General features: G+C 40.0%; 1 protein-coding gene across 4 annotated transcripts; it reads right to left on the bottom strand.

The window, feature by feature from the left end:
• Positions 1-12,375: 12,375 nt before the first annotated feature.
• Positions 12,376-97,717, bottom strand: EXT2 (exostosin glycosyltransferase 2). Of its 4 annotated transcripts, XR_010884143.1 has the most exons (16): positions 97,612-97,717; positions 97,006-97,093; positions 94,973-95,532; positions 94,712-94,801; positions 88,628-88,744; positions 83,988-84,183; positions 80,431-80,570; positions 79,481-79,574; positions 58,355-58,486; positions 46,539-46,728; positions 31,442-31,608; positions 23,645-23,788; positions 22,735-22,863; positions 21,460-21,542; positions 20,412-20,573; positions 15,095-15,163 (listed from the first exon to the last, which is right to left on the bottom strand). XR_010884143.1 is itself a non-coding variant. In XM_067296319.1 (15 exons), the coding sequence occupies exons 3-15, from the start codon at positions 95,506-95,508 to the stop codon at positions 15,025-15,027; spliced, it is 2,157 nt and encodes a 718-aa protein (XP_067152420.1). In that variant the 5' UTR covers positions 95,509-95,532; positions 97,006-97,093; positions 97,612-97,713; the 3' UTR covers positions 12,376-15,024. The 4 variants fall into 4 exon arrangements, 3 of the variants coding, with proteins under 3 accessions (XP_067152420.1, XP_067152421.1, XP_067152422.1); XM_067296319.1 differs by lacking the exon at positions 20,412-20,573 and having other exon boundaries at positions 12,376-15,163; positions 97,612-97,713; XM_067296320.1 differs by lacking the exons at positions 20,412-20,573; positions 97,006-97,093 and having other exon boundaries at positions 12,376-15,163; positions 97,612-97,713.
• Between the last annotated feature and the right edge of the window lie 4,981 nt (positions 97,718-102,698).

Here is a 102,698-nt window from a genome sequence, read left to right as displayed (position 1 = left end):
ACGCGGTGGGGCAGGGAAACGTTCCCCCTGGCTTTTACTGGGTCAGGAATTACTACCCCCGTTTAGAGCCAGACCCTGTGGGAGGACAGCAGCTGTGCAAATCCGCAGGTCCCCAGAGAGGCAGGAGGTGATGCTCCTCCCTCTGAGGAGCAGCTCGCAGCTGGGCTTGCACGAGGCCATTGAATCCCTCGTGCACCTTGTCCTGGGGTCCAGGCATCTGTAACCTGCCCTTCCCCACCGCCCTCAACGCCAGGCCCCGCCATGAACAGCCTCTGCAGGCACCACTGTGCGGGGGACAGGCTGGGCAGGGACCCAAGGCTGGAAAGAAGGTGACATTGTCTCACCTCCTGCCCCCTTGGATCCTCCCCATCCTGCGTGGGAGCGCAGGAAACCCAAGAACTGGCCTGGCTTGTCCAAGTCCACTTCCCTCCCTGAACGTCCCTCCGAGGGCTCTCACCTGCCAGGTACTAACTGCTGGGTGAGATCTCCTTTGCAAGGCTAATTATTTTCCAAGCTTTCCAGTGATCTTGTAGTGCCAGGAGAATTTCAGAATTTCCTTTTACACCACTGAATTATCACTAAGGACAGGCTGAAGGTCACTTGAGCACCAGCACCCACACAGCCTAGAAAGGGAATAACAAGATTTTACTCCCATAAAAAAATGTGTGTCACCTTGCCCTCCCTCCTCAAGCTCAGTATTAGGGGACCTTGGAGTCCAAGGTCCAGGAATATTTAGTGGCCTTAGAAAAGGCTCCAAATAAGCTACAACCAAATAGCAGGTTTCAGGTTACTGTATACAGCATAAAAGTATTTCTATAGTGCCTAGACATTGCTATGCGCTAGATAAATGATACATCATTGCTAGGTCAAATGTAATATATATATTTATTGGCGTAAGCAAAGACCAGTAGTACTGTCTCTTTTCTCTCCTCAGAAATGCTAAGAGATGCCTTGCTTGGCACTCACAGGAAATCGGCGTGCATTTAATCATGCATAAGAACAGGGCTGCGCCCAGCAGGAGCTGGCATGACTTATACCCAGCCTAAACATTTAGCTGAGTAATTGGGTGTGACGTTTTGGGTGCTGAAAATGATGCCAATCACTGTGTCAGACAGCATCACTGTCTAAACCTCTGTTTCTTCTGCATGCAATGACAGCAATGTTACAGTTTAAATTGCATTTAAACACCAACTTCTTCCTTACCTCCATAAGCACCCCAAACTTCCTTCTGTTAGAAAAAGCCCTTTTTGGTGAACTGAAGGGAAAGGTGTTTTACAATGCAGTGTTTGGCCCCCGGACAAGCGGTAGGAACCTGGGGAGGCTCCAGTGTCATGTCACATGCATGACTACGATAACTGCTGCTTCCCCGCGACGGTGGGACGCGCGAGCAGCCCTCGCCTGGCGCTGCAGAAACAGGCGCCCGGCACCAAGCGGTCGCTCGAGCAGCTTTTGCGCGGGAAGCTGAGCACTGTGACAGGAATATTTTTCCAGCTATGTGGTGGAGGCGGCTGCTCCCCTGAACCAGCAGACAGCCTGGGGAAGGTGTGCTGCTTGCAAAGCCGGGTAGCACTGGTGATGCATTCGCTGCTGGAGTCAAAGGGTATTTTTTCCTCGCTGACTCCATAGGGCCAGGATTTTGCCCAAGCTGTTTAACAGCTCACAGGATTAAGTCCTGTATCCCTTGTCTTGTTAGAGGGAGAGGAGACTTTGCAGGCAGTCAAACTAGCATTAGCAGAGAGTTTTGGCCCCTACTTTTACTTACCTTAAAACCCATGTGCAAAGCACATGTTGGACTCGCTCAATCTATTTTAAACATCACCACACGTGCCCAGCCCTGAGCCAGCCTGAATGCATCACGGGGCGAGCGGGGGCTTTTGTTTCCAAGAGCCCCCTGCCGCGGGGTTTCCGGCCGCCGGCAGCACACGGGCGCCCCAGCTCGCCCGTCTCCTCCCCCTCGCCGGGGCCGCTGCCGTTTCCCCCACAGCTCCCCTGGGGACCCGCGCCCATGGGGCCTGCTGGAAGGCCTTGCTGCCACAAGCCTCTGAAAGCAGCTAGTCAGGCAGCTTTTAAGCTGCGTGCATCTGTATTTACACACCCTTACTACTTTTTAATTAATTAAAAAGTTTTTAAAACTAGCCATTAAATTAACAAGACAAACTCTATAAATATATACATATATATCAATCTTAATCTAGCCAACCTGTGGTTACTGCATTTCTCAAGGGTCACAGGGTCAGTGCCATTCTTGCAATCGTGAGTCACCACAGCGATGCCTTTTTTAATTATTATTATTATTTTAATACCTTTCATCTCTATTTATGACTTTTTTTTTTGCTATTTATTTCTTAGTTAGTATTTTACTCCCGTCCATACATGGACTTGTGATTCCCTGGCTTAGATTTCCCTTTGAAGCGGCAAGCTTCCCCGCCGCCAGCGCCACGACGCTTGGCAAGCCCCGGGCACTGCAGCGCCCGCGGCGGCACCCTCCCCGGAGGCAGCACTGGCTCCCCGGCCCGGCGCTCTCTCATGCTCAGCTGCCCTCGCGGAGGTGGCGAAACACCCCTCCAGCAGCCCTGAGCCGGGCCACGGGGCAAGGACCCCGCAAGGAGGCGCCGTGCTCTGCCCGGGGTTAGACGCAGCAGGGGCGTCCCCAAGGTCGAGGTCGGGCAGCGACCGCCAGCAGTGGCGAAACACCCGTGCCGGTCCCATCCCGTGCCCCCGAGCCCCTCTGGCTCCCAAAACAGCCCCGTCCCTGGGGAGCACAAGCCACGGCCACCCACAGCTGCTGTCCCCATGGCTCACCCCGTGGGGCTGGCGCCGAGGGGCTGCCCCAGTGCCGCCGCTGGCCGGGCGCACGCAGAGAGAGGCGAGAGGCACCGGCTGGGTCCTCCTGAACACGCCGGTCATGCACGGCCTCGCCGTGCTGGCACCTGTAGGGGTAGCCCACGGGAAAGGGGCCAAACATGCAAGAGAGAAGAGAATCCACTTCATTTCTGGTCGAGAGCGAGACTACAGAGCCAGTGGGCTCCCGCCCTGTTCGCGTGCCATCGCCTCCCGCGTGCCATCGCCGCCTGCGTGCCACCACCACCCGCGTGCCATCGCTGCCCGCGTGGTGCTGCCCGGCCGCGGGGAGGTTGCGCCGGCGGTGGCGGCGCTTCGGGGCAGGGGGCCGGTTTCCCTGTTTCGCAGAGCGCGCTCAGACTTGGCAGCGCGTTGTAAAACACTCTGCAAACAAACAAAGCCAAAAAGGTAGTTTCCTGGAAAGGGGGTTGAAAAATAATCAAGCGGACGCAGAGACCCATGTTTATTTTGCTGCTCTGACTGACACAGCAAAAAGCAAACAGCCTGAATTGGAAATTAAACCCAAATGGGAACAGGGGCAGATCCAGACTGAAAGTCATTGAGCCGGTTTCAGCAGTACTAATGGTGCTGCAGGCGGCGGCAGAGCCCCCCTGCACCCTGTTAACTCTTTGCTGGTAACATGATCACCCACTCCCCCCGCACAGCTAGGTAGGTAGGTAGAGCTAGGACTTTTATACTACTGATTTTGAAGGACAGTTTTCAATGTATAATAATATATCGGTTTAGGTGTGCAGTGTTTGAAAGAGAGACTGGGAGAAAGAAAGAAAATGAACCTCAATCAATATTATTGTTTTTGTTGTAAAATACTGTAACCTTGTATAAACGCAAACATTTTTTTTTTCTTTAGCTTAATGGCCTGGGGTAGAATGTATTAAAAAAAAGTTTTAAAAAGTTCAGGAAAAAAAAGAATAAAAAAAATTATTAAAAATGTTGCCATGTGAGGTTTGTGCCATGCAATGTTAATGCCTATGCAGCCATGTATTACCAGCTCATTACAGTGGAATATTAAAGAAGAACAAACAGTCTTGCAGCTTGTTTTTTTTTGGTTTTTGGTTTTTTTTACATTTTTTGAAGTAAGCTATTGCACTTGCAGCTTTTTTTTTTTTTTTTTTTTTTTTTTTTTTTGCTTTTGGGGGGAAAGGGGGCCTGGCATTTCTGGGCACCAATTTTTTTTTTTTTTTTTTTTTTTTAAAGGAGTGAAATTGCTGGGAAGGAACCTGCTTCTAGGCCGCCCTGGCTGAGGAGACACAAACACTGTTGTTGTTGCTTTGGTTTGCAATAAACTCCTTCTCTTCTCCCTTCTCAACTGGGATCTGTCTGGTTTGTTCCTGACTCATGACAGATGAAATGTGATCAGAGGAGCCTCCAAAATCTCACATTAATTGAAGTTGGCAAAAAATACTAACAGTGCCCTTTTGAACTGCTGACACAGTGCAGAATGGATTAGCCGGGGGGAGATTAACAACAGGTGGCAGCTCACGGGCTGCTGCCTCTCCCGGCACAAAGAGGCTGTTAGCAGCCAACAGCCGGGCGCGGGAACATCCTGCAAGCCAGCGTCAGGCTCAAGAGGGCCTGCGAGGGCGTTGCAGCATCGCCGCCAGCGAGCAAAGGGGGCACCAGGACCACAGGAAAACCTGGAGTCTGGGGGGACCTATCTGCTTTTTTTTCCCCACCAGTAACCTCAGCTGCAACATCCTTTCCCTCAGGCTTCACAGACCCACCAGCACTGGCACTAGCAGCTTGGGTAAGAACCCAAGTCCCTGCACCCAGACACTGGGGGATCCAGTCTGTGTCCAGACAGAGCTGCGAAGGTGCCCAGTGACCTGCTGGGATCAGCAGACCCCCTCTTGCCTTTCCCTTGGTTGGCCAGGAGCACCAGCTTGGCTCAGATGGAGCGTGGCTGTTTTCCATCTACCAAAGAAGCGGATAATGCAGGTGCCGTTGCAAGCTTATCCATTCCTCTCACTTGCAGAAGAAAAATTCCTTCCCTCCCCGAGCGCTCAAAGCCAGATTCTCCAGATGTTGGCAAAGCTCTGACTAGTAACAGCCTAAAGCCAGTTTCATCCTGGTTGTATGGGTTTACATCAGAAATTGCTCCTGATTGGGAAGTTTCCAGGAAAGAATGCAACTCTTGGACAAACAGCTTTAACTGTACCATAGTCAATGATCTTACACTTACCAGTACTTAACCTAAGCTGTAACATTCACAGAGGCAAAACATATTTCCTCTATACCCATATGAGTGAAGAAGACACCAAAGAGCTGAAAAGTCTCTCTATAACCTCTAGATAGTGTCAGGACCCAAATTAAAACTCTGCACTCTTGTGCTGAAGCTACACTTTCCTACTGGAATTACAGAAGGAGTTTAAAAAGCATTAAGAAGTTTCTCACTGGGAGATGTGGCCACAGCACCTGGGTTAACAAGTTTCTTCTCTGCTGGAGAACACAGCTCTGAGGCAGGGCAAAGTTCGGTCAGTTTTAATGAAAAACAATTTTTTTTCTTCCTGTAAACTAAACAGATTTGCCTTTTTTCTTCCTCTTTTTAAAAGCAGATTATTAACCTTTAAGCAGATGGATGTACAATAATCTTCCCATTGGCAAGAAGGTAAAAGCTATGCAAGGTGCATCTATTTATGGCCAGATGGAGCCCACATGTAAAGGTGTTGCATTTAATCTGAGACAAACAAGTGTTTATTATTTGCAAAAGGATCTTCCACTTTCTCCTGCTTTTCAGTTCATAACTTACTCACGAGGCAAAGCCAGACACTCCGAGTTAGCCATCTGCTCCTTTTGCTGCAGCCTTGCTGAATTCCTGGATCTCATTTTACGGTGCTTTCTGCGTGCAGCCTTTCCCCTGTAGTCCTTCTCTGTATGAAGTGTGGCAAATGGAGTATTGTTCCCTGTCAGTCCTCAGCTGCAGGCGCCCAGCGCTAACTGCAGCTAGACACAGCTGAAATCCAGCCTTCTCCTCTAAAGAAAGATTTTACAAAACAGCAACTGATAAGTTTTCAGGTGGCCAGAACATCAGGTGAGAAAACAACATTTTTCTTGAGGAAACGGCTCTATGAACACGCAGGAGGTAAGAACTGTGCATAAAGCCTTTGGCCTGAAAGCCTCAGGTATCTTTCTAAGGGACTATGGGCACCCCCTAGATAAGCAGTGCAAGGGAGATGTTCCCACTGGGCTAGCAGGAAGGTGGCATCCATAAGGGGCACTTTTCTGTCAGTCCCAAGCTTTGGCTTTTAGTTTTACAGGTTCTCATTGCTGCACTGAATGGGGGTGAGTGGGGAGCTGAGTCAGCTTCATCCTCAAAAGCACAGGGTGCAACAGCAAGCACATCTCATAATCACACACAGGAACAACTCCTGTGGGTCTGCGTATCCCAAGCTCTTCATGTCCTTACTGGTCAAATGGTCCAGCTTTCACCTCCTTCCAATCACCCAGCTAAAATACAGGCTAAAAACCCAATCAAAATGACTTAATAATTAACCCAGTATTTTCTTTTTTTATGACTCTTTAGGAATAGTCACAACATGGATTACTTCTCTTTATAAATACTGGTTCTCCCTTTGCCCATCTCATCTGTTGCTTCCCACCCCCGTACAGTCTAACCAGTGCTACAGCACTGATTCAAGTTCATAGATGTACTGAAACCATGTCCAGGTTCCAGTGATCTTAGTCCACACAAATAACTGCAGAGTTTTCATTCCTGCCTGGAACAGGAACACTTCCTATTTATGCAAATAAACAAGCATTTGGAATGAATAAAGGACATTTGAAGAATTACTACTGGATCCTTCTCCAGACAAATGGAGACAGCAAACAGGCAACCTTGCAGGGAATACCTTTGAGCCATGCTGCCTGTTTTGAGTTGGAAAACTCCCCACGTGCTGCTAGCTCTGTGCCACTCCACTTAATTACCTCAATTGTCGCGGCTATCCTTTAATGGGAAACATAACTCGCTTTCAAAGCAACCACAAGAAGCTGCAGACAGGGGAATCCTGAAGATCAGCAGAGGTGGGACTGCATTACAGCCATTTACATCAGACTGAAATTACACAGAGTGCACCAGGAATGTCTCCAAATGGCTTCAAGCCAAGGCAGGCTGAAGCATGCTGACACTAAAAGTCAAGGCTAACAGTCCTCTAGCTTGGTATTGAACTACCCAGAACTCCAAACAAATGGCATTTAAGACAAAGCATGGTCACATTGCTAAAACACAGGCCTAGCATACTGGTGTTGTATCCTGTTTCGCCCACACAGCTCCTGTAGCCTGGGGTAAATCACAACTTCTCTCTAATCGTCTACTGCAATAACAGGTAAGACACTGGTTTTACTCAAGCAGAAGGACTGTGAAGCTATATTTATTGTTGTACTCAGATACAACAGTGGCAAGCATCATAAAAAGAACTTACACATACCTACATATCACTCACAACAGCATGAGATACAACTAAGAGCTCCACAACTCAAATGTAAAGCAAAAGTATTCTAGATGATTTTTCTGTTAAGCAAATATCATCTCTCTACATACCAATGTCTGCAATTTGGTTTCTGAGGGAAGAAATTTGAGACTGACAACCCGCTTATGGGAAAACTTTCAGATCTTACAGAAAAATGCAAAGAACACTGTGTTTGGAGTTTTCTGGCAGTTATTGCCAGAAATGAATTTGGGGGGCCTAAAAATTCAAAAAAAAAAAAAAAAAGTCAGCACAGGTGGAACATCTGCCTCCTATTTTCTCTGCTCATCTCAGCTCTTCAGGAATAGACTGAAGTTAGCAAATGGGACCAGCTCATTTTGTAGCTCACATTTAATCTAACAAGACTTTGCAGGGTCTTTCTTGCTTTAAGTTCATGGAAGAGTCTATACATGATTTCAAGGACTATCTGTACAGCAGAAATGGAGTCACATTTTAGTTCATGAAAGAATGTGCTTTGCAGGAGTCCTCATAAAATTTAAACATGTAAGTCTTAAAGTAGAGTGATATAAAAAAATACATATTTGCTCTGTCTTACCTCTGGCGTAGGAATGTAAAATCCATTTTCTTGTCGACACTGCCAATTTCAGTTTTTCTTTCCTGTGTTGTGCTGTAGCATTGTAACACCACCAGTTTTCATTTGCCTCTTCCTGCTTCACCCCGCACCCATTCCTGTGAAAGGGCTGTTATTCCTTGGGGGACAGTAGAATTATGCAGTACTGATTAACCATTTTCAGATCCTTCCTAATCAAAAGGTTCTCTACATATGGCAATTACCCAGGGTACCAAGACACTGATTATAGAGGGCACTCGTGACAGATCTTGAGGGTTATTATTTTTAACACGAAAATTGCCCACCTAAATGGATTTTCATGTCTCTCAGTATACCATTTTTTGCAGAGTGCTCAACATTCACCAATACAACCTAAAAACAAAATGAGCGAGAAGTGCTAAGCACCTCTTAAATCCCAGCTCACTATTACATTGATATCAGTCTTACATGGATTTAGTTCCTAATTTTAAGGCCCCAGAGTTTAAAAGGCCTTTGAATTGAGCTTTCAATATACAGTTAACTAGTTGCTACAATAAAGCATATCTGAACTGCACCACTAAAAGCATGATGGGCAGCAGGAGGTTCAAGAAGCAGGACCTGGAGACAGCAGGAGAGCAGTAATTCAGAACATTAGGGATTGCATTGGCACGTCCTGTAATTAGTGGAGCTGTGGGGAAGGGAAGAGTCAACACATTGTAGGGAGAGTTGGTAACACTAAAAACGTATCCGTAGGACAAGCAGGGAAAGCATTCCAGTACAGCACGCCTCACGCTATGCCCAAGCAGCAAGGTGTGTCGTTAACAGCCCCTTCTGTAGCATGCTATGGAGGAGACACGCCGCAGCACTTCTGAGCAGAAGGGAAACACGGCGCTGCCACTACGCTCGGTTCCACCATTACGACGACTTGGCCAGAAGTCCATAACCTCAAAAGCACGATTCTTCAACGTTTGCTCTCTGTCTTCACAGAAAGAGAAAGGATCTGTTCCCTGTTTCTCCACGACAAATTGTACTGTCAAATCTTGGCAGAAAATTAGAGTAACAACTACCATCTCCAAAAAGGTGACTGGGATAAGTTTGTGCAGAGAAAACTTCTCTTTCAAACGCAACCACCCCATTCTAGTTACAGGAAAGACAAAATGCCTGTAGATCTTTCTATTTCTTTCTGTTTTATATCACAGAATCACAGAATCACTTAGGTTGGAAGGGACCTCTGGAGATCATCTAGTCCAACCCCCCTGCTCAAGCAGGGTCACCTAGAGCACATTGCACAGGATTGCATCCAGGCGCATTTTGAATATCTCCAGAGAAGGAGACTCCACCACCTCTCGGGGCAACCTGTTCCAGTGCTCTGTCACCCTCACAGTGAAAAAGTTTTTCCTCATGTTCAGATGGAAGTGTCTGTGTTTCAGTTTGTGCCCATTGCCTCGCGTCCTGTCGCTCGGCACCACTGAAAAGAGTCTGGCCCCATCCTCTCGACACCCTCCCTTCACATACTTGTACACATTGATAAGATCTCCTCTCAGCCTTCTCTTCTCCAAGCTAAACAGGCCCAGCTCTCTCAGCCTTTCCTCATAAGAGAGATGCTCCAGTCCCCTAATCATCTTTGTGGCCCTTCGCTGGACTTGCTCCAGTAGTGCCACATCCCTCTTGTACTGGGGAGCCCAGAACTGGACGCAGTACTCTAGATGTGGCCTCACCAGGGCTGAGTAGAGGGGGAGAATCACCTCCCTCGACCTGCTGGCAACACTCTTTCTGATGCAGCCCAGGATACCATTGGCCTTCTTGGCCACAAGGGCACATTGCTGCCTCATACTTAACTTGGTGTCCACCAGCACTCCCAGGTCCTTCTCAGCAGAGCTGCTTTCCAGCAGGTCAACCCCCAACCTGTACTGCTGCATGGGGTTATTCCTCCCCAGGTGCAGGACCCTGCACTTCCCTTTGTTGAATTTCATGAGGTTCCTCTCTGCCCACCTCTCCAGCCTGTCCAAGTCTCTTTGAATGGCAGCACAGCCCTCTGGCGTATCGGCCACTCCTCCCAGTTTTGTATCGTCAGCAAACTTGCTGAGGGTGCACTCTGTCCCTTCATCCAGGTCATTGATGAAGAAGTTGAACAAGACTGGACCCAGGACTGACCCCTGGGGGACACCGCTAGCTACAGGCCTCCAACTAGACTCTGTGCCACTGAGCACAACTCTCTGAGCTCTGCCATTCAGCCAGTTCTCAATCCACCTCCCTGTCCACTCATCTAACCCACACTTCCTGAGCTTGTCTATGAGGATGCTATGGGAGACAGTGTCAAAAGCCTTGCTGAAGTCTAGGTAGACAACATCCACTGCTCTCCCCTCATCTACCCAGCCAGTCATTCCATCATAGAAGGCTATCAGATTGGTTAGGCATGATTTCCCCTTGGTGAAGCCATGCTGACTACTCCTGATCACCTTCTTTTCCTCCACATGCGTGGAGATGGCTTCCAGGATGAGCTGCTCCATCACCTTTCCAGGGATGGAGGTGAGGCTGACTGGCCTGTAGTTTCCTGGGTCCTCCTTCTTGCCCTTTTTAAAGACTGGGGTGACATTGGCTTTCTTCCAGTCCTCGGGCACCTCTCCTGTTCTCCATGACCTTTCAAAGATGATGGAGAGTGGCTTAGCAATAATGTCCGCCAGCTCCCTCAGCACTCGTGGGTGCATCCCATCAGGGCCCATGGATTTGTGGGTGTCAAGTTTGCTTAAATGATCTCTAACCCATTCCTCCTCCACCAAGGGAAAGTCTTCCTCTCTCCAGACTTTCTCTCTTGCCTCCAGGGTCTGGGGTTCCTGAGGGCTGGCCTGACCAGTAAAGACTGAAGCAAAGAAGGCATTCAGTAACTCTGCCTTCTCTGCATCCTTCGTCACCAGGACACCCACCCCATTCAGCAAAGGGCCCACATTTTCCCTAGTCTTCCTCTTGCTGCTGATGTATTTGAAGAAGCCCTTCTTGTTGTCCTTGACATCTCTAGCCAGATTTAATTCCAAACGGGCCTTAGCCTTCCTCGTCGCATCCCTGCATACTCTGACAACGTTCCTATATTCATCCCAAGTGGCCTGTCCCCCTTTCCACTTTCTGTAGACTTCCTTCTTCTGGTTGAGTTTTGCCAGGAGCTCCTTGCTCATCCATGCAGGTCTCCTACCTCCTTTGCTTGACTTCCTACTCATAGGGATGCACCGCTCTTGAGCCTGGAGGAGGTGATGTTTGAATATTAACCAACTCTCTTGAACACTCCTTCCTTCCAGGGCCCTCACCCATGGGATTCCTCCAAGTAGGTCCCTGAAGAGGACAAAGTTTGCTCTCCTGAAGTCCAGGGTTGCGATCCTACTTGGTGCCCTGCTGCCTCCTCGCAGGATCCTGAACTCCACCATCTCATGGTCACTGCAGCCAAGGCTGCCCCCAACCTTCACATCTTCCACCAGTCCTTCTTTGTTTGTTAGTACGAGGTCCAGCAGCACACCTCTCCTTGTTGGCTCCTCCACCACCTGTGTCAAGAAGTTGTCACCAATGCTCTGCAGGAATCTCCAGGACTGTTTGTGCCTAGCTGTGTTGTCTTTCCAGCAGATATCGGGGTGGTTGAAGTCCCCCATGAGAACCAGGGCCTGGGATTGTGAGGCTACTTCCAGCTGTCTGTAGAAGGCCTCATCGACTTCCTCTTCCTGATCAGGTGGCCTGTAGTAAACACCCACAACAGTGTCACCTCTATTAGCCTGCCCTTTGATCCTTACCCATAAGCTCTCGACTCGCTCTTCATCCACCCCTAGGCACAGCTCAATACATTCCAGTTGCTCTCTCACATAAAGAGCAACTCCACCACCTCGCTTTCCTGGCCTGTCTTTCCTAAAAAGCACGTAGCCATCCATGACAGCACTCCAGTCATGCGAGCTATCCCACCATGTCTCCGTAATGGCAATGAGATCATGGCCCTGCGACCGCACAGATATCTCTAGTTCTTCCTGTTTGTTCCCCAAGCTGCGTGCATTGGTGTACAGGCATTTCAGGGAGGTGATCGAGCATGCAGGTTTCCCAGGAGGGATACAAGAGGGTCCTCCATAGCCACATCCCATGCGCACTTCCCTGGCTGCATTCACCTGTTGGAGGCATCCTGACTTGAGCAGTCTTTTGCCAACTACCCTGTCACTATAACTCTCCCCTTCCCCCATCTTTCCTAGTTTAAAGCCCTCCTTACCAGGTTGGCCAACCTGTTGGCAAAGACCTGCGTGCCCCGCCTCGTGAGGTGGATCCCATATCATTCTAAAGTACATTATGGATATTCAACTTTAACATACATTCATCCAGCAAAACACCCTGTTATCATAATTCTCACCTCTAAATGCATCCATGGTTCCTTACGTACACCAGTGCAGCTCCGAAAGTGAAATACAACAAATGCTCTTTAGATTTACTTTTTAATATAACAATATTAGCCTTTTTTGATAAAATATATACAATGAAAAGTTAACAACAATCTTAATTTAATGACTGAAAACAAAACCATTCCAAATCAGACATACGGGTACATCTTATTTTTTACAAATTTTGCATCAAAACCAACGCAATTATAAACATGGTGGGGATGAAGGGCATTTTACAGATTTGTCAATTGCCCAATTTTGTCCATGACACAAAACAGATAGACATTACCATTTAAATGAGACTGCCATATAAAAGCAGCTGTAAAATGCTACAGGACAAAACATGACAGATACTGGTCACTGGGCATTTGGAGGAAGGGGAATTAGCCCAGATACTTTGGGATGCAGACAGAAGGAACCGTTGCCTCTTACTAACTTGTGACTAGAGACCAGTTCAGGAGGGTTTGTTAGGCTATCTTCACCTAAAAATATTCCAGCAACCATTTGAAATCCTCTGTGTCTCTTAAGACTCTGTGCAAACGTGTAATCCCAGCTTACTGAGAAAGAACCAAGAAATTGCAGCAGCTTCACAGCTTTTTGTAAGGGAGATGTTACAATGCTATTACACTGGCTAAGGCCTGCCAACCTCAGATCAGCCCCAAAAGCAAGGTTAAAATTCAACAGATTACTACACTATCACAGCTTCCCTTTTAAAGCAAAATTTGCAGGGGAAATAAACTGGCATCTCTTGATGCTTAAGCACCAGGACATAAACCAGCAGAAAGGTTCAGAAAGAAAGTTCATGTGAAAGAACATGAGGGACTACAAAGGAGAAATACTCAGCAACAAAGCGCTCCTCTATCTTGTGATACCCACTGTGCAGACAGCAGTTGTTGTCACTGCAAAAGCTATCCTAACTCCCGAACACCCCCTCCCACTGCAAGTTAGGAATGAAGCAAAGACTACACTGAAAAACAACCCCAGAATTTACTAGTAATTAAACGTTCCCAGAGAATCGGACGATGCAGTTTACAGGCACATCCCAGGGGAGTTATGAAGTGAAGCATCCCCTCAGCACTATTGTTCCAATATGATTTTCATTCACAGCACATCCACTGCACTGGGCAATAAGATAAGTCTTAGTGGGGGTGAGACAAATAGGAGCAGATGTTTCCTGTTTCTAGCCTGACTTTCATTTGGTTTCTGTCATTGCTGCCTATCCAGTTTAGGAGAGGGGGTGAACTGTGATGCCTAACACTTGTCCCATTGTTTGGGGTTTTGGCAAAATCTGAGAAATAAGGTTGCTCATAGTGTATCAGAAAAACGGCCCATCGAGTAGGAGATCTCTGTAACTGGCAGCAAGGGAGATTTCAAAAGAAGGTGAATTCACCCTTATCTGGTAACACACATTTTACCCATGAAGCCTGCAGAAAGATTTCTCTCTCAGCCCAACTTGGGATCATCTCTAACATCAAAGGACAAGAGGTCCTTTGGTCAGGGCAATTTTATTTCTAATTTTGCTGCATCTAATTTTTAAATCATGTTAATTTCAGTTTTGAGAAACAATTCCAATTTTCATAAGAAATTTAAAGTCTCTCTAAAAGCTTTCCTAAGCTGTATGCTTCAGTGGCAGCCTGTGGCCATGGGTTCTTTAGTTAAATTGCGAGCCAAGACCCAGCAGTTTTTCCAACAGTGGTAGTTTACAGGAGTTTAATCTATAAGTGTACATTATTAGTGTCTTGCACCTACACACATCCTTGCACATCAAAGCTGGAACTGGGAATTTTTGTAAATTGAAGTGTTTTACTTCAATTTACTGCAACACACTGACTGCGGAAGAGGACTCAGATGTTCAAACATTAATTCACAGCTGTTGCACCAATGTATGGCTATGATGTAAGACTATAACCTGACTGCTCTGTTTTGATAATGAAAAGGAAAAATACAGTCAGACTGAAAGATACATCTTTTTCTTATAATATGACTAATTTTGACACTTGAGTCACATTCTCTTGTACGAACACAGCAGAAAACCTGAGATTTATGCAGAAAGAAGAGGTGCAGCAATTGGAGTTCTATCCTGCAGGTCTCTGTGCTTTAACGAAGACCATCCTCCTAGCTGCTATGTGTCCCAACTTGCATTAAAATAATTTTCAAGTAATATAAAATACTTTGTTCTTTAAGTTATGTGACAAAACACAGATTTTTGCTGCTACTGTTGTGAAAAATAAACATTTGTCTCACTATGCAGAAAAAGCCATTTGTTACACAGTTACTTAAGCCAACAATTAAGCTCAGGAGACACAGGCCCACCAATCCCATAGGAAAAAAGCTCCTTCCAAAAGACAGCAGCAGACAGTTGCTTCAAATGGATGGATGCTTACACATCCAAGAGGGCTCCAGCACATTCAAAAGAAGAGGTCAGTCATGCCAGTCAGACCACAGAGTGAGATTCTGTTTTATTCTTGCAGGTGCACAGCCTCCTTTGGAGAAAAAGTGTTTGTTTTGACATTTCTGGTAGGACCCATGAATAGATTCAATCCTTTGTATGCAACAGAGAAGCAGTTGTTCAGCTTTCCATTACACATTCATGCAATGTGAAGGGAGGACTGATACACCGGAATACAATGTTAATTCCCATCTCCCTCAGATGCAACCCACTTTATTGCATTATTTTCTTCAGGACCTCATATTCCTCTTAGCACCTTTTCAGTCTTGACTTTCAGCACACAGGTTTGTCTCACAGGTGCCTTTACAAGCTGCCAATATTGGGAAAGCTCTTCAGTTTCTCAGGAAAGTCATCTTTGTACAGGACAGGGTCAGCCCGGTGCTCCACCACTTTCAGAGGCATGGTCCCAAAGACAGAGGCAAATTTATTGATGCATTCAGATCTGGTGAAAGGGAAAGCAATGCAATTAAGAACCCCAACAACTGGGCTGTCTCCTAGCTCCCACACCAAAATTACTGATAGAAAAACAACTCAGTAACCTTCCCTCCTGTTCTTGGAAATACTTCAGCCATGCTGGCTTCTAGTAAATAAAAAGGGAGCCTCACTGCAGAGGGAACTGAAAAGAAGCTGGTGTTCTTTGATTTATCCATTTAATCACAGAGAAGAGCAAGGGGATGCTGGCAGCAGCACATGTGCACATGGAGGTCAAAGCTTCCCTTCTCCCTCCCCCTAGAATTCCAGTCATTCTTAAAGCAATGTACATGCTGTAAACCAGAACAGATTAACTGCCAACATGTCTCTTAAAGGGCCACTGTTGGGTCAATTTGGCTCATAGCAAAGGTTTTGCAAAAAACAAGCATTTGTGAGAATGGAATTCCACAAAAATGTTTCTTTTTTTTTTTTCCTCAGACTTCTTCAGAAGCTCTATTTTTTCCCACAAAAATAAACGTGCCCCAATGTGTAGGAAGCACTAACTGTACCATAACTTAAAAGTGAAGCCGAATAAGAACTATAAAATGGAACCAACTAGTTTATTTTCCTTGTCTAAATTAAAAGAAATTGAGCAGTAAGGCATCACATCAGCACAGAACAGATCAAACCACTGATGACTCTTTCAGTTTTAATAACCTCAGGTGTCAGTAATGCTGTAGAAGGGAACAATGATGTGCTTCAGAAAAACAAGCAAACAGATGTTTAACCTTACACTGCTTCTTTAACTCTTTCGCTGAAAGGCAGGGTACCTGTGAAAGTAAGGCATTGAAAACTGGACTAAACTCACCTCAGCTAACAGCTGAGCTGAGCTGTTAGCTCAGCTAACATTAGCTATGTATTTTATAAAACAGCTTTAAAAACTTCAGACGCTGAGAATCAGGCAACACATTGATGTCCACAAGACATCAATGTGATAGACAGCTACAAGGAAACAGGTCACAATTCTTTTACTGTTCACAAATGAAGGGATTAGATAAAAAAAAGCAACGAGTACTTTGACTCAACTACAGAAGCTCCTGTGCTGCAGGCAGTCCCAGAGCAGGTCTCTCGCTCCCCAACCACTGCGCTCTCTCCTGACCCCTTCTAAGGGTTAGGAGGTCACTACAGCTCCAGGACAGTTTTCCTGAACAGACCTGGTCAATCATACCAACTGAGTGTGACAGTTTTGTGATGAGGACTGCTCAAGACTGCCCCAAACACTCTTTTAAAGTATATGGGACAGTATATGGTTTTCAAAATTAATTCCTCAGCCTCTGAGCCATTCTGTAGCTCCCTTGGAATTAAATGATCGAAAAACCCAAAGCCCAAGTTGTTAAAGTGCTACATCTCTATGTAGCTGTTTTCAAGCTATAATGGTCATATTCCAGGCTTTTTTTATTGGCCTGACAAAGCAGCTAGAAAATGACTTCACTGCTGATATTTAAATAAAATATTCAATGTCAAGAAGATCTCAGGCCAGCTAATGCAGACACCTCACTTTCTGCTACCTTCTCATCCCCTCATATTTCTTCCTACCCTGACTCCAGCTTCAAATCTTTGCACTAGGAAACAAATGAAAAGGAATTTGGAGCTTAAGAGGTAAAAAACTGTATGTACCAGGAAACAATCTCCAGAACTGGCACAAATACTTTTTGCTCAGGGAAGCATAGATCTGCAAAGGAACCATCAGTCAAGACTGAAGTGTACAGACACAAGTAGTTGTTCAAAGTCTGCAAAAACAAGGCAGACCATCATAAGGGTAAGTCTTGGGCCCTTGGCACAGAAGTACTGTTCTGGAGAACTGTACTGGAGCACTTTGCCCAGGAATATTAAGTGGTTTCTGTTGCTCCATTAGATGTCCAACATTAGATACCTTAAAGCCATCTGATTTTCAGATAAGGTCAAACTTTCAAATCATCAGTTGCTTTTCAGAAACATGGCTAAACTATAATCCAAGTTGTGTGTACTGGAGAAGTCTTGTGGCAGGAAAAGCACAAAGTTCACAGGCTAGGAGGTAGATGCACTGGGAGATCTGTACATGAGAAGTTTGCACAGCTGCTGTCCCTCACTGGTTTCTGGAATACAAGGCGTTTTACTTCTGGTCTACTGGTTCAAATCCTGCCCGTGACAATAATGACTGAAAGACATTGTAATGTAACAGCTGTTTGGTGGCCTGTGTGAAATGAATTAGTTATCTCAGCCTTCTGCCTGGCGGGCAGGTGTCCACATCATAGCAGCCATTGTCACAACCGGAACTAAGTGGCACCCCCAGAGCAAAAGACAAAGCTAAATCGATAATGGAGACAAAATTGACCTCTTCCCTCCAAAGGTTATACTCATAAATCAAAGATGAGGTCTTATGAGAAAATAGCAAGATGGAATCCTTCTGTAGTTGAACTTATTCTGGTGATAAGACTGTTCAAGCATACCAGTACAATACCTTTAACCAACAAGAAACCACTTCACTTTTAAAGAAATGACAACATGAAAAATGGAAAAGTAAGTATGTTCTAATCATCTGGCTGAGTCAGAGAACTTACTCCTCAGGAAATATCAAATTCAAGAATCAGGAACAGCTTTTTCAGATGAAAAAAGTGTCACATACACGCCACACAATGTGTTTGAAGGAAAGTTGCCTCTTTCCAAGAATTTCATCCCCTGCACTGGGCTAAATGACTTGAATTCCAAAGCATCTGTCACCTTAGGGCAATATAAAACAGCAAAGACATCTAGCACATTAAACATTCAAAGCTAGGAAGCCAAAAAAACATGACATGTCATCTTATATGGAGGGTAGATGTTCTTCTTGGTTGTGTTCACAGTTCTGCAAATTCATACTAACAGAGGCATCTTTGCTTCCAAGAATTATTCATTTTTTCCTTGCTCTGCTGACAACATGCAGTTGTGCTCAACAAGGAATCAAATTAGTGTGAACTGAGAAATTGAGAGCCCTGTTGCCCCTGGCACACTGGATCAGCTTTGCGGCCAATCTAGTAGGTTAGGGTCTCTCTTAATCAGTTTCCTCTCGCTTATAACCCAAATATTTTTTGGCAGAGTAACTCTGCACCTGCAGCATTTGGCCACAGGCTACCTGGTCAGTTTGCTTATTAAGGGAACATCTTCCTATTTTGACTCCAATAAATATTTATTCACCCTAAAGAAGGCACTGCTGTTGACTTTGCTGCAGAAGCAGCTCAGCCTTTGTTATATTTACTGTACGCACAGTTGCCCTCTAGGCTGCATTTTACAGAGTTCTCCATTTTGAGAGCCAGACATGAAGATGCTAAAGGCAGAAAACTTGTTGCTACTTAAACACCCCCTGTAAATACATGCATTATGAGATCCTTCTACAGCTTCTCCTGTGACCCGATGCAAAGGCCTAACCTAGGGCAAGAAGGGGATTCTTGGTTCAAAATTTTCTTTGGTTAATGTATTTTAATGATGGAGTTCAATAACCTTGGAGGCTGAAGTTTTATTTATTTATCTTGGAGAAGAGAGCAAGAAGAATAGCAATGCTTGCTTTCCCATGATTCTCTGTAAATATCCTTCAGTATAGGTGGAAAGAAAAAAAAAAAAAGGCATCTCTTAGGTAAGACACAGAGTTTGACTATACCGTGACTCCTTTGTCACTCCTGAGAGTGTCAAAGGGCCCAAGAGAAATGGTTTGTTACACATCTTTCCAGGACAGATCTCCACAACTGAGATCTCAAACTCTTTTCACTTACAAAACAATCATCAGTGGCTTGCTGTGCATCTTTGCGCTATTTTTGAATCAGAAACGTAATGCTAAACAGTTATGCATGATCATGACAACCCTGAAAAACTGTTTCATAACCAGTAGGTTGATCCCTGGATATCTGGGTCTGTAACTAGCTCAAACTAACTGCCACAATTTCTGAAGGCTAAAAAACAAGGAGTCGGGCACTTGAGGGAAAATGCAAGTGAAGCTGATTATGGCTCTTTGCCTGATACCCCAAGTATTGTTCTAGGTACCCACCACTGCATAGTTACCTGTACAAGTTGTTCTTTTATAATATGCTAAGGATCATACACTTTTTCCATTCAGCTACTCTTCTGGTCGAACAAAAGGTAGCTAGTATGTACATATGAGACATAAGAGCCTTACTCACTGCTAAGTAAGGAAAATTTGCCCTAGAAATTTCTGTCATTTACTATCTACTTAAAATGAACAGCTAGCTTAGAAGGTTCGGAAAAAGAAACCCTGTCAGATTTTTAACTAAATCCCATAAGCTGAAGGTAGATAGTAAGAGCAACACAGGGTGAGAAGGTGTTAAGTGTTAGCATCTAGTTTCAGCATTATATTAATGATCTTGAAAACAAAACCTGAATATACCCAAAATGTATATCCCTACAGTTTTTCTCCTGCACCCAGCTTCTCTCCCAGCATTTACTCCTTTTGCTGGGCAAATAAAAGTATGTGGATCTGCGTCAACCTAACATTTCCCACACCTCAGTTATCTCCACTGTCAGAAACTATATGGGAGAAGCAAAGCAACAGTTAAAACATGTTCTCAATAAACTGTCAATGACACTTTACTTTGAGGATACAAAAATTGTTATAGACATGGAAACATGACCTTTACCAAGCACAATAATGCACTTTGGAGCAAATACTGCTTTTTCATCTTCTGTTTTTATGGTGTCTACCTTAATGAGATCCTAGTTCATGACTGAAATTTCTATATACAGTTGTAATACAACTAGTATAATCATAGGAAAACTCAACTGGGTTCAGGTAGTCCATCCCGTAAGCCAGTGCACAACTGTGAGATATAATACATCCTCTCGTGCTTTCTTCAGCTAACATTTAAAATTTCCAAAGCTTCCTGGTCTTTCCTTAAGAAGCTTTCTGCAGAGTATTTTTTCCCATCTTACGGAGTACTTTTTACATTTGACTTGCATTTTTCTTCTTTTTTCTTTTCAATCCAGACTCTTATACACACAGTCTAAATAATTTGTCACCTAACCTTGGTGATTATACTCTACAAGGCCTGGTGTGACACTTGGTTAACAATCAATCAGCCAAACTATGCATGTTTGTGTTATGTAGTGTGTGTGTATATACATGCAGACATACATAAATAAGCCCCCAACCTACTAACCAATTTTGCATTCATTCATGGAATACAGCTCAATACATAATATCATTTAAGTTGCAAAAGGCTGGTCAATTAATACAATATTTTAAATTTGCTCACTGAACAGTGTGGAGAAGGAGAGAAGAAAGCTCACTCGGAAGTGTAATGCATGCCTGTTTTGTTTTCTACTGTTACGTCTTCTGCTGGTGTCTTCCAGCACTATGGCTATCCTTGCTTACCCATCCCATCAATTCTGTGACTGCAAATTATTTTTCTCAAAGCCTGCAAGGAGAATGCAACAGTCTGAGAAGCCTACAGAGAAATGCCTTTGTCAGTCCTAGGTCTTGGGTAAATTCCACCTAATAATTTATATGTACATTTATTCTCAGATAGCCCCTTTTCAAACAAGGGTCTCAAGCAGCTTTGTAAAAGTGAACAAACTTTCCCTTATTTTACTTATTCAGAAGCTAAGGCAGGGGGAAGTTAAGTGTCTTGGTCAAGGTTAGGAAGCTATTTTACTGTAAAGCAGGGAATAGAACTCATATGCTTGCAACTTTCAGTATTTCACTCTAAACACTCACTGCCTTTCCAAATACATACTTCATTCCCAAATTAAATTCTCACAAAAATATAATAATGCTACCATTGTTAAAAAATGCCACATTAAATTGTGCTGGCAAATGCACTTCATTAGCAGAAGCAATGTGCTTCAGAACCTTTGGAGGAAAGACAACATACAAATTCAATAACATTATCAGTAATTTATATCCATATTAGTCAAACACTCTTTGGTAAGCTAGGAACTGTGTGGACTGAAAAAAAAATTCTCACATTTGTTACATTTGAGATTTCATGATGAAATGGAAATGTTGTATTGAAAGTACTACTAACAACCTGAATTTCATCTGTATGTTCTATGTGCTTTACAGGAAAGCTGCTAAAAATGGTACCTTTCTGAAGTCCTTTCTTGTAGCTGTCTACTTTTCAGTGTCACATCATCCTCTGTGAGAATGATTTATGCTGATCAAATCCATGAGACATTCTTTCAAAATTAGTATTTTACAGAAATATAAACCATGAGCAATTTTGGTCCTAATCTAATGAGATACAGGATAAGATTCTAAGGATCAGAACAAGGCCATCAGTGAAATAAAGGGTACTCACTCACCTTTCCACCATGTGTGTCTGGTCCAGCGATAACCCATCGATCGCTGTGCATTCTGGACATTTGAACTTCTTCCGTGGGGTCACCTGCACAAAGGCACACCAGATATCATCAAACATCAACAGAATGGACATTAATCTCCTTGCACAGAGAGCAGCGCAATACCTCTGAACATGCCTGCAGTGTAAGCTGAGCTCTCTCAAAAAGCAGGGGGGGGGAGGGTGTTTTAAAAAAAGCCACTCCATTCCTCCACTCAGTTCCATCTGGCCTGGCTGACTGCAAATTCACAGGGGCCCAATAAAAACGGCTTGGAGGGGTTTTGCCTTCTGTAACTGAAAAGAAGTGGTGATGACAAGCTCCTTAATTCCTGTTTAATGACTGTTTTCTCACTGCCAAGGTCCCTGTATAAACACCATTTGTTCTTGCAGCCATAACAGCGATGAAATATAGCTTCCCATACTTCACCGTAACGTTAATCCAACAGACGCTCTTTTGCTCACTCTAGTTAATAGCTGACTAGCAAACTCTGCAAGATTCTCCCAATTGCATGGAGGTGCCAAATTATTCTGCTGTGCCTTGTGCAGCTCAAAAACTTTTTCAGCAAAAACACACACTTTATCTTCTAAAGACTTTTCTGGGAAATGCAGCCACCAGTCCCAGTAAATGACGACGGACAGATGGGAAAGTGGACCCCACTAATTGAAGTAATGCCTGGTGGCCTCTAAATCTCATTCCAAGTTGACACACTTTGAAATGAATGTACAGAGTGAATGTCCAGACCTGAAAATGTGTCGAAACATGTCAGGAAATTAATTCGGGGATAAAAAGTTCATTTAAAGCTGATCTTGCAATTAACATTCTTGCAATTAACATTCCTATAAATCAGCTGTTGCCAGTCCATGACAGAGAGAGCTGTGGACAGTTGGCAATTTCTTTCCTCGAGTGATCTCAAATAGCTAAAATATATGTATGTTTGTGTACCTATATATTTACACATATCTATCACTTAAATTACCTTCTTCATACTTCATCTAGTTGGTTACAATAAACACCAGAAACAAGCGGGGGGAAAAAAAAAGCAGTTCTATGTTCCAACTGGCATAAAAGTTTTACTAAACTGGGCTTTCCTACCATGGAAAGAGAATGAGACACCATTCCAGGAGTAAATGAGAGAAAAAAAGAAGACAAAGAAGTATATTCAAACCTATTAAATAAGTTTATATGATGTGTACATCATGTTTTTAAACTTTACAAAGCTAAACTATAGAAAAGCTCTACCTTAATGACTGATTTGCCAGTGACATTTGCCACCAGAAAATTCATGGCAATATCTTCACAGTTCATATGAGCATCCACCCAGTTCTTGATGTCTCCAGGCATTTTATAGGTGTAAAGATAGTTAAAATACTGCAGGACAGATGGAAAGAGAGAGAACGTAATTTTAAATACAGATGCAGTAACTACAAGACTCTGAATATTTCAGTCACTGAACAGCAGGCGGGTAAGGATAGGTTACGGGCAAACTGTTATCCTACTTTCAGCAAAGGATGACTTTAGCAGACAGAGTCATTTTTGGGTGCTTAAGGGTGTAACTACTCCTTTCCTGATCAGCAAACAAATTTCTTTTCAACTGGTTTTCATATTTTAAACCTTTAGCTACAAAGCTATACTCATTGCAAAAGCAAAAGGTAATCAATTACACATCCTGCAAATTGACAAGTTTTTCTTTAAGTTTATGAATGTAACATTTCTTTTACAGGCAGAGACAAAGCAGCTGTTTCCACAGCAACAGAAAGAAAAGGAGGCTTAGGGAAAGTTTGCAATTTTTTTTTGGATTGTTGTAGGGAACAATCATGTTGTCACAAAATACTCACTAAACAATGATAGAAACATATAGGTCCTTAAAAAAGATTCACACTGTGGATTAGTAGAGGCTCTTCTGCAGTTCAAGGTGAACTGCTTGCTCTCTGGATGACTGAACCATCTCACTTTCTAAGAATTCAACAAATGACACTTTGTGCCACCACAGCCTTTTCAAGTGAAACACAAAGGCTGTCCAATAAAAAAAAAAATACTTGAATTCTCTAATGAAAAATGATCAGAGATCATAGTCTGATATAAAACAGCATTATATCATTTAATAACAAGATACACTGAACATTCCCTTTATTTATGGTATCACAGTTACCTTGTGATAAAATGCTGCCCCAGTCAGCACCATTGAGACTTCATTGGTCCATTCTGATTCATACTTCCATTTGTTCATCTCATGGTCCCAAAGATGCAAGCGACCTGGATATCCAACCAACCTGTCAGGAAACTCGCGCCAAACCTGAAGGGAATGAAACACGACACTGTGCTAACCAGGCCCTCACAGCAAACAAATGCAACTGCGCAGACGCAACATATCTACTTATGAAAGGCAGAAGGACAGTGGCCCAGAGACCATTTCAGTTTGCACAAGTCCCAGTTCTCGAAATTGGAAGATGCCCGGAACAAGCACGAGAAAGCCCGAGCTTGCTTTGAAAGGACCCTACAAGTCAGGGAAGCCATACTCCAGAGCAAATAGCCAATAAAGCAGTACTAGCTTTCTTGTTGCAGAGGAATTCAACTGACTACTCAAAAAGAATTTAACACTACCTAAAACCAGCATGATTAAAATGGAACTTCTGATGTTAACTTCAGTAGATATGGCTACAGCCTAACTACTTTCATAACTGGCTTTGGATCTAACCAACCTGTTTACTTTGACAGGAAGGGGCTTAACACAAGCTTATATTTTAATATTTCTGGCATTCTTTAGTGGGTGCTTGGATGGATCTACTGCTACATGGCAGGCATCTTTGCCCCTGACTTGTTCCAGACAGCTGGATACAATCAAGATACCATCCTGTCACTCCATACATTACTTTGCAGCTGACGACAGGATCAAACACAGTAGACAAGAACAAGGAGAAGGGCATCATTAACACAACCCCATTTCTCCACACTGCTAGACACATTAAATAATGGTCAATTTTTTGCAGGAGTTAAAAGAGAGAAAGGATTGTAATTATTTAGAAGGGTCTGAATGCTATATACTAGCTAAATACATAATATTTATTACTGATCAACAATGAAGTTAGTATTTATCCACATTATTCACACAGACTAATTACTCAAATTTTTCTTTTTCTTTATCCCAATATCTGCTAGATTTATTGGAAGAACATGAGTCTTCACTCTCAAACACATCATGTTAGGTAACAAGAGTTTCTGCTTCAAGTTGGTAATGTATAAATAAATAACTAGAAACAGCCACTTATGACCAAATTTCATTGTGCATGCAAGATCAATAATGAAAAAATCTCATAACTCCCTGAGGGCCACTTCATAAGCCAAACTTTTTTCTCTGTACAGAAGGCAAAGGAATCCTAGAGCAAAAATCAGATGAAGTTGCAGTAAAGAAAGTATTATACAGAATTTCACGATGCTGAAAACCTCACTTTGTCTTCAGTTTCCTTAGGGTACTTCCTATGTGTCAGTACATTTCAATTAGGAGACCTGGCCTATAAGGACTGTATGCAAGTATTTGGTCAAAGTAAATATGATAAAACAATCAGCATTAATTTACTGCTTCTGTATCTGCATTTCTATGATTTTGCATTACTATATACCTTTTCATCTATAGATCTCAACGCATTTTATTGCTGTCAGTTAATATAGCTTCAGAATCCCATGATGAGAGTAGTTATTATTTCAAATGTACAGATGAGGAAACCTGCCAAAAATCATACAGGAAACAAGAATGGGAACCAGATCTTCTGACTCTCAGACCTGTACTTTATCCAGAAATCAATCTTTCTAGACAGTTCTAGGGCAGAAGTACTTGGATAGTATTTAGATAGGGCAACTGTCTAACAGAGGGCTCTTGAAAGCAGAAATGATTTGGAACTCAAGAAGCAGAATTCAAAGGATGCTGTCACAAATTGGTGCCATCAGCTAATTAAAAAATAAATATATTTTTGGCAGACCAGTGAAGGCTTGGGATACCTAATTCGATTTTGACATGATGTCATAAACATTAATAAAGAGCAAATGGACAAATGTATAGTTACTCCCTCTTCCAAAATTTTATTCCTCACCCCCTAGGACTTAAAAAATTAATAATTAAACTGTATTTTTTTTCAAAACCTGACTATTAAAATACCCATCTCCCAGCTGTTGCAAGACACTGCAACATAAACTACCAAGGCTCAAAAGACTTGACAGAACGCTGCAATGTGTAACATACTGAGCTAAGAATTCTTGTGGCGAGAATGACATACATATTGTAGGCAGGTGAAGGAGAGATTAAACTCGGCTACTGCTTCCCAAGGGACCTTAGTGCCCTCATAACACAGAACGGTGGATTCATATTCTTTCTAGTTTTTGTTCTCAATGAGATCTTCCAGAGTCTAAATGACATAAAATAAAAGCCCATTGTAATGTATGTTACTAATACAAATTTCTTTGCATCACTGTAAGGCTCAACACTACTGTGATTCTGGCCTTTGAAAACTGTCCATTTGATGCATCTAAAACATAACTTAGTTGTTTTAAACAAAGGTTCCTTTTAAAAGGAATGCTATCAAAGTCAGTAGAAACCTTGGTTTCTTCATAATGTTCATCACTAGCTCATTCAATGGTAACTCCTGGAAAGTCTCCAAAGAGCCACCTCTAGCCCACTGCCCAAACTCATACAAATATTTTGTGCCAAAATTAATACATACAGCTATTGTTTATAAAGAAGCATTCAGAATAGCAACTGTGGTAATGATCCCTATACTACTTTCCATTTTGCACTACAGTTCATTTCCTTATTTGACGGTTGCCTAGAATTTATTAGTCTGTTAGGAATATGTTCTGGCTTAGCCAGTGATCTTATTAGCTCCCTCAGACTAAAGAAGGATGGCTTGAGTTAATACGGGTAAGGGACACATCCAAGGAAAAACATATTGCCACGTGTGTAGGGGGTGTGCTTCTCAGATGACAACATTATTCCAGTGACTCTGCAAGACAACACTGAAGATACATATTTTTGAATCAACCACTCCACAGATGGAAAGTCTAACAGAAGAAGTTCTGACTGGGTAGCTCTTGTGAAAGACACTAAGAGAAAAGTTAATATTTGTTTCCAAGTCTAAGAGAAGTCTAAGAGATTTTATAAGACACTGAGCACCTTCTTTAGCAGAATTGTTGCATATTCATTCCGACTGTTAAAAATATATTTTTGACATTACTTTAAGGAGGAATAATATAACTATTTGCTTACCAAAAGAAGACTTTTCCATGGGTAACTGCTGTCCCAATTCAAAGCTCTTTCTTCAAATCAAAAAGTTACCTTGCAAATTATGTGCATGTAAAGCAGTGCTTATCTTTGTGGGCTTTGCTCTTATGTTTTGCTTTGTTTTTTAATAAAAACACAAGCCATCCCTTTGAGGACTAGGGGAGAATTAAGTGTGGCTGGGACTGCAGGAGGAAAGAAAATGTACTGATTGACTGTGTTTTCTTTAATTCATAGGGGATAGCCAAAGTGTTTCATTTTCACAACATTGCCATGGTAGTTTTGGAAACACTGATTATTTTTCTGCTTACGAAAATTCCAAATTTTCTAGTTTTGATTAGACAATTCCTGAAGTTGGAATGTAACTATTAATACAGTCTAGTACATTTCATGCATAAATGTTGGAAAAAATTCTGGAAAAGAAAGTGCTTCTCCATGCTTTCAGTTACAAGGAGAATGGGCTGCGGTAGCTTGTTTGATGGCACAGAGAAATAGAACAAAACAGTTCAGGCTAGGAAGCAAAGAGAACTGCAGACAAATAAGACTTGAGGGTATTTCAGCTAGGCTGTGTGTTTAAGTATGTCACTTAAGAAGAAAAAGAGCTTTGAATGCAGCCAGCAGTTACCCATGGAGAAGTCTTCTTTTGGTAAGCAAATAGTTATATTATCCCTCCTTAAAGGAATGTCAAAAATACGTTTTTAACAGTCAGAATTCATATGCAAGAATTCTTCTAAAGTTGGCACCCAGAGTCTTGCAATGATTTTAGCCTAGTGGAATAAATATGTAATTCATCAGAGAGGTGATGTTTTTTACTCTTAAAGAATGTCAGAGAAATGAAGCACTGAAAACTGAGCTTTGAGACAGAATAAGAACCGTCTACTATAAGTAGGCAAAACATTTCCAATAGAAAAAGCACGAGCTTAGCGATGCACCCAGCTATTTTTACTATGAACACAGAACATGTGGTCTGAAAGATTTCAGGGCAATAATTCTAATTTAGATTATTTTTATTATTGCTGTAATAAAAATAATTTGCCTTTGTAAGGGTAAAGCGCTGCATAAGTACCTAATAAGAAATCTTCATGAAATTCACGTTTGGAAACCATTATCCCCATTTTCCAGAATGATAGAAATGCGAAGCAATCTGCCCTGAGACCAGCTAAAACTCAGAGGTGGGAAGACCAGAATGTATGCTCCAGTCTCTTTTTGAAATACCAAACGCTTCCTGAACAGCCAATGGTTCTGCTTTAATTTTTTAACATTACATTAATCTAAATATGTGTTCCTTTTCTTGAATCTCTCTGATCCTGTGAACAAAAGGATTGTTAAGTGGGGAAAAGCTGTCTTGCCTTAACAGTTTCATTTATTATTGTCTGTAGTGCCTCAATTCACCCCTGTGATTTCGCCACGTAACTTACAGAAATCCTCTTTTTCAAAAGTTATAATGTCATGATTATTCTTACGCTACCTTAATACATCAGCACACAGGGACTATTTTTCTGCTTGCTCGAATAGATTTATGCTATGTAATAAATCACTGTACCATAATAGTTCACTTTTAACAAGTAAAAAATGTCTGACACTTTGAGTGTTACTATAATTTTTTATGGCTGAAAGTATACAGAGATCAAAGTTTCCTGGTTTTTTTAGGCTTGCTCTATACATCCAGACAAGACTGTGACGGAGGGGGTTTTACCACATGTTTAAAAATAAAGTCTCAAGCATGTCAGGAGAAGAAAAGAAAATTACTGAATGTCACGTTTCCAACCCTTCTTATTACTGAAGCAGAAGTTGACATACTTTTAAAAGAAAACTTTCTAGTAACATTATATGCTGCTACTGTTCCCTCCGGGTTTGCCTGCAAATAAGTCAAGAGCTGGAGAGATACTGTTCTGGTAACACACACAAACAGATAAATAAATTATTACAGGTTGAGGACAATTTAAACATCTGGGAGCCAGCTCAGGCCTGTCAAGCAAGTCACAGACACTCAGGGACAGGAAAGATCAATCTTCAGCCTTGATTTCTGTGCCAGAGTAGGAATTGTATCACCCACCCTCTATAGAACGAAAACTGTATATTTATAAAATAACCTGCTGTGTTGATGTATTTAAAGACATTTCTATTCATTTATTTTACAGAAACAAGCATTCTCAAAACAAGGATTCAAAGTAGCCTTGGGTTTGTCTCAGCTATCTGCTCAATAAGGCATTTTAATTTTCCATCTATGTGGCTGCGTACTAAGGTGGCTTCACAGAATTAAAATGGAATTGGATTTATAATAAAATGAGAGAACTGCAAAGTAATAGTTTTTAGCCTGCCAGACTAAACAATCTTGTGCCCAAACAGTTACATTCACACACAGAATACAAAGACTGTTACTCGGGTAATCCCTGCAGTCAAAGCACACAGTCCACAGAAGGCCAATAAATTAGACACAGTACAACAGTTAGACCTGGGGGTGAAGAGCTGTAAGTCCCAACTGTCACCTAATCACACTGACTAGAGGGGAATTCACTTCAACTTTTAATTGTCTCAGCTTTCTTCATGAGGATAACACTTTCCTGCCTAAGTGACAAGACTCAGTGTATGTGAAGTTAGACATATGCTCAACAGTGGAATTTTAAATTAATGCTTTGGACATATGAGCTTCACAGTTCTAATTCTCATGACTCCTGGCTGACATGCAACTGAAACTCATCTGCAGTACTGCATGTGAATCTTGCTTCGAAGCCCTCCAAGTCTGCTTTGTCAGGAGTGAAGATTCATTTGGAACTACTTAGACAATCACATAGGTTTTTTACAAAACATTTATATTTACTTTGAAACAGCTTTATGAAAATCAAAGTGGAAATGGAGCCAGAATTTACACAGCATGCTGGTTATAGACTTGCTATTTTTCTTTCCATCAGTTCACCTCAGAACTCGTAGTTACAAGCACCAACACAGACAAAAGTAAGCTGGCTTGCAGAACTGCCAACACTTCATTGCTTTGCTGTTGCAACACAGTGCTTAAAACACTCAGTGTAGACAATGCAGTACAGAAAAGGCATATGTGGCCATAAAACCCCTTTTTTCAGTTGTCTTCTCTTCATTCTGTCTTTCACACTTCATGTACTAACCCGTTACTCTTAAGCTGGCAAAGGAAGTATTTTCCTTCTGGAGACACACGTGATAGATTAAACCCCTGTCTCCACTACGTAACATCTTTGTTATTACATCAGCATACCTACATTACCACAAGTAACTTTTTGAGTCCAAAAAATCATTGCTTGCTAAAGGTGTCTTGCATTTGAGAGAGAGAAAGAGCCATATTTTATCACATACATATTCACATTGAAGACTTATTTCCAACATACTTCTCTTTAAAAATATCTTCTTGTATTAACCACTGCACTTAAGATTATTAAAAATGAGGCAACTATCACATTTAATTTGCCTTCAACCTTTGAGAATACTGGTTTTCATTATTTCACTCAATTTAGCTAACAAAATTAACCATTTTCATGATTTTTGTTCATGATACTGCAGGTACAGGTATAAGTAAATTACTCAAACCTTTCTTAAAATATGCTATTACATTTTTTAAAGTTTCTGATTTATTTGCAAGTACGGCACATTTGTCTTAAATGCACAGGTGTATCAGAAATGTCAGATTATGAACCGTGTCATATACCCAAATGGAAGACAAAATTAACTCATTCAGACTGAAGTTTTGGAAGGAAGACAACAGTGTTGCCTTAAATAAGTGCGCTTTTTGGACAAACAACTCAAGTATGACTATGAAAACCTTCACCTCTTTGTACTGCCATGGGTAACTCATTTGGACAAACTTTCTTTTTATTGATACTCTCATTACAACAGAAGCTGCTGAAGCTTTGCCATTTCAAGCATATGACTGACACATATGCATCCCCTCCTTGACATTCTTCAGTTCCCCTTTCCATTGCACTCCACCTTACTTTGGTATGTCCTCAGGAGGCCTCCTCTGTTCTCAGCACTTAATCTCTGAAACTTGTCTTGTCCATCAATTCATACAGGAAGAATCTGATGGCAATGTACCCCCAGCAACAGAGAAAATGCTATTTATGAGCTAAGAGACCAGTAAAAAACTGATCTATTTCTTTTTATTTTGAAGTGCGTAAGTGGCTACCAGATTAATGGGACAACTAAACAATTAATTTTGCTTGAAGAGAGCACATCAGAGCAGCCAGTCCTTTCAGGTGAAAGATGGGCAAAGATACAGAATGGCAAACCCCGCAAATCTTGCTAAACACAAAGCTCTCAAAATACCTGAAATATTAACTTGGAGACCACTTCTGATTTGTCATGTCTAAAAAGTTTTTGAAACTGATAAGATGAATCCTATTCAGTCTCCAGACTGCTTCCATTACATAATTTAATATTTTCTGGAGTCTCTTGGCATAACTGTGCCAGTTACCAAAAAACTTCTGTTGGCTAGCAGTTTTTCTATAAAATAATGACTATCTGAATAACTGTAACCCTCTGAGCTCCTAAATCCAGTTCCTCAGCACATTTCAATCAGCACTGAACTGTCATAGTGTGTATAGAAATTAAACTATCTGAATAAGTAGACTGTCCAGTGCTTTCTCTGCTTCATATACACATGCAATGTTGAAGTGGACAGAGTAAGTGACAGGAAAAAAACAATTCTCCTACCTCATATCCAAACTGGAGTTCATCCGAGGTTAGCATAATGATATCATCATCAATAGCCAACACTGCTTCTGTTTCAATCTCATCATAGGGGAAGAAGCGGTTACTAAGTTTGTTTTCTGCAGTTCTAACAACTTTCAGTGGAACACGAATCTTTGGCCATAGAGAATCTGGAGAGAAATATTAAAAGAAATATAATTCAATATTATAATTTAATTCTGAACAAGACTGCACTTCTGCCTCAAGGATCTCTTCAGTCCTCTTTCCTCACATCCTAAAAAAAAAAAAAAAAAAGCTTTTGATGGTCAATTTATATCTGACTTTCAGTTAGGCAAAAGTGTAAATATATGAAGGAAAGAGACAGAGAGAAGCTCAGTTACATTTTCCATTTTTGTTCTTTGCTAAGGGCTTCAGAGATAGCTGTTTGTGGGGATAGCTTGCCCACCACAGCAGTCTGGGATAACCACATAACAAGAGACAGTGATACTACACATTGGTTTAGGACAGGAAGCAGGAAAAAATATTTTACCCAACTGTAATTGCTCAAAGAATCTAAAGAAGCCGCATACAATCACTGACTGCAAGTCCAGGGTCATAAAGAATTTAAACAAGCAACTGAGTTCTGTTAATGATGACAAAATAAATTTTATTATAACAATTAAAAATCTAGATATACCTAAAATATTAATTGCTATTAACATCTAAGGATTAGATTCTGTGTGAGAATATATAAGTAGGTAATTTTTTTCATATTTAAGGTCCTAAATGACAGTGATAAACTAAGCTAGACAAATGTGAAAGGATTCTATTTGTGCTCTACAGCATCTTTACAAGCAGAAGAAAGCACTGCAGTATGGAGCAATGAAAATCACTATGTCAAACGATGCTTCAACTAGCAACAAAAACTGTAGATACAAAATGGTTTTCAATTCATTCTACAGTGAGAACCTTAGATTTGCACTTCTTGAGTCTAAATGTAGCACCTTAACTGGCACATTAACAGTTTCTGCAGTTTTCTACAAATACTCAGAATTTTCAAAATCATATTCTATTCCTACAAAAGCGTAACTGGAGGCATAAGTATAGATCTCAAGCTAACACCAAGACAACAAAACTAAGGACTGAATATTAAACCTTGCTTCTAAATGCGCAAATTTAACCACTTACATTTTCTAGCACAAAACTGTTAAGAGTAGTCATTATTACACAATTTGATATCTCTTAAAAAGCACCAAATCATCAAAGAGTAGTACAATAAATAGCTAAACTTGCATCGAGTACCTAATAAACATTATGTAAGTTCACAATAAACATTAGTTTTAATGAAAATTTCAGGGAAAAGCACTGTAAAATGAGCCTAGAAAACTGTGAAAGATACTGTTGTGGATTGTAGATAGATGGGCACTTGAGCTTCTTACACTGGTAAAACGGAGATGACAAAATGCCATATGATAAAAGGGAAAATAAGAGCAAATACATTCAATCAACTACGAAGTGACTACTGAGAGGTTTCAGAAGTTGCTCTGTGACAAATGGAAATGTATATAGGCAGAGTCTAAGAAAGTCCATAAGCGGCCTGCAGCTACAGAAATTTTCATCACTGATTTGGAAGTAAATATAAATTGCCAGTACAATTTGCAAGTGATACAAAGCCTGGAGATGTGCAAAATAATGAGGACAAGAAGGTCATACAGAACTGAGTCGCTTGGTAAGCTAGATCCATTTGAACAAAGAACAGACTGTCACAACTCAACACAAAGTTATTCACTAGGAACAAGGAAGCTTTTCGCTTAAAGGTAGTTGCTGAAAAGAATTTAGGGGTCAGAGCGGACATTAGTTCTCAGCATAGTGCTAGGGCAAAATGGATTAATGTGATTCTTGCATATGTCAACAGGCAAGTAGCAAGAATTAAGGAGGGAAAAGCAATTTTCTCTGCATACAGACCTAGTCAGATAGATGATAAAATACTTTTGATTCTGGTGTTTGTATTTTTCAAAGCATGTTACAATATCAGAAACAGTGCAGAAAAGAACCACAGAAGTTATCCGAGTGTAGGAGAATGTGTCTCATGGTGGAACTTGGAGATCAATCTGTTTAGATTATTAAAAGAAGGACCAAAAGGTGGATTTGATTAACATGTACAAGTATCTACACAGGAAGAAAAATTCCAGATATCTTTAACCAAGTAGAGAAAGACATAACAAAAAATAATAACTGGAATCCGAAGCCAGAGAAATTTAAAGTATACATACGGTAGACACTTTTAACAGTAACAGTGGTTAACCTCTGGAGGAAGTTACCAAGGACAGCAACTGATTCTGCACATCTTGTCTTTGGAACAAGTCTGGATACTACTACAGAAGAGGTGCTCCAGTTAAACAGAAGTTACTGGCTTGAAAAGCAAGGTAATGCAGTGCCTTATGACATACAAGTCAACCCAGATGATGTTACCATCCCTTCTGCCTCCACAGTCTGTGAATCTATGAACAGGAAGTTTGTTGTGTGTCACAAAGAAGAGAGCTGGAAGGTTGAATGTAAGCTACCACAACATGGGGAGCTAACACAGAAATTCAAAAAATGGCACAAGGAAATGAGATCTTTGCTTCTGTGTTTTGAGAATGAAAGGAGGAAGGGAACATGGGTGTCAAGGAAAATGGCATTGTAAATGCTGAGGTAAGAGAATCCCTAATCCCAGACAACAGCTTCGGTTTGTGAATAAAATTATATAATCAGATTTTGGAAATGCTCTTAGCAGAAAGATCTGAAGAATGGTGGGGTACAGACAACACCAAAAATAGATGATTGACATAGTGATGCAATTACGCACACTCATACACTTCCAGTTCCATAATAATCCAGAATCAGCTCTGCTTCCAAAACAGCTTTGCCCTTTTCCACTGTCAGTCTTCTGCAGTAGGAGGGCAGAAAATTACTACTAGAGAAGAACAACTAGCTGCTCCATTCCAAAACACATAAGAAGAACATGCAACCAAGAGTAAGCATCCACGTTCTCATTGCCAGCTGGGCATCTCAGATTTAACAACTCACACAATACTCCTAAAAACACAGAGCTACATACTGCTTAAAGATGCCAGTGTCCAAACACTACTTTATTGGGAAAACACACCAAGAGTCTTCAAAAGTCAGTTTTGATTGGAGCTCTATTTTGGAAAGAAGGATTGGCATGCATGAGTGGCCAAAAGAAAGGAGAATAAATACAGAGAGATATTTACTGGCAGCATTTTTATTCAGTTTCCTATCCTAAGGTTGTTCTTGTGAGACTGAAAAAGTGACTATATAAAATCTACCTTTATCAGGGTGGCCTTGTAACCATGGCTTGTATTTTCCACATTATGGAGGTGTTGGTCCAGTTCTAGTCACCTCTTTTTCTTCTAGTAAAAGGCACAGGCATCACTCCGAATACTGATGCCTACTCGAATGGCTTACAATACTGGTTAGCAGCCATTCTGAAGGATTAAACCCTGTCACTACTAATGGTCTCCAATGGAAGTTACCGTCTGTCGCGAAAGGAGTGATGCACTTCACTCCTAAGAGGGAAGCAGCACTATGTTTATCACAGTAAGACAGCGACTTAACAAAGTTCAATCGTAAATAAGAACGATTTAACGAGGTTCGATCGGCAAGGTTCACTCAGTTATTTACTGCATGAAGGACAGGGTCAAATGCGTGTGCAACGGAGACCTCCCGTTGAGTCACAAGGTTCAGACTGGACCCCCTTGCTTTCTAAACTCCTTCAGAGGAGCCTAGGTGCGGCTGGATCCAGTCCTAGTCCCAGACTTGGTCAACAGTTCATATTTAAAGAAGTGTGTGTGAAGGAAACCCTCCCGTTGAGTCACGAGGTTCAGAAAGGACCCCCTTGCTTTCTAAACTCCTTCGGAGAGGAGCCTAGGTGCGGCTGGATCCAGTCCTAGTCCCAGACTTGGTCACGGTTTATGTCTAAGGGATTATGCGCGCAATTAGTCAGAGATATAACTCAGCAAAGTTTCATGAAGTTCGCAAAAGTTCAGCATGCTATTAATCACTTACTGAGGATCTGTCGCGGGTAAGTAATCTCTCAACCTTGAGGAGTAACCTCGAGAGGCGTCCCTGCTCAAGGGGAGGTTCTGCAGTGCAGCCCGCTGCCATGCAGGAGAGCTCAAGGGGCTCTGGGCTGCCCCCTGTTTATGGGGGGGAGATGATTGACTCAGTCATATTTGCATACTAGACGGGCCTTAGTTGGCGCATGCTCAACCAGCCCCTACATACGTGCTGTTTACAGGGAGGTCAGGTTGAGGGGGAGAGAGCACATCAGTGGGGGGGAAAGGAGCACACCATCACACAGCAGCCAGAGAGATATAGCAAGTGACTTGGGACCACAACAAAAATGTTGAGAACCATGGAGTCAAACTATAGCACAATGAGCTTATTTTATTCTCAACATTGCTTATCAAATACAAAGAAAACGTCTTGGACGATTCCTGGCTGAACCATCACCAAAAATGGTGATTCCAGTAATACACCATTTGAATTCCAAGATTTTCAAAGTACAAGTCATCCTAATGTCAGATGGCAGTAAGATAATGACTGGAAGAACTTACTGCAAAGTAGGACTTTCAAGCCTACTCACTGCTTTCTTACTGGTTTACTGTACAAAATGCAAGTACCTATATTTGTTGTAAGACACAGACATGTACCTTACAAAGGCGTGTATCGTAACCTCACAGAGATAGTGGACTGTTTAACATCTGTAAACTACTCAAAGACCTTAGACTAATTGCCTATAATTATCCACTTACAATCTGATATTGATATAAAAGAATTTTAAGCAGTCTGTCAGGCCTCCAAAAGAATCAGTGTAACAAGTGTTTCAGGAGCAACCAGAATTGCCATAAGTATGTATGCATTTGTAAATTTGCATTTATAAATATCAACAAAGATTATGTTTTATACAAGCTCAGTGTACTTTTTATTTAGGCTTCTTTTCATGTCTGCTATATATATATATATGAAAAACCCACAACCAAACAGCAGCAAAGATGGTAGTTCAGTACAGGAATACAGTGAAACAGACTGAAACTGAAAAGCCCCTAGGAATGAGAAATAACTCAGAAAAGCAAGTAAGCAAGGAAGGATGCTTTAAACTTCTAGCTCTTTGGGAAACCACCTGCTTGATAGCTTACTGTGAGACTGGCCACTTACATAAAAAGATTAGAAGAGAAGAAAAAGTAATGATAGGTGTATGAAAAATGAACATGTAATCTAATTGTAATCTGCATACAGCTCAGATGTCAACAGATCCTGTTAAATTCGCATGACTTACTAAGATCTTGGAAATTCTCTCAAAGTCACCAAGTCTCAAAGAGGTATGTCACTGTAAAATATTTGTGCTTTGAGAAACAAACTAAAAAGTTTTTGATCTGGATTTAAGGAAATAAGCAGAAAATATCAGCATTTTCAAAGTTTAAATAACATATTAGGGTACCAGTTACTATGCACTATGCAAAATGAAAGAAAACATCAGATTACTTAATGCCTAAGGCTCATCTGATGCTAAAATTTGCTGTATCTACGCAGAAGCACATGGGAGATATAATGACACAATATAACTTGGGCAGCTACTATACTGACTACTTGAGCAAAAAAGCTATCACAAAGGATAGCAAACTCCTTTCTGAGATGAATTTGATTGCGAGAAACAGTCTCACAATCCAAAGACTTTCTGGTCCAAAATCAGCCCTGCTACAGGAGTTCCAACAGAAATATAGAGTCAATAAAAAATAGACAATAGCTACTTCAGAAGCCAAAGTTTTAGAATCCACAGGAAGGTTAAAACTGTCTGTAATTACTTTGGAAGACCATAAAAGAAGAGTATTAGTACTTTTCTTTTTTATATATAGGAGGAATGAGGCTTAAAAAAGAGTTTGAGACAGGGTCTGACACTTCTGTAATATCACACTCTGAATTATCAGCTATTGCTTGGAAAGGTAAAGTTCTGAGAAACTAGTAAAACACATACAGGGGAAATTCTCATTTTAGTTTTTTTTTTTTTTTTTTTTTTTTTTTTTTTATAACCAAGGTAAAAGCACTTGCTTTTATCTTACAGTAAAGGGGCTTTGTATTATTTAATGGAGTATGACAAAGATAAAAGAAGCCCAAGACAAAAAGTAATGGACAAGGCAGATGAAGTCTTTCAAGATCGTTGCAGAACTTCTAAGCATACAAAAGTAAAAATGTATGTTTGGAGTGGGAATTATTCCTTACCTCTTTTAAATTTAATGAGGGCTTTCTGTGATGCAGCTAAAATGTTAACAATACAGATCTCTGCAGCATAGAAAAGCCTATCCATAAATCAAGTCTGAAGGGGGGGGGGTAACAAGCTCCTCCTCTTGCATGTCGTATCGAAAGGACTACAAAAGACTAGTGTTTGAATACTGCATACACTTGCTATTTGGCAACAAGACTCAGGACATTCTTGGCACTTAGTGCTATTTGGGACTTCCGATGCACTGACCGCAGGAGCTACTCACAGAGAAAGCCTTGTGGTCTTCTAAAAACAGGTATAGCATCTGTCAAATTGCCTGGGAAAGATTTGAGAGATCAGCAGTTTCCAGACTTTTTCAAATGCAGCTTCCACTTCTAATGGCTTACAATCCCAAATAACCACATACATGACTGCATTTCTGGCCAGCCCACAATCCCACCATAAGTCCTGCAACTCTGCATCACACAGCAAATTTTTCAAGCATGATTTCAAGATGATTTCCACAAACTGTAAGACCAAAATCAGTGCTGACTTCACATACCCCAAGAAAAAAGTGCCATAACTACATTCCCATTTAAAACACTTAATTTTAAAAAATTAAAATTTAAAACACAATATTAATAGATATTAATGAAGAATAGCAAAATACATCCTCTAGATAAGCATTTCTCAACTACAACTCCCAGCTGAATTACATGAAAGACAAAGAAGAGAAGGGAATACAATCATGAGACAAAAGCAATTTCATTACGATCTAAAGGGGGGAAAAAAAAAAACTTTCGCTTTCCACACCTTCTCATGGACATGCCATCAGATTTGAAATAAAAATGTAAGTAACATAAGCTTTCAAAATCCTTATCTGTAATGAAGAATAACTGCTCTGAAACCCATCCCTGTTTCTCAACTACAAATGACATGAGAGGGATCATTAAATAATAGAAACTATTATTTCAATGCAGTATATTATCTTTTTTAAAAAAGAAATGGGATCAACCATGTTGTTAAAAAGCATCATTTACCATACCCTTACTACTGAGATATTGAGAAATTAATACCATCTGAAGGGTTGTTTTAGCAGTAGATGCATTATTATCTATCTGGTCAGCAGACAGAAGTGTATTTGTATAGGAAATTATTTGCTCTAACTGTAAGTCGTCAATTCCTAGTTTCTACCTTCAACCTAGGGAAAGGAGAATGAATATGGCTGCTGCACAGAGCTAAACAATATTCTTGGTCACCCACTGAAAGTAATATCAAGTTTAAAAATACAAAGTGATATTTGGATGCAGATGGTTTGCTGCACTTGCAGTTTGATAGTACAAACTGAATCCTTTCCAGTAGTAACAGCAATATGACAACTTAAAATTAAAGATCTGGTTGTTGGCTAAAACAACAGCATTTTCATGACTGGATAGGCATGTGCATACGAACATGGTTTTTATACTTTACTTCTTCAGTGAGAACAGCTAAGAGTTTCTCAAGACTTTTGATCATGTGGCACCAGAGCATTAATTCATAACAAGCTCAGATTTCCCACAACTCTCATGAAGCCCACTTTCAACTGTAACAAGGAAAATCTTTTCCAGGAGTTGTGTGAGGTAGAGTAAGATCAATAAAAACTGCCAGAAAAGATCCTTGAATATGTTCCCATTGTATACCTCCAATTGCACAGAATCCCAAATTCCACCCTCAACCCCCAAGTGCTCACTCTGATCTTTTACCAGATCTCTTATTTGATGCTCATCCTAATTGGTCTATAGCAGCCTGAATGAATCCAGCTAATTGAACAGGGATGACAGAAGCCTTATATGTACTTTTTCCAGTCTGGAAGACTGAACAACAGAACTTAGCTGATATACAAAGTTTCAAAAATTTGTCAGAAATAGTATCAAACACATCACATCCGTGTATTACCAAAATTTCTACAAATGGCTTAGTGTTGAATTCGGTCCAGGCATTTCAATAGCTCAGACACAGAACTAAATCTCTAAGCAAAGGTACTTTCTACCCACATTACCATTTTTGTATTGGTCTACCGCAATGCAAAGAATTCCTTCCACATATAAGGAAACAGAATACTGGTTTCCAGTATGTTATGTAAAACCTTAGATAGGTTTGTTAAGCTAAATTTGTAGAGCAACTTTATTGGAAAATAACATGGCAAAATAATTATTACATAGACAATATTGTAACTTTCACATGAAAAGGGAAGGTTTTGTAAAATAAGATAATTCATGGAAGGCTGAAACAGTCATCAAATAGTTCTTTATCTAATTAGGAAGTAGCATCAAGTACGTTATGAAGAAGACACATTAACTCAAAACCTAAACGTAAGTTCAACAAAACGTTCCTATCAGTGCCAATCATTAAAGGCACACTATACAAAAAATATGCCACAGGGAAAAAAAAAGAAAGAAAAAAAAAAGATAACTCTTTCTTAAGTTAGAGTAATCCATAGGATATGCAGGTTCCTTATCCTCAGTATTTTATATCAGTGTTGCCCATTAGTACTACCAAACTGAAATAGAGAGTATAATAATATCCATAAGCCTCACAGCCTGTACCTTATTATGAGTTTATCAGCAACTTAGCTCCAGGATATAACTGACACAACTGATGCAACTACACAGAAAGTACAAACTCTTTAAAATACACTTTTGATTTTTACAAAACTGAACCTAAAAAAGGAGTCAAACCACACACTTGACTTGTAGCTTGTTGCATATTTACAAATAGTGATGCATTTATACCTTTTTTTTAATATATATATATCATTTATGTAGTAGCTAAGACTGCATGATGAAAAGTTAGTGGAAATTTCTATCATTAACTATTTTCTTGAATTTCAGTAGTAATTAAGACTTAAATTCAAAAGAAAGAGCAAAAGTATTTGACTTAATAGAGGGAAAAAAAATCCTGTCTATGTAAATATTTCCAGGAGCAGACACTTGGACCACAGTGTTTATTTTAATGGATGCAGAGTGAGTTAGAAAAAATCATTTTCTCCTATATTTCAAAGCTTTTAACTATTTTCTTTTATTAATACTGTACATGTAGTCATGAGTCTGCCGACACTACTGTTGTGTTCACAGGCTTATATACACTGCATGGCTGAGTATACATGTAATACTCAGCGAAAGATACAGATCAGAGATCACAAGCCCTAAATCCAGAGAGCACTTAAAATCAGCAAAATGATTCTAAAAAGTGTTCAGGTGCCACATTAAAATCATCATCATACATGACAGTTCCTCTCTGTTTTTTCACACATAAGATCCAACATTTTGACCATGATAAACACTCTGAAAATCTCAGAAGGTCTGCACAAGACTTCTGTGTTGCTCATATGATTCCTCTGCTGTAGTTGTTATATCTTTTTCCTAAGACACTGGTAATATTCTGAGTTCAAAAGCAGAAGATTAGATTCTTGGTTTCCAAACTCATCCAAAGCACAATGTTCCTACTTTAGCACACAGACTCAGCAGTAACATCAAAATACACAATATAGCTTCCACCATACACCTACGTCTACCTGTAGCTCTCAAATAGAAAGAATGGGAAGGAAGTGTGTTCAACCAAGCAAAATAAAGACCAAAGCACAAGATCTTCTTGAATCTATTCTGCATCCTGAAGCTGACTTACTGAGTGATCTTGACAACTTCATCTCTATGGAGATCATTTTCTGAAACTGCAAAATGGGATTAACCAGTCAATCTACAAGAATGTGGCCAGGGAATAGAAATATTTGTAAATGTTTTGAAATGGAATGAGATTTTCTATACTTTATACTTATGAAAGCAGTCTCCTATATTATTTTTGCTTTTAATTTGATTTTAAGGAACATGCTTTAACTTTCCAATTAGAAAACTCAGCATCTACCTTATAATACCACCATGAAGGTCTTACATAACAATTTTAAACTACAGCTCTCAAAGCATTTTACCTAAGACAATATCGTTATATTAATTTTATATATGTGGCAACTGAGGCACAGTAACAAATGAGTTGCTCCCATTCAGCAGGCAGAAGCTGTATGTCAGGTCACTGTCCCAGCCCTTAAAAACAATCTGCCTAAGAAAATTAACTGAAACATTGTTTGGGTTTTTTTGTGCCTGCTAATTTTTGCCTCTTTCTCAAGAACCCCATGAGAGAACCCGTGTGTCCCTTTGCTGTGTTCAGGTAACTGGCATGGCAAGTGGCATGTATGCCAGCATGGCAGACAGGTGCATAAAGTGCAGTTTTTGAGGCTTGCACTAGTCACCTTTTATTTCCTTCATATGTAGTGGAGGGAAAAAAAGATCATTCTAGGGGGATGACTAATTTCACCCTAAAATAAATATCTAGACAGGCTAGATGGCAGTGATTATTTCTTTTCACTGATTATAAAGGAAATAGAGTGATGAGCTCAGGCTGGCACATGTAACTCTTTAACACTCTAAGTTGCAAGAGTCATCCTTGACGACTTCATACGAGCAAGAGAAAAATATTTTTTAAGTTGCTGCTCGTTTCTACCCTTACATATGTGGCTATTTTTTTCTCCAGCTTTACAATTCTGTATGTTATTTGGGTGAAATTTTTCCAATCAGGTATTCAATTAATCAGTTGCCTATTAAGTAAGCTTTGAACTGAATTAATACACTGTTTTAATGATTTTCATAGCTGCTGAAAGTAGTTTCTACGACCACCCACATTAAACCACCGATTACAAATCAATTCCAAACACATTGAAAAGCTGTTGTAAAGGTCTTCTAGACAGAAGTACCAATTCAAGACCAGAGAATTTGGGGCAGAAGAAGTAATCTTACCAGCAGTAATCCCATTCAATCAGAGAACAAACAGAAATTTACTAGCACCAAAATACAGCTCTCAGTCACTTGCATTATTGTCAGCCAACACGACAAGAAATTCAACGTTTCGTCAGTCAGATCAGAGCTGCTTCTGCCCCTGACATGAACAGATTTGCAAAGTTTGTTTTCCATATATCTGAAGCACCCCCCCATGCCTATTACCATTTCACAATGCAGCAGCTGGGATCAGCTACAGAGTCTTACTTGCATTGATGGACACTCAGCAATACTGATGGCAGAATGACCAGAATTCAGTTTCATCATTGGTCTGAAAAAATCAATATTCATTTTCAGGTCATGCTGACAAATATATCTTTTTACTCAAGCTTTAATAAATACTGAGGCCAAGCAAGAAGAATTTTAATCTTTATGAAATGTGGCATCTTTTAAATTATATTTTGTACAACATATATTTACTCTGTTTTCTTCTATAGAGTTTGCTGAGTTTCACTACACAAAGGTATTATTACCAGTATATAAGCATTCATAAAAAAACAAAAAAAACCCAAAAAACCAAACAGGATTGATTTTAGAATTTGCATGTACTTCAACCTTTCCATTCCCAGGGACATATTCTCTCTGAATATTTCCAATACATGTTGCCCTGATGACAATGTCATGAGTATTCAGTGGCATTTTCAATTATATTATTCTAGTGCTGGTGAGAGAAAGAAAGGAGCCGCTACATGTCATATTTGTGTAGCACTACACCAGCAACATCTCAGGAGACCCAAATCCAAGTCTCAGTTTGCTGCACATCATCACGAAGGAAAATACCTTTGATGTCCTTTATCCAGCCCTACCATTTACACATATAAAACAAAATAAAAACATGAAGGATTGCAATGACAAAAGCCAAGATTTGTTTCCACACAGAAATGTGTCCCTTATATGGAAATGACCAGGAAATATGGCACTTGATGCTCCAGGAGGTTAAGCACCTCAGCTTTACTATAACCAATTAAAAGAGAACAGCCATAGAAGTGCAGATACTACTGTAGAGTAATAAACTAGCCTTTATCAGTGACAGTGGAGCACATTACAAACTTCAAACTCATTCCTTGCCCTAATCCATCAGAAACTTCCTGGCTTTAACAGGTTATAAATGGCAGAAGCTTTGAAGTCCAAGGATTAGGCTCACTAGAAGACTGAATGAGAGACTAGCTGAAGAGCCAGGTGGAACGCCCTGCATGAATCTGAAATAAAACAAATTAATTTAATCAAACTGACCTCTCTTTGGCCACAACCCAAGAGATTACAATGGTTATAACAGCAATAAAGACACAAGGGACACTAGAAACAAATAGTTATTTACTGCAACACAATGCTCAGTCTAACATAAGGGCAAAACTGCCTGAGCTCTCAACTGGTAACAAATCCATGATCTTAAGATCTACAGGCAAAGGTGGGTTTTGTTTTGTTTTGTTTTGTTTTGTTTTTGAGAGGGGTTCATTAGTACTACTCAAAGCAGAAAAAAAATTATTCACTTTAATTTTCAAGAATTTCTAAATGTAAGACTAATAAAATGGTTTAATAAAAATATTATTCTCATAATTTATTTGCTTCAACTCTCCTTTACCTCAGGCTCACTCAAAGGAAAACGTGGAAACAATCCATTTGGGTCAAATCTAGCTGCATTCAGTGGACACAACAGAATTAATATAACATCAAGCATGTTTGTTTTCAGAAAAAAAAACTTCCCTCAAAAATTTCAGTATCATCAATCTATACAGAACACTTCTCACTTCAAAAGATTGCAAAACATTTAATAAACCACTAAATTTGAGGTGTTTAGCACAGCAATATTACAGAACAGTGTGAAGTGAAAAACAAAGCTACTCCACTTTAAACTGGAGCAACTGGCCAATAGGGGAAATGAGCCAGGTCAATGGTAATAATACCTTGGCTCTTGAGAAGCTGTCAGAAGATGGTAAGTTGAAACAAGTGGTCAGGAATTAATTTTTACAATGTTTCTTACTGCTACACAGAACAGCTAATTTCCAAGAGTGGAAAAAGCAGCAGCTGAAGCTTCTGAAAGGGAATTACAAAGCAAGAAAATCTAAAGACACACCTCATTTGAAGACGGATGAATTCACACAGTGCTTTATCACCAGATTTGGCATTCTTTAAACACTGATTCTTAGAAGGAAATATTTCTTTTCCCACAAACACATCACCTACATATTCAGAAAAGAATGCCCAATTCATATGTATCACATACGGGAAGCAAACACATTCACTACTACTTTATCTACAGTATCTAATCATAAATGTGGAGTTTTATTAATGGCCCAAAACAATGCTCAGGATTTTAGCATAAGTGTCCATAACTTGGAAGAAGCTCATCCCACACAGCAATAAGCACAGAAGTGAAATGAGCACCTTTGGCACTGCTGTCTCACACTGGAGACAAGCACCACAGGTCAACTCTAACAACTTCCCATTATACAGGGCAAGGGTTCCTGGCTCTCCTATTCACTCCACAGTGAGTTTGTGAAGGAGCTCACCAATGTCAGGATCTATACTTCCAGCTGGGGTTGTGGGAGAAGAGTAGTGGCAGAATGGGCTCATGATGCAGAAAGCACAGGGCTGGGAAAAACGGGGACTGATGGGAGACAGCAAAGCCATGGAGTGTGCAGTGGTATTACATGGAAGGAGATGGAGAGACTTGGGATTAGGGTCTTGGTTTGGAAAGGCAGGCAGCTAACTGCATGATCGAGGTCCTGGCAAGAGGGGTAAGTATATGACAGGAGAGTATCTGGAGGACCACAGAATTGGGGTGATGAAGCTATCTGGTATGAGAGCAGAAGTGATAGGGTCTTTGGGCTTTTTGTCCTCATTTGAAGAGGACATAGCAAGTGAAGTAGAATACCTGAGCTAAGAAGGCCTAAGGGAAGGATATGTGTTTAACCCCTCTGCTCTTGTCCACTACAGAAGTTTTGACAGTTGTTGATTGACAATATTGGTGGAGGTGGAGCTGATCATACAGCTATGGCAGTAACAGCTTAGGAAAATTACACTTCTACAGGCAGATCATTGTGTAGAAGAGGCTATAACGGCAGTTTTGCTATTTGAAGTTACATCTGAACTAAAAACAATATGTTGACACAGCATGCCCTGCCAGCAGATGCCCATGCCAGCAAAGCACAACCTCAAATACTGCAAATTAAAAACTGAATTCAGAGTTTTACATCACTGAGTTCACACCTGGGCCTTTAAAATACTTCTGAAATCAAATCTTCTCCCAAGAATCTACAGATTTCAAATATTTGGGAAAAACTCTGTGCATCTGTCCTCATTTTACAATAACTATGAATTCAAAAGTTTAAAATATCCTGCAGGCTTCACATACTCATTCATAAGGGATATAACATAGTATCATATGTGCTGGAAACAGAAACATTTACTTAAAGGCCAATATGTCTTTTCTTGTCTTACTGGGCCAGCCTAAGCATTTCCACAGGATATTCTGTTAGTCTGGGAACTTCTTTTCAGACACCTGAAATGTGTCAAGTTTTCATTTTATCAGTCAAACATTCACTTATTTTATAGCTCCAAACATTCAAAACACTTTGCTGCTTTGAACCAAATTTGCTCTAGAAAATATTCTAGCAGGATAAGTATTCACTGCAATGAGAAGTGTTTACAGAGAATTAAAACTAAGCACTGACAGATAAGTCAAGTCTCTCCTTTCCCCTCCCCCAAAGTTAACAACAATGCTTCTATAACTATTGCATCTGTTACCTTTGATTCAGAAATTGGCAGTAAAACCACTGGCATGCTTTTTTCTTTTAATTTATTTTGGCCTTTCTCATTTCACTTTCAAAAACATTGTCAACAAAAAATCTACATTTATTATTTTGAAAGTAACTATGAAATAGTTTTAGAAGATATATTAATAAAGTAGAAGAGAGGTCATTTTGTAACAGGTGCAACTGGCATGCTACTCCCAGTTTCACCCTTCTCCACCACACACATCATGAGGTCTTACCTTCTGGTGGATTCTTATTCTGGTTGTTCCAGACAACTAATAATTTGGATAGACTAGGCACTTTAGACACTTCAGTGATGACTCGGAAAAGGCTCTCCACCCGGTCGTAGGTCAGAACTATAGCTGTGAAACCTTGGGACTGTGGTGGAATCAGTGGAAGGAAGAGCGGGTTACTCACACTGCTCCATTTCTGTGAAGGAAAACAGGAAAAAGATTCAATTAAAGTGAATTATTGCAGTAGGGAGGAATTCACATAGCTAAAATCTAATTGTCAGAATTGGAATTTGTTCGAATTAGGAGTGCTGATTCACCAATTCTGGCAAAAGCGTGCTTCAACAATTTTGCAAATCCTTCCTTCCAACTTCTTTCTTAATTCAATTTTCGCTTTTGCCTAACTGATACAAAAGGGGTTTTAGGAAAAAAAGTTAAGTGGAAGGGGCAGGTCATTTTGTGGGAAAGGAAAACTAAGGTGAATTCTGAACCCAGATAGCATGGCTCAACTCACTAATCACTACTTCAAGATTTTTTTTTTTTATTGTCAGGACTCAGTAAACAAACAGAGACTTAATCAGTACTACAATTTCAGAAGGGATAAGAGTTTAAAACAATACCAAAGCAGCAAAAACATAACCCTGACATAAAACGGGCACCCAAGTGAAAAAGGCAAAAACAGGCACTATGAGGAATAATGCATCAATTTCCACAAAACTGGGTTTGTTTAACAGGGTGAAAAAAACCTACTGCATTTTATAAAAAGAGGCATGAGACGCAAAGATCAATTTCAGAGAGTTATTTACTCCTCTTGAATTTTAACTAGGGCATCCCTTTTAAGACTTTAAAGCTCAACTGGCAAGAGACAAGACAGACAATTAAATTCGCACTGAATGTGCCAACAGCATTTGGAACTGATGTTGGCAGGGAGGAAGCAGGGAAGGAAGCACTCAGTAGGAATGAAAGAGCAGGAGCAGGCACTGCAGCCCCAACGTTTCCACTCCAGCTTACGTTCCAAGCACAATACTAAGGGTAGGACACAGCAGCAAAGGGAAAAACAAGACCTTTGGCGAAGAGGTGAAAAGGGGAGCTGGGAAAGCAGGAACTGATGCTTTTTTGCAGGGAAATCTTGAATCCTAGCCCGTAAAAACTGAGAACACTCATAATAGGTTAGTAACTGCTAACAGTTTCCAGAAATACTGTGAGAATCTTCAGTCAAACTCATACTGCAGGTCTGCTTGCATCAGGAGGAACAAAAGTTTTACAGACCCAAAGTTATCAGCTCATATTTGCAAGAAATAATTTTTGCAATTTTAAATTTCCTTATTTAGTCTTTGGGTTATTTTTCCTTATACACCAAACAACCCCCTCCCTCATTTGTGATTGATGACACCTCTAACTAGAGTAGCCTTCATAACCACAGGGACAAGGGGAATATAGAACCTATTATACTTAAAGAGATCATAACATTTTGCCCATTTTAGCATAAGAGAACAAATTATGATGTGAATAGGATTTCCTTCTACAGACACATGAAGAATGAAGGGGAGGAATAAATATGTGAGACGGAAAAGAGCCACTTAAATTTAAGCACAGTGTCAGCACACAATTCTATCCATGACGGCCTAAGGATATGTTCCAGGCAAGGATTTGTCAAGAGAAGTAATACCTTGTATTAGAACTACTGATATAGCTGGAAAAAAAACAGACTAGTTTTCAGACATTCATGTCCTTTTTCAGGTCTGCTACAAGCAGCAATTGATATCAACTGCGTCTAAGGCTCCTAATGGAAGGCATGAAATTCTAGTTTTTCCCCCAACAGGAGTAATAGGATAATGTATAAATAGTAATAGCATAAAATGGAGCTTTGGTTCATGAAAGGGACATGGCAACCAGTGATAGCAGAGGACTACACCAGTAATTCAGAAAATACGTATCAATTTATTTAGGAACTGATAATGTGCAGAGACAAATCTTCTTTTGGCTTAAAATTAAAGCTTTTACAAATATTTTTGCTAATTTTATGAGAAGGCTGCTGGCTGGCCTTCGATTTTACTCCAGCTCCAATAATTTCTATATCAAATCATAATCTAAATGTTACCAGAGCACAAGCCATCTCATTAATGCTTTACAGACTCATTTCCACTCACTCCCCATCCCCAAGGCTGCTATTCCCCAAATGATCCTTGCAACATTGAGAAGCTTTTTAAACAACATTAAGAAAACTCTTTTTATTAATACTTGTAGCAGAGGTTGAACACCATACTCAGCTGAGTGCCAAGAAAATCTTACGTTCCTGCCCTACAAGAAGAAATAACTGGTAAAGTAATCTTATGGACAATGTTCTTTTTATTACATACAGGTGAGTACTGCCATCTAAATTAACTGCTCTCACATGAGGTTAACTTTATTTAGCAACTTCTTTTCTGGCTACAGCACATCCTAAGAAATTATTTGCTGTAACATCCACGGAAAAGAATTATTCTTTTTCTATCATCTAAGACTTCTTAGGTACTTACACAAAAAATAAAGAAGTATGTGTGCAAGCACATGCATGTGTGCATATAAAAATGATCACGCTTTCTCTTAAAAACTTAAGTTTTAAGTACAACATTACCTAAATTCCAACTTTTACTTTCAGAAAACATGAAAATTCTCCCCTGCTAGTTATAAATTAGGAAAAATAAGACAACTTCTCAGGTGTTTTTGCCCGCATCTACTAACAAGCAGTGATGGAGGGAAAAGCCTGTAGATTCTAACGGATGGGAGAACCAAGCCTCTCATTCAAGAAGAACATTTCCAAAAGGCAATTAAGCATCTCTGAAGTGCCATTAAGAGCCAACCCCCTGCTGCCTGCCTGAAGAGTGTGTCTACAGTCTGAGACCTATTGACCCCACTTTCTGCAGGAAATCAGGCAAATTCAAGCCTCCATAATTTATTCAAGTCTTCCAGACTTCTGCTTGGGAAAAGCAAACCATACAGGCAATTAATTCAACAGCAACCTAATTAAATCTCCATTATGGCAGCAAAGCATGAAATGGATGACATAGGGATGGGTTCTCCCAATCACTGCTCAAGAAACCAAGCAGTGAAGGATCATTTGCTCCAGTCCCATCTTTATTAACACTCATGATGGAAATCCATAGGAACTTTCACTCTCAGAAAGAAGAGCAAGAAGCAAGAGCAGACTGATCATCCATCACTCTTTTTCGACAAAGTGCTGATGACCTTCAACTATGGATAAGACAATCCTTTACTTTTGCCCTCCCAGCTAATATCATTACAGGAGCCAGGATAATTAATCTAAAATTGATAGGTTGTTTACTGTGAATCATTTTTATGGGCAAAAAGGATCAAGTTTCAAATGCCAGCTTCCTAAAAGTAATCTCATGCCACTTCATCTGGCAGTCTCAGTTGTTTGACAGCTCTTTTGCAGACCACATGAAAAGCCGAAGCAGTGGGACCTAGAATGACAGTGAGAGCTTAGAGATAGCCTGAAGCTGGAGAGAAGGGAGAATTCTCAGAACAGATATTCCCACAGGAAAGGACTCAAATTACTGCAGCTATCCCTGTACATGCTTTCCACAAGTGTGCCTGTGTATGCACACACACATGCACAGTTTCCACTTAGTAATAAGGCATTGTCCTTTACTATTGACACATTAAATATTGCTCTCCCTGTTGGTCATTAAAAACAACTTGATTCTGTTCTAGGAGAAGTTAATGCATTAAGGGCAAGATATCAAGGGAACTGAATCCTTGTTATGTGAGATGCTTAAGGTTGGGCTTGATGGGGAGTCTTCAGGTTAGAATTAACAGAGAACATTCAAACAGATCATTCTTAGCAGGATGCAAAGTGAAATAGATACGAGTTCCCAGATGTCAATTGACACAACTGGACTTAGAACTGGCCAATCATTATAAATGCTACAGAACCTCTAATGTATTGACAAAATAGCAGACATAATTAAGACAGTTCTACCCCAAAACTTTGAGTGTACACTGAGACCACATAAAGACACTTAAAGAAAGACACAGCAGACATTACGGACTGCATCACAGAATGATCTCTAGGAACACAAGGCTGTAAGAAGCTGTTCCATATTATGGAACAGAGTCAGGAACTTCCCAGCTATCATTTAGTGGGAAAATGTTGCAACAGCATTTTAAAAGAATAAAATGCCACTGCTCCCATGAACAAGACAGTGGGTTTTCCTCCCTGTGTTTTTTCAACAACCATCAGACTTAGTGCTTGTTATAACCAACATATTAGTGAAACCACACAGTTTGAATGAGAACAACTCACTGTCATTTAAAAGCCTAGAGGTAAGGACTAGGGAGCATTGAACTGTACAGTAGCTAAGCAGTTCTTCCATACATCCAAGCAAAGCAAAGATATATGCAGTACTTCTGTGGGTATGGCTTTTTCAGCTGGGTTATTCTGAATATCAAATTTTAACCTCAATGTGGTTTCAATTATGAATTACCAGACCAAAAAAGCCTTGATTTATTCTATTTTGCTTCAATTATTCATGATATGTTTCTATTGAATGCTTTGAGAAAGTATTTCATCATGCTTCCCATCCTCAAGTGGTCAAAGGGCAAAACCAAAGGAATTAACCCTCTCTGCTTCTCCAGAGCCAACCACAGTCCTTACATGCTGTAGAATTACAATTCAACACCAGACTTCCCAGACTGGATAAGATCTTCGCCCACAAATAACCTCATCCTGCCTCTAGCACTGGCCAGCATTTCACGCTTTTGATGACAAACATCCTCAAAAACGTGTCAGCCATAACACACACAGGAGTTCCTACCTATTCCACCTCAAGCGCAGAAATCTGATACTGTTCTGAATCATCAATTCTGATTGCCAAAATATATTACATAACTACAGCACTAAACAATTCAGCATCTTTTTTTGTTCAGCCAGTTAAATCTAATCAACTGTCTGAGCCCTTCCAACTTGCAATCTATTGTCTGAATACATTCCTTGACATAAAAACTCAGGTTCATCTCTTCAGCTCATTATTTCAGTAATGTGCCCACAGATAGATTTGCAGTGAGAAGAAGAGAATTATTGAGAATAGAGTTCATATTTACAATTTTCATAATACTTACTGTCTTTGGAAAGCCTCTATTAATTTCATTAACATTTAGTTGTAACCTTTTATGAGTCTATTCAAACACTTTGAAAAAGAACAGGAAAAGGATTAATGTTTTGGGTTGTTGTTGTTTTTTTTTCTGGTCTAAGTACAAGTAGCACCTCCTGATCCCAAAAAACGCCCAATGATTTTCTGCCATGCTGTGGCATAATCTGAGTTAGGAAAATGAAGCGAAAATGAAGCTTAACATACCTTCCATGTTCCCAAATCCAGAGAAGACTGGGAGTATTGAAAAGATGACTTTTGGAATACAAAGCAACAGTTAAGGACCCCCATTACTTAATCTAAAGCTGCACAGTTATCAAGTCACAAGAGGCACCAGGTAGGGAAATAAAAAAGGACAGCAATGAAGACAGCCTCACCTCTGTCCACCAAAACTTTAGAGTTTATTTGGGTGCATCTCAGAACTAACTTTGCTAAGATTAAAAACACGCATCTCACTTGCATGTTTATATGTCTACTTATAAACTAAGTTAAAGAAAAAGCAAAAAGCTCTTAGAGAAAACAAAACCCAAAAGTATTAAATGACTACATGCAGGTTTAAGGATTAAAATTTCATTAAAGTAGAATTGAAATCCAGGTTCTGACTCTGTGAACCAAATCCAGAAGTTTGTTTTCATGCCTCAAAGAATATTATATACAGCTGAAATAAAACTGCACATGAGATACATGTAACATAGGATAAATCTGAGGTTATCTTTCACTGTATAAGAGAAGAATCCTAATCTCTGGGCAGATAAGTTAAGAAATCAACTATCAAATCATGTTTCACAAAGAAAATCAATATTTTTTTAGCTGAATAACTACATATATGATATATACAACTTGTCCATAATATCAATACTGCAAAGGCATATTAATAAATTGAAATTTATTTATTCAAATAAAGCGTTTGCATCATCTAACATGGCAAATAAAGAAAAATTACACCCGGCTGATTCAACTCATCATACAAGGAAGCTGGAAATACCATAGGCATAGAAATCTAATATCGTGCGTGTGTGTGTGTGTGTGTGTGTGTGTGCATACACATATATTTCAATGGAAAAAAAATTCAGATGTGCATTGCCAAGAAAAGTACTTGGTTGTTCTCATTTGCAATTAAACATACATATTAATATTTGCTTAATGTTTTAAAGATGAGAAGTGGTACTGAGATGGAAGAAAAAATAAAACATTGGTATCATCTTGGGACCGTAAGCTGTTAAATACTACCCAAAGAAATTAGAAATAGTTTAATTGTTTAATAAGTGTGTCTACTACGGTCAAATTACAATTTTCTGTCTGGCAATTGGCTGAAGCCCACAAACTGTTCTCTAAATGAACATCCAGCTCAGACTTTGCTAAATGAATGGCATTTTTTGCTCCAAGTTAATTTGGTTATTTGTTTTAGTTTAATCTAAATGACAGCGCTGTTTCCTGCCTCACTGGGAGAAACTAAGTCTGGTAAAAAGCACGTTTATTGCTCAGCATAGTGATACTCTCAAGTGATTATTACGATACAGTCTATATCATCCAAGGCCAAAACTCAAAAGCAGCCACTGGCACACAAGACCTAATGTTTTATAGGTCTATGTTATAAACAGGCTTGAAAGAATTTTACCAAGAGCAACTAAAGAAAAACTGCAAAAAAAAAATTTTAGTCTTTTTTTCCAACAACCAATATATGTTAGGGAGGTACAAGGCAAAGTAAGGCAAGAATTTAAATAATCTCAAAAAAATTACATGGGAGAAACTAATTTACTTCTATTAGAGCAAAAAAAAGTGCTTAATTGAAGATACCATAACAAGTCTCAAGTCTAGGTCATTTCTTCTAAATCCAGTACAAACTAGTAATGATCAGAAAGCATACTGTATAAGCCGTCATTTTCTGCCTTACTGAAATGTAGCTGATTGCCCCAACGTAATGGATAATGGCTGGACCAACAAATACAAAAGGCATTAAAACCAGCACACTTGCAGCAAAAGACTAGCAGAGATATCAAGGACTCAAGTGGCCCAGGAACTGAATTTTAAACTGCAAAATGTCATTTATCCCTCTTCATTAAAAGGAGGAAATGTCTTGTAGTGCGTTTTTATTGAAAGTACTATTCCAAAACATATTAGGAATAAAGTCGGTATATTGTTATATGCTACTAGTCTTCCACTTCCTGACCAGGATAGTCTATGAGTAGGAAAATAACCCACACTATATTGTCTTTTTTTTTCTTTTAGAAAAGGCCAATCTTCAACAAAGTCATATAAACACATAAAACTGCTTGGATCACTTCCTCCATGTAATGTATTAAGTATGGAAGAAACTGCATATGCATTTATCTTCTGTGTACCTTATACCCCCTCCTGCTGGAAAAACACCCTTACACACTGCTGCTGTATCTACACACTATGGTGAAGACACACAGGCAATAGTCTCACTAATATGTTGAGCCAATATAAGCCAAACCACTGCCAAAAGCAGCAGTCTCCTAGCCACCCACTCCCTCCCTTACCCCCTTTTTTTTTTTTCCTTTTGCTGGGTAAGTTTCAAATAAGGAAACTGATTTGGGTTAATTCGTCACAAGTCTACACAAATGCACGCAGCAGCACAAGGAGGAGGTAGCACGCAGAGAAAGAAATCTTCATCCAGATGCAGAAGAGAACAGGATCCCTTCTTTTGGCAACAGTGCCTGCTTATGGCACTTTAAAGTGTTTGGGAAACTATAGTCTCAACACAAGGTGGGCTAGTATTTCTTTGTGTTGAGACTGATCTGAAGGGACCAGGGATAAAGCTTATCTACATGCAGATGTAGCCATGAGTGTGCCTCACTGAGTTTAAATGAATAAGTATCACTTTCATTTTCACTGTCCAAGACAACAGCAATCCTTTCAGGTATAAGCATTAATGTCATTTTGAAAAGAGTATGTAATCATTATTACAATTGCAGATATGTCCTAATTCCCAAGTATCAGAGTTCAAGCAAAAAGAAAAAAGAAAAAAACTTCAGAAAATAGCCAGGAGTCTTTAATAGTGCTGCTTTGCAAATGACGACAAACTTGAGGCAGCATTTTGTGAAAGATGCAGCTCCCTCTTCATACATGTTGTTGTTACAAACCTACCTAAGCGAGTATCTGAGGCCCTTAACAACCTCTTCTATCTAGCATACCTATAGGCTTTAATCTGTAAAATGTTAAATCTCCTGTCTTATAGTCAAAATAATAAAACAGCAGCACTACATCAAAGCACGGGAAACAGATTGAAATTAGATGATGAAACTTAAAATGTAAGGCATGTTCATGGGGGTTGTAATAGCTCAACAAAATGAAGAGCAAAATTCACAGCCTGGAGAGTTATGCTCAAAAGAGAGAATTATTGTCAAAACAGAAAAATGCATTTACTGCTTTATTTTACATCTGAAACAGTTACAACAATTGAGCACCAAAACTATTTTTAACAAATAAGAGATGTTACTGAGCTCTATTTTTCTTTTACTTCTCAGGATCCTAGTGGCATGCTAAGCAAATTTAATCCCTACCAGCACACACAAAAAAAGAAACATTACACTAAAGGGACAGGCAGGTGAGAAACCAACAACAACAGTTCTTGCTATCTAAGGATTCTCCTCTGCATGACGGTCTTACACAGAGAACAAGCTCTTCTTTTGGTTAGAAAGGTATCCTTTTCCTAGCAAGTAAGCTCATAAACCAATTAAAGCTGGCCTTTTCTGTATTATTAATTCCATAGGCAAATCCTTGCTCTCATTTTCAAGGCCTTATTACTCAGAGCACAGGGATCTGAGCTTTTAAGGAAGAGTCTTGTACTGATTAAACAAATCTCTGATTAACTGCAGTAAGTCCCTTGCCTTAAAATGGTGATCGCACCCTCTGCATTTTCTGTCAATCTGCTTATAGCCTTCGCTTACTTTCTCTGAAACTCTGTGGTTCTATCTAAACTGCATAATAGGAGCAAGAGTGCATGGAGGAGCAGAGCATTTAATATTTACTAAACCCAATGTCACAAGGAACAAGGAGGGACCAAGCAATCGGATGCTGAGCCAGTCATATTTACAGGCGGCATATAAACGACAAGTTCTGGGGGTAGAGGCCTGGCCAGTAACAGAAGAATTTATGGTACCAAGTTACTTGCACTCGTACTGTAGTATTATTGTTAACTTACAGTTGCTTCATTTTAACAGTTACCCATATCCTGGCCTTGAGGCCAACCTGAAATAATTTTCTGTAAATGCTTCAGTCTTGGAGTTTATTTAGAGAAAAATATGGCAACTTTCCTGTAAATGAGGAACATATTCAAGTCATCTTTAGTTATTTTGTCTTATCAGAGTTCGAGTATACAGTTGCCATCTTTTGCTACCCTAAATGTACATATATACCTGCTCTCCAACTATAATTTCTCATCCAGGCTAACTAGAAATTTTAACAGTGCTATGAGTGCACATTAGGCACAAACTCAGATAAGAAACATACTCAGGCTCAAGTGGAACATTATTCCCACTGAAAAGCACGGACGAACTGTGGAATTTTGACAACTGACTAGTGCAATTATTTAAAAATATGTATTTTTAAGAACTCAGTGACTTATTAAATTTATTAGCAGATACTGTATATATCACCACCTTCTAAATTGTCTGAAGTTAGGAATTAGCTGAGTTCAGGAGAATATGTCCCCCAATAGACTGCAACTGTAATATGCTCTCATCTTAAAGAGATAAAATATATTCAAAGTCCACCCCCTCAAAAAAAACAACAAAAAATCACAGATAAATTGCAGAAGGCTCCAGTTATATGCTTCTAATGAAAGAACAAGGGTCATAACCCAACAGCCTTAGCTGGTTAAGAAAAAAAGAGCCTGACGCAAGGAAATTTTTATACTTCCTCAGAGTAGCTATCAAAATCCACAGTTATGGACATCACAGGACTGTGCACTCCTGTTCTACAAATTTAATTGCTCTTGAACAATTCCTGATCTGAATTCTATTTTCTTTCACTGACCCTCTGAGAAAGGGTCGCAAGCACTCTGTGTTGCTGGCTAATACGGAGCTTACACAGCCCATAAAGGAACTTTTTATGACATTTTTGTTCCATATTGAAGCAAAAAGTGAATTCATGCACATATTAAGCAATGTTCATGGACTAGGATAAACATCAAATTCTTTCAACTGAGACATAAAACCACCAAGGAACTGACCATTTGCGGCACGAGAGAGTCATGATATGAGGTGTTAACTCCAATGTCCTGGACAAATTCCAGCCTGACTAATTGCAGTCAGCCTGCTAACTTTCTCTCCAATTGCACATTGATACAATATTCTTGTTTATTCCTTATACTGCCCTGGCATGGTATTGCTGTTATGGGTTTGTCCACAGTTTCAGAGTGCTGTTCTATATGTTGCTGTGTCTGTGGTAATAAACCTCCTGCTTAAAAACCTCTGGGTTGAAAGACTAATATAAATATTTTTCCAAGTATATATTAAAAACAAAAAATAGAAGCCTGGTTGTTGCTCAGAGTAAGAATAGCTTCCAGAGAAAGGGATGGGTTTCCAATAAAGGAGAAAACCAAGGAAAAGACATTTTTGTATCCCCTTTTAACCCTGACTAATCCTAAAGCCCTTTTCTTCTTTTTACAAGGAGTTTCAGGATGCTTGTTTTGCTAGCATAATCTAAAGGCGTTAAGATGTTCTGATCTCCTTCTCGTAGAGCAACTACTTACCTCTCTTGCAGCTTAATTTGTTCCTTAAATATTGACAAGTGCTATGTTCACTCTCTAGTCAATGACAACAGTGGATTAAGATCTTGAGACAGGCAACACAAAATCCTCTTCTGAAACACAGCAATGAACTGCTATCTCTTTGTCAGCAACTGTTCACTATCAATCTGAACAGTTTAAAGTAAAACACACACTACTTTGAGCTTTCAGAGAAACTCTCCCTGTGTCATCACAGAGCAAGACAGTTAACAAGTTTGTTTTTATTAGTAAAACAAAACTATTTTTTATATTTCGACACAGAGAAAATTAACTGATTATGAGCGAAAATCATCTGCAGGCCTTTATATAGTAGAAATCAGAACCAGCTGCTTGGTGCAGAAGGTTAATTAATACTCCAGTGTTTCTTCTTGACCAAGCTGGGTTCAACCAGTGAAACATACTTTTTCAAGGAAAAAAAACAACACTCCAGCAAAATTTTGATCATCAGTTTCTGTACAAGAGAAATTATGTAGAAAGAACAAGGAGTAAATTGCAGGGATAGGACAAATTAGGTATTTCAGCAAAATTATGTGAAGTCGCTTTGCAGTTTAACATCTTCAGTATTTCCACTGCAGTTATTCATTTTTAAGAGCATTAAATTCACACTGAATTTAACAGAAACAATCATGTGAAGTATGTGCATGTGTGTATGCATGCATGCAAAATAAATAAATAAATACATAAATAAGCAAGCAATTTGGAGTGTGCATCAGCAAAAGTTAAAAGTTCACATTTCACAGCCAGGACATAAAAATAACTACTAGTGATTTTGCCAGTTGTCATTAGATACATTAACTTCATCTGTGCAAGTTACCACCACAATACACGCACAGAATTATTACCACGTTTCATAGCGCATACCTCTTATACGAGGAGAAAAAACAATTTGTTTTATGAGTGAATCAAACTAGCTTACTTACCACAGCAGGGGGATCATTCCATTCTTCATAAGAAATGGCAGCATATGGGTAAATTCTATCATTGATAATCTGAAGAGTAGCAAGAGCAATTGCTTTCATTGATCGAAAATATGCTTCCCAGAACCACCTTGCCTGTAAAGAGAATAAAACTCACTTTCACACTACACAGATCCAGTTTTAGTTTGCCATACACAATCTGTTTAATGTAGTCTACCAAACAGGTGAAAATGAAATTAGGAGGCACGTTTATTGTAACTAGGATGCTTCCACAGAGCCTGGAGACTTCAAATTCCAAAAAAAACAAGACTTACAGCCAATAAAAAGAGGAAGCAGCATTACTTTTGCAAGTGATTAAGCACAATGAGAATCCACGTAAATACTTGAAGGAATCTGTTTCTTTCATACATGTATCATCAGTTTTCCTCCTCATAATGCCAAAAGCAGCTTAACCACAGAGCAGAAGTTGTTCCTGTTATACTTAGTTTTTCCAAGGCAAAGGAATCTGAAGTGCAGCTAAACAGCCAAATAAAGGCATGGAGCCTAAAAGGTGCACCTTTTAATAGCAATATTAGAAACAGCTAATCAACTAGAGAATTATAGTACTCCGGAACTCTACCAAGCAAATACCTTTCTAGTCTTCCACAAACCAAATATTATTTCTACAAGTAAATATTAAGATTTTTACAAAAAAGTACATGTATATGCCAATTTGTTAGAATCTTTAATCTGGGCTAGTTTACAACACAGAGGAAGTATAAAACTGCATGCTGAAACAATGTGATTTTCTTACACAAACACACACTTAATTTCACAGATGTATCATTTCCAAACTAAGGTCCAGTAAGGTAAGTTTTAATCTTGTTCCAATTTCTATGCAAGACAGAAATGCTGGAAGAAAAACAGGGCTTTGAAAATGAAAATGCTGACAGATCTGGTTCTCTATTAGAGATGTACACTAACTTTCTAAATGCCTAGAACCATCAAATGATCTGTAGGACCACATCCAACCCAGAAGTTAATATCCTTTGCCAAAAAATATAGTTCAGGTCTTTTGGCCCACAGATGTGAATTTTCTCAACCTAATTTTTCTTCAGGAATCCTGCAGCACCTTGAAGAGTCCAGAAGGTAACTTAACTTACAACCTCCCTATGATTCAGTATCAGCTTTAAGAGTATGCATTTGTATCTGGGTGGTAGAAGAGTTAAAACAAAAGACATTTTCCAATAATTGGAAGCTTAAATAGCTTTCACAGCCAGAATACAACACAACGCCCAGAGTTGGGCTAGTGTTATTTTATTCTTTCTGTGGAGTTTTAAAACAGCAAAAAGGCTCTACAGAACAGCCAGTTTTAATGTCTTATGAGAATATTACATAATATTCAGAATATTTAGAAATATTAAGTTACTGAAGGAACACAAAGCTTTTGGAGTTATAGATTTCAAGATGAACCAAAATTCTCTCTTGTTTAGCTGTAATGATGACTGGTGAGTGTCCCTCACTCTGCACATAACTACTTTTTAGTAGACAAGATCCCTACATGTGCATTTCATGAAGTACTATAGCATTCTTCAGCTAAAGAACAGTGTAAAGGAAAGATTACAAGTGAGAAAAATGCAAATTCAGAAGCAAACTTACACATGCATATGCATATGCTGTCCTGCTCATTACTCTGAGTGTAAGCTATGGGATCCAGAAGTAAAGACCTGTTGCTGAAACACTGGCTTCAAAACTCTGCTCTGTAGGTAGTTTGTAAAACAGGTTCTTCAGAATAGTTATGTTAAATATTTAAGAGGGAAAAATCCACATTCCTATTATGAAAGCAAACAGGGAAAGAGACAAGTTGTTCTCTGGAGCACTACATTTATTTTATTGTGAGAAAACATTAACAACCTTAAGCCTTACCACTTCAGAATATTCTAAAATTTTATTCAGCAGATAGATGAGTATGTCCAAAATTTAAAGTCCTTTGGAGCTTTTCATCCAAAGAAAGTGCAAAGCAATCTGAATCTAGAACTTCTCTAGACAGAAGTGACAGAATCGCTTCTCTCACTGTATTTCTCTCCCTGGTAGAACTTAACAGACCAAAAGATTATTACCAAGAACTTAGGACAAAATGAATGTTATGCCCAACTATAAAAGCAGAAGAATTATAAAAACAAATAAGAATAAACAATGTCCAGCTTCCTAAAATACCACAAAAGCACTAAATAAAGGAAACACATCCTAAGCGAAGACATAAGTGTTCCTTTCCCCCATCTCACTTCTTAAGAAACATGTATTATCTGAAACTAAGTAGCAGGTGACTTAGAAAACCAGAAGTAGATCAAGAATTAACATTGACCAGAACAGTGAACTAAACAACCTCTCTATTCAGGTACCCTTATTAAACAGGAGTGAAAATACAGATTTCAAATTTCATCTTCACGTTAGCAATAGTTTACTCAAACTGCTGGTGATTAGAAGAAAACTAACTATGAAGAGGAAATAATTTTATGCAGCCTTCTAACATATACTTTATACAGTAAATACGTAGCACAGGACCGTGTATTTCATTGTCACTAAATGATAGCATTCCCATTCCGCCCTAATTCTGACAGTGTTCATTAATACTGCAATGTCTACGATTATCTGGCTTCACGATAATCAACTCCCTTTTCCTCCTTTGGCAATTCTGGAATGGATTTGATCTAGCTTCTCTCTGCTGAAAGAATGTTTGCAATGTCAGGCAAGATTACACCTTTATACCTGAAGCAAAACTGGAGAGGAGGGCAGAGGGAATTTACTTTTTATAGACTAATATTTATGCAATTAATGTTTTGTAAAGAGCTAGAATATGTTTCCACAGTAGGTTGTAATTTTTTGGAGTTGTGTTTCTTTAACACAGAACTCAAAACCTTCTAAGGGGATTCTAAGTCTCCAAACAGATGTTTTAAGGTCTCATTACTTCCTCCCCACCTTGTTGCTTTTATAAAGCAGAACTGATTAACATGGCTTGCTAGTCTCTGCTACTCAGCATGCTAAGTTACTAAACATTTGGGGAAAGTTTTCTATTAGGAAGATGTGTGTCTATTTCATTCAAAATGGATTTTCTGCTTTACTTGGTGTGGTTGAGAAGCTGATGTCATAACGTAACAAACATCTAGGGGAATAAAATCACATGAACACATTTTGGAATACAGGTCTGAGAACTGAGAAAAACTGAGCTCTGTTCTTAGCTCCTGTGCCAACTTTCTTAGCAACCTTACACAGTTCTTCTGAGCTGCCCACTTCTATTTTCCCTATCCATGAACACAGGAGACTAACAGTTATGTACTTGAGGGTGGCTTTAATACACTGGGTAATGTTTCTAAGGTATTGTAAATATAACATACTAATTAGGGCTATTTGAAAGACTTGCAGGACCTTGAAATTAATGGTCCACACTTTAGATCTTGTTTTCCACACACAGTTTCTACAACTATGATACTGTCAGGCTGTCACTCCTTTAAACTTGAACTGAAATTAACTTCTAACACTCTAGTAGTCTGCTTGATTAGGTTTTAGAATTTTGTGAATTTTTTTATTTTTTGTGTGTACTATGTGGCCCATGGATTTGTAGAGAATGTTAACTTTGTATACACCCAAATATGCTTAAGTCACGGGCAATTTCAGCTGTAAAATGAGATCAAGTACAACCACCAAAATGGCACAGATGAATAGGCGCTAACCTATTAGATCTCATTCTAGGGTTATGGCTTACCTGGAATTGCAAACAGGTACTTGAGAAGCACAGCTTCTCTTCTTCGTCTAAATTTCTAGATAAATAGAGAATCTGGGATAGATCCAAGATGGAAGATAGAAAAGAACGTATTTTTATAGCAGTTTTACCAACATGTGGAAGAGTCAAATGCAGGGTACTGAATGATGTGACTGAGAATGAGAACTGGATTGCCCAATGGGTCAGTAATGACTGGAATCTCTTATAATACAATAGATTCCACACAAAACTAATTCAGCTGAATTCAGTTTCTGCAGAACATTTTACAAAGCCAAGACAGCCTCAGCAAGGAAGCCAAAGGCTGAAGGAATTGGAGACTGAACTCCTCTCTCTACCTCTGCAAGAGCTGAGCTCTGCAGGTCAAAGCTACAAACATGGGAACGATGGTAAGAAGTATTTCTAGGATTTTTTTTTTCTTTCAACTCCTGCACCCTCATTAGACTGGCCCTGAATCCCCACCACTTTCTGTCAAAGCTAGAGTTGCTTAACATAACACAGAGGTATTAATATATCTCCACAAATACATATGTACATTACAAGGAGCATTAGCAACATTTGTGAGAAGTACCTAGAAACTTATTTTAGTTTTCTTTCTTGGAACTGTAGATGGCATGGAAAATTTTGGTCTCCTTCAAGCAAGCAAGTAAAGGTCCAAACCAAAAGCTCAATTCCACTTTTCATCAGTTTTTAGATTTTGTTCAGGTGGCCTCCAAAGAAACTAAACCGATAACATTCAGCACATACTGGTACAGGCAAGAGCTTTGGACAGAAGCATTTGCAGCTATTTTCAATGGAGACAACAGACAGCTTGCAGCAAGAGGGTAGCCTACTCGCAGAAAGTAACATTTATTTAGGCAAGGTGTTATTTTCCTTAGAAATAAACACACTTGGGGCCCTAGCATCTCTTTATAAGCTCTTTACAAGCCAGCATAGGATCAGGTTACAGAGTCTATTCATATAATGTTTATAAGTTCCAGTGTTAATGCCACTAATGGTGCTCCGGTGTAGAGTGCAAGACAGATCAATGTAAATCTTTTGATTAGTTTGTGAAAAGAAAAACACTGGGCATGAGGCAAGGAAAGGAATATTTTCTGTAACATTTAGATCAAGGGGAAAAATATTCCATGAAGGGAACTTTCTAGCCTTCTGTCCTTTCACAGCCCATGATTTGGTTGGAGGTGGTAAAGTTAGCAAAGGGGAAAAAACAAGATTGCAAAAAAGCACTAAAAGTTAACTGCCCATAAACCACCCCTTCTCTCAGCTTCTAGGTCAGGCGCCATGATGCTGTAAGATTTTGCCCCACTGCAGGAGTTCTGTGTTTCCAAATGCCTTGAAAAAGTTTGAGGCCTTGAAATATTACCATTTTCACACTGGCTAAGGTGACTCTACTTTAATGTTTTCACTTCTATGGCTCTTATTTAGTGTTTCTGTTTTTTACTCCCCATCAGTTGGCTTAGGGAAGTCTGGCAGAGGAAAAGAGCATAGCCTAGCTGCTGCAGTACTGGCCTGGAAACTACATGATCTTAATTTTAATTCTGATTCTGCTATTTACTCACAGACAAATGTCTGACATTCACTTGACCTCTTGCTTCTACTTCAATCTCTCAGCAGTACATGTAATATCCACCTTGCAGAGGTACTGCAAGACTAACTTACTGTTGTAAATTTAGGGGTGGATAAACCCACAGAACATAACTTTGTCCTTTCTAATTATTTGTAAAAAGAAACCTTAAACTAATAAAATTCATGTTTAGCCACCCAGTATTACCAGGGCAACTAACTGCAGCAATCCTTTGCTAAAATGTGCACCCTCAGCAGAGACATAAAGGATATTACAAGAAGTATCTACAGCTCTGAGCTCTAGCCAACAAGTTTGTCCGTGAACCTTCAGACTCTGAAGTTACATGTGACACTAAAATATAATGAAATGCTTTTTAAGTTACTGAGACCTAACAAGCTATTCCTCTCAAGTACACTATACTAATTGTTCGCATGCACCCCACAAACCCTTTCCATTGTTTGGTAAGATTAATTAAGCAACTGAGGTTCCAGATAAACCGAATTATCATATATTTGCCACAAGCTAAAGATGCATATGAGGATAGCTGTATAATAATCAGATAGTAAGCTTGAGTTTTCAAGCCCCCTTAAGATAAAATGGGACTCAGAAAGAGCATAAGTTCCTCTTCTGGAGGAAAAAGCATCTCATACAAAGCTTGCTACGACAAAACTTGGGTTCATATTGAGGACCTCATAACCCTAAATTCCCACATATTTCTGCCTTTGAATTGCAATCCACCAGTCCCGCTTTCTGGACAGCCTGTTTCTACAGCTGTTTCCCTGTTCCAACAACTTCCTTGCTGATCACGTGCATCACTTTCTCAGTATGAAGTTCCTCAGCAAAGACGATACCAGCTGCGTCAGCTAAAACCAGCTCCATCCTTGTTTCTTCAGAGAGGCTTACGCAGAAACTCTCAGAAGACTCTATGCAATTAAGATGGTAACTCATTGTTTCTATAAGGTGATAATGATTTGGGATTTTAAAAGGTGCTTATTTGGTTTAGGACCCTTAGGAGTAACATCACACCACCCAACTCTACATGTCTAAAGTTGGCTGGTTTGATCTTCTCTCTGTAAACAGTGGAAAGTTATGGGGTCCTTCAGAGAGAAACTCAGAGCTCTGGTGCTTTGAAATACCTCCTGCACAATTTGTCTTCCTCTTTCTCCTCTTATTATAAAGGGAATCTGAGTGGACAGACTACCTGACTGAGCTTAGGGCCACAATCCATCTTCCCATCAAAGTCCTATTTTCAAAAACGATCCGAGGACACTCTCATTTTCACAGAGACACAAAGATTTGGAACGAGAAGAAGAATGTAGGCTACGTTTGTCAAAAACAATTACTATTTTTCAGGCTGTGGTAAAATCTTCTCAAAAAAAGAAAGCTCTGAAAAGTTGGCCCTCTTTAGGGTTGTCAGTATAGATACCCAAAACTGGAGGTAATCTCTTTAGAAAATTCAGTCTGAAAGTGAAAGTTTTATGCCTATCCCCCATAAACAGATTATTATCTAGGAATTTTAAGAGTGAACCCATTAAATCAATGCAATGCTGCACACACACATGCTAATTTGCCTGACAATGAAAAGCTTTCTGAAATATTTTCATGATTTATAGAAGATTGAACTAAAAGCACCTTTTAAATTGGAGCTAAGTTGGTTGTGTTGTGGCTATTTGCCAACAAAGACCTATCCACAGAAAAGCAGTAGCGCTGGCATTGTATAAAGAGTGTTCATAATATTAACATGCCTTTTTAAGACTAAAAGAAGGGATGTGGGGGGAAATGGAACAACACTTTTTTTGGTGTCTAATCACTTCAGATAAAGACTAATGCATAATTTGGCACTGGGTTTTCCCAAAGCTCAAACTAGAAGCTTCTCCAGAAGGGAAAAAGAAAAAGAGCAACGAGCAGTAGAACAATGCAGGGCACACAGAATTGTTTCTAATTTAATTAAAGTTTGCTTCTTATAGAACACAACAATGCTCTTTTAATATTATTTCTGAATATTCATTCCATCTTTCAACTCTGCTTTCCTAACCATGCATGATGCCCAAGTAAAGCCCCCAAAATATTCAATACATCTACTTAACTTTATTTAACCAATATGACAGGCCTAAAGAGGAATATTCCTTTATTAAAGGACACTTTTTCAGGCTGAACAAAAGGGGAAAAAATAAATGGGCAAGCAAATAGTAATTTATATCATTACAGTCCTATGTTTTACCTGTCCTTGATTATGTCACAAATGCATGTATATGGCTTATTCATGAGATGTTAGCTCAGATAACAAATGGCACAGGCACAGAAAACGCTTTGGATAATCCACAGTCTCTCAATCTTGCCAAATTTGATCTGAAAAAACATCTATCCCATGTGTTGCTATTACTCAACAGACTTAGGTGAAGATCACAGACATTCTGAGCAAAGCACTTCAGAAAGAGATTCAAGATAGACATTTGTCATGCTGTTTTTTATTGTAATTCAATCTCACAAAATATCTCTTCAAAAGTAAAATGTTGGGTGGACTTAATCATCTGACTTGATATTCTGCACTGCAGTAATTTCAGTCATGAAACAAGCATTTTTACCCTCTTCAGATACACAACAAAAAGTAGAAACTAAATCTTTCCATTATCCAAATTTCTTTTTTCTCTTTTGCTTTTTGAAGCAATTCATACAAGGGACAGAGGTCAGAGTTCAAAATGCTAGTCTTACCCTCCAGATACCAGCTGCCTGGGAGCAGACTTGCTTCTACTGTCTCCAAGTTTTAGTGCCGTAAACTGCTTGACAAATGCTGACTCATAAGAGCTAAGGGTAAAGGAAGGTGTTAGTGAAAGCTCAGCTATTAAGCTTAATGTTCTTGCACTGCAATTTTCCTCACAGTCTCCTCTTTGGTGCTTTGAAAAAAATTAGAGCAATCCATATGTACAATAACACATATATGAAAACAATTTCTTAAAGCATGCCTGTTAAAGTTAACACTGCAAGTCTTGCTTCCATACTTTCAGATAATTTGGGGGTTTCTTTTTTTAAGGTTTTCATCTTTTGTTCTGAACTGAACAATAGCCTTGCTCTGCCTAAAATCCAGCTGCAACCATACAGCATAGAAAAGGCTATTTCTTGAATAGAAAAATAGTTCTCATTCTCTCTCATGAAACAGCAACATTTTTATGCCTAGATTTTGATGCAGGCATAAAAACCTTAAATTATCTTGATCCCTCAAATACTTATTCCCACTATTTCTGGTCCTGGGGATATTAACTTTGTTTTAAAAAGAGCAAAAAGGACACAGGACTCGAATAGATAAAAGTACCGCTTAACACTGGTATTCTCCCCTCCCTTCAAAGATTTCTCCAGGTCCAACTTGTTTCTCTGAATAATGAACTGGTCAATTTTGCAACTCTCTTGAAGAAAGCAAAAGTTACACTATTCTCAACTCAGGAAACCCGACTTACCGCCCTGACACTGTACAAATCCACAGCAAAAATTCATTTCAGTTATGGAGCCAACAAAGGGATAGCAACACTATGAGCAGCATGAAACCCTGAAGCTGGGAATACTGTTCCAAAGCATGGAAACAAAGCTAGCAAAGAAAGGAGCAAGACAAGAGACAGAGCTAAGTTTCAAAATGCACTTAGTTTTAAAATGGTGTAATGTAAAAATGGCCTCCAGTTCCCAAATACCTTTGCTCCCAAGGAACTTTCAATTCCATCTTCCTATTTTACGGGCAAGTAACTTGTGTTGACACCAGACAGAGATAACACAGCTATAAGACAGCAATACAAATTCTACTGTCTTCCAGATAAGACCTGCATAATCATTACTGATAACAATGCAAAGACACAAATAAGAGCACTTTTCTTCCTCCAGTTTTCAGGAGTTTGCGAGGCTCTCTAATTACTCCAATTTCATCAGGCAGTCGTTGTGAAGGGGCAGGCACCTAACTAGAGGAGCAGTCAAAATGGTGTTACTCAGATCTGTCTCATCCTTTTACAACAATTGTCCTTTGCACACTCCCCGTTAACCACACAAAACCAAACTTGCAGTAAGCTGGACTTCTGCTCTTGCTGCTTCAAGAGTGGTCCAGAAAAGAACAGAAAACAATTATGTGTATGTAACTGTGAGGAATGTTCAACTACTGTATGATTGAAGTTGGGGAGGGTGGGGGAGGAGAGTTTTTAGCCACATTTCTTGACAAATGATGGACAGCTCCTGAAACATAAAGCAATAGGTTTCAGGTCTCAGGGGTATTGCCTTCAAATATATCTGTGTTCTCAGGGTAGATCAGTTTTCCCTGCTGCAGGCATCCTGCTGAGAGGTGAGGTCCCAAGCAAAACACAGGAATCGGACTGCGAGCCTTTGAGGTGGCAGGAGCCAAGGGGTGTTCAAAGGCAAGGCTGGCTGGTGGGCAGCACCTCTGAGTATTGCAGAGGTTAGAGGTTAGTAAAGCAGGAGCCACTGGCCAATAAAACAGCGTTTGGAGAGCCCACTCTACAGATAAATTGGGGATCTGTTTACACCTTTCCCAGCTTTCTGAGTTACACACGCTGATGCTTCCCACTGTGATCTTGTCCTATGTCCACTAGCATCTCCTCTTCTCAGCAGCTGCCCTGCTCTCTGCTGGTTGGCTTTATAACAAGGCTAAAGGATGCTTAGAAACTTTTAATCAGCATCCAGCATCAAAAATAAATAAATAAAAGCACAACTGCTTTTATTTGTGTCGTCAACTGCTGCAATAAGATCTGTCTTGTTTGAGATTTCCCATGACTGCTGTACTAATGCTGGGAGAATAGAAGCTTAAATTCCCTTGATTAGAGAAGTTAAACACAAAGCAAGCCCAGTGCCAATCACACACATGAAAGGATAGCTTTTTGCAGTAAGAAAAAAAGAAAGAATCTAGGTAGGGTTACCACCACGTTATAGCTTTCAAAAATCATCACATACCTCAGTTTCAGAGCTTAAGCCCTGTACCAGGAAGAACTTGTTCTTTTAATGAAGACATGTTATGCTCAGTTTCCTGTAAGCTATATAGTTCTATTTTATATAAACATAAGCATACACATACCCACGTACGCACAGTTCTGAGCACTGGACAGTTTTAACCACAGGCGCTACTGCCAGCATTGCTTGAATACATACATATCTTATTGAATTTTATGTGGATAAAAGCTGAAAGATTGACAACAACAATTTTTTTTTCTCCTCATATACAGGACAAATTCTGTTTAGGACATGGTGTTGCATTCTTCCTCCATACTTTAAAAATAAGTGAGGTTAGCTCAAGCAATGTAAAATTACCTTATCCTCTATGATCCAAACTGTGCATAGTTGTATGGCTGTCTGCTGAAATAAATAAGGTCATTAACAATTGCTGGTTGTGATAATATTATGTCATGGTCACACTCAGTAGAAATAGGGCTGAAAATAATTTTAGATGTGCAAAATAACTGATAGGCATCAACAAGGGTTATGTATTTCTTCTTGGAAGATATATGAAACAGCATTCTAAAAAGGAAATGTTCTTTATTATATGAAGCCAAGTTTTGCCAAAAAGATAGAAGTTATCACAAAGATAAACATTAAAGCCCTAGAAGGTAAAAAAGACAACACTGACCAGTGTTTGTATATTTATTCTGTATTAGTCTTTTGCTTCGGCTGATCAGTTAAAAAGGAAGGAATTGTTTTTCCTCTCCCCTTGATATACAACAACTTACGGAAGAGATGGAACTCAAGTCTCAAGGGATTCCCTGAGGCACTGGAAACTAAATACAGGTAGCAATGGATCAGAAGCAAAAGGGGTGGTGAGAGGAAGAGAGAAGGGACTGTGCACTGATGCTATTAGCTTACTGAAGTATTTCAGACAGGTGGTTAGTGGGTTTTGCATGCATACTCAGGCTTAACCTAATCACCAGATTCAGGACCAGGAGTGAGTTTTGCCCAATACCTCAACAAGCATCACTGACATTTTTTGCTTTTGTTTGCTTTAGTGTGTTGGGAAGCATTTTATGGTAGACTGTGCTTTCTGGGGGAACAGAGATCAAGTGTTTTAGGGACCGTCTTGGACTAGAATTCAACTACCCAGCTGAGTCAGTTGCAGGAAATTGTATTTCATGATCTTAACGGTCATCTAACAGCTTCTATCTAAAGATCCCTACTCCACTATTAAAATCACAAAATACACAAGCCCTCTATAACCCACCTCTCTAGAACCTCTGTACAGATTTAAGTCACCAAGATAGAATATATATTCAAAGACAACTAAAGACAAATGCCACTTTCATTTCTAAAGAGCATTCAAAATTGTTAGCTAATGGAGAAAAAATGAGGGGCAGGAGGAAGGAACCAATCCTTAGATACATGTTGTGTTGTTTGCAAGTCAAAGGGCATAACAGTGTATTCTTAGCACAGCCAGCTTTTCCATTCCTAACAGAGACATGTAATTTTTCTACATACAGGCATCTAAGAAAATATTAGATGTATTTGCACAAATTACAGTCAAAGATTAAAGGAAAAGGTGCCTAAAGATTATCTGGCAGCAGACTGTTTCTAAAGAACATGCAAAGCCTTTGTAACTTAGAGCTGAACTTTCCTACTGATTTGCAAGATGCATGTGATTTAGTCATTAAAACAAGGAAAGAGGATCCAGGACTTCTAAATTCCATTATTACCATAACAGTTTGACCTTGGACAAGTCATTTATGTCTCTGTTCACTCATCAGTAAAATGGGTATGAGACCAAGATGTACTTATTACGTATAAAGCACTTCTATTATCCTCAAATGCAAATTACTACAGAAATGCACTGTATAGATAAATGCTAATATTATAACAGTTTCAATAATGAAGGGGTGAGTGGAACAAGTGAATTTGGTAAAGAAATGTGATATGGTACAGACTAAACAGCAGCAGAGGGAGAGGACAGAGAAATGAAGAATGAGTGGCACATCAGGAGAGATGCTTAAACATCCATTAACCTGCAGCAAACTGCTTCAAGTGCAGGGCACAAAACATTTTCAAATATTCTTTTAAAAGAATTGCATGTCGATCCAACTTTTGGATCATCTGGATTTATCTGTAGTACATCCAAGCTGTCTATAGCAATCTGCAAAGGATAAGTGCCAAAATTTCACTTTGCAACAACATACACACTAGTTTAAAAAGAAATGTTGTCTTAAAATAGCATAATTTCTCTCTTGCAATTCAAGTCTAACCCTCTCTTATGTAGAAGCTGCAAACCTAGATATTAAGGCAGCACAACTTCATCCTAGAAAAACTACTCAATGGAGTGGCAACTACTCTTAGATTTCTGAGCTGTTTCACAGAGATACCATGAAGACTGCTCTGCAATACAGAAGACATGAAAATATTTTTCTTCGTTCAGGAAAGCAATAGCAATGGGGGAGAGGGGGCAACGAAAGTCTCATATATAAATGCCAAGGATTCTACAACTCCCCTGGTGATCCTGGCAATAAGCCAGGTAAAAGTTTTCTCTTTCCTTTGCTGTTTGCAGCAACAAATCTTTCCTGGGGGGAAGGGGGAGAGGGCTGGAACTAACTTCACTGCATCTGATAAGATGGCAAATTGTCCAGGCCTGACATTTATGGGGGACCCCAAGCTCCATAGAAGCACTCTGGGAGGATTAAAGTAGGGTTAGCCTCTCCAATCACCCTCCCTAAAACGCTGCAAACGGCAGACAGATGAAAGTTCTTCTAAATTCGATAATGATGAGTCTAAAGAAGTCCGAGACAGAAGCTGTCCCTTGTCAGGGAAAGAACTGCAGCTGGAAGCTGAGTATTCTCATTAAAAGACTTGTAAAATCTAACTATGCTCAAAGAGCTTCCAGTATCCAGATACTGAAATGAAGTTCTGTTTAACTGATTAACCAGAACTAAATCTCATCTCCTATATGTGAGCCACGCCACCCGCAAAAAATTCCATACCATCCATTTGTTTTAACTCTATCCAGGAGTGTTTCACTGTAAGAATGGGAAGTTTCACACGCCTGCACTCATTGCCTGGAGCCAGCAGAAAGGCTCATATAGCTGTCAGCAAGCTGATAAGAGTTGAAATTACTCTGCAGAGCCCTCTTTAAAGAAGAGCCAAAGAAGCACACTAAACGAAAGGGAGGAGGGGTCAGAAAAGCCAGCCACTCATGTTGTTTTAACATGGCACTAAAACAAGTCATTGATTTATGCATGTGTCTTCAGGTCTGTTTGACCTGGAGTCTGAACTTTTCTTCAGGTCAGGGCTAAGGCACAGGGGATATGCACTAAAAAAACCCCGCATAATAGTTTGTCCAGGTATTGCCACTGTGGGAACAAAGTGCAAATTACATGTTTTCTATGCACTTTTAAAAAGTTACTTATTTTTTAAACCAAATTTATATTCCTTTTTAGTTTTTAACTGTCCATAAAGCTGGAAAAGACAAGCAGCTGTGATTATTTACACTTCTAATTAATAAAATCAAGAATGCCACGTGGCCACTAGGGGTTTTTTTTGTTTTTGTTTTGGAGTCAACATATTGCGGGGCTTCAGGAAAGTGAATTATGGATACATACAGATGAGAAAACTTTGCATCTTAATTAAGATTCTCTCATTAAAACGTCTGTCAGTCACTGAGGTTTAGAGGTATTTCAAATATACTGATAACGCAAACAAGTTATTCCACAAGACATAGAGCACTGAGGTCTCCTGCAAATCTGAGTCCTGAAGCTGCACCACTACAGCCACGCCAGGTCTGACTGAACAGCCCTCTAGCCCTGTATTCTGCTTCCAACCCTGGTCTGCAGCAGGTTCTTTAGGGACTCCCATGCACAGACACAGCAAGCATACTGCAGTGCTTCCCCAGAACACTCTCCAGCTCCCAGAAGTTTGCAACTCAGGAACTTCTTAAGACAGAAGGTGCATCTTTCATTCGTCTCTGACTGATTTTCCTTCCCTGGATTTCTTCAATCACTCTGAGCCAATAAAAACCCTTTACAGACAAAATCCTGAAGCAACGAGTCCCACAGATCAACTACAAGGTCTGAGAAAAGGTCGCCATGTTTGTTCGTTTTTTTAACCAGAGTCCCAATACTACAAGAGCTAGGGAACGTCAAATGAAATTCTGTCAAACAGTGCATAGCGATTCCTATCCACTTTCTTCATGACATTCTTATTTTATAGATCTGTACCACACTCTAGCCCCTCAGCTTACTCTCAATCATTCATTTTTGAGATGAAGAGTCTTAGGCCACTTAACCAGTCCTCACATGGAACCTCTGATCACCCTTGTTCTATTATATCATTTTTGAGATAGAAGAACCATAACTATGTATTCAGGGAAGAAATATACAATATATTTATGCAGTAGCATAGTATTTTCCATATTGTTCTCTATACCTTTTCTAAAAATTCTTCACGTCACTTACTTTTTTTGACCATGACTGACACTGGAACTTGTATTTTCACAGAACTACTTATTATAGCTCCAAGTGCACTTTTCCAAGAGATTTCAGGTGCTTGAGAGGCCATCACTGCATATGAGAAGGCTGTTTTTCCTCCCATGTACATTTCTTTTATCTACACTGAACTTCATTTGCTACTTATCGTCTTGTCATTCTGTATCTGAATTTCTTCTGCCTAAGACAGTGTCAATTCCAACTAGAACCTTTTCTAAAGCAGAATGGTTGTCCCCAAGGGGCTTTTGTACTGCTGTGAGCTTGAGCTGCAGTTTTTCTCTCAAAAGCAATGCTGTTTTGGGGTGTTAATCTTCTATCCAGCTACCTAATTTCATGAAATTTCTTATATTCAAGATCTCCGCCTCTCTGTTAGTTGGGCTGAAATTGGGTAATAACATAAAAATCAGTGGGGCATGCAATAAGCATGCACATTCTATGGGATCATACCCGTTTCCTTAGAAAACCAGGCTGAAAAGAATTCCTGCATTCCATCACTGTACCGCTTCATGCTTGTACCACTGGAACACAGTAAATCATCTGGTCTTCCAGAATAGATATTAATTCCAAAATTTTATTGTTGGGGGGCAGGCGGTGTTAAAAAGTCAAAAAAGGAACAAGCACATATAATACAGCCTTCTTTTGAAAGGAACATCCTTACCTAAAATCTCTGCTGTGCAAAAGAAGGCCTAAATACACAAAGGAATGATTCGTCTTCTATTCCCATTGCAGGCTACTTCCATATGCTGATCCTATGCCTTAACGAGCCTATCTGTGTTAAAAGACTTCTGAAGATGTTGATATTTAGTGGAGAAATATTTTAAAATGTCTTCATATTAGGAGAGACAGAGTCATCTCACAAAAAGAAGGCACAGAGACTCAGATTTAAGTTGTGGGAAACTTTCAGACTAAAGATATTTCTGTATGAACTACGGTGGTATTCAATGCTCCCAATATTTTAACAGGTTAATAGCCTTTTAAAGCAAAACATTAGAAAAACTTGGTTGGGAGGGAAACTATACAAGGCATGGGATAAACAGGCACCCACAAGGTCTTATTTTGCCCTTTTTCTTTCCCTCCCTCCCATTTTACTCTTGATTTCAAATCTCATTCTCTATCATGTACGTCTATTACATTTACTCCTATTTCTTAGCCCTCCACTCCCAGAATTTTGCCACAACCTGGCTGCTAGTTTGTGGTGCAGAAGAAAAGAAAGCATAAGCATGCAGCAGCCAGCCTGCTGGGTCAGTAGCTATGCAGCTGAGCTGCTCATCGACATGCCCCTGGGCACTTCTGCCAGTGTTTCAGACTCCATATGGAACTATTTGAGAGAGGGGGATGGTTCAAGGAAGCTTCAAAGAAAATGAGAATGACAACATTACTGTATAAAACAGACAAGGCAGCAATCCCAGAGATGCATAAGTTTCATCCAGACTGTTATTAATTTCAGCAGCTCAAATAGCAGAGGCTCTTTTTGATGGTCAATGTGTTGGAGTCTGTAAGAACTAGCACATGCTAGGCTCCAGTTTTCATGGATGTAGACAGCATACGTAATTTTGAAAATAGGTAACTTTTTTCACAACAGTGCAGGCTAGGGTATGATCACAGGGGAGGAAATAACTAATACATGTTGTGAGAGCGATTGAGGGCAAAATGTCTGCAAGTAAGAACAATAAAAGCATACATTAATGTGGTGTTTGCTAAAGATCTGAACACAATCAGTTATAATGCAGGGCAGTAGAAGTTAGTTTAGGTTTCCCACATTCCAGCACATCAAACCAATAAATACTACTGCCTCTTTTTCCTGATTTATACCACAAACTGTCCGACCAAGCAGTTGTGCAAAATAAAGTTGTATTATGGGAAATCACAGCCCAGGTCATACTAGCAGTAGATCCTGGCAGATGACGACTCCAAGGCTAAAGCACCTGTATTTTATCCTTTTCATGCTAGTTGTGGTGTGATGTTCATGATTAGTGTAGAAACTATAGGAAAGCCTTTTCAAATACAGGTTCTTTCACATTATAAATGTAATAATTTTCTTTAAAAACCTTCTTGATTTCTCCAGCAGACGTATGGCTAAAAGTACTTCCAGAAACAAAATAAAAATTAAGCACAAATAAAGTTTACTTGTTAAAGGCAGACAATCTATCTCAAATTGAAAAAAATATATACATATTTTAACCTTGACACACGATCTCCAGATAATGAACTGCAATAAAATACTGCAAATGGAGTAGTTAATCAACAAAGAATACTGGCAAACTGTAACACTGACAATAAAATTTAAGTTTTAATTGTGAGGTTTTCCAAATAAGGATAAAAATTACTTTGTAATCAAGACAGCCACTTAATCCAAAATAGTTGGGTAGCAAAGCTACCCAAGAAGATTAACAGACCAAGAAAGTCTGATATGTACAATGCAAGCATGGCTCATCCTACTAAAAATCCCAAGAAATTTAGAGCAAGAATTTGTTCTGTTTGGCTAAAAAGAGGACAGTCTCAACCATATTTGTGTCAGAACAGGTCAGCTGGTTTCTTAATTTACTGAAAAAGTGCATTAATTAGCAGGTGCAGGTGAAGCATGTTTCACTAGTCCTTATCAAAAACACATAAAATCCCACTGAGGGAAACAGTATAATACATGTGGTACGAAAAAAAAGTTTTCAGAATAAAACCTAAACACATCCCACCTCCTGCTAAGGAAACAGTGAAGTGTTATAGAACAGTAACAATTTTCACATCAATTTTAATCAAAGCTCTTTACAAAGATCATTTTTTCCTCATTTTAACATCGGATATGGTCCAATCTTTTCTTCAACCATTAAATCAAACTCCAAGTGTTTTGCAACGTAAAAGCAAGAAAGAAAACAACCATTGTGATCTGAGTATCTTTGTTTCCATCCAGGTACAAACAGCTCCTGGTGAAAATGAGAATGGATGGGAAAACAAACATACCACCAGGCCCATGTCAGTCAGTCCTTTTCCACTTGATGAAAAGCAAGCATCAAAATATTGCATCTAAAGTGCTGTTAGCCCACAAACTTGAAGCAGCAAAAGAAAATAGTTTAAATGTTATCGAGAAATATGGTTTATTTGCAAAAACAGAATATCTTGAAGTTTCTGTTGACTACCATAGCTAAGCAGAGTAAACAACAGTAATGACTACCGTAGCTCACATCTGAAAAAAAGCTATTCTATAAACATGTATTAGTTGAGTTTCACTTTAGTACTTCCTTGTCTGAGGACTAAATAGAGAGGTTATCACAAATTGGCTTTGCTTCTGATCTACCGTTACTAGCAGCCACATCAATAGGTTCCTTCCAGTTCGGAATCCTCTCTCCTCCTAGCAACATTTGGGCTCTATATTGTGAATCTGTATTCATTAATTCCTGTACAATGTCACTGAAGGGAAGTCAGGACACTGAAAAATGGGCACTCTGGCTAGATGAAGAGTTCCAAGATACTTTCCAGAACAATTTCAATCAAAAGAGAGTAATTATGTTTTTAAAGTGTGCAATTGCTCCCTACTGCGAAACTGATGAAGAGAAAGGAAACAAAAAGCGGCAGCACAGATGGAATATTATGGTATATTCATTAATGAAGAAATGCAATTGAGTTGTTGATAGTCAATTATGTAACATTAATCAGTAAGTACTTTTTCCATCCTATGAGATTTCCAGGATACAGAACCATGTGTCAGCAAGGGGATTTCACAGATGCTTATTCTGGGACTCCACCTTGTAAATAAGGATGACAACACATGAAATGTATAGAAAACACATGCAAGCGTCCTCAGTATGCAGACAGAAAGAAATTCAGGAAGAAAAACAGACAGACCTTGTAATTTCATGTTGATATTCTCACCACCAAAACACACAACCATATTCTCAGAAGCATCATGACGTGAGAGGAAGCTTTAGTAAAAGATACTTCTCACCTTCAGTCAACAGAATCACAGTTTTAATATGTTCAGTGATGCTTTAGAACCAATGACAATGACTAGCACAAACCATCTATAACCCAACAAAATGCACTCCGGATGCAGACTAAAACTGTGTTCTGGGTATTAAAACATCTTCTACTTTAACTTAACTTTATAGAGTTAGACATAATACAAATAAATTACAGATCATCTGAATTAAGATTTTTTTGTGAGTTTGTCTCAAAGTGTCTAAGAATTGTGAATGTTAAAGAAAAAGCAAAGGAGAAGACCTAGACTAGCATGGATTCCTGATTTCATACTTCAAAATTACAGTTTAAGCTGTATATAATGTAAAGCACCTTCTCTGCAGAAGGAGCACTCCCTGTGCTGAAACAATGTTTTATAATATTAGTAAAATGGACAACAACAAAATCACTGCACATTGTAACAGACTATTAATGCTAGTTCTAAAGCTTTATTATGCTAAACACTCTTGTGTTAGAATTCCTAGATTCACAAGGGAGAAAAAATATATATACCATGTTTCTAGTAGTTGTAACTGTGAAGCTACTTTTTCCCTTGCCATCCCTGGTGGTGGCTTAGTAGATGCTGCCTGTGTACCCCACCAAAATGGTTCATTTGTGTGAAAGGACTAAAGAGAAAGGAGACCCCTGATGGCTGCTGTGATATTTGCAGACTTCCCCTGTACAGAGAATAAAGTGAAGCTGGCAACAGAATTTAGACATGGAAGACACTTACCATTTGACAAACCATTTTCTCCACACACATATCCAGCATGAATACACACCATGCAGACTTTAGCAATATCTGGTTAGAAATAACTATACCAGAGTGCTGTAAATTACAACCTGATAAAACATGCCTTAGGCCACTTTTTACAAAGATGACACATAAGATGGCTTTGTCACTGAAGTTGTGCAATGGTATTTCAGAAACTTGTCTTCACAAGTCCCAGAAATCCCACTAGAGAAATCTTAGACACCTTTGCACATCATCTGAGATCAGGTAGTTTACTTTTTTCCTACACATCAAGCCCTTACTTTCTCTATGCCTCAGTTCCTCATCAGTAAAACTGTGCTAACAGCATCTTTCTACCTTATAATGATATGCTCATATACTATACAGTGACGATGCTTAAAGATCCTAGAAATCAGTTTACAAGATAAGATATGTTAGCATCTTCTTTCACCACTAGCCCCAAAATGCAATCTATCTATTTAAAACACCAAAAGAGCAATGTGGTTGAATCCTGCCGTCCTTACAATTTGACAACCAAACTCTTCGCATTTTATGAAAATCCTCATATGTCTAACAGTGCTGATCTATTCAGTCTGCACTGTATGCATGAACTCCTGAATTAAAGCAACTGATGAGGATAGTGTCCACAACAGCAAAGCTTTAGGAGTAACAAACAGGCAACAGCATCAACTGGAATTAACTGCAAGATGTTTCCTTTTGACTATACACCTAACACACAGACTTCATTTGTGAGTTTGAACAACTCAGGACCTTAGCTTTTCCAGTCGCAAAATAAATCTCCCCTCATAGGCATCATCACCTTCGTTAAAATATTTAAAGAACTTCATGCTTAACGGCTCCCTCACATTTGACAGCTTAAAATATATCTACAAACCAAAGCTTCTATAGGGATAAAGAAATTCTTGAACTTTTTCTTTCAGACAACTTAGATACCATGTAGAAAAAAGAAACAAGTATACCCTGTGACTTCATCAGAAAAATGTCAGCAAATAAAAGTAGGGAGTAAACCCGCATTCAAGGAGAGCTTCCATTCTAATATTAGAATTAGAATTCCATTCTGCATTAAGAAAGCAGACTGGACACAAGAAAATGAAATGAAGTTAATGAAAGCGGAGTTTGACTAGATTGTTGGGAGCCAGCAGTCTCCATTCCCACGGCAAATACCATATGATCTTTACATGAAGAAGCAGGTATTCAAAACCTCAGTTTCACGTTTCAGGAGATCTGCTGCAGCCCAGGATGGGGAGGCTCTGATCACTGTGGATGCTAAAGATTCTATAATATATTTCACAACAGCATGTACATTAACATAGTAGTTTGGAAAAATTCCAGCCCTGAGTAACTGAAGTCTGCCTACTCAAGCGTTCTTCTGCAATTGCAATCATATGCAGTATTCTTAACTTCCTGACCTAAGGAGTAATGTAGTACTGCTCAGCAGATGCTGTTTAACAGATTTAGCTGCACCACTGATGGGTACAGACAAAATATTGAAAAGTAATGGTGAATGCATATGTTTAGCATAAAGAAGAGGGATGAATAATCATAATATTAACATGAGAATATAATGGATGCTGCTGCATTTCACGAGATTTCACATTAAGGCAGACATATAAACCCACATCCTATATGTGGATAAAGGAAAAGGATTAAATACAGTACTTTATTTTACCTGTCTTTGCATCTCTTCAATCTGTCGCTGAGGAACACTTTGCAGAATACTGTACATTTCAGGCATCTTTTCTTCTGGGATGACAACAGAGGCCCTATAAGTGGAAAAAAAAAAAAAAAGTAAGATGAGTAAAAGGAAATTCTGCATTAAAAGGTTACAACGGCCCTTCTAAACCAGATTCTTGTCCTATTCCATTAAGACACATTCAGAAGATCTTAGAAGAAAGAAGCTGTCTCCTCTCTGTATGATTATTCAGTTGCAGTGGAATTCCTTTACCGCCCCAGCCAGTCTGCCTTAGGGTAATGCCACAAGTCCATGGACTGATCTATAAAGACAATAAATATGGAACAGAGACACAGAACTTCTGAATTCTAATCCCAGGACTGCCACTGAGTTGCTGTGACCTTAAGTCTTTTGGAGTAAACGAACAGTTACAGCATATGCAATGCTAGGCATACAAACTAATTTTTATATATATTATTCTAAGATCACATACAGACTGAGCATTGTGTATGCATGCAAAAACCACCTAAACTCTAACACAGTACGTTCATCTACAAAATAATTATATTTCTCAGTCTCAGAGAATCACAATACAATACAGTGAATTTAGCATTTTAGTGAAGCAATATTTGGCATATGCCTTTCTTAGAGGAGTCTGAATGCAGATCATTCACCACTGAACACAAGCATAAGACAATGAAGCACGTCTGTTTTATGAAAACTATTATGGGCTACAAGGTAACCAAATGCTCAGTCATCTTAGCCTCATTTGACTTCCTCTCTTATTTTTGATGCATAAATAGAGCTCAGAGTGCATGTATCCTAGTCTATTCTATTCACTGTGACTCCCAGTACACTTGACTCATCACACAGATTTCATTCACATCACTGAATGCAATGGAAGTTTCTTATGCACATATTGCATGTACAATAGTTAGGACACAGACCTCTTCCAGTCCAGAACTTCAGAGAAAGGTAAAATATAGGAATCAGCAATGATGACTGGAACACAGCCAGCTTGAAGAACATCACTTAACACAGCCTGTCCCAGGCGGGCTCCACGTAGAACGACACAGAACGTAGCTTCCTGTCAACAAATGGTATCCAACACACAGAAGACAAAAAAGAAGGAAATGTAAAATTTGTTGTATTATGCATTCCTGCTTTCCTTCTCATAAAAAAAAAAAACAGGCCAAAAGGTAAGCAGGCTTTTCTTCCATGCTACCAAAGTATTCTAACTTATCAGCAAATTAAAATTAATTACGCAACTTCATCTTCTATTGATTCATAAGAATCACAAGTGGAAAGACAAGAAACCAGCTGAAGGGACAATTCTGTGCCTTATTTTAATGGGCTAACTTCAGAATTCTAATTGAGAAAATTCATGGGGAAAAATAAATCAAACATTTTGAAATTTTGGCATAACACAGTGAGCAACAATCAACATGAACTTATCAAAAAACAAACCATATAAAGCCAATCCATTTTTTTTTTCCATTATAGGACAATTAGCCTCTATGGATAACAGGGAAGTAATAGATTTCATATCTCAACTTTAAAAGGCCTTTGACATCATCTCAGATAACATTCTCACAAGCAAATTAAGAAATCATGGGCTAGATAAAACCCTCATGGGAAGAACCATAAATTATAATTACAGAACTCTAAATATAAAGCAGTTAGCAGTGACTCACAGGCAAAGTTAAGTGATGGATCAAACAGCATTCCAAAGAATCTTTCCTAGATACAGCATTATTCAGTGTGTCCCCTGATTAACTGGGTAGCAGAATTAAGACAGTACTTATCAAATTTGAAGGTATCAACAGTTTTGGAGGATGATTGGTGAGCATAATGGACAACAGGATTAGAATTTGAAATTATAGGGAGACTGACTAGAAATACAGATATATATGGTTCAACACTTAGGTAAAAATAACCATCTGCACAAATACAAAACATGAAACAATGGCTCCATTTTTGCAGGAAAGAACATTTTGCAGAAAAGGACAGGAAAAGAAAGGATATTCATGTGTCAACAGTGTTGTCCTGCTGAAAAGAAAACAAACACCTTCATCCAAAGGTTTTATTAGAATGCAAAAAGAAGCATAAACTAAGTGACCTGAAGTTATCATTCACTCTACTAAAAAATGGTAAGACCTCAGACAGAGCAGCATGTCCAGTCTTGCGCAATATACTTCAAGAAAGAAACTTTAGAAATAAAGACTCAAAAAACAAACAAAAAACCCACACCCCATGGATGATTATGTATCTTGAAAGTATTATCTACAAGGAAAGATTGAGTGCATCAAGAATGCTTATTCTGAAGGAGCAAAGGGAAGCTGCCTAAAGGGAGCTTCAAATACATAAAAAGTTGCTGCAGAAAGGAAGAATATAATCTGCTTATTCGTGTCCACAACACATAAGACAAAAAGCCATGAGTTTATACTGCAGCAAAGAAAGACTATGCTGCACTTACACTGTATATAGGGACTTCAGTTTTCACTGTCAGTGAGGAACCTTGCTACAGATTCAAAAAGACAAAACAAATGCTTATAGAGTTCAGTTAAACAAACAAAAAACCCAAATCAGTATTTTTCTTAAGTCTAAGAAAGAAAAATTATAAAGTTGATATGGTGGCTCCCACAGATAAAAAACCATCTTTCCAGCTTGCATTCTGCAGTCAGAGGAAAAAGAGCCAGGAGGCACAGCAGGGCAACACAACATCAGAACTAGGAAATACAAGGGGGTTTGCTGGCTGTGTTTCCTAATGCAGTTGTGAAACCTATGTTCACATCTGTATAGCACTAAAGAGTTAGAAAAATCTCATCCAAGAGAAGACTGCAAATGGGAAGCATTAGGAACCCAGAAGCCCAAGAGTCTTTCTAGTAGGAAGTCTGCAAAGGATGAACTGTGATCACAGTCCTCAGGCTTCCCCCCTTCCCTGACTCGCAAAGGGGAAGAGGAGGGAAAAAACAGCAGGGGAATGGAGGTAGAGGAGAGAATCAACACACATTTTAACCATTCACTCAGCGGATCACAGGGCAGCAGGTGGAAGAGACCTTGGTAAGGTCTGGAAGAGAAAAAAAAAAAGGCAGCCCAGATGTGGACACACATGCTCATCTGCCCAGATAACCATTTTTCCTGTCTAGACAAAGGTTACTATAAATACATCTCCTCACATCATTACTGTTATCAGCCAGACATTCCAAAGGGAGATGCAGGTCTCTGCAAAGGAAAGTATTTTAACAATCTCGGCATGTGCCAGCTCTTTTCTGAGTTATAAAATAATATATAGCGAGATATAGATATAGATCCCCTTACTTGCTATCCTTGAGTGATCCAGGCTGCATTTAAAGGAAGAAAGCAAACTTTTTTTTTTCCTTCTGGCTGAAAGTTTAGGACTGAGGGTGACCCCTTCTTCCCTCTCCCCCTCCTCCACATGGAATTTTAAACATATTTCCTCCAAAACATAACAGGAGGGGTGGAAACTTTGTCTTTCCTCGGCATGTTTGTTATTTTATCATCATTTGTTGAAGTTCAAAGACAGATTATGTACTGGTGGCCACAGACCACAGTGGCCTATGGCATAACTCACTTCACCACACTGCGTGCCAAAGCACCTCTCTGTTCGTGAATTGCCAAGAGACACAGGGGTCTGAGAACGCTATCTAGTTTTATCTTCACTGACACATCAAAAGGTCTCTGGAAGTTGGGCCAAGGCCATCAAACACATTTCACCTAGATGTTTTCATAGCTGCACGCTGACAAGTCTTCTAGTTCAGCCTGTCGTATCTACACAGGGAATTTTGTAGGGTTTTTAACCAGTAAGCTGCATGCAAAAATAAAACCTGACCAATTCTCAGTAAATACAGGATTCTCTTTTTCCCCAAATAAGTCTACACATAAGTTCTTTAAAGTTCATTTTGATCTTCCCTCCAATTGACAAAGCAGCCCTCTGTTCCAGGCTTCATCTAATGAGGCCTGGATTGCCATAAATGAGAAATCAATTCCAAATTCATGCCTGCTGAAGGTCAATTTGCCAGTTATTCTGGAGGGTGTAGATTCCAACATTCTTACACAATTTTAAAGTGAGTAAGTTCATCTGGTCACCAGTTCCTCCTCCCATTTCAACTAGATTTGGTGGCATGTTCATGTCACCTTCTAAGTTTACATGCTGTTGTCAGTGTTCCTAGAAAACCATCATAACCAGCCTCATGAAGTTGCTATACATAAGCAGTAATTTCAAACTGCAGTGCAATCCATATATTTGACTCCATAGTTCTCAGCCCTCTTACAAATAAGAACAAAGTTAGCATATAATATCCAAGCTAACATAATAAACTATGCATTTAAAAAACATAGCCAACAAGTTAACTGAAATATAAAGAAGTGCCGTTGTATTTGGGCGCTAAAAGTGCTCAACGCTAATGTGCTAAATAGGAACAGCTCCATAGTTAAGGTAGTCACCATGGGGAAGAGAAGCTTGCAGGAGGGGCAGCCTTACCTGAAGTACTTGAGGATAATCAAAGACTTGATTCTTGTGACAGCGTTTGCGAACAGTAGGGATCCCATCTGACAGATTTGTACATTTGTCTAAGATCAGCACCGATTCCCCATTCTCAGCTTGAAGAGCTTCCAACTCAGAATGGTATTCTGGGTGCAGAGCCATTTGAGATGACAGAATGAAAAACCTGCGAGGACTGAAAAACCATGGCCATGGTTACCTGACAGGGCTGTGAGTTTGCTTCCAAGATACTCTAGAGCACGTTTCCTTCCATTCTGGAAAAGCAGAATCAGATTAATCAGATGTGGACACACTGCCAAGACCATTTTTGCAGGCAAGGCTGGAAAGGGTAACAATACAGTATAATTAAATTTTGGATACAAGTGGTTCAGCATTATTTACAACTTCTAATAAATTTATGCTTGTAAAGAGAACTTATTATCTTAGAATAGGCACTTGTATTACAACCTATTTTATAAACTGAAATAACAATAATTTGGCTACATATTAAGACAGCTTACCATTGATGCCAGGATTTTTCGTTCTTTTATTTGGTGCTTGTGTTTTTATTAGAAAGCAGTTAGGATACTGAATGCTGCTGCTAGTTTCTCTTCCCATATACTTTATTATTAATTTTAATTGAGAAAAGGTGTTGAACTGACAAATCAGTTACCCTCTATTTATTTACAGTCTTGATATGGTGACGGCAACAGCAGAACAAGCTCCTCTCACTATCTGTGATTCAGTTTTGTTCCTTCAGGGCAATGTAAAGGCAACATTTCCAGGACAAAGTTGAAGGTTCATTATCCCATTCATTCACAATTCCTACCATGTTCCAAAAATATGAACATTAAAAAAATGTATCTTAATACTGAAGTATTTCAAAATGCTAGTTAACTTTAGAGGTAAAAGACACAGGGATGCAGTCTCAAATTATATGCTCATAGCTTTAAAAAGTAAGTTATAATAATGCTGCAATATAGCATGTTACACTCATTTACTTTGATTTTCTCTTTAAAAAGGATGAGCTAAGTCAGACTGCTCCACCACTCCCCATGCAAGGGAACACATGGTGAGTGCTTGTCTTCACACTGCCAAAACAACACAGGAAATATGAGGCCTTCACTTAGGATTCCAGTTCTCCTTCATGTGATACTATTTTTAATATAAAGCTCTGAAAACACATACAAACATACACATTATAAAGTCAGACCTTTCCTGCTGCTATTCTCATTTCTTTTACTTATTCTCACGCCGATCAGGTTAGTTACTCTAACAGCTCTTACATAGAAATTTGCTTTTTTAAACATACTTTTTTTCCTAAGCTTCAAGCTGCTACCAGCTTGCTACCAGCAGCTTTATAGAATATTTATTTCTAGCAGAGGTGTATTAAAACCTTTTAAACTACCCAACCAAAAAGGAGAGCAAATCAAAAACTTTCAGTTCAGTTCTGTAAGGGGGGGGGGGAGGGATTTGCATTAAAGGAAGGAAATACTGCTGCAAATGAGTGATAATAAATGCCTGTGACCAGCTAAAAAACGTGCAAGATCATTAGTTTATATGTTTAAAATCAAATTTTGCCTTGGAATAGTCATCATCCTATGACTTCCAAACCTAGTGACCAAATCTTGCTATGAAAGAAATTGCAACATAGCTACCAGAAAATAACCTTCTAGGATAGTGGAATGCAATCATTTATTCCAATCAAGCCTGAATCCTGAGTCTCCTTCCCTTATCACATTCTTCCTGCATCAAGCAAAAGAAATCTGTGAATGTGTTTCAATTAGTAATGCTAACCGGCCACTAGATGGTACTCTGGAGGCTACAGTCCAATCCTCACAAAAGATTATGTTCTCACATGCGTACATGTGAGAACATGTAAGCTCCAAAACATTCACTGAATATAAACTCACACACTTGCACCAGCTTCCACATAAAGGTTTTTATTAGGCCCAAAGCCAGCCACAGCATTAAGCTGACTACATGGACACAAACCATATGACTGCTCTCTCTTCAGATTCATGCTCTCCAGAAAGAAATAACAAAGCTTGCTCTCACTCTGTGCTGTACTGTAACAATATCTAAGACCTATGAAGAATCAACTGGGATTCACCCCGATGCCCCAAACCAGTCAAGTCCAGGAACACAACAAGCAGGAACATAAAATGGGTGCGGAAAGCAAACCATTGCTGCACAAGTTTGTCCTGTAATTGATCATGATACCCTACCTGGAGCAGCCTACAACAACAGCAAGAACACTGCCCTTACCAAAGGTGAAGACAACTGGAGGCAAGGTACAGTAACATCTTTGGTCTGATACTGGCAGCATCCATTCTGCCAGAGTTTTCTTCTTTAATAACCCGTATTGTCTACAAAATGTAGTTAGAAGAAAGGACCTAAAGCTTCTGCATTTTGAAACCTGATCTTCTGCAACAAATAAACAAGTCATTTACTCCCCCACCCCCACTGCCTGTCTGCTCATCTTTTTCACAGGGTCTCACCTATGTTGTTACTGTTTTTGTCAAATGCTTTCAGCTGCTGAAGAGGTTTATGAAATATTAAAAGAGCAGTCTTTTGTAATTGATTAAAACATGTCTTCCAGACTTCCAACTACTCTTGTTCTGAAGACAGGAATGGATTAGAGAAACCACCTCTTTACAAGATATTAACAGCTAAATACATTCTCTGTTATTTCCCACTTGCCTTGCTTTACTTCCAGCTACAGGGTTTGTGTCTTCCTGCATTAGTTTGGAAGATAAAAAATAATCAGTATTCCAATCTCTGGATTCCAATAATCAGGTCAGCTCTCATACTTCTTTTCCGTGAGCTAACCACACTAAGCTCCGTAAGATTCATTCTGCAGGACCTTCTTCCTTCAGACTTCCATTAGTAGGCTTCTCCCTGTACCTGTTCCAGATTTTCAACATTATTTTGAAAGGACTCCAGAATGACAGAAGCACCCAAAGTGATCTGGAAAAAATGTATCCATAAGACACACAGAGGTAAAGATCACATCCTCATTCCTCCTGTTTATGCATCCAAATTTTGCATTAGCTGATGCTACCCGAGGCAATCATGTTGTTCATCATGATCCCTTTATTCTTTTTAAAGTCACATCGGAGGTACAGTGTGCTTCTTTTATCGTTGCAATAGCGATCTTTTGCCAGAGCCTAGTTGGAGGCCTGTAGCTAGCGGTGTCCCCCAGGGGTCAGTACTGGGTCCAGTCTTGTTCAACTTCTTCATCAATGACCTGGATGAAGGGACAGAGTGCACCCTCAGCAAGTTTGCTGACGATACAAAACTGGGAGGAGCGGCCAATACACCAGAGGGCTGTGCTGCCATTCAGAGAGACCTGGACAGGCTGGAGAGGTGGGCGGAGAGGAACCTCCTGAAGTTCAACAAAGGCAAGTGCAGGGTCCTGCACCTAGGGAGGAATAACCCCTGGCACCAGTACAGGTTGGGGGTTGACCTGCTGGAAAGCAGCTCTGCGGAGAAGGACCTGGGAGTGCTGGTGGACGCCAAGTTAAGCATGAGGCAGCAATGTGCCCTTGTGGCCAAGAAGGCCAATGGTATGCTGGGGTGCATCAGGAAGAGTGTTGCCAGCAGGTCGAGGGAGGTGATTCTCCCCCTCTACTCAGCCCTGGTGAGGCCACGTCTGGAGTACTGCGTCCAGTTCTGGGCTCCCCAGTACAAGAGGGATGTGGCACTACTGGAGCAAGTCCAGCGAAGGGCTACCAAGATGATTAGGGGACTGGAGCATCTCTCTTATGAGGAAAGGCTGAGAGAGCTGGGCCTGTTTAGCTTGGAGAAGAGAAGGCTGAGAGGAGATCTTATTAACGTGTACAAGTATCTGAAGGGAGGGTGTCAAGAGGATGGGACCAGACTCTTTTCAGTGGTGCCCAGTGACAGGACACGAGGCAACGGGCACAAACTGAAACACAGACACTTCCATCTGAACATGAGGAAATACTTTTTCACTGTGAGGGTGACAGAGCACTGGCACAGGTTGCCCAGAGAGGTGGTGGAGTCTCCTTCTCTGGAGATATTCAAAACCCGCCTGGATGCAATCCTGTGCAATGTGCTCTAGGTGACCCTGCTTGAGCAGGGGGGTTGGACTAGATGATCTCCAGAGGTCCCTTCCAACCTCAGCGATTCTGTGATTACTTTGCTTTTAAGCATCCTAAAATAAATTTTGCTTGAAGAGATCATTTTGCTTTATTGCTTTGAATTACTGCCCTGCTCTATTTGCCACTTAATAAATTCAAATTAATGATTATTTTTTACTTATTTCCAGTGAGTTGCCAAGAGATACTGGATCTAGAATCAAATCTTAATCTAATTCTGCTAGAAACACTGGCATGACATCATGTTCCACACTTCAGCTTCTGGAGCAGGACAAACAGAGAATCACTATGAAAAACTATCAATTCACAGATAAATCAGCTTGGCAGATTAGCCAGTCAGCCACTAGCACTGGAAGAGTCATATAGTTTAATAGCAAGCCCTATGCACATGCACAGCAATGCTTACCAAATTGCCCAAGCCTAATAACAAGTTAGCAGCTAAACTTATATTTTAACAGAATCCATATTAAACACAATATTGAATATACTTTGCTCAATTCACTGGAACTGCTTTACCCTGGTCCTCTTTCTGGCAGATCCACTTCCCCAGACAATGGGCTGTAAACAGGAATACTAACATCGTAGCCTTGCCGGTAAGTCCACGTGGAAAAGCCTCCACCAGCTAACAGAGCTCTGAAAAAATACAAAAGAGACTGTAAATAGAGCACATTGATCATTCAAACTGCAGGGCATGATTTACTGATTATCATCACCAGATTATCAAAAGGATGCATGCTCCAAGAGACAGGTTTTTCCTTAACTTTTCTCAGTGGTATTTTTCATGCAGTTGTTAGGTTCATTTTAGCTTTCCCAAATGGGAGCCAGTCATCAATGGAAAACTTATGATTACATATAAGATGCTAAGGAAAGGGCTGGTTTTGCATAAAACAGGGAAACAATCTATTGCAGCCATTATGATTTGTGAAAGCTTAAGTATCCCAAGTCAATTTTAATTTTAATAAACACATTCTTAATTACTTTTATTAATTAACATATTCCTCAGTGCTTGCCCTAAAACACTGGGTAGCATAGCTTTTGAAGTGTGGGAGACAAGCTTTATTTCAGGTACGAGCCCAGTAATACAGTATTTTGGCAGCTTACAGCAACTCAGGACTTCTCAGGCTGGAAAATTCTAAGGAATTATTTGCTATTGTACTTTCAAAGTGATCACACAAACTAGTGAAGTTTATTTAATTTTTACATTACAAAAAAGAATGCTATAAATGAAAAACACGACAACAAGAACTCCATATGATCTGAAATTAATTTCCAAGAGTAGAGGCAGCTTGGGATACTATGTGCTAGAAAGCATGGGAATAATCAAAGCTGGATAAATTAAGATATATTTCAGTCTCCCAATGGGATGGCCCTGATTGTCTGTGGCTTTTCCTAGATGGGGCAACCTTCTGCCACGCAGAAAGAAAGAGCTGTAAGGGACAGACGAAAACAATGCGTACAGAAGAAAACAATGCATCAGTCACTGTGCCGGAAGAAAAAGCTATGCTATTATCTCCTATGCCAGATCAAGTGTCTTTGAAATATGCAAGTAGAGGACATCAGCTTTTCAGTTACCATTTCATCCCCAGTGACCAGGTGGTACAACAAACACACCATCCTATTCCCCAAAAGAAGCTCAGATTCAGCTTCTTTCAGTGAGCCTTCTTGAACAGCTTATTAAACTTTCAGTCCTTTGCCACAGAACAACAGGGTGTGCTATACTTCAAGTTGCCCTAGGGATAGTGGGTCTGCTAAAGTTACCATATAAAGTAATTTGCAGAAGAATATTTTTCCAATTCCAGTTTCTCTCATTCTCGAGGGAAAGAAGCAGAACACAAACATACCACTGCACCAGGCACTAAGGAAAGGATCCTGAGGAGCTGTACTCGTTCTAGCAGCTGTGATTACAGCCAGAAGCCTTATTGCCCCAAGCTTGTATACTGTCACAGTTCACGGCTGAGCAGGCACTTGTCTCATCAGTAATCATAACAGACACATCAAAAGAAAACTAAGGTGAGACTGAAAGAGGCACTGACAAGCCATTAAGTGACATTCTTGTTTTCAGTTATCCTGAATTAAATCCTTAGTATAGTATTTGGAGAAGCAGTTTTCCCACAGCTGTTGTACAATCAGTTACCTACATTATCATCCAAGACCCTACCTATCATTTTTTCCCCTCAGAATAAGACATCCTGCTTGAACACCAGTATGTCCTGCCTGTTCTAATTCCCTTCAGAGGTTCCACAAGATACTTCATTTTCTGCTCTCAACTGTAGCACAGAGTTGCTCGGTATCCCGACATCACAATCACCCTTTGCTGTGTGTGTGACTACACCCAGCTGGTCAAGCAAGCAGTACTAAATGTCATTTAAGAAGCTCTTTGAAAATCCTAGAGTCAGGATTAGAGGTGTAATTTGGTTTGATGAAAATTACAACAATCAAAACAATTTGCCTGTCTCTATTACTCTTCACTCACAACACAAACCATTTGAAGGAGCAGAAATGACTTGAGAAAGGGATGATAACAAATCAAGTAAGTGCTGAGTGAGAATTTATCTTCCAAAGCAAGTGACTAGTTTGGACTCCTTTCCAGTGCCTCCTCTTTGGTAACATGTATGTGTTAGATGTACAATGCTGCTATGACCAGATCTTGCCCTCCAAGCTCCACGTTCCATGTTGCGTTCACATAAACTCAGTTACAAGCAAGGAGAAAAAATTGGCTTGGGCATTGCTGTTCTTGCACTTTACAACCCCTCTTTTCTTTTTTTTAACCCCCTAATTTGGAAACTACAACCAAAATGTTTTAATTGGATCCGGTGTAAACATGACAGCACCTCATCAGCCTTGAGAAAGCAGGTGTGTGTCATGCAGACTTTTACCTAAAGAAACCCACAGGGAACCAACACCAGTTAAATAACTCCACTCAGATTTCCATTGTATGGTGCAGTGAGGGAATAGAGGTATTAACTCCCAGAGTACTCAGTACAAATAATCTTTATATTGCATTGACCACAGAGGAGGCAGCCTGTTCCTAACTTTTCACCACCAGATAGTGACCCTTTCTCTCCAGAAAAAACCCAACTGGTCTGTGCTCTAAATGCTCCTGCCCAGCTGCCATCACCACCAGTTTCAAAATTTCACAAGTCAGTGGAACCCAATTCATCAACCAGAGAAGTTGAAGCAGGAAGACAAATCTTGGACCATATGTTCAATTCTGTGGCTACAGGGTAGGTTAGCCAAAGAAATTCTTTCATCCTCAGTATTGTACTAAATAGAATAGCATCTATTAACAAATATTAAAGAGCTTATTTTCAAAGTTTTACGACAGGAGTTACATATGTTATGGCAGCTAGTACCAGCAACCTAGCTTTCAGGCCAGCAAGGCAGACTTCCATCTTCAAAATCATGGAATAAGGTGCTTTTACACTGTCTTCTGGAAATTGGTTTTAAAGATTTAATAAACAAACAACCACTTAGTGAGATAACCTAGTTAAAGGCTTTTCCAGATGCAAAACTGCTATGCAACTGAATTCCCCTTTGTGCATAACGTCTTAATTTAGCTAGATTAATATTCTGCAGTAAATCAACACGATTCCATCATATCCCATGACCTTATAGCATGCTACTGTTCAACTATGTATGGTATCTCATATGTGCTGAAGAAAGAAGGTAGGCTGCACTCCCTGTGCAAACTTCATAAATATCACCTGTGTATTTCACCAGTGACCCACAAAGTCCCACAAATCCAGCCGTTCTGGAGTTGTATTAGTACAATTCAGTCCCGTCCTTCAAATCCATCAGGCTCTGCCAGTGTACCTTTACGTTGGCCTGCAGCCTCTCACTCCATTGTGCTACAAGCAGCTATCCTTCACACTTAGCCAGCTGCCCACTCTGTAACATGTGCACACATTCTCAAATTAAGACAACACATTCAGTTCACTTGTTCTGTTAGATATGAACTAAGATCTCCAGAGGTCTCCAGAAGCATACTGCAACCGCATACTACACCACTCAGGTCCTTCCAGGATCAGGTCCATGCCACAGACTTCTTCACAGATCACTTCTCTTCACACCTGTGACCAGGTTTTACACTACACATAAACCAATCTAACTGTCTGCTGCCTATGAAAAGGAGTTCCCACACTTTCTCAGCTCCAAACGTCACTGTTGCCTCCCTTGCATCAGCACTGCATGTTCCCTTACATGCAGTTGCAGGGCAAGTCAGATCAGCAAATGGATTTCACCAAAATCTCACACCTCTGATCTCCAAAATAATTAGTTTTTCATTGGACTGGTGACCTAATCTGACTTTACGTGTGACTACACAGTCTCTAGACCCCTTTCAAGGAAGGGAAGAAGAACATGTGGCCAAAGGAAAAGCAGAACTACTCTTTTCACCACGAGCCTGCTGGTTTTTTATATACACTAGTGTAACATGAAACTGTAACCTCACATAGCTGAATTAGATGATGACTCCAGCATAGACAGTCATACCAGCAAAACTGAACTTATACTAGTATGTCTCATTTGGCTGAAGGGGTGGTTTTATTGTCCAGCTATAAAACATGGTATTAACAGTAAAAGTACTTTCACAGTAGTGCCAACAAAGCACCTTTAAGCTAGCTGGTAGGTGCTTTGACAACAGCTTTTTGCCAAAAAAAGATTTGATTTTTGATTTGAATTACTCAGCTTTGCCCAGTAGAATGACAAGCACTTAGAACAAACACCTACTAAATAATATACTTCCTGCCCATTAGAATGACAAACACTTAGAACAAACATCTACTAAATAATATATTTCCTGCACAGTAAGCCAAGATACATAAGGCCAAATATAAATGTACATCTAACACACAAAAAAAAAAGGAAAAAAGGTTGTGCAGTACAAGAAATCTACTACATTCAATTAACAAACCTATTTCTTCCATGGACACATGTATGTGTGTACGTGCACAAACACACAATCCCAGAACAGCGCATCCTATTAAAACAAAACACTATCAAGTGAAAATTCATCTTAAGAAATATAAAATTTGAAATAAATACAGGTATGTAATAACAGATAAATAGGTTTGGTTACATAAGAATGATGCTTGACTGCCCTCTTCAGGCTAACCTGTATCACGTGCATATAACATACTTCATACAGTAAAGTCAAAACCTAAAGCAGTACTTCACAGCCAGTGATGTAATTATAAAAAGCAAACTTACTCTTTGAACACATCCAGAAAAAACAAGTTCTGTTTTAGCACTGAAGGACAATGTTTTACATCATCTATGGTGCAAAGAAATTAAGATATACTGCATATACAATCATCTTAGCAAAGATCTCATATCTTAGTCAAAATTTTGTTAACTAACCATTTGGCAGAAGAAAGTTAACCTTGATATTCAAAAGAGGGACTGGTTACATGGGACCTCACTCAGCAGAACTAAGTACATATGTTTTAATCTGGTAGAAATGTATTTAGTAACAATTTCTAAACTAATTAAGTTTAATCTTACTCTTATTCCAGCTTTCTTTGTTATAACCTACTTTCTTCTTTCAAAAGCAAACTATTCTGCAAGTGAAAATTAAGCTCAGGATTCACAACACCTTTTATGTTCCTGGCAAATATTTTCAAAACACACTTGCCAGAGAAGAACTAAGAATAATTGTCAGATTACTAGTACAGTGTAATTCTTAAAATAACATAAACTCAGCAGAGTGACAACTGCCTTTAAATGACCTTGAAGAATTCTTCAAACTTATATCAGAAAATTACAGCTAGGATTCATCTTTGGACTTCTAATTTGCATTAAATGGGACATTCTGCAAAGCCCTCAGATTGGGAACACAAAATGCAGGCTTAAACTTGAAATTCTCCATCCTAATGGCAAGCCTAACAGCAGATCATATCCCTTCCAAAATTAAAGATGAGGCCAAACTGTCAGATTCCAGCAATAAATACTTGTCCTGAAGGAAAAGAGGAACTTACTATTTCTTTCTTTTCTTTTTTTTTTTTTTCCCTCCTTCCTCGAAGAGACGAGGTCACACTCACAGAATCACAAAATAATTGGGGTTGGAAGGGACCTCTGGAGATCCTCTGGTCTAATCCCCCTGCTCAAGCAGGGTCACCTAGAGCAGGTTGGGTTGCCCAGGACTGTGTCCAGTCTGGTTTTGAATATCTTCAAGGATGGAGATCCCACAACCTCTCTGGGTAACCTGTTCCAGTGTTCAACCACCCTCACAATAAAGAAGTGTTTTCTTGTGTTCAAGTGAAATTTCCTGTATTTCAGTTTGTGCCCACTGCCTCTCGTCATGTCACTGGGCACCATTGAGAAGACTCTAACCCCATTTTCTTGACACTCTCCCATCAGCTCTTTATACACACTGATAAGATCCCCCCTGAGCCTTCTCTTCTTGAGGCTAAACAGTCCCAGCTCTCTCAGCCTCTGCTCATATGAGAGATGCTCTAGCCCCTTAATCATCTTTGTGGCCTTTCCAGCTTTGTAAAGGTTAAGGAGTGTGGCCTTTGTTATCAGCTACGCTTCTGAGCTTGCTGCTTCTTTAGGGGCATTTAAACCCAGACCTATTACATTCAAACACAGCAAAATGCATACCTATCTCTAGGAACATCCAGTGCAGTGTTATAATCCGGTGGCCCCCCAGGCAACATATTGAAGAGCAAGTGATTTGTGCCTCGATCCCACCTAAGGGAAAAGAAGGAATAGATGACAATTAGAAAGGTATGCTCTCTATATGGATGATAAACTCTCTCAAAGTCTAGCTCTGGCACTGACTCACAGCATACTCCCCTCCAGCATTAACCTGAACTTCTTTACTTGAGTCCTTCAAATACACACACTGACGTGTGTAAGTACCTGGATAACTGTGCCAAAGCCTGAGCTGTCTCCTTGATGCGAAGCGTGTTCTGATTGAGAACATCTATGGATGGCACAAAAAGGCAGGCCCGGTTGACATCATCAGTGTAGAATTCACTGTCAGAGATGGCAGTTAGTAGCTCATTGTATTCCCTGGAAATGGTATTGCTGACTGATGTCCCATATTCATCCACATACTTCTTCAGCGAGTAGATGTATACCTTAATTTTGTTTTTGGGATTGAAGCCACATCGATAGACATCAAAGCAGGTGTGCATCCTGCAGCTAAGGTCTCCTCGCTCAGGAATGGGGCTATCAGCAGGAAGCTTGACCACAGGCACATCATGGACACTGCGTTTTTCAACAGTCCAGTCACTGGATGACTCAATGGAGTGAGGCCAGAACTGAAACATTCCTGTAGCAATTAGACCAAGCAGAACTATGGAGAAGAGAGTGATGTAGTAGATGCGATGCTTGGTTTTCATTCTTGGGATGAGGGCTGGACCCCGCGTGTTATATTTGGCTGATGCACACATAATGGAATCAATTACCTCTTGTTTCTACAAAATAGAAAGCAATAGGTTTAAGGATGAATTCTGGAAGAGACACATAGCTATCACACAAGGTACAGAAACATTCAGCTAACCCATTCAAGGCAGGTTCTTTGCCTCAGCAGATTACAGTAAAGTTTCCTCAGATGCTCATATGTCCCACTGGAACATAAGATGCCAACTGACTAACATAGTGGGAATGTCACTTTGAAACAACAACATGAAGCTTATCTGCTGGGCCTCCTTATCATGGAACGATGTCGATGGCCAGTTAACAACCACAAATCAGAGAAGCACATAGCTTGGGGGGGGGGGAATTGGGGGATCTCAAACACTAGAGAATTAAGAAGTCTTCATAGGTCCCACTCCACCTATGTCTAAATGTATTCACCGTGAATAATAAAAAGGCAACCAATGCACGATTCAGCTGTGAGTGAAAAGAAACAACCTGGATACCCCATAAAGGGCTTACGAAGGGGCATCACATACAATGTGAGATCATGCTACTGCCTTTCTCTGATGTAAAGTAGCTTCCAAAACAAATTTTACAGGAGCTTCACCATATCTGACTAAAACAATGCCAAAGTACTTCTGGCAAAAACAGAGAATTAACTTATGGTCTTTGTCAATATACCTTTTGTGGCAAAAAAGCCTCAGTTGCCACTGCAGCCATGTAAGAAAAGCATTTAAAGTAAGAGTTCAATGTAGCCTAGAAAAAAATTTAGAGGGAAAAACACAATGTAATATAAAGTATCATAAATCCAGTTCCAGAACTGCTGTCATCTTTGATTTTTCTTGCAAATTTTTGCACAGAAAAATGTGGTTCCAGCACGGGGTAATTTTTATCAACTACAGATTGAAGGATCAGCTGCTCGCTACATGCATAAAGCTGTTTATGTTTTCAACTCAAGGTTTCATACTAAGTAAAGAACTATAACTCCAACCTATATTCTCCTCAGTGAGAGTTATTTAAAGGTCATAAGCATGTTTCTTCCCCAAAGAAGAATGTGTATGATAAAATTACATGTTTGTCCTTCTTTTCTCTTGGAAAAAGATAGGATGTTTTCTTGCTTCAAGAGCAAGAAAGAAAGTCTCACAGTCAACTGTAGAGAGCTAATATAAATAAAATAACTATCATTAAGACATCAATCTTAATAACAAATCACAAGACATTTATTTGGCAGTTCTTAACCAAAGGCTGTTAGGATGAGGTTGCCAACACATGAAGCAACTGCACTTACATGATGCAGCACAAGAACAACTTCAGACACTGTTCAATACATATTTGACCTTTAATACCTCTTCTCATTAATTTAGATTCACATTCTGATTCCGGAGACAGTTTTTAAAGCCTGCCATACAAGACGACACATGCCACGCTGTTATCAGGACAGAAGCCAGAATCCTACATCACTATCAGCGTTATAATGAATAACTGCCATGCACTTCTGACTGTTAGTCATGTTATTCCTCCCTCCTCACCTGGTGCCAGAATCACTTGCATTATCACTGAGATCACATATCAGTGGCAAGTTTTTGAGTCACTCGGCAAGGCCGTCTAGACCTAAGTCTGAGGGGAAAAAAAATGAAATATAACTATCCATTCATGGAACCGCTTAATCACTCCTACATAACAAACTTGGGGAACTTGCAGGCACAAGGTATAAGACAAGGCCTAACAGCATTTAAAGCACTAGGAGTAACATGAAAGAGACCTCGCAGCTGACGATGCAGCAAAAAAATTAAGGGATGCTCTTCTGTGTCCAAGGCCCCTCAATGAAACGGCAAAGACGTGCAGAAACCTCCCCCGCGCCCACGGCGTCACACAACGGGCACTGCACCACTGCTCCCCCCCGCCCCCGATGCCGGCGGGACTGGGCACAAGCGGGAGCAAAGGCCCGCGCCGACGGACAGCGAGGCCGCCCGGGCAGAGGCGTGTCGGCGCCCCGAAACCAGCCCCCCCGCCTCTGCTCACCGCTCCCATCGCACCCAGCAGCGGCCTTCCCGGGCACCTCCGCGTCCCCTTCCCGCCCCGGCAGCCCAGCGGACGGGACGCGCCGGGCCCCCGCCGGGCCCGCCTGGTCTCACCTCCGCCCGCAGTCGCTCGGGCCCCAGTGCCCGCGCCGCCAGGTCGCTGGCGGCCCCGCGGACGGGGCGGGCGCGCCGGGCACGACGGGGGAGGGAGGGGAGGAGGAGGAGGAGGAGGAGGAGGAGAAGCCGCCGCCGCCCCGGCCCAGCCACTCGCCGCCGCCGCCGCAGCCAGCGGCGTGAGCATGCGCATGCGCACGCGCACGGCCCGCCGGCGGCGGCCGAGGAGCGCCGCGGCTCGACCGCGCTGCGCCGCCGCCCAGGGCGCCCCGCCGCGGCGGGAGGCCGCCGCTGCCGCGCCCCGGCGCGCCGCGCGGGGCGGCCCGGCCCGGGAAGGCGAGGGCGGGGCGGGGCGGGGCGGGACGTCACCGCGCCGTGGTGCGAGCCCGCACCGGCCGGCGACCGTTAACGGCCGGCGGGAGCGGCGCGGCCGTGCGGGGGCGCTGCGCTGCAGCCTGCTCCCGGGAAGGCGTTTCCGAGGACTGTTTGCTCCGTCCCAAGTGTTTTCCCACTGGCAGCACCAGCAGCGGGGCGCGGGACTGTCGCTCCAGGGGAAAGCACTTTGCTTCCCCAGCGTCAGTATCTCCCGCTCATACGGTTTCCACCAGCGCAGCGTCAGTGCTGAGAGATCTGACCGGCCCGAGGAAAAGCGTGCGTTTTTGAAACTACAGATATTTTCTGATAAATGCCGTGATCTCTCCTGCTTCACTTTTAGTCCTAAACAGCCACAGCTGTTATATTTGTACATAACAGCAAACCAACTGTAATCTTTTCTCTGCTTTCCCATAGCACTGGCCAGCACATCTCCATAAGCTTTTTAGTTTAGAAAAAAAGTAGTTGAAAGAGATGGGGAAAAGCCTCCAAAATCTGTTTTAAGTTTTGTGGAGCTTTCTTGACTGCAGGTGGCTTTTGTTCCACTAAAACATGCCAGATTAAGCCCCCTGGCAACTGAAGCCTCCTGGGCTCCTGCCCAGTTCCAGTAGTGAGGCCAGCCTCTCCCACAAGGAGTCTGCTTGCCCTGTTCAGCGAGTTGGGTCTTCAAAGGTGTGCCAAAGAGCTGCCACCACCCTGTGTTTCCATACATTTGCATTCGCTGCACACATTCAGTTCTTTTGTGCCCCTTTTGCAGGATTACTTTGTGCTTCCTCACTGCCCAGCCGGCTCAGAAAGCACGCTTGGATGGCGTGTTGCTTTGCACGCTGTTGGATCACACCGCTTCAGTGAAAGAAAGAAACCTTCCCAAACCATTCTCAAGAGCAGCTTGAACCAGCCCCTCTCTTGACAGACGATTGACCTAATGTAAATGGATGGATAAATTTGTTGCACAAAATTCCAGCCATGCCAAAATAATAGACACTGGTTTTGTTCCAAAATGGTTTGCATACTGCAACATAGGGCAGATACTTTTGCATAGGAGTGCAGTATCCCTGCATACGGCACCTACGTTCTTTACCTTTCCCTGTTCCCTGGACCAATTCCAGCAGAGGACCTGGCTGTACCCAGTCACACTGAGGTAGAAGCAAGGATTACTTCACATCTCCTACCTGTGGGAGTGCACAGTTCTCATCTGTTTGCTGGGTCTCATCTTCTGCCAGTCCAAGGACAGATAAGGACTGGTTGAAGAGCAAGTCCTTTATTTGGTAAAACCCTAGGTCTTCAGGGAAAACTGCAGTGGCCACAGAGCTATGTGACAGTCTTCCATGCTGACTTCTACTGCAGCCCTTTCAACTGCCTGAGCTCTGGGCCTACAGGATCTCCACTCTGCTACCTACGTTGTGCTGCCAGCAACACACAGCACATAGGATGGGGAGACAAGACTAGCTCTGGTCCTATCCTGTTATTCTTGGATGTTTAAAAGAATCTTATCATCTGTATCTCACAGTGCCAGCCCGCTCACCTGAAATGTTTTTTCCTTTCTTCAGTTTTTATGATACTGATTTTAATTTACTCATATTTTACATACAATGTTGAGGCAATGGCATACTACCCTGTGGTACATATTTCTGAAAGGATGGGGTTTTTTGGTATTTGCTCTAAACCTCTAAACTGATTCTCTCTCTCTTTTGCACAGTATAGTGTCCTGAAGCAATCCTGGCTGTTAGCAATAGGTTAGCTCTCTTTCACTTCAACTGCCCTTGGGAAAACTGCTTTCTGCAAAGCTCTCCACATGTACACACAGAGACATCTCAGTGCTCCCCCATGAGAGGAGAAATGCTGTCACTGCAGTGGTTCCTGTGCTTTCTCTCAAATTCTTCTCACGCACATTACATAGCAGGTGATATAATATTCTCAGATTCACTGCCAAATTCTTCATCTTGTTGGCAATATTCAAAACCAACAACAAAGAGGATTCACAGATCTTCAGATGAAGCACCCTTTGTCCCTTTTGAGCTTTGGTGAGCTGGTGCTGGCTTTTTCCTCATCCCTAACTCAAGTTATTGGGGTTTGTTAGAGCATGTAAAGTTTTTGGTTTTAGCCCATCAGCTCAAAATTGCTGCCAGTTGCTTCATTCATAAATCAGAAGCGGGAATCCTTCTTCTGAAGTTTCATTAATAATTTGGAGCAAACCATGTTCGTTGTGAAATGACTGCTGCCACTTTTATGAATCGAAAGGGGTGCCATTCATGTGCTTGGGCTGCTGGGATGAGCGCGTTGGTCTTTGCAGAAATGGGACTCATCTGTGTGAATGGTGCCTGGATGCGACTGAGCCGGGGAAGGGCGGGGGGGGGGGGGGGGAGACACCACAGCAGTGTAGTGTGACAAGGACACTGGCTAGTCCACGTGCGGCTGGGGGGGCCAGGGGCTGCCGAGCGCAGCGTGCTCCAGCCCATGCGGTGCCCACAGGCGCTTCCTCTGCTGCTCTGCTCTTCCAGGGAGAATAAAGTGCATCAAATCAATTGTAGCTGAAACATTCAAGGAGGCTTGATGGTAGTTTCATCCCTGTAGGAAAATTTGGGGAACAATGCAATTTTAGTAAGAGCTTAGAATGAAAGAAATGCAAGCAGCCTCAGCTATTTTATTTCAAAATAGCAAGAAAAATGTAGAATATAGTCTGTTTTGATAGAGATTTCCCTGAAACCACATCAGTGAGTCTGTATTCTAGTGCTGTAGCTGAGTCAGACAAGTCCGCAGCACAGCATCTATTTTTAGACTACAGGTTGCCATTTATAGCTTGTAAAAATATTCATCAGCATCTGGATAACAGGCTATCAATTTTTATAAATGTACATGAGAGATCAGATGTTTTACTTCTCTCTCTGCTTTGCTCTTTTATGTCCTGCCTCATATGACCCATTTGGAGTCATCTGGGAATTACTTCATCTTTAAGCTCTTTAACATCATGCCATTCACTTGCCTGCTGCCACATACAGCATCGTGTATTTTCTGCTAGGGTGATCAGGATACAGAACAGAAATCAGCAGTCACGGAGCCTTCTGATTCTGTGTCTCCCTGCACATAAAGCAGTTGCATGTGTGACTATGGGGTACCTTATGCAGTCAGTGTAGGAGGCAGCACATTCTGAAAATGCCATCTATAGTAAGAGGAGACGATTGTAAAAGGCACATAGGAAGGGGAATACTAAGGCCTTGAAGACATCTTCCCCACCCCCCTATTTTCACCATATGGCATAGCATAACTAAAAATCATAGCTCATATTTATCTTCTGAAATATTTGATACTGGCTACTACCAGATATCAGACTAAGTGAAAGTTTGGATCTGGTATAAGACAAGGCAGGATATTGTAACAGCTAGATCACCTTACCTCACTATTTCGGTTTATGTCTTACAGCTAAATGATATCCTCATTTATATCAGCTGGGCTTATAATTAGCCTTCTTAATAAACTGTACCTAGCAGTCAGTTGCACAGTTTTAGTCTCTGGAGCTGGTCCATCACACACCTCCACTGTGACTGTTTTGTGACTGATGGTGCAGGACAACAAAGTCTAATCTGCTTCATGTCTGTACCTCTAGGTCCTCTACTGCCTTCCCAAGTTGAAAGGAAAAAGAAATGTAATATACTTCAGAGGTCTGCTGCTATAGCTCCCACTGAGGGATGTGAGGCATGAGGAGATTCAGTTAGGCAAGTATTACCTTCAAAGAAACTGTAATGTGACAGAAACACACAGACACAAGCACTCTATCAGTGTACTTTCCCCCATCCCTAAAGCCTTTAGATGTCACATTTTGAAGATGAATTAATCTTTAATCTATTGAATTGATTTGCTGCACTGAAGAATTTGGGGACAGAACAGGTCATGACAAGCATCTGCCTAGAATAACTAAGCACTCATGCACAAGCTGTGCAATCAGACCTTGCTGGATAGCAGCAGGGAATAGACAGAGCAGCTAAAAATAGCATTTCCTTGCAGTGTTTTTCCAGACTATTTTTGATTCTTGATTCTGATAAGGTCGACTGGCTATTTACTAAAAATAGCTAATCCTGGCAAACTGAGGACAAAAAATAGAATATTTATAACCACGTCAGACTAAAGTACATTAGTTGGCTGCTGATAATCTAGAATCTTATCATTGGTCAATTGCCAGTGTTTTATATAAGTTGGTAATAAATAAAGCATTAATTGGAGTGAAGAATGAGTTTCTCTATCTTGCCACTCTGATTTTCTCAAATGAGATACACATATTTTGGCATTTATCATTGTAGTTTACCATACTTGTGCTGTTCTTCATGATGTGATCTGAACTGCTTCAGAAATAAACAGTCCTCTGTTAGGTGAGCCAATCTCACAGAAACAGCTGCATAGGCAATTAAAAGTGCAAAAACTGTTTTATTATTTTGCATGCCTGATACTTCAGATGCATAAATGTTTGGGGTGTGATTCATGTTTCTTCCTCCATGAAGAAGGTATTTTATCCAGCCCTTAAATGCAATCGTATCTCTGATGAAAACTAAACGCTATTCTGCCAACAGCAGAAGAATGACCCAGGAATTCCATAACCAAGTAACTGGAGGAGGACTACAGAAAAATTATCAATATCCCAAATGATAATTTGGCCCCAAGACTGGTTGTAACAAGCTGGGGTGGAGGACACACACCCCCCAGTTACAGCTCAACATAAGGCT

Source organism: Apteryx mantelli, chromosome 4, assembly GCF_036417845.1.
Source record: "Apteryx mantelli isolate bAptMan1 chromosome 4, bAptMan1.hap1, whole genome shotgun sequence".
In the NCBI taxonomy this organism is placed as follows: Eukaryota; Metazoa; Chordata; class Aves; order Apterygiformes; family Apterygidae; genus Apteryx; species Apteryx mantelli.
This window is presented reverse-complemented; position numbering and strand designations above follow the sequence as displayed.

What these genes read in the sequence shown, in the direction of transcription:
- EXT2 (XM_067296319.1), bottom strand. Translation starts at nt 95,508, where the DNA reads ATGTGTGCATCAGCCAAATATAACACGCGGGGTCCAGCCCTCATCCCA. An exon ending in GAAGTTCTGGACTGGAAGAG is followed by an intron (nt 79,575 to 80,430) that starts GTCTGTGTCCTA and finishes TTCCACTTATAG; the next exon opens with GGCCTCTGTTGTCATCCCAG. An exon ending in GGGCAGCATTTTATCACAAG is followed by an intron (nt 22,864 to 23,644) that starts GTAACTGTGATA and finishes TCTGTCCTGCAG; the next exon opens with TATTTTAACTATCTTTACAC.